This window comes from Lampris incognitus, chromosome 1 (genome assembly GCF_029633865.1).
Source record: "Lampris incognitus isolate fLamInc1 chromosome 1, fLamInc1.hap2, whole genome shotgun sequence".
In the NCBI taxonomy this organism is placed as follows: Eukaryota; Metazoa; Chordata; class Actinopteri; order Lampriformes; family Lampridae; genus Lampris; species Lampris incognitus.
Window position 1 is genome coordinate 16250430 of NC_079211.1, and position 143628 is coordinate 16394057.

Genomic DNA, 143628 nt, shown 5'->3' on the forward strand with positions numbered 1-143628 from the left:
AGCGAAGGTGCTCCGCACTTTCTATTCTGCTGCATAAACACTCAATATATGCTAAGCCTCATTCTCTTGGTGTGCATAATGTTGGCTGGATCTCGCCGAGCTCCCGTGGACCCACACACGAGGCCCCACCCTTCCTACTCCTTCTGCCAATAGCTGCCGAGGAAAATCAATATGTCGATATACATCGCAAATGTTGGGTCTTGACTTTGTAAGGTAATGTCTGCTTGTCTCTGCAACTTTGCTCAGTGCAAAAAAAAAAGAAAGAAAAAAGAGACAAAGCCTTCGTTCTCCCATGGATTGTGTGTGACAGTAAACACAAACATCTCGGATGCTCAGTGTTGTCCTGTGGCCTTGAATAGGACAAAGATCTGCTATATATTTTCTTTCTTCATCCGTCACATACTCAGCATTGCCTCTTGTACAGAAAACTTCTAGACATGTTGTCTTTTTTATTTGTTTGTTTTGTTGCCCAACTCAAGGATGCCACAAGAGGGAAAAAAGCACCAGAATACTTTATAGTTCATGATCTATCTATCTATCTATCTGTCTATCTGTCTGTCTGTCTGTCTGTCTGTCTGTCTGTCTGTCTGTCTGTCTGTCTGTCTGTCTGTCTGTCTGTCTGTCTGTCTGTCTGTCTGTCTGTCTGTCTGTCTGTCTGTCTGTCTGTCTGTCTGCCTGCCTATCTATCTATCTATCTATCTATCTATCTATCTATCTATCTATCTATCTATCTATCTATCTATCTATCTATCTATCTATCTATCTATCTATCTATCTATCTATCTATCTATCTATCTATCTATCTATCTATCTATCTATCTATCTATCTATCTATCTATCTATCTATCTATCTATCTATCTATCTCTCTCTCTCTCTCTCTCTCTCTCTCTCTCTCTCTCTCTGTCTGTCTATCTATGGCTTCGACAGACATCCAAGCGTGAAAACTAAGGACTGTTGTATTTTTGTCTTCACTGCCCCTGTGATGGCCTGGCGGCCTGTCCAGGGTGTCCCCCCGCCTGCCGCCCAGTGACTGCTGAAATAGGCTCCAGCATCCCCGTGACCCTGAGAGCAGGATAAGCGGTTCAGATATTGGATGGATGGATGGATGAAACTTGGCTTCACAGTAACATTCCGGACACGGCCATACAGCTAGACAGGCTAGCATGCTACCGAGCCGACAGAGCATTATCTTTGTCAGGTAAAACCCGTGGTGGTGGCTTATGTGTTTATATTAACAAGGAATGGTATGCAAGTGCTGTGATGGTCTCCAAACACTGCTCTCCACCCATGGAGTTCACAATTGTCACATGCCGGCCATACTATCTGCCCCAGAGAATTCACTGTTGTTGTTATTGTGGTCGTGTACTTGCCCCCGAGCGCTAACGCTTCAGAGGCACTGCACGACCAACACAATGGCATCAGCAAACAACAAATCGCGTACCCCGACAGGTTTTTCATTATTGCTGAGGATTTCAATCTTGCAAACCTAAAGACTGTATTTCCTAAATTTTATCAACATGTAAAATTTGCCACCAGGGAGAACAACAAACTGGACCCCATTTACACTAATGAGCATTCCCCCGCCCCTGCCTTGGAAACTTAGACCATATCTCTGTTATGCTAATTTCAGCATACAGGCCACTTCTGAAACTTGCCAAACTGGTTCAGCGACAGGTCTGGCCAGAGCGGTCTATCTCAGCTCTTCAGGACTGCTTTGAGAGCACCGACTGGGGCATTTTCAAAGCGGCAGCCTCCTCTGGTGAGCACATTGATCTGGAGGAATACACAGTGACTGACGGCCTACATCAATAAATGTATAGACGATGTCACAGTCACCAAAACCATTTCTTTGTGGCCCAACCAGAAGCCCTGGCTGACAGCAGAAGTCCATGCACTGTTGAGGACCTGGAATGCTGTGTTCAGATCCGGTGATAAGGCAGCCCTCAAGACAGCAAGGGCCATCAGGGAGACAAAAAGACAATATGAACAGAGAATCAACAGCCACTTCATTGATAGCAGAGATGCACAGTGCTTGTGAAAGGGCATCCAGGCCCTCACTGGCTACAAGCCTCCTCCTCAGACCTGTGACGGTGCCCCCACCCTCCTAGATGCAATGAATGACTTCTACGCACAATATGAGAGACTGAACAATGTGCCGGTCGTGAAGACTACATCGCTGATGGATGACCGGGTTCTGCAGGTGACCGCAGATGACGTGAGAAAGACCCTCTCCAGAGTCAACCCACACAAAGCTGTGGGTCCAGACAGAATCCCAGGTCGAGCCATCAGGGACCGTGCTGAGCAGCTGGCAGATGTCCTTGCTGACATCTTCAACATCTCGCTGTCTCAGGCAGCCATCCCCATGTGTTTCAAGTCTACCACCATCATACCAGTGCCAAAGAAGTCCCCTGATTCCTGCCACAATGACTACTGCCCCATTGCATTGACTCCCATCATCATGAAGTGCTTTGAGAGGCTGACCATGAAGCATATCAAGTCCAGCCTCCCCTCCACTCTGGACCCTCTCTAGTTTGCATACCGCGCTAACCACTCCACAGGAGATACCATAACCTCTGCTCTTCATCCAAACCTGTCCCACCTGGAGAGAAAGAACAGCTATGTGAGGATGTTGGTCATTGACTTCATCTCAGCCTTTAACACAATCATACCACAACACCTGATCGAAAAGCTGAGCCACCTGGGCCTTAACACCTCCCTCTGCAACTGGGTGCTGGACTTCCTCACGGGGAGACCACAGTTCGTGCAAACTGGCAAGATCACCTCCAGGACCATCACACTGAGCACCGGCGCTCCACAGGGCTGTGTGATCAGTCCGCTCTTGTTCGCCCTACTGACTCACAACTGCACAGCATCATCCACCTCCAACTTCATTATAAAGTTTGCTGATGATACCACAGTGGTAGGTCTCATCAGCAACAATGATGAATCATCATACAGAGCGGAGGTGGATCAACTGGCGGCGAGGTGCAAAAACAACAACCTCCCCCTAAATATAGGAAAAACTAAGGAGGTCATTATTGACTTTAGAAAGACCAGCGCCCACCATACCCCTCTGACCATCAATGGCATGGACGTGGAGAGCGTCAGCAGTGTTAAGTTCCTGGAAGTTCACATCACAGAGGACCTCTTCTGGTCCTAACATGTCACTGCGCTCTCCAAGAAGGCCCGGCAGCATCTTCACTTCCAGCGGCATATGAAGAAGGCGAGTCTCCCCCCCACCCATCCTCATTACATTCTACAGAGGCACCATAGAGAGCATTCTGGCCAGCTGTATCCCTGTCTGGCATGGGAACTGCAAGGCCTCCGACCGCAAATACCTACAGCAGATAGTGAAGACAGCTGGAAAGATCATAGGAACTGCTCTCCCATCCATCCAGGCCATCTTCGACGCACGGTGCACCCGGAAGGCTCTTAGCATCGTGAAGGACCCCACCCACCCTTCCCACATCCGCTTCACCCTCCTACCCTCTGGCAGGAGGTACCGGAGCATCCGTGCTGCCTCCACCAGACTATGCAACATTTTCATTCCTCAGGCTGTGAGGTTCCTCAACAGCCTAAACAGTTAGACCTCCATAAAATGACTTTTTTACCGTGTTACTCGCTGTCCGTGTCAGGTGTGCTTGTGATGTTTAGGTCTGTGAAGTAAGTCTTGTGTTCAATGCTCTTTTTGTTTTAATATTTATTGCATGTTGTTTGTTTTTATGCTGCACTGAGGTCCATGCAAAACGTAATTTTGTTCCCTTGTATGTATGAGACATGCATATAAGGCTATGACAAATCAAAGCAGTATAAGTCTATCTATCTATCTATCTATCTATCTATCTATCTATCTATCTATCTATCTATCTATCTATCTATCTATCTATCTATCTATCTATCTTGTAAGGAATCTCTCATCCTCTCTCTCCTTTCCTTCGGAAGGGGAGCTTTAAATGATTTTAAATGGAGACCACGGCTCGCAGACAGTGTTTGAGGGTTTCTTCCCAAAGCCCCACTGATTTTATGCATGGTGCTGAGAAAAGTGAGCGAGCGAAACCAGGGAGGAGAACGAGGGCTCAGAACTAAGAGCCCAGAGACCCCTGTCTCTCTCTCTCTCTCTCTCTCTCTGTGAGATTGGTTCTGCTTCGAGAATGCTATCTGCTGTTAATCCTCTGTCTCAGGCGGTGTATGTGCACACCCACACGTACCTAGGAACACGAGCGCATGTGCACACGCACGTTCAAAACCCACTGTCACGTGCACGCACTGATATACACATAGGCACACACACACACACACACACACACACACACACACACACACACACACACACACACACTTAGCCATGGAGTACATCCATCACATAATCAAACTAGCTACAGGGACACCCTGTCCTATGTGGATGGCATTGTACTGTTTGTTGTATGGGCCTAGCTAAATCAAGAATAATGGTAGGCATTATCAGAATTGTTTACACATTCATATCTGTTTTCTTTTATTGTGTGCCCTTTTTTTTTCTTCCAATATGCAATTCACGGTAACTCTCGGGCTCTCTCCCTTGCCCAAAGCATGTTTTGAAAGAGGTTTTGAAAGAGGTCTTCTTTTACACCTTATGATGCATGTGAACTCCCCCTCCCGGAAGAGTTCTGGCACAGAACGCAGTGTGTCACAGATCAATAAAGCTGGAACATTTTGAAATAGCTCCAGGAGCGAGCCTGCCCTACATTAATATCTGAATATATATCACTTTTAAATCAACTAAAAGCACATGGCGTCTCAAGTACACACACGCTGTTCTCTCAGTTGTCAAGATAAACAGCTCGCAACTCAAAGTTCGCGTGCATTAAGGTTTTATTTACATAAAACTTTCTGTCAGCGAGTGCTGAGAGCAGCAGGGTTCGTTTGATTTGACAGTACTGAGACTTTGTAGTAGTGTGGTGGTGCTTTTCAAAGCGTGGTCCATGGACCCCCTGGTGTGTGTCCATGAGGTGGTCCCAGAGTATACAGGCGAGAGACTGAGGAGTAGCTTAGTTTTGAACTTTAGCTTAATTTGCTTCAAACGCGCTCACCAGCTTTAGGATGAATGGCAATGACTGTTTATGTCATTCATCACTGTTGTCCTCCGACACAGAGTGTAGACAGATTTACAATTCAAAACAACAAAATGTCCTCCAATATGGGCGTCCTTGGAGCTAAATCTGTGCCGGTGGATCAATTTGTGACAATACGGAGGTTGGAGAGATCATATTTGTTTAAGAACCGCTGTTCCAGCGAGGTAACATGAATACAAGAATAGAGGCCAAACAAGCCCGTCGGACATCAGCAGGGCCCAGATCCCCTTCAGGCTGCCCTCTCTCCAGGGGCTTCGGTTCCCGCTATTCTCCCTCTCTTGTTCTTGTTGTGATCCAGGCTTAGCTCTTGGCTTTTTTGACCAATCATTAATGAGAATTGATGAAAACGGTGACTCATAAACAACACCTCTGAAAACAATACCTTGCCTCAAAAACATGTTAGGATGCATCGGTTGCGGCCACGTTTTATCAAAACCTGTCATCAAAGTGACCATGAAATATCGCTAATTCTGGGCGAAATTATCATTAACAGCATACAAGAGAGCGGTCTTGTTGGTGTGAGCTGGGTTGCAAATGCGCAAATTGCATGACTTCATTTCATTCATGAGCTATGATAAAGAATAAAATGCTCTGATTTCTGAATGCTAATTATCTATGAACTCAGCCTGGTTTATAACTAGATCACTCTCCGAGCCAAAGAGGTGTTTAACTTCCACCTTAAGAAGAGCAGTCTGGGTGTCCGGGTGGTGTGGCGGTCTATTCTGTTGCATACCAACACGGAGCTCGCCGGTTCGAATCCCCATGTTACCTCCGGCTTGTTCAGGCGTCCTGCAGACACAATTGACCGTGTCTGCAGGTGGGAAGCCGGATGTGGGTATGTGTCCTGGTCGCTGCACTAGCGCATCCTCTGGTCGGTTGGGGGCGCCTGTTCAGGGGGGAGGGGGAACTGGGGGGAATAGCATGATCCTCCCACGCACTGTGTCCCCCCTGGCGAAACTCCTCACTGTCAGGTGAAGAGAACCAGTGGTGGTCTGCAGCCCTCCCCGGATCGGCAGAGGGGGTGGAGCAGCGTCCGGGATGGCTCGGAAGAGTGGGGTAATTGGCCGGATACAATTAGGGAGAAAAAGGAGGGGGGGGGTCTAAAAAAACAGTCGTACCGTTATTGCATGAATAAATGTATTTTAGGGGTGCTGGAGCACAGCTTTTGGGGTCTGCTAAAATGTCCCTCACAATAATTTCATGAAATGCAAAAATAAATGCACTCACCGGTGGATAATTCCTGCATCACATTTAAGCCTGCTAATAATGTTTTACGTAGACTATTTAGCCGTTTCTGTGTCAGCTATACGGCAACTCACCCTGCAAATTGTTAGAGAAACGTGCTGAAAATAAAAACAAAAACAAACTTGAACTACGTTTAGAGATTCAAGCAGTTATTTTGCCCTCTCATGTTCATGTGCAAGCATGCTATGTTCATGTTCATATGATTGTGAACTCATGTCCCCCACCAGCTTCTCAGCTAAACCCGGAGAAACAAATAACGTAAGAGGATTTGTCACTGCCACTTTCCTTACTCCGTGCCTGTGTGAGCTGTGTGAGACGTTTGATTGGCGTTGCCATTATGCTACTTCTGCATCCTAGAGCAGAAATCGTGTTTGTAGCCTCAAAAATGTTAAGCGAATGTGAGTCTATTTTGTTAGCCCTGATTGCCCACCACCACCCCCACAATGTACTGTAATTCACTCACGGTTCAGAAATAATTTAACCCCACTCATTTTCTGTGAGAAAAGATTCCTAGAAGACATTGGCCCGATCTTATTTTTTACTCGTGTTTTCATTTTTCACAACCTCTGGAACATGAAACAAGACGCGCTTTAGAGAGGCGCAGTCTGTTCCAACGTGTGCAACCGTCGTCAATGTAAACAAACCTTCCCACCGCCCCCCCCCACCCCCACCCTCAGAGGTGTGTTTGCTTTGCCGCCGGGCGTGTTTCAGAAGCCAGCGAATCAAAGCGTAAACAAGAGTGGGGCTTGCAAAGGGTTAACGGGGTGCACCGTGCTCGCAATTATTAGATCGGGGGTTTTGAGCACCATCCTCCACGAAGAGCACTCTTGGAAACCATGCGCTGTTTCAATTGCAAGAACGGCATGGAATCCCCCTTCCTCCCCGCGCGTGCTCTTAATTTGCTGTCTCAGCTCGCCGACAATTAGCGTTGTTCGCTTGTGACGCGCGGAACCTTCGCCACAACGCGTGGCGTAGCATAACTGCTAATGCTAATTGTTTGGCTCTGTTTTGTTTTTGTTGAAAGTTATCAGCGCAAGAATCAGCAAGAAAACACACAAAAACAAACAACGATGGCGGATGGTTGATATGACTCGCATGCGGTCGCTGGCGGTGACGTTTATACAACCAAGACAGACAGGGGGAGGGGGGGCGCGTGACGCATCCGGCAGCGCTCATCTATATCCGGTGACAACATGAAAGACAACAACTGACTGGCCCTGCCTGGCGCGAGGCATTTCAGAACGGCCCCCGGGGGGAAGACGACGCACCGGGGGGAGAGGCGCCGCAAGTGTTTTGATTAGTAATACTAATTATCCTCAGATTGTTAACAAAGGAGAGGGAGCGTTAAGTTAAATGGCCTGTTTCAAAATTCTCTTTGCTCCGGCAACATAAATAGCCACCCAACCAATCAGATCTTCATCTTTATCTTATTCTCTCTTCATCTCTGCGCTTTCTCTCTCCCCCTCCCCCCCCTCTCTCTGTGAAGAAAGTAAAAATGAGCTGAAAAGTAGTTCATTAGAATTAAATCAGACAACATTAAGCTGTTCCTCGGCCTTTGGCCTGATGAGGCCTCCACAACACACAGCACAAATGGCAACCCATCATATACACACACGTGTATATGAATATGGGCCGTTCTCTGCAGACTAATGAATGATCCCCGGCATCGCTGTCACACACTGACGATAATTACAGTGGATATTGTTACAGTGGACGCAGCCCAATAAAACACAAACACACCATATGCAGACTGGCCAGTTTAACAAGCTGAGGATAAATCAACATTTAGTATGTACCGACGCTGGGGAAATATTTATCCTGGAGGACCGCGCTTTGTCACACACATCGTTTATGTGTGTGACAAAGCGGCCATATTGGGAGGAGTAAATAAGGCAGATTAACAGTTCTGGTTTTCTGGTGCTGTTGTGTTCCGAGAGAAGCTTTATCGGCACAGATGGAGGCAGTGAGACATGCAACCCTCATTGTCATGACCACAGACTGGGCATTACTGCTGCAGGATGGAGAATGAAGAGCAAAATCTGCACAGATGCCTGGTTTAGTTTATCAAATTAGTCTTGTGGCTATTAACTATTTTCATGTAAAAAAAACATATTCTAGATGATTTGTTATCTTCCTTCTTTACCTCGGTCCTTCATCTCCAAATCATCTCTTTCATTTCTATTGCTCATCCCAATTTAGTATTTTTCTTTAATTTCCCCCCCCATTTTCTCCCCAATTGTATCCGGCCCAATTATCCCCCTCTTCCGAGTTGTCCTGGTTACTGTTCCACCCCCTCTGCCGAGCTGGGGAGGGCTATAGACTACCACCACATGCCTCCTCCAATACACATGGAGTCGCCAGCTGCTTCTTTTCACCTGACAGTGAGGAGTTTCACCAGGGGGACGTAGCACGTGGGAGGATCACTACTCTCCCCTGTTCCCCCTCCCCCCTAAACAGTTGCCTCGAGTGACCAGAGGAGGTGCTAGTGCAGCGACCAGGCCACATCCGGTTTCCCACCCACACACCGCCAATTGTGTCTGTAGGGATGCCCAAACAAGCCAGGGGTAACACAGGGATTCGAACCAGCGATCCCCGTGTTGGTAGGCAACGGAATAGACCGCTACACTACCCGGACGCCCTACCAATGCAGTATATTCTAGCTCTTCCACCACCAAAGTTGCATCTTTCCCACTTTACCAGAAGAAGCTGTTAGTGCCTGCTATTGACGCTGATCAGTCGGCAAGTTTCAGTCAGTCAGGCGAAAGGTCAGAAAACAGTCTCAGCAGGCCAGCAGCAATCAAAGCCACCCACATCTGCGCTTTGTGCTCTATTATCAGTCGTAGGTGAAAAGATGTCAGACAATCTTTGATCCCACCCAAGTGAGAGACGCCAGCTCTTTCTTCAGGATTTCAACCTGGGGTTGAAGCCATTTATGTTGGTAATCTCTGGGAAATTATGAGACGGTATCTTCGCACACAAAAAAACAAATGCCCCTCTCGTAGCACCCAGGAGTTCTTGGAGTGAATACTTCAGGCAAACGAGTCCAAAGGGAGGGGGGAAAAAAAGAAAAGAAAAACTACCATTGGAATCAATAATATTTACTATGTGCACATTCATCTTATCTGAAATTGAAACCTTAGCCTCTGCACTGTGAAAGAGCAAAATAAAGAGTAAAAACACAGAGCTGCTGCTGAGCTAACACGGGATCGTATCTTTTCCAGAGAAGAACTAACGTATGTGCCATCTTTCAAACTCTAACAGCATTTACCTTCTGCAGAAGATCAGACAGAGGCGCTGAGCAGCAGATCAGTGGACAACTCCCCGGGGAAGATTCTGCCTCCATCACACTCGCAGCAACACCGTCGCACGCATGCTCACAGACTCGAACATGCAGAAGTGCCACACGATCACAAGCTCGCAGTCTCTACCTCGGTCTCTTCCTCTCTCTCTCGCATGCAAATACACGTAGACGTGCACACACTCTTGTCACTTGCGTAGGTGGGGGTCGGCCCCGTGTTCCCTCAGCCCCGCGGGTTAGCTATCGAATAGGTTAGCTATCGATTAAGGTTAGGTTAAGGTCAGTGCTGGGTTAAGGTTAGGGTCAGGGAGAGGTCGAGGTTAAGTCAGGTTAAGGGAGTTAAATTCAATGGAATAGAGTTGAGGGAACGTAGACGAGCTCCCAGTAGGTGAGCATGAACATGTGCCTACGGAGTCACATGTGCCTACGTACACACACGGTCTCCATGTTGGTCTCTCTGCTTATTTACACTGAATAATCAGTGGGAAAGGACTCGGATTCTTTGCAATTACTATCATTATTACCATAAAAACAATCACTGTGCCTATTCTCACGGCAGAAGGAGCCATCTAATTGAATCCATTTCCTTTGCAGATGATGGATTCACCTTCTGTCATGTCGGATGCTGTCTGATTTCCATACTGGGGGAAATAGGTTTTTATTTCCTGGCTTATCTTTGCTGACTCTGCCTTATTTTGGCGCTCTCTCTCTCTCTCTCTCTCCATCTATCTATCTGTCGCTCTCATTCTCTCTCTCTCTCTCTCTCTCTCTCTCTCTCTCTCTCTCTCTCTCTCTCTCTCTCTCTCTCTCTCTCTCTCTCTCTCTCTCTCTCTCTCTCTCCATCTATCTATCTGTCGCTCTCATTTTCTCTCTCTCTCTCTCTCGCCCTCTCTCCCTTTGTCTATCTATGACTAACGTTCCCTCCACCACCGGCAGATGAAAAATGATAATTGGCGACTTTGTGCTTGGACAGCTGCTAACGTGAAAGTGACAGTTGCCACAACTTGGAAGGCTGGCTGTAACCTTTACAACAGGTTTCTCCTAACAACTGGCCCAGAGGGATTGCTTCTTCTCCTTTTTTTTCTCGAACAGAAACTCCCTATTCAGTACAACACTAATGAGAGAGAGAGAGAGAGAGAGAGAGAGAGAGAGAGAGAGAGAGAGAGAGAGAGAGAGAGAGAGAGAGACTTGCTACACACTAGAACACACACAGGCGTGCAGGGAGTGGTGGCTGAAGAAATGTTCCTCTGCATTTTTCCCATCCTGCTGTTCTTCCTCCAGGGGCAGCCAGGAGCCGTGTGCAGCCCTTTCCTCCAGCGCCCAGGCACCAATTCTTCTTTTACTGGAGTCCTTTTTGATGTTGGAGGAAATCCATGCGAGCACGGGGAGAACATACGAACACCACGCAGAAAGGCCCCTAGTCAACAGACAACCCATCTGAGCAAGCCAATTAAGGCTTTTTGCATGTGCAAATTTGGGCATTGGGCATAAATACACACAAATAAACACAAATGACCAGTGTCTCCAATGACCCGACCCCATCCCGACTGATCAGAATCTGAGAGCTGGAACTGACGGAGGCCATGTCTCCCATGTGCAGATTAAACAGCCTCTTATCTTGCCTCTCAAAGGATTTAAGCAAGGACGCTTTGCTCCACTGAATTATAAATGAGAAAGTTCCACTTGACTTGTAGCCTTTAATTTAAACCACACCATTACCCAACTTGTTTCAATTAGGTATCCTCCGACGGTATAAATGGCCGGCAAAAGTGTGAGAACATGCTTTTTGGCCGAGCTTCTCTGTGGATGTGTAACGTAAATGAACTCATTTCATGGCTTTAAAGAGGAAAATCATGAAATTTAATAGATTGATTCCACCGTTCAGCTGGACAAGCCTCGGTTTGGTAGCTACCTCGCGTTACAGATTCAGTCGAGGCCTCTGAAGCGTTAACCAAATAGCTACATATCACGCTGTAGGTCTCACCAAATTGCTTTTTTGCCCAGGGTGCATTTTTTTATCTGCAGCTTTGTTGGTCTGGACCATGAGCTATTTGACTGACACGCGGACTCAGGGCCGAAATCTCGGTGGAGAGGGTCGTCAGTAGAGAATATGGCTGTATCTAAGGGATTACTACACACATATACCTACACCCACATCTCAGAATCAGGAAGCTGAGTTTTGAAGCCAAAGCCTACTATTGTCATTAATGCGGACCCGTGTGGAGCTCAGAATACCGGCCCTATGATCTGACTGTGAGCAGACCCATTTCCTCTCGAAGAGCCCAATCAAAGAGTGAGCTAAAATCCCAAATCCTGTTAGTTGATAAAAAATGTCTCATGGCAAATCTGGTCAATTTCATTTCATCATCTGAGATCCGTTTCGTCGGTTTCACTCCATCAGAAATGATACCCCTCAAACTGGGATTTGCCTGTGCGTTATTGTGACCACTGAAACGGGGAACTCTTTCTCACATCTTCGCCCTATCTGATCTTATGCGTTTTCTTGCTGCCCCCCACCCACATTGGCCAGCAGCGTCTTTATCCTGCGAAAGAGTCAAAGCGCCATCAAGTGGTGAAACCTCTGAACTGCAGTCTGATGCGTGAGGTACGCCGCATGCAACTCCGCGCTCATGCGCCATGCCGTCTTGCAGCTCGCCACAGCCAGACATATAACCTCATATCAACCATCCTTAAAATGTTCCAAGACATTATTCCTTATGTTATTCCACTGGGCTGGACTACTGGCATACGTCAACATTTAAGTACCTTAACTCTGGTGTTCAAACTATGAGCTGGGACTCACATGTGGGTCATAGAAAGGGGTCGTGAGGTGTCCCCAATAAATACATTTCGTTTGAAGACAGAGTAAGAAAGCACTTTTTATTTATTTATTTATTGGGGGGGGGTCAAATATCTTGGGGTTTTGTAAAAAAAGAAGAAGAAGAAGCCAATGCAAACAGTTACATCATTTATTGCATTGCAAAATATCACTGAAACAATGTTTACCGTTGACCTGCCCAGTCTGTCGTAATATCGTCAGCAGGCCACGCGCCCGGAACTGGGGAGAGGAATGCTGCATGGAGAAACTACACAGAGAGGCTCGTAGTCATCTGGCTTTTTGACAGCTAACGACAATTTCATTACTTATTTTATTGCGTAATGTATGTTTTTTTGGGGGGGGGGTCCCCCCTGGCCAAAAAGCGTTTCCACAGGTGGGTCACGCCATGAAAAGGGTTGGGAACGGGTATTTATATATGCTTCTGAATCTGATTCGCCTGTCCACGGAGCAACTTCTGTTGCGTCCTGCAGATGTCGCTCGTCACCCAAGAGTCTCTGTCCTCGGATTTTGGGCAAATCCGAGAACCTGGAGTAAATGTAGTTACATCACCACTGCAGAGTGGCTACACAAACCAGGCTGTGTGTGTGTGTGTGTGTGTGTGTGCGTGTGCGTGTGCGTGTGTGTGTGTGTACCAGATTTTTCGTCCCCATTAGGATACAAAAACCTGAAACCACCTACCTTGTGGGGATATTTTATGGGTCCCCATAAGGAAAAGGGTGTATTTTAGGGTTAGGACTTGGGTTTAGGCTCAAAAATTAGAATTAGGTTAGGGTTAGGGGTTAGGCGTGTGTGTGTGTGGGGGGGGGGTGTCTATGATTTTACATAGGTTGTATCCCTGTGATGGCCTGGCGGCCTGTCCAGGGTGCCCCCCCCCCCCGCCTGCCGCCCAGTGGCTGCTGGGACAGGCTCCAGCATCCCCGCAACCCTGAGAGCAGGATAAAGCGGGTCGGATAATAAATGAATGAATGCATCGGGACATGTGAGACCCACGTGTGCTTCATTTACACGTGTTAGGCTGCATCATCCATGTCAGCTCTGGAAAAATAAAAAAACATTCCAAGTAAAATGAGTTTCCATGGCGGAAAAACTGCAGCTCTTAGTCTGATGACAAAGCTGCCTGTTAACATTCGAGAAATAAATCTCCATGTAGTGTGCACTGATGTCATCGCAACATCGGTCTGATCTGTGAGCGGCGTTAACGTGCCGGATACTTATTCTGCTGTCTGCTTCTGATCATCACGCCTCCTTCCTCCTAATTGTTCCTGCCCCCACACACCCAAAACGAAACTCCACCATGGCTGGCCCTCACACGGAATGGTAATTTGATTAAATGCTAACTTGTCTAACTCAATGTACCATGAAGGAGGGCACAGAAGTGAAGCAAAGTGGTAAACAGAATCAAAGTCTCCCTCCCTCTCCCTCCCTCTCTCTCCCTCTCTCTCACACACACACACACACTGATAAAACTGGGGTGGGGAAGGGAACGGGAGGGAAGAGCTGTACTCGCCAAGAGAGGCTCTGTTTCTCCCTCTCCATATCCCTGCCTGCTCTATCTGGGGCACGGATAGGGCAAGGGTAGAGAGGACGGAGGGACGGAAGGAGGGAGGGGAAGGCGGCCAGGAGCGTGCCATAACTATGTGTTTAATTGACAGGCCCAATAACTCAGTCATTCCTGGCCCCGCACCAATAAAGAGGGCTTTCTATCTCCCGATTTTTACGGCTGAGCCAGCACAGAGGACACTGACCAGACACAATAATCTGGTCACAGGTCACCATTCATCAGCGAGATAAAGCGGACAGCTCTGAAAGAGGACTCTCAGTGAGGTATCGGTAAGGGGGAGAGCCGTTAAACCGTTGACCACGCCACTAATTGTGCGCTATCTTGGTTGAGGTCCCCCGACCCTTGCAGATTAACTCACTTGAAAAGACTGTTGAACACCGTCGTGGCTGAGAGGACTTTCAAAGAGGATTGATGATTCTACCTCGTTTTGCCCTCCTCAGCTCAATACCCCCCCCCCCCCCCATCTCTTCCTCTATCTCTCTTTTCCCCCGGGTTTTCGCAACCGCAAACGCCGTCCGAGGACACGGGGCCGTGCTGAGGAGAGGAAGCGGCGATTAGGATGTGCCCGGGGTGCCTTTCTCTCGTTGCTGCTGACCCACAAACACAGCCAAGAGCGGCTCAGCCCAGGGCCCGGAGAGCTCAATGCAAACAGATAAACACTCGCTCTGATAACAGCAACACAGTACAGGGATAAACATCGGCCGGCGCCCCCCTAACACACACGCACACACACACACCGAAAGTTATAAAAATACACCGCACTATAACCCCACAGTGGAAACCAAGTCACTCATAAAGCAAACACCGCAATTAATTCGCAAACACGTCAGTAAAAAAGATGGTGTAGCACATGGCCGTGCGAGTCTTCTTACACATCCCACTGAAGATACCCTCCTTCTCAGGGGTTTGCTTCTGATTAGAATTCCTAAAAAATCTGCTGTTTCCTCCTTTGCCCTGCAACAGGAAGTAGAACTCTGGTTGTCTTCCGCTCCCCTTGTTTATTGGAACCGGCCTTCCTGTTTTCAGATACATCCAGATAGTAGTCGCCGAAAGTCCCCTCACAAACACACACACACACTCACATAAACTCTCTCTCTCCCTCTTTCTTTTTTTCTTTCCCTCTCCGTCTCTCCGATGGCTGCGCAGATAAAAAAGCCCGGCGAGTCCAGCCCCGTTCCTCCCATCAGGAGCCGCATTCATAACTTCCCCCTTTCAAACACTCCAGCTATTCTTGGGAGTTAGGTACATTTTGTGTGTGTGTGAGTGCGAGTGTGAGTCGGGGGGGGGGGTCAAACTGTAATTTCTGTTTGAAATATCTCGGCAAACTGACTGAATGTGACTTCTTGTCCGTCCGGGGAACCAGTTGGCGTGTGCGTTCATGTATATGTGTTTCAGTGATGGAGCCGTGAGCAGCCAGGCCGGGGAAAGAATGCAGCTCAGCCAAGGGAATGTGAGGAATGTCAGCGAAGCCTTTTCTGCTTCTGGAGGCAACCGCTACCTGCACCACCTTTTGCATGTCCGGCACGAGCGAGAGCGGGCATGCGCGTCACACTGGCCGCCTTGAGTGTATTTATGCAATGGAATAAGCAGCACAGACTGCCAGCATCCCTGCCCAGCCCCCCCCCCACACACACACACACACACACACATAGTAAACCTACCCTTCTATGGACATGGAGAGGTGTGCGGCGCAAGACAGTATTTCAACCCCAATGTCCGCAAACACCTTATGAAACACTAACCGCCGAGCCCAACTCAACTCCCGCCAGTTCTCACACAAGCTACACGTCCCGAATCCATTTCCCAGGCTTTAGTAAGCCATTCACTTGATATCACAACATAACTGCCCCCCCCCCACCCCCATCCCCACCCTCTCTCCCTGTCTGGCTGGCTCTTTCATGGCAGCCTCTGTTTTCACTCACCAGCTTTGACAAAGACTGGTGAAATAATTACAGCCGGGCCTAAACTCAGCGAGTGTTTGTCTCCAGTAATCTCCACCAAGCCCACCAGTTGGGACCGTGTTTCAGGAAGAGGAGGAAGGAGTCAATTGTTCTGAAAATGAGAGGGCCAATGACATCATTTCAAAGATCACTATTCAGAGGGCTTAACGCTCGGGGTAGATAGGCAGCACAGTAACATGAAGGCATACGGTCTGGCGGATGTAAGAAAGTTATAATTTTCAGCAAAAAGTCTGTTTGGCAGAGAGACGATCATCCCCCCTCCCCTCCCCCCCCCCCAGTGTCGCTCACCCTCCCTCTCCATCTTGCTCTCGAGAGAGCACATCCGCACACGCACACACACGCACCCCTAAAATGTTATTGAATGACTTTAATGTCGCAGGTTTGACTGTTAATAATTCAGAGTTGTGTATTCCCAGGCCAGCTCTGCCTCTAGAAGTTTGGTCTGTCTGAGCGAGGATGTCTTTTGTAACAGGAGGGGACAGCAGGAAGACAGTCTGGGTCCTGAGGAAGCGAGGGAGTTGTGGGGAGGGGTGCGCTGAAGATGTGAGGGAACGGACGAGAAAAAGGGACAATACAGAGCCACAGTTGTAAGAAAACCATGAGGATACATGACAGAACAAAAAAGCTGCCGTGCAGCTATTATAAGAAGCGGCAAAAAGGAGAGAAAAATATCACACACACACACACACACACACACACACACACACACACACACACACACACACACACACACACACACACACACACACACACACACACACACCACAGGCGAGGCATCATTTCTCTGTATTAAAGATGCCCCATTAGAGGGGAGGTCTTGGGAAGAAGATGAGGTTACTGTAATTCAGGGTGACAGTGGTGGATGAGTTATTGGGGAAGTGTAGCATGTAAATCCCTTTGTTACTACCGCTACTACACCCTGAAGTACCTCAGGCTGGCTGCTGCCGCGGGGAGAGAGCAAGGGAGCGGCGAGTGGCCCTGCAGTCAGCAAGGGAAACATGGACACACAGAGATATTTACATACAGTGAGACAGACTTCCTGGCATTGTCAGCCTGAGAGCGTTGATGTCAGATCCACTCCTTCCTGTGTAGAAGGGAGAATGCCATGCGATGACAATGGGCCAAAACAGGACAAAGAGGAAATGTTTAAATTTAGGCCCCCCTCTCCACCATCTCCTCTTTCACAGCTATGGAACTCTGGAGCTGTTTAGTTTTTGTGAATTCCTTCAGTTTCCCCCCCCCCCCTATGCTCCCTCTCCCCATTGTGTCTTTTCAATAGAAGGATTTTCACATTCAACGCAAATCCCCAAAGGAGGTCCAAGCACGTGAGACCAGAGTTCAGTCAATCACTTCATTTTACTGACATGTTCCGATGGAGATAAGGGCCATCTTACATTCAGCGAATGGGGCAGGCAAAATGGACTGTTGAAATAAGCCTCGAGGTAATTTCAAATTTTAAGAGTAATATTTGACAGTTCTGCGCGTGCGTGTGTGCGCGCGCTCTCGCGTCTCTACTGTGTGTGTGTGTGTGTGCGCGCGCGTCTGTGTGTGTGTGTGTGTGTGTGTGTGTGTGTGTACGTACGCGGTTGCTTTTGACTAATGGGAGTCTGCATTCAAACATCCACCACAAATCCCGACTGTCGGCGTCCGCCGCAGCCTGCAGGGGACAAGAGTTCACCCGTCTCTCGCTAAACTTCTGGGAGTTTCTACCCAAGTTGGAGACGAGCTCGGACGAAAGTGAAGGGTCAGACGAGAGCCACATGTGATCCATAAGAGTCGCCGCTCCCCGCAGCATAACTTCAGCCTTACTCACGAGTATAACGTGTTTTGTTCCCCCCCAACGTTTGTAAAAGGCGGCGTTTCACGGCGCTCTTAACGGCGCCGTCCTTGTAAAGGGGACGTTTTTGGAGGTGAGTAAACGGTTCTTTCAACTCGGCTGTTTGTGTAAACTCACTGGAAGAATTACCTGAACTTGCTGGCGACGCTGAAATTAATGGAATATTTACGAGGCGTTTGCGACGGGCAAGTTAGTTTGGGGGGGGGGGGAGTCACGTCGTTATGTGGCTTGGGTGTCTAGTGGGAGCTGTCGCCTTGCCGCTTAATAACGTGGTGGTTGGTGAATTACCCTAATGCCATTGTTTAACAGAGCGCCGAGGAAGAAGAAGCTAACGCCAAACAACAAGACGAACTTGGCCGTCTGTCACCTCAGCTTCGACGGGCAGATTTCTTTTGAAAGCGCAACCGGCGTGAGTGTTTTGACTTGTATATCGCCAATGTGTTGACAAATTGTAATGAGACGGTAAAAAATTGTCCAATAAAAGGGACGCGTATCGATTTTGCGTGTGTTTTCCTGGTTTAGTCATTCTGTACGCGTCCGGTTTCTGGTTCTGCGACACTGACAAGAGGACAAGACAGGAACGTAGACGCTCCGTTCAAACCTTATTACGGTAACGGTGAAAGTCAGACTTCACCCCGAATCGCACCTCCAGCGTCGGCTCTTACTAATCACGGGGGGGGGGGGTGAAACTGTTGGGAGTAGAATGGCCTGGTGTGCTTCCGTGTGTCTGAAGCAGCGATGGGCAATCTTATCCAGAAAGGGCCATCTTATCCAGAAAGGGCCAGTGTTGGGTGAAGGGTTTTTGTTCCAACTAAGCAATTACACACCTGCGTCTCCCCAATCAAGTTCCTCAGCAAAGACTCTACTGGTTGATTCGTGGGATCAGGTGTGTAACTGCTTGATTGGAACAAAAACCTTCACCCACACTGGCCCTTTCTGGATAAGATGGCCCACCCCAGGTCTAAAGGAATGATTATGAAAGCGGGGGGGGGGGGGGGTAGTAATCAACATGCAGCAGTGTCACACTTGTCTAGCATCTTTTTTGCCCTCACAAGCTTATCTGAGCTATGATGAAGTCACAGCCGGAGCAGGCCTGAAATAAGCAGACATCTCTCTGTAGTGTTTCCATGACAACACAGGCTCCTAGTTTAAATGGTGGACAAGGGACGGTGTCTGAATAATTACTTTGGATAAATATGGACCAAACATGGGGGGGAGGGTGGGTGTTTGTGACTGCTGACTCATTGTAAAGAGACCTTCATTGCGGATACATGGTGCGAAATGAGACCTTTAATCCATTTTCTTTTGTGTTTCAGTAGCCCACAATGCTTCCAAAACGAGCTGAACTCAGGGACGATTTATTCCATCCATTATTTGACTGCTTGCATCTATATGCACAGTATCCACAGACTTTCTGCACAAGTTAAGAAGGAATAAGAGAAGGTCAAGTGAGCTTTTATCTGACCCAGTGTTGACCTAATGTAAAACTCACTGAAATAAAAGTGTTAATTCTGTCTCTGCAGGTGCGTGTTTGTGAAAGAAGACATGATGGCCATTGGAGCTGATAGCTGACACTGTAGGATGAGAGAGGATGGAACAGACAGATAACCCCACCCCTGAGAGTAGTGACCCGAATGGGTTTGTCAACCGAGTGTTTAACATTTCTCTGGATGTGGAGAATGAGACCAGCACCATGTATATTCAAGAGACTGGGCCTGGGCCTGCAGAGGGGCTTGGAGAGACGCAGGCAGCCCCTCTTCAGTCTGCTGGCAAGGACAGACCTGAGGTCAACCGGAGGCCCCGCGCCTCAGGGGGCATCTGGAAGATCCTGACCCGAAAAAGAGCAGTCTCAGAGCTGGAGCGGAGACCTCATTCAATGATCCTTCCAGGCGAGGCCTCAACTCCCAAACTGTCATTCGCTGACAAGGTCCGTTCCTTCAAAAAGCTAAAATCCCCCTCAGTGTTTCGAGGGAAGACAGGGAAATTGTCCAGTGCCAAGTTCAGCACCTCTTTGGTGGATGAAGAGTCTTTCTGCCGTGACTTTGGTTCACCTCTGCAGTCTAGCAGGGGTACGCTGAAACACCGTGGAAAGAGGCACTCATATGCTGGCTACACAGCTGAATTTGACTGCTCGTTAGAAGACATTGATCTGTCAGCCCCGTTAGATGGCCAGCAGACTGCCTCACTGGGAGAGGCTGTGGCCCAGAATGGCTGTAAACCATCAGAGAGAGTTTGCTACTCTAAAAGAGGCCACAGCAACTCAACCAACTGTAACAACTCAGCTGCAAGCTGTGAAGAGCCTAGTGTTAGGGGGAGCCCCAGGGCCCACTTGGGGGGAGCAAGGAGATCCAAGGGGCCAGATGTGTGGAGTTACTTGAGGAGGATTTCTCTCTTAGGGAAGGCCAATCCTGTCTACTCAGAGAGGAGCTTTGACTCTGAGCTCCACACTTTGGACAAGACAATGGACTCTGACTATGGCTCTGTAGACTTTGAGTCTGTCCGAGACTTCCAACAAGTGCCACCCAGACATTCAGACACAAAGGGCCATTTCGGTGGTATCTTCAAGTTCTTTAACAGCGTTGCAGAGACAGCCAGAAAATGGAGGACATCATCGCGCTCCTTCTCCCCTCCAGAGGGTGAGAAGACCCCCTTAGGCTCCCCAAAGCCACTACAGCGTGCTGCGGACAACATTCACAGTGTGTCCCTCACTCTCCACAGCGAGAGACACCAAGAACTCCAACCGACCCTTTCGTTGCCCATGACCCCCAAACCGTCAAACTCCAATACCTTGAACAGTGTGACTCAAGTGGCTGTGAGCAATGGAAGTTCTCCTAAGGTAATTCTGAAAGCTTTTAAGACATGCCCAGAGTCACCCACTGTCAATGGCCTTCAGTGTGTTAGTTCGGAGGGTATGGAAAAACGGACTGAAAAGCAGACAAACCACAGGTCCACAGCCGCAGTAGAAAACCACAGAGCCCAACACAGCCTGACAGAGACAAAAAAAGAAGCTGAGTCCGAGACCGAAAGGGATCCATCAGAATGTCTCTGTTCAGAGAAAGAGGGACACTCAGGAAATGAGCAGGATTCCAGGGATGCTGCACCTGACTCACATAAGACACAGGAGGTAAAAATCCAATCATGCACAGGAGACAAGGAGAACATAACCAATAATGTCCCAGCATCAGACTCTACTGAGGAAATATTCAAGGTGAGTATGTGACCTTGTCATTGTAATCAGAGTTTTATTGATTATTATTTTCAGTAATCTATGTTGGAATAACACTTTTGTGCAATTCATAAGATAACTATACCTTTCAGTGGTTTATGCTTTAACCTTAATTCCTTCGCAGTCTGTGTTTACATCACTCACATTACCAACAACCATTATTCATGTAACTACTGCTTATGATAAAAATATCATCATCTCTATAACATCTTTAACCTCAGTCATTCTTTTGCTTCTTTAAACTATTGTCAAAAAGCTAGAACGTTAACAGCACCAGAGCTATGGCACTTCAATATGAGGCCATGCACATTTGTGCTTTTGCCCCATCTGTTGGAGAGGAGATGAAATTATGTCAGCGATCACAATGGTGGACATCACACCACAGGATTTTGTCCTTTCCTGCTCAGCTAGCTCCCCGTAGCACGCCAGGAAACTCTGTTGCCCATAGAACAGGCTTTGTGTGACTGCGGTAGCCCTTGAGCCTCATGACGTCTGCGCTTCATGACGGCACCCCCTCCCTTCTTACTTGAGTGGAGGGATTAGTCATCTCCCCTCTAGTCTCACACCAACGAGTCAGAACAAGTTAGCCCATTCCACCTCCCAATAACAAAATGAGATATGACATCTCAATACTCAGCACACTTTCATTGGGGTTTCTCGTGCGAGGCTACGAGCTGCAGAAAGGAGTATTTGGGAGGGAATGTTAATTTACAGTCATACAATAATTTAGGAGAGAAGACACCGCCATGAAACTCCTCCTCCCTAATTGCTTACTGTTTACAATGTAAATCCACCTGTCTCCTGTGATTTTGGTCTTCTCTGCAAATAGCCGTTAAGGAGCGGTTACAGGGTGTGGCTTATCGCTGATGCTTAGCAGTCAAGGGCACAACAAGTTTATGGTTTCAAAACATTTTTTTTTTAATGTTTGGTGATGTATATGTGGAGAGGACTTTTATTCAGGAAGATTACCTCTATAAGTGCCAGGTGTGTAGTTGTACCCTTCTAAATCTGGGCCGGACTACTGAGAATCTGTGCCCATCACAGCTGTGTGAGCAGATCACTGGTGGTCTGACAGGCTGTGATATAGAACGTTCCAGCCCAGCACTGCCCCGCTGTAGCTCAGGGAAGACCCCTGTACCATCCAAGCCCCCCCGCTCCCGTCCTCGCCCTGTCTCAGCTATACTGGACCTAGGGAGGCCCATCACGGAGAGAGATTTCTATACCCAGTGCACTGAGGGTGGCTCACTATGCCGTCGGAAGCGCAGGCCCACTCCCATCATGCACCTCCCTTCTGGGCAAAGACGGACGGCTGCTCGCTCCAGGCCGTGCTCTGTCATAGAGGCCAGTGTTACTATGGAGACACAGTCCACGGAGCTGCACCACAGAGTAAGATGTCAAAAGCATGCTGACACGGATATGCATGCATGAATACACAAACAAACCAATAAACAGAGTCACACAAACATACTATGCAGACACAAACACACACTGTTATACTGAACAAATAGAGGTACACAAATATCTCTCTCACCCTTCTGTTGAAAGAATGGAAGCAGGAAAGCAGTGTGTCTGACCAATAGACTCCACCAACTCACTGATAAATATAGCCCTGCCAAGCCCATAATGAATCAAACACACACTGCAGACTTGGAAGGCGAGCCCAGTGCTAACCCAGAATTTATACGCTCACTGCTAGCTACAACAATGCATGCATGCATGCTCTGGCCCATTTATAGAGGCCTGTATTTCTGCATGGTGTTTTTGCCTCAGCTCAGCTCAGCTCAGCTCAGCTCAGCTCCGTCCGTGTGTGTGTGTGTGTGTGTGTGTGTGTGTGTGTGTGTGTGTGTGTGTGTGTCTCTCTCTCTCTCTTTCTCCCCTCTCTCTTTATTGCTCCGTCCATCTCTGTCTCTCTCACTCTCTCGTTCTCTCAATCTCTCTCTTTCTGGCCAATTTTCTGCCTCATCGCTCCCATAAGCTCTACCTCTCATTGCCCTAACTCGGAGTCAGTTCATTTTAACCTGAGAGACCGCCTGGTTGGAATGATGTATAGTCTCTTATGGTTTGCTGCAGGCCATGCACACCGACCACTGCACCAGAATAGACTTACAGGATATGAAATGCTTTTTGCAGGGCAATAAGGCAGAAACCGTTTTTCATGAGAAGGGGCAGGGGGATGTGTTACCTCGGCTTCACGCGTATGTGCATGTATGTGTGCATGCATGCCTTTGTGTGCCCGTGCTCTGAAGTAAGCGTATATGGTATTTTAGAAGGTCGTACAGAGTGACACTGTAATAGGGGACATGCCCTAACATTCAGTACCCCCCCAGGCCCTGTCTCGCCCACCTGGGGTCTCACCATTAGAGCCCCCGGTGAGGGCATCTCTCCAGCGGTGCCGTTCCCTTCCACTGGCGCCCAACACACTCACTGCCCTGGCACTGCTCCTACCCCACACAGGTACCCTTATAAATCTTAATTTATCATAATCTTTATTAATATATATTTCATGATATTCACTCGTTACCAGCTACAACAGTGCTTTGTTCACTTAGTCACTGACAAGTAAGCAATGAATTGAGGCAGTCCAAATCTTGGCACGCATTTGTGACAACTCTGCACCTGTCTGTTTATCCCCCTGTCTGTCTGCTCGTCCCCATCTGCCGTCTGTCCTGCTTTTCCGTCCGCACATCTGCCGGTCCTGTAGACATGGGTCAGTTGTCATCATCTGTGCGCCTGCGGCCCGGAGACTCTGGAAGATGCAGGAGGAGGATGTTAAGACCTGGATCGGAACCACTACAGGTTAATGTAGTGAGTCTCGCACGCACGCGCACACACACACACACACACACACACACACACACACACACACACACACAAAACCACAAACCGGTAAACACAGATTGAGCTGGTGTGGTTACAGCTCCTCTTTCCTCTCTGTCAGGCTTTTATTGCTTTTGACCCGATTTATGTGTTTAACTGCCCATACGTTGCGCACGCACACACACACACACACACACACACACACACACACACACACACACACACACACACGCACGCGCCAACACAAGGTTTGTTTGCTCGATGGATAAAGGAGTTGGCTTGAGATAATGGAAATCTTAATTGAAAAGAAGCCGTGAACTTTATGAATAACCCCCTACATGCTCAATGGCTGAACTTATACCGGTGATAAGACGATGTTCAGCTTCTCATTAGGTGAGCGTGGACCCGGTGCGTGGACACAGCAACCAGTGAACTATGTCCTCCAGCTCTTCGAGGCCATTCCTCATCCAAACTCTCGGATTTTCCAAATGTTAAGTGCATGTTTAGACTACTGGGTGGTTTGTGCAATGGGAGAAAGAAATGACGCAAAACCGTTTTATTTATCTGATATTTCACACACACAAAAAAAAAATGAAATGTGTGTTTATTAGCTGTGTAGTATCAACTCTGGAGCACATCGGAATGATTCTGCTTGGGAATAAAAACCAGGCATCTAAGAATAAGTGCTGTGATGTGTTCAGTGTTTTCTCGAACTTCCTGGCAGTAAACGTCTGTAAGGCTGCATCCAAAAATAAAACACATAGAGTTAGCGTGGTCATTATTCCACAGTGTCTACATGATACTTCCCAAATTTTGCAGCGCATCAACTGAATTATTTTCCTGTTTTCACTGATGGGTTAGTTTTATCATCGTAAAACCGTTGCACATCATTGTGGGCAATGACAATTTAGCGTACTCTGATAGAAATGTGGCAGTAACCGTTAATCATTTTAAGGGTTCCCGTATTAAAGAAATACTTTCCTAATACATTTTGTACATTTATTTTATATAAAGAATGAGCAGGCACCTTGCAATCTGTAAGAAGTATGTGGGCACGTAGTGGGCTGCAAGTTTGATTAGCGGCACACAGTTAGTTGGAATGGACTGCGTAACCGCGGTAATTGGAAAATCATGCAAATAGGCCATTGTGTTGACAGCAATGTTGTAAAGTCCAACTTTGATTCATGAGCGCGGGGCTTTCTGCCCTGCCAAATCTCATTATTGTGATAGCAAGCATACGGACAAATTGATTTTCTATATAGCTTTGTTTTGACATTTAGAAAGTGTGGCTTTATAGAGTCCATTTTGGCTGGCTCAGGCGTATAGCTACAACCCTGAAGATTTACATGCAAACAAATGTCCTTTTTGTGAAAATTCTATCAGTGGCGTTTTTTTAAATTTTTTTACCTAATTCCTGAATATCTAAATCATAAACTATTATTATTATTATTCTTAACACTTGTGCTCGCCCTGTTTGAAATGTGCTGTCGGGTAGGCCTGAGTTTGAAGAAGCTGGGGCATCTGGGTAGCGTAGCAGTCTATTACGTTGCCTACCAGCACGGGGATCGCCGGTTCGAATCCCCGTGTTACCTCCGGCTTGGTCGGGTGTGGAAGCCAGATGTGGGTGTGTGCCCTGGTCGCTGCGCTAGCGCCTCCTCTGGTCAGTTGGGGCGCCTGTTCGGGGGGAGAGGGGGAACTAGGGGAAATAGCGTGATCCTCCCATGCGCTACATCCCCCTGGTGAAACTCCTCACTGTCAGGCGAAAAGAAGCGGCTGGCAACTCCACTTGTATCGGAGGAGACGTGGTAGTCTACAGGCCTCCCCGGATTGGCAGAGGGGGTGGAGCAGTGACTGGGACGGCTTGGAAGAGAGGAGCAGTTGGCCAAGTACAATTGGGGAGAAAAAGGGGAACCCCCCCCCCCCCAAAAAAAAGAAGTTGCAGGTAACAAGTAGCTAGGGCAGATCAAGCTCATGGAAGACCTTTACTAACAGATACTACACTATCAATATCTAAAACTTGGGTTTAACCTCATTTTTTGTGTTTCAGCTGTGGGGAAGGGGCTGACATAATGACTCTGTCTCACTTCAGATGGATCTCGGGGATTTTGAGTGAACACGCAAACCAACACATTTACCAGAATTGCCGTAGGTGTCAGTAAATTAAACACAACGATTTGTGGTGGTTGCTTTAATAACGGCGTGCTTGAAAGTCTCGAGTTAGGTTCCTGGTTCCTTCGGGGTTTAATCTCCATCATGGCAGCTAGAGCTTCATTTGGCCGCGGGTTAGAGCTCTGGTCGTCTCTTAACTTTTCCTCCCTGGTCTTGAAAGTGTTTGTGAGCCACCGCACGTTGTTGCCATGACACTCGCTGGCTCCTGTTCATCTTCTTGCTGCTATCTTTAGGCAGCCTTTTTAAGTGTGAGCTAAATAGAGACAATGTGTGGGTGAGCGAGAGAAAAAAGGGTGGGAGAGAAACGGAGAGAAGGGGAAGAGATATGCTCCCATTGTATGTGTGCTTTTGTGTTTTGGCCCCCCCCTCCCCCCTTGGGGGTTCGCCTTTTAATGTGAAACATGGACAGATAACGGGGTGAATGCGTTGCGTATGTTGCAGCGTTAAGGGAAGTTTGTTTGTTGCTGCCTCATCTTCGGGGATTCATAACTTTACACAAAGCACGAAGGCCACATTTATGTGACATGACATTGTAATACAGCTGTTGCCCAGCAGAATGAATGGTCAGTGCGTCAACATGAGGATTTGTGTGTGGCTTTCGTTTTTCTGGTGCGTCATGCATTACTTAACTACATGTGGCTTGGATGTCATGGCATGATTGAATGCTGCTGTTCGTGGCAACGGGGTGTGTGTGTGTGTGTGTGTGTGTGTGTGTTACAGTCCCCTTGTACAAATAGCTACTGTAGCCTCGAGGCCGCAGGCGGAGACAGAGCATTCTCACTGCAGCGGGTTATCCACTAATGCTGATGCCTCTCTTCTCCATTTCATTTCAATGGACTTTTTTCCCCCTAGTCACTATAGTCCCTTTCTCCTTTCCTCTTCTCTTCTCTTCTCTTCTCTCCTCTCCTCTCCTCTCCTCTCCTCTCCTCTCCTCTCCTCTCCTCCACCACTAATGGTAGCAAAAGCAGCCTTTGTGCGTTGCAGCACAGATGAAAGGGCAGCTTCCTGAGTGTTACTGATGCTGTGCCTGAAGCCGTGCTGTCAACTTGTCAGATACAGGGCTGTGTTGCTGTGGGCTGCACACATAATAAAAGACTGTTTCAGGAGCTCTTGCATGATTCAGTTTGGGCCAACCCGAGCCTGTCCGGTCTCACATTGTGTGATGCCATTTATTATGAACAGATGAGTCAGCCGATGGTAGAAAGTGGGGTGGCATTGAGACATAAGTGCGGTGTGGTGCTGAAGGAGTAGGCATATTTGCAAGTACTTCAATTACAGCGTGGCTGCTGCTCAGACATTAATTTAATTGTACTGTGCATTTGTAGTGTGTGAAGTTGCTGACCGCACTTTACACCCCAGACCTTACTGATAAACTCTCCCCACTTGTCTCTCTTCCTCTCTCTGCAAACACACACAGATACGTGCACACTTTATATGCACCTCTGATGTATTCAGGATTCATTTGTCAAGGTGCATGAGTCATTGCATTGACAAGTTCATTATTTGCTGAGGCATGAGAAGTACTGGCTAGTAATATCTCTGTCTAGCAGAGTGTGTGTGTCTTTCTCGGCATCCTCTTTTTCACAACTGTGTCAGAGAAATCGTGGTAAAATTTCTTCCTCTAAACAATCGTATGTGTGCAGAGTCCACATTCTGAGTTACAGACAACCTAGAACCCATTATCGGTATTCATTCAGTTGTGTTCCTCTGCCAAGTCACAAGCGTGAATCTTCGCAGTGTCTTCCTGCAGCCACCAGCTAATACTGTTATGTAGGATGTGGTGGGTTGTGTCACTGACTGTATCTGGGCAGGTGGGTGCGTCACATCTTCTCTAGGCTGTTTCTCCCAAATAATAGGTCTCTCCCTGTCAGGTGTGCATGTTTGCTTGCTAGTGTGTATGTGCGTGTGTGTATGTACCTAGCTGTGTACACATGTATTGGTGTGTTGTGTGTGCAATTTAGTGCATGTATGTGTGTGCATGACTTCATGCTTGTGTGTATGTGCATGCATGTGCATGCATGTGCACATGCTTGTCTGTGATTGTGTCTGTATGTGTACGCCTGCACCTTTTTTACTATGCGTGTGTGTGTGTGTGTGTGTGTGTGTGTGTGTGTGTGTGTGTGTGTTTGCACAGCTAGAGAGACAGAGAGGCTCAGGGCCCTTTCTCTTATATAACTGTTGAGAGGGTTTCCTTTGCTCCCCACAAAAGCAGTTTCCACTTTTTTTCAGCTGGCTGCATTCTGCCTCTGACTGGAGGCACATTGCACTATGCTAATTCTCTGACTCACTGGTATATCCTGTTTTAACCCTGTGCTGAATCCGGTGTTGTGTCTATACATGTATTTGTGTGCGCGCGTGCGCTTTCCCTTTGTTGCTGCACCTACTGTTTAATTTATCATCAGGGCCACAAGTTAGAATTCCATCCTCACTCTTAAGCTGTATCCATTGTGCGTCACTTTCACAATTTGAAAATCGGGGGCAGTAAAATGGGGGGTGGGGTGGAGTGATTTCATCACAACATGCAGTGGTTTTGTTATGAGATTATAGCAAGGCCTAAGGCAACGCAGTGCTTGTTATCCTGCATCAACTGCATCGTTTGTGAATGTTCTTTGGGGCTGCCTAGGTGATTTTACCCTCGGCCATCAAGTTGCCGTGCTAGTGTCATAGACAGTTTATTTTCATGGCCATTATTTGACAGCTATATCTCTTAAGGTTTAAAGGCCCTTTTCAGGGAAATTTGGCCTCAGGTCAAAAGGGGAGGAAGAGCATCATCAAAGTAAAAGCCACTACAGAAAGAACAATTACAGATAACACGTGATAAGAGGATGAAAGTAAGCAGTTACAACACAACCTAAGCTGTATACATGCTTTTCATTCTTCTTGAGGATTTTTTCTTGAGTGGGATTTTCAACTGGAAATAACTACAAAATTAATAAAATATTAGAAATGTCTGATAAAGCAGTGATTCTGGACCTAGCTTTGTTGATACGAGGTCAAAGTAAATCAAAAAATTTTTGCATGTACTGTTGCTAAAAGAATGATGCTAGTATTGTTGCTAATATCTCACCTATAGGAAGGGAGCTTTTATCACCCGGTTTGAATTTTTAACCATATTTCTGTTGACAAAAACAAGCTAGGTGTCTAGTAAGCTATTTCTATACAAGTTCTCCACTTGTACACAGCATTACAGTACTCGCTCTGAAGACAATAAAATATAACTCCAATCCCAGTCCCTTTGTCTGCGCTGTGAAATAATGAGACAGAAGCTAACTGCCTATGCGGCGTCCTGTTAGTTAGGCGGTGTCCTGCAGCCCTCTGTGAAGGATGGGGTGGATTTTTCTGGCAGCTGCCACTTCCGGTAAATATTATTTAGCTTAACCCTCTGCTTCTGACCTCTCCGGGTTCCTGCTACATCAAATGCGGTGTCAGACAAAACCCTCCGTCATGTATTACGCAACCAATTGCTCCCTGTATCCCCCCCCCCCCTCCATTCACCTCGCTCTCTCCTTGACCTCGGTGCTAGTCATCTTTCTCTCTCCATCTTCATCTCCCCAGAATTGTGTGTGTGTGTGTGTGTGTGTGTGTGTGTGTGTGTGTGTGTGTGTGTGTGTGTGTGTGTGTGTGTGTGTGTGTGTGTGTGTGTGTGTGTGTGTTCAGATAAAGCTCTTTTTTCCTAATCCTTCTCATCCTCCCCCCATCTCCCCACTACCAGCTCCATCCTTCCACATACCCCCCCACCCCGACTCACAACCCAAAGGCACGAAAAAAGCAGTCTCCCCAGGGATCATCATGTGTTACTTGGTTAATCATGTGTATGAGTGGGTATTTTTTTTATATTTTATTTTTCTATTCATTCATTTTTTTATGTGCGCATGCGTGCGAGGAGGCCATACGTCTGTCTCTGTGTTGCCAAACTTGACCGCAGGACGCGAATGCCAGATATCAGCAGGTGGAGTCCATCAAGCCCTCCGATAGTTAGGAACTGATGCCGAACATACTGGAATACTGATACGAACAAACCCGAACCCCCCTTCTCTGCAGAGTTTTGCATTTCAAGCCGGTGTGCTCTGCTTTTGAACTCGTGCGTTGTGCGAGCAGCTGGAATGTAAAACCATTTCAGCTGTGAGGGCAGGTGAAGCTGCAGCTTCTTCACGACTCCCCCTCTTTTGTGGCCCGTTACACATCTGCGGTAACTAGCGAGCATGATGGGGGGGGGGGCCCTGTCCTTAGATCACTGTTGACCAGAGATTTTCACTGTATTACAGAGGTTGTCCCTAACTGCAACACAAATTTTTTTAAAAAAAAAAAGGTAGTTTTCTGCTCCAACAGGCAAGTAAATTTAACAAACACTGCAGGTCATCTTACTAGACAAAAGAAGAAGAAGAAAAAAAGACAAACGAGCTCAACTGGATAGATGCCACCGCTCCTGGTGGCATGTGTGTGTGGGGCCGCAGGTGGCCAGTGGTGCTCTGATGAGTTGTGACACCACTGGTGACGCTCGGTAGACTCGCAGCTAGAATAGCAGAAGCAAAGTAAAGCGCCGTTTGCTTAGGTAAACAGGCGTTTGCTTCATATAGATGGCTTGGTTTCATACCCCGCCCGAAACCTGGGTTCCCCGGCACGTGGGCGTTTTTTTTTTATTCAAGCACAGACTTGTGCAGAAACGATCCAGCCACAAACACAACTGTGATGTCAACACCTGATTTCTTTTTCCCCCTGTAATAGCTGAATTACATCGTCTATTTTTCTATTTTCTCAACACCATTTTATGTCAACTGTGGAAAACTAGACAAACTTCTTGCACATTTGGGTGGAAGATAAGAAAACAGACACTTTTGGGGGGGGGGGGCTTTTTTTCCGAGCCATCCCGATCGCTGTTCCACCCCCTCTGCCGACCTGGGGAGGGCTGCAGACTACCACATGCCTCCCCCAATACATGTGGCGTTGCCAGCCTCTTCTTTTCACCTGACAGTGAGGAGTTTCACCAAGGGGGACGTAGCGCATGGGAAGATCGCACTATTCCCCCTCAGTTCCCCCACCCCACCCCACCCCGAACAGGAGCCCCGACTGACCAGAGGATGCACTAGCGCAGCGACCAGAACATCCGGCTTCCCACCCGCAGACATGGCGAATTGTGTCTGTAGGGATGCCCAATCAAGCCGGAGGTAACACGGGGATTCGAACAGGCGATCCCCGTGTTGGTAAGCAACGGGATAGACCACCACGCTACCCGGACGCCCCCGAAAACCAACACTTTAATGCATAAACCCACGTGGAAAACCTGGCACTCCCATAATTTTGGAGAACCCTTTTTCACAGCCTGGTTGGACAGTTTGCTTTTGTGAGAGATTTTGGATGTTGAATGCAAATCGGAATAAATGGAATCAGGATCTCCACGTTGTGTCTTGGTTTACTTGGAAGAGCTGAGAAGACTGTGGACAGCTGGACATGTCAGCGTGACTCATAAGTCGAGAAGCAGACTGGACATTCAAGTAGACTGGAGCAAGCCATAAACAGAATGTGAACTGCAAGCAGGAAGGTGTGGTAATGAGTAAGGAAAACTCCAAGGAAATGAAATGGATTGATGAAAGAGATGGTAATTTCTTAACTTTTTTTTTAACATTTTTATTTATTTGCATGAGCCAGATAGCATCTGCTTATCTAGACTATACTCTCACTTCCATCTCAGTTCCATTAATTCTGGCTATAGCAATACAAAAACATCATGTCTTCGGTTTCTCTTTAGCCGGCCAGAATTACGTGAGGACACCATATAAACTCTGTGAGGGCTGGGATGAGGAGCAGGGTCTCAGAGCACAATCATTTTATACGGCCGTCTCTGGAGCAGCAGAGAACTCGGACAACCGGTTTCTCATAAAGCAGAGTTAATTTGCTCCGGTCCCACAGCTATACATAAGTTCTAGCAGTCTCATCCCTCCAATGTTTTTCCTTTCCAATGTGTTCTTTACCACCCAGCCCCTCATCCTCCACCCAAGTTTGTCTCCTGTATGGAGGATCTGAAACTCAGGAGACAATGAAACAGCGTGATGAAAGAGTCGGAATAGTTCTCCTGAAGTAGTAAAGTCTATCCTCCCTTCCTCCAGAGAATTCAGATTGTTGTGATATCTGTTGTAGTCTTTAACCCTGTGCTCTCCACCCCGCCTGGCGTGATCCGCCGCTGCTAATCTTAGATTTTCTGTCTCCACTTTCTCCAACTTCTGACCTACTGACTGGCGCTCATGCCACTAGCCAAACTCAGATGAACGAATAAACAGCTGATTTCTGAACAATGGTGACAGTGCTGCCTTCAGGAAATGTCCAGCAGTTTATTTTTAGACGTTTTTGTGGCTGAACGTCCCGGGAGGAAGAAGGAGGCCAGCGTGGTTGTCGTGGGGACGGGAGAGGGACAAAAGAATTGAGGCTGGCTGGAGGGGAAATGGGTGTGGTGGGCTCTCCCTCCCATTAGCCAACCGCTGACTACAAATAAACTCTTTAACTAACACTGAAGTATGTAACATCGTCGGCAAGAGACACCCTCCTGATTAGGATGAGTTCAGTCAGAACAAGGTGAGGCCAAGAAGAGTACCCGGTGACCTCAGAGTAGATCCACAGCTGCACCAAAGGTCGTGAACTGAGACTGAAGGGCTGACTTGAGTTTAGGTAATGCAGTAAAGGGGAAGTAAATGGTCTGTGTGCTTTGATACACATTTGCATTGTTGTGAACAGATGGCATGCAACAATTTTAGCTCATTCATTATATTTCTACATTGTTCTATAGTGAATGCATAAATGAATAATCGGTATAATTTATTGTAGATGCAGAACAATGTAAAGAAAGCTATGCAGAAACTGATTCTGTGCTCCCATTTAATTAATTTGAAAGCGTTTGAGGCAGCCTCTTAGTGCTTTTGTTGAATTAAGCTAACTCGTAAAATGAAGGGGGGGGGCTGAAAAATGATTCTCCATTCTCAGATTCCCCGAATCTTCATTAATGAGGTGAGATGGGTAAACGTACGCCTGATTTTATATTTGGTGTGGTAAAGCCTGATGATCTCTCATGTTACCGTTATTGGAGTATATCAGGGCCTCCTACCAAAGCTGCTGCTTACATTTCCCAAGTGTGTCAGTATTGTATCAATAAAATTAGAAGAGATTGACCTAAGGCACAGATCCTGGATTAACGTTTTACTGTTGTAGTGGGTAGCACGGTGTCCCAGTGGTTAGCACTGTTGCCTCACAGCAAGAAGGTCCTGGGTTCAAACTCCAGGCCGTCACAAGTCCTTTCTGTGTGGAGTTTGCATGTTCTCCCCGTGTCTGTGTGGGTTTCATCTGGGTGCTCCAGTTTCCTCCCACCAACAAAAAGACATGCTTGTTAGGGTTAATACTCCTGTCTGTGCCCCTGACCGAGGCAATGGAAAGAAGAACTGGACTTGGTCCCGGGTGCTGCAGCTGCCCACTGCTCCTATACAATAGGATGGGTTAAATACAGAAGGCAAATTTCATTGTAACCTGTACAATGACAAAAGTAAATAAATAAATAAAGTGGCTTTCTAGTGTACCCAACTTAACTGCAAAGGGCAGGCATTTGCAGTTAAGTTTAACCAGTTTAACCACTATAAAGGTAAAGCATCATAAACATAAACACTAGTTACATTAGATATAGCCTTGCACAGGTTTTCTACCACTTGGCATTGAACAAAGCAGGAGGAGCTTTTCCAATATGCTACCAACCTATTTAACCTCACTACTGCAAACATTTAGTTGCAGCTCTCCCAACCCTTCTTCCAATCATCCCAATATCCACCCACAGGGTATATAACCTTTGCACCTCATTTCTCTCACATTTTACCCACCACCTTCCCATTCTTCCTCCAGGACACATCTATATCACACCTTGCTTCTCCCCAAGGATGTAAAAAAACAAAAACGGACCAGTGGGTGTGTTTCTTTACAGCCCTGAGTTGTGATTTTAGGGATGACCTGTAGAAGATGGTGTAACAGTATGTCATTTCGCTCCACCGCATCACCTGTTCCCATCTCTTACGTACATTGCAGGCTTTAATGTCCGGCTCTCACACAGCGCATGAAATGCCTTGATAAATATCAAAGGAGGTTGAGTCAGTTCATCTGGATACATTTATTGACAGAACCGTTTCATCACTCAACTAAGTGACGTCTTCGGTCCGAAGACGTCACTTAGTTGAGTGATGAAACGTATCTTGTCAGTAAACGTTGTATCCAGATGAACTGACTCAACCTTCTTCGATTTCCTTACCTGGATTATTGAGCATGCATCGAGATGCCTTGATAAATACTTAGTGTACGCAAGTCTGCAAGAAATCTAATGAGGCAGGTTGAAGAATCCTGAACCAAATCCCTCACTATGTACACGTGCCGTGCCAGTTTCACAAATACTCCCATCATGATGATGACGACGATGCTCAAATCTGTACTTGTCATATAACCTGCATCTGTGCTGGTTCCACGTGTAGCTTGCATACTTAACATGGCAATTTGAAGTTCACAATTATTAACCATGACACGGGCATGCCTTAGTTGCCAATGTGGGGGGGGGACCAGCAGATATTTTGACAAGCTCTCTCCCTGCTGTATATGTATGAGTGTATTAGCATTGGTGTCTGTGTAAATTTAGACTTTCAGATGTGACCTTTGTTGTCTAAATGTCAGGGAGATCGGAGAGGAAGCCCACAGAGGCTGGGTGGGCTTATGTAATCTGCTCACCCCGCTTCACACACACACACACACACACACACACACACACACACACACACACAGCTACACAGTGGAGAAAAAAGCTTGTTTGAGAAAGGTTGTCATATCTCACCCATGATGGCTCACACAGCCCTCTGAAAGCCCGCCTTTCAAGAGCCTTGGCTTTTATCAGCATCTATGTGCAGAAAGCGTCCTGGAAATTATTTATGGTTTTAAAAATACTTATATAGCGCATGCATTTGGCTTCATTCTTTTAAATTTATTCTGGGATCTTTTGATCCATCCTGAAGCTGTGCTGTATGAAAACTGCCGGTGCTTTTCGGGGGGTGGAGGGGACGGAGATTTTGCTGCATGAATTCATTCATGACCATCTTGTGCTCCCTCATAATCTGCCAACAATGTGAGGCATGGGCACCAGGGCAAACGCTGCAGGCCAGGACTCGTTTGTGTGTAATACAGTATCCGCCTTAACAATCCCAGTAAACGTGCTGGCCAAAATAAGGATGTGCTTGCCAGTGGCTTGCCAACGGCAAGGACATGCACAGATGGGAGCTTGGACCACTTTGCCTTGTCACTCATGATGATAAACCTTGATAACTCTGTTCATTTTTTATTTTGGAAGGACCTGATTACGGCACATAACACAAATAAAGATAAACTATTCGGTGATTTTTATCCTGTAATTGCTTGACTGCATATCTTTGCAAGGTGCCTTTGGTAACTGCTTTATAGCCATATCTATGCTACACACTGCTGACATCCAGTTGACTCCAAAAGGTAATAGACCTGATCAGGCTTTGGGGTGTTGAAGCCCTTGTATTTGCTGTTTTAATAAAGCATTTTTTTAAATGTTTAACTTATTTGCTTTTATTTGATTGTTTCCAAGATCCACTCACAAAATCTGCTTTGGGATAGCTTTTGATTCGGCGAACCTTCCGTGCAACATATTGAAGGTGGCAAGATTTCCACAGAAGGCTACAAGGACGTATACACAAAGTCCTCCGTATCATGCAAAGGATCCAATGACAACCTCTGATGTCGTGTTTTCCTCAAGAGCTATTTTTATGTTGTTACCACAGCAATAGTACCACACTACTTTTTAAATAATAAGAAAAAGGCTGATTTAAAGAAAAACATACAATATATGGTGTTTTTAATTGTCCGGCTGAGGATAATTTGGCTACAATCTTTTAGCTCCCCTGACCACATTATCCAATACCGGAGGCTGCAGAAATCTACCCTACATCATGTAGCAGCCCATAGACTTAGAGGAGTTGAGGATTCGACTGCATTGACAAGTGGAGAGAAGGGTTGGGTACCGTTCACATTTGAACCGTTACCGGTACCAAGAATTCGGTACCGGTACTCGAGGGTAAATTTTCTTCAGTACTTTACTCTCCCTGTAATAGCAAAAATGTAATTTCAGTTGTAGAAAAAAAAACAAGTAAACAAGCACGAAACCTTCCAGATCCACGGCGCACCCGCCAAGTGTGAAGGCGATGGGATGAACGGTTGTCGAGCAAATCGAAGGACAGACAGACAGACAGACTCCTTCCATTTTAGTTAGATTATTGTTACTCCAAGGAATTTTGAGATGTATATAGTTAATATATCAAAGATTTATGAGTGCGCGTTCATGTCCTAAAGCGTCCCTCTCAGGGTGTCCATGAGGGAGTGACCACAATTTGCAACGCAAGGCCCATGGCGGCAGTTGCGCGGCGCTGTGAGCTATGCATTTTTCTTAATCACAAATATTGCAGCAAGCGTTGTCTGCATCGTTTCGAAAAACGAAACCACACTTGCGAGCGTTTTTCAGCTGGTCATTGATCTGTGTTGGACTTGAACAAGGTGTAGGTTTTAGGGGAGGGGGAACTAGTCTCTCTCTCCCTCTGCCTCTCTCTCACCCAGATGTGCACTTGCAGTAAACCAGGAGGGCTTTTTCAAAAGGCTTGTAGTGAATTCAGGGGGCAGCCGGGAATCTGCCGCAGCCAGGATGCGAACCTGGGTCTCCTGCACCACAGGTGACCACGACTGGTTAACGTAGTTGCCCGTGGTGCGAGAGACCTGGGTTCGCGTCCCAGCTGCGGCAGTTCCCAGCTGCCTCCTGAATTCACTACATTGGTGTCGGAAGTGGGATGGTGAGACCGTGAGGCCATCGGAAGCGTGTGCGCCCAGAAGCGTGAGGGAGCTGGTATGCTGAAATGCATCTATTATGACTGGTGTAGTCGACTAACTAAAGGACCCTTTAGTCAACTGGTTAACGTAGTCCCCCGTGGTGCGAGAGACCCGGGTTCGCTTCCCGGCTGTGGCGGTTCCCAACTGCCCCCTGAATTCGCTACAGGCTCATAAGGAATTTTATCAATATTTATTTTAATTCCCAACCTGCTCTCAAGGTACCGGAATTTGGCACTGATTAATTTAACATGACTTGGTACTCGGTAGTACCAACGTAATTTGGTCAGTACCCTAAGAGTACCAAGTTCAGTACCCAACCCTAGTGGAGAGTGAACTTGATTCTCAAGTAGATAAAGTATGGACATGAATTTACTGGCTGGGCTGTATCCTCCACTTGATATGTAATGTGACAGTGGCTTCATCTTTTTTTTCCCCCATTCAGAAAAACAGGCTTGTCATTCACGTGTCAGTTGCTGAGAGTGGCATTACCGCCATTGGAATGAGGATATTCAAAAATGACGTGATTGTGATCGGTAAATTAGGCGCCTCATTGATAATGATAAAGGAGCTTACTGCAAGAGCCTCGTGAGCAACTTCGAAGTAATTAATAGATTTCCACCTGAAAAGTGTTACCTCATTAAAAACAAGTTAAAGTCCTATTATTTTAGTTAGGACACACAATGACAGCATCTCGGACTTTGCTCCCCACCTCTCCTTCATGTCAGAGTTACCATAGTTACATAATATAAGGAGCTTTTAGGTGTTGTTTTTTTTGTCAGTTGAATTCATCAAACTGAATTGAAATAAAAAAAGACTAAGGTGAAATCATAGCGACCTCCTATAGGCCACATGTGTGAGACTAATGGTCCTTACTCAGGATTTGAATCAGTGTGCCATATCTGCGCTGCAGGAATGTTTAGGGTTTTTGCTTTATTCATGACATTCATGCTTGAGACTGTTTAATTATGTGCCCTTTCTGTCAGAACAGGCCTGCAGCACTTGTCTGCAGAAGTGTGCGCGCGTGTGCGCGCGCGCGTGTGTGCTGGGGGTATTTTTAGTTTAAGCCTTTTGCACCTTGCCCCCTAAGATAGCTGTGTGCCTATCTATAGCAGAGACTATAAAGAGTGTGAAATTGGCTCATTATCAGGAGGATCGTATCGGGCATGCCTGATCGATGCATCGCTGCAGAGAATATGGCTGGAAGGGTTTATTTACATGATGCCGGCGGAAATGACAGGAGGGTGATGCCTCCGAGGGAAGCGCGTTTCCGTTATCCTGGCAGTTCTTCTCCCTCGTCACAGGGCCGCTAATAAATCGCCGCGGCGCGGTGATATTTTTAGACGGGGATGAGAGATGAATGAGGTTATGATTCTGGCCTCCGCGGTCGATCCAGTCAGCGAGGGGGGGCAGGCGGGGCCCCTCCCCCCCCCTGACTCGTGGTGATGGCTGTTGCCGGTAGTCTCGCAGGCTGAGCGCTGATCAGTATTCATGCAGGACCGCCTCTCTTCGGTTTTCCAGCCGATCTCTCTGGTCTGCGCTCACCGGAAGGCAGGCTCGGCGGCAGTCAGCAGCCTGCGCACAGCCTTCCGTTGTTTTGCCTCGAGACTCTTATTGGCCTGAGAGTCGCTTTTAGGGGAAGAGGCGAACACCGGCGGGGTGTTGACTAGCGGTGGGGAGAAAAAGCGGTGCGGACTGATGATGATGATGATGGTGAGGATGATACATCTGTTGGCGTGCCTATTTTTTTTGGTGATAGCCCGCGCGCGCGTGGTGTGAAGAAGCGTAGAAGCCGTGCTTCTTTTTCTTTCCTTTTTTTCCCAACCCCCCTCCGTTTTCTGCCTTAACTGTTAAATGGTGGATTTATGATGGTGGGCCGTGGTTAGGCTGAATCCCGCCCGTCTCCGAAAAGACCACATCTCAGCATCCCCGCAGCACTGCACCACCACCATGGCCTTGGACGTCCAGACGTTCGTGGTGTTTATGGTGATCGCGATTTTGGTGCTTGTGAACGTGTTGTTGATGTTCATCCTCGGTACTCGTTAAATGGATCCGCGGTTCGGGCCCGGTTCGCTGCGCACCGCACTTTCACGGAGGAGATCGGGAGGGAAATCGCACGCGCGTTCGTTGAGAGCAGGGACACCCGGCGCTCCATCATGGCTACACGTTGAAATGAATGACGTTGGTACAACCATATGTATTTCTATCCTCCCCCACCCACCCACTCCCCCCACCTCCTCCTCTCTCACCCCGAAACCTCCGTTTTTATGTCTTGTCCTTTAACCGTTTGTGACAGCTGGTGGTGTCTGGTGGTCGTAGTTGTGCGGATACAGATGTGGTGGTCTTACCTTTTGTGCAGAACCGGGAATTCATCTTTCCCTTTTAAACACCCCCCCTCCTCCTCCTCCTCCCCCCCTTTACGTCGATCTCCTTCTCTCCTCCGTATTGTATTATGTCACTTCTGCGTATGGATTAATTTTATTTTGATTTTTTTTTTCTTTTCAATTTTTGACGTTTTTTTTTTTCAACAATCACTGAATCTCATCGCATTTTAATTCCAGCAATCCTGCTGCGTCAGGATTTTTTCTCTCTCCTTTGTCATAAAAAATGTAAATCACAGCATCCACAAACTAGCATCTTAACGCCAGTGCAGCAGCAGCAGCAGCAGAGCGTTACTGTGTGGTGACTGTAGTAGCCTGTTTTGTTATGAATAGTGGTGCAATGGGGGAGGCTGTGTTCACGTTTTGGGATCAGATACATTCTTTGGATGACCATAATCTGTCTCTTGAACAGTAACCAATAGCAGGCCAGGCTAGGCCTAATAGAGGAGGGCCTCCATCACTTCAGGTTTCCCCCATTTTAGATGCCGCGCCACTCAGCTCCCATTTCATAGTCCACAACATTCAAGAATCTCCCCAGTTTTTTTTTTTTACATTTTCAACATGTCAAGTGTTCGCCTCTTTTAAAAGTGCTCTCACATTGTTATTTCACCTTGACGCTAAATAGCGACCGATCTTTTTTTTATGAGCACATTTCAGAAATAGATAAAAGATTCATCTGAGTGAAAAGGCATGTAAAGTGGAAAGAAAGAAAAAAAAACCTTTTCCCTTTTTTTTCACACGTTACCTAATAAAGGATTGGAGCCAGTGTCATGAATGTTGTATGAATGTCAGAAATAGATAAGCTGAAAGCCTGTCCCAGGGTTGTCTGTGTGGTCCTATTAATAGGACTGTTAGCCTGGCTGGGATTTGAAGAAATGTGCTCTCACACTCAAATCTAAGTGCTTTGTGTGTGTGTGTGAGAGTGTGTGTGTCCAGTGCATGATGTGCATTTTATTTGTGTGTTTGTTTACATGCGTGTTTGCAACCAGCTCAGTGGCAGCTGCTGTGTGTCCAATAAAAAGTAGTGTGGCAACAGTGTTTTCTGAACGGAGATACCTTCATCAAATGTGGCGACATGTGGGCTGTGGTGTGCCGCACATAAGCACTCATAAACAGGGACCCCCAGCATGACCACAAACACATCATCATTATGTTATTGTATTGGCTATATGTATAGCGTTCGTCTGGCTATCAGCATTGACAAGACTTGTGTATATATATATATGTGTGTGTGTGTGTGTGTGTGTGTGTGTGTGTGTGTGTGTGTGTGTGTGTGTGTGTGTGTGTGCACAAGTGATGCTGAGTGTTTGTGTGCTGAGTGGTGTGTGTGTGCGTCCGTGTGTGTGCCAGTGTTATCTGTAGAGTTCCCCTTTGAAGCCGAGTCCTGCACGCGTCCCTGGTGTTCACACATTTGGAATAATCCCTCAGGGCAGGTGCCTCCTAATAGAGTTCTGTTAAATGCTGTGCAGTCAGAAGTGTCAATGTGTGGATGATGTGTGGGAGTGGGATGACGTTTTGTGTTTGCTACTGTGTGTGTGTGTCTATGGGATGTGTGTGTGTACTGTCAACGGTTTTAGGCAGAGCATCTTTGATTGGCTCCTAGACTCAGGGCATAAGTGTATTACATAACAACGTTGGCAGACACAGGGAGGACGGACCGCTAGATTGCTCGGTGCGTCGGAAAGAGAAGCCTCTTTCTGGTGTCACAGCGCCTCGTTACTCGACATCTCAGGCTCAGAGCTGGCGGAGGAACCTTGCCTAGACCTCTTCCGAAGGGATTTATCTATCATGATTGTATGAACCGGGCTTCTCCATGCATACGCTCTCTGAACAGTTACATGCCACAAACATGGTAAGGCTGGCTGAATGCGTTTGTGTGTTTGCTCAAGGATGCTGTGTGCCGCTTTGGTGCAGCTGTGCTGTGCTGTGCTGTGCTGTGCTGTGCTGTGCTGTGCTGTGCTGTGCTGTGGATGGATAGAGGAGGATGTTGGAATGCAGCGGAGCTGCCAGTGCAGTGAATGCTGATGTGTCATGGTGCAAGGGTGATATTAGCTAGAGAACTGACTTCAGTTGCCGACCTATTGCCACATTCTCGTCATTCCTTGTGAGTGAACCCAGAAGCAAAAGGACTGCCATTTATGTCGGTACGGAGAGATGCGTTTCTCTGCATTCATTTGCATTGACCCAAATACAGGTTTTGCGGTTTAGAGAGTTCCACCCTCTGATCTTTGATGTTGTAACTGCAGTGTAACCATGACGATGACACAGGTCATTACTGCCGGTAGAAACGCAGGTAATCATGGCACTCTCCTGTTTGTGTGCATGTGTTAGTTTTTGTGTGTGTGTGTTTTTTGCATATATATGTATGTGTGTTTATGTTGACTCTATGTCCTTTAATCAAGCTAGGTATCGGGCTGTGCCAGGACAGGAATGGGAGAGATTGATTATATAATGCTTATAATTTATTCAGAAATGTTGGAAATGTTGAGGAAGAGGGATGCAATATGTTGGAGAGGGCAGTACCGATCTTAGTAGAGAGATGGAGGGAAGAGGAGAGAAATTCACAAGGAGAGATATAGGTGGTGAAAGGATATCTATCTATCTATCTATCTATCTATCTATCTATCTATCTATCTATCTATCTATCTATCTATCTATCTATCTATCTATCTATCTATCTATCTATCTATCTATCTATCTATCTATCCATCCATCCATCCATCCGAGTTTCCTGTATAGCAGCAGATAGAGGGGGGCTGAGAGGATTGAGCATGGCGTGAATGGGGCTGAAAACGGAGAGGTTTCTGGCAGCGGAGAGGGAGTGGGCAGTAGGAAGATTAGGGACAGCAGGCATGAGAGTGGGGGAGAGCGAAGCAAGGCTCACCCATGTGCCAAGACTCCTCTGTGGTATAGATGATGGTGTAGGTGTAGGTTCCAGAGTCAGGTGAGAATGGCCAGTTAAAACTTCCTTGGTTTTTGTGAGTTTCATGGTAGCCTTGTAGTGTTTACCTATGCATAGAGAAAAGAAAAAAAATTGTAACGACAATAACAATTGTAATCAAAATCCTCTTCCTGGATCAACAATGAGCTGACCCCAGTTTCTGAGCACTATTCATCTGTCCTGTTCCCATGGCAGCATGACACATGTTTTAGCAGTAATCCTCCTCTCTCCCAGTAATAGAGAGGGTTGAGATGTAGAGCTGTTGTTATCCCAGCTTCCCAATCCATTGTGATATGGTACCTGATTGAAACAGCCCACTCAATGACATGTTGTAGCACCCCTTTCATCTAAAAGCTGCATACAAAGTCTTACATTGCCTTCCCTTTTTTGTTTTTCAACATAAAACTGCTCATTTTTAAGGTTTGACTAATTCCTGTGGTTTGTCATGTTAACAATTACCTAATTGTAGAAGTCATGCATGTTAACCATCCATGCTCCTTCTGTATGCACGCACAAAGATGCTTGCACATATCCACATGCATTATCTATTACAAAGGCATATGCAGGCATACACATAAATAAACATCCACGTGCAACCCTTTTTTATATTCTGATACAACCTGAAGTATCCTTGCCTTTTCTGTCGTTTTGTCAATATCAGTGGAGCATCTTCATCTGTCACTATGACAACAGCTGTTCTCTCCCCTCCAGGCATGGATGTCTCTCCTCATATTCACCTCCCTCCCCTGATTGACTTATATCCCCCCAAAGCTGTCTCAGCAACTCACTGGGGAGGTGGGTTTGTCCACAGGTTTAAGGGGCAATGTAGCTGCTGAGTTTGGGAGCTTAGATCCTCATGGGGCTAGGATTAACGGTACACACGCATACATACACATATATACACACACACACACACAAAATGCTATCTCTCCAGAGTAAGCTCACAAACAAACCACGTCAGCATGCAGGTACAATAGCGCTTGTCTACAGTAAGCCCTCTAATGATCAGATGCATTTCAAAATGTGCTCACATCTATGGATGTAGTTGTCATGGCGATGAAGCAAATATCACAGCCACTCGATATGACATCAGAAGCAAAGATAGCATCTGTTGTAAATAAAAAAAATTCCAAAACATTTTGGGGGTTTTGCTCTTTTTTTTCTTTTTTTTTTTTTTTAAGACACAAACAGCCGTGGATACGAACTGTAATACAAGCAAACAGCTAATTCTGAGTGCATCCATATGATGCCCCTCTCTCCAGGCTTTTGCTAGCTTTGTACCTAGAGACTAAGCAGCTCCTGTCAGGCTTGGTTAGCGCTGGCTGCTCAGCCCATAGCCCCAGAGACAGGATGCATGGTTAGCGCTGGACCGGGGAGTGCTGATGAGCACCGATTTGGATAGAAGAACTGGAACAAACAGTTGGTGCTCTGCCACAAATTGTACATACGGTTCAAGGGTCAAAAGCATGTGTAAGTGTGTGTTTGTCTGTGGGTGTGTTTGCATAGATCTACGTGTGTGTGGGTGTGTGAGGCAGTGTCAAGGTGACAGAGCTATTCCTCAATGTGATGGATGGCTTTGTCGGGTGGTAGATGGATGGCATGGGGTCTGGCTCCCTCTCAGGAACAGTCTTCACTGTCTCTGGTCCTTTAATGAGAATAACCTTTACCCCCCCCCCCCCAAAGCCCCTCTGAAGCATAATGATCACCTGACTGACGGCATGTTTTCTTGCACACAGATACACATTCATTCTCTCACGTGCCCTGGATGAGACAGCCGCACACGTACATACGGCAATTTCGTTAACATTTTTGTAAACATCCAGTTTCGGTGTTGCATAATGCCCTAATTATTTATTCATGATGGTAAAATCAATTGAAAAGATTTGATGAGTCATGCCCCCATGTTTTGTCAAAGACTATGCTGCAGCTAAAATAACAAGCCATGGTGACAGCATGGGAGAAGGGAGGGCATTATCCCCTCATGTTTGATGGCTCCTCAACATCTATATTGCATTAGCACATATAATTATTCTAATGTCATAATTGGCCAATTACTGTCCCTGCACTCAGACCGCGCTGTGCTTTCAACCAGCTTGTTGAACCAGCTTCTGCTGTTGGATTTGCCTCTTCTGTGCTCCTATGTTGTGTTGTGTTATGTTGTGCTATGTTGTGTTGTGATGTTATGTAGAGTGATATGCTAGCTATTGTGATATGTTGTTCTATTAGCTTCCCTAAGCTGCTAATAGGCCCCTGCTCTGATAGTGTGTATTTTGCATTCATTAATAATCGGAGTGGGTTTTAGAGCAAAGATTTGTGGAAAAATGAGGCGAAGTGGGCGAGGGCCACATAACAATATCCCCAAATGTTCACATGCAGATATGTAGTCACATTACAGCTACGTAGTCATAACTGTGGCAGCAGGGTTAGCATGCGCAATACCTGTGATGCTATTTTGAGTGGCGTTTCAATGACAGTGGTGCGATACAGCATGTGAATGTGATATAAAATACTATCTACATCTCTCTCTCTCTCTTCCTGTCCTTGCACATTCCGTAGTTAATAAGCGGAGGTTCGATTGTCAGCGCTGAGGCGGTATGGGACCATGTAACCATGGCAGACCGGGAGTTGGCGTTTAAGGCCGGTGATGTCATCAAGGTGCTGGACGCCTCCAACAAGGACTGGTGGTGGGGCCAGATTGATGAGGAGGAGGGATGGTTTCCTGCCAGCTTCGTACGGGTGAGTTAGCCACGGCCACGACTAGGCGCCGACAACAGACACAACACACACCCACGTGCACCCACAGCAGTACAGAGACGAATGTGAGCAGACAAGCTGATAAATACATGGACACAAAGGAGCATATGGGCAAGTGTTCTCTCTGTCTCTCGCTTTCACACGCATGCTCAAACACAACACGCATACACACACAAAGTACTCTGTCTCTGCACACGCACGCACACACACATGCTCAGTGAGTTGAAAACCCCTTACTTTAATAATGCATAGCACTAGAGAGATCAGACAACAGCGAGCTAAGTGCTCCTCTATGGTGCCCTAAAAGGACAAAACAAAGATTTTGGTGAGCCCTTTTTTAGTTAGTTTGGCAGTGCATTCAGCTCCTACCCTCCAAAGGCACTCACATACACAGAACAAGCCCTTCTTGTAGGCCATGCTGACGTAATTCTGCTCCTATGTGAGCTCACACGAGATCATCAATGTGTTAAGACAGCGGAGACTTTTTCAGAGGGAAGTAGTTGGCACCTCATTTTAGGTGGAGGCTTCCCCCATTACCCAGACCCCCCCCCCCATGGCCACCCCCACATGTCCACCCCTCTGTGTCCACTCCTGAAGGGGCAGGGCAGACAGGCTGACCGACATGTCAACCAAAAAAGTGTCTTTCTGTTCTGTCGTTCTCTCCCCAAGGTGGAACCCCACCCTCCTCAGCCCCAAACAAAACAGGTTTTCTATATCAACCCCATAGCAACTCCACGGTTCCAAAACACCACGTCAAAGGTGCGTTTCCTAGTGTCATCTACCCATCCACCCGCCCTCCCGCTCCAGTCTGTCCACGCAACGTTCCCCCGGCATTAGCAGACATTAACGTTCCCATCCCCCTCGCACATCATTCTCTATGGGGCTGATAGAGAGGCAGAGCGGATGAGTCAAAAGTAAAGATCATCGGAAAGGTTTATGATCAATTTAAAAATACCAAAAAAATACAGAATTCTTTATTTGGTAAGGAGAATGATTACTGCTATGCACATTTTTTGTTATTTCTATTTCACACTTTTTTTTTGCAAGAATTTCTCTATTGCATTTACTATTGACTCTGACTATATTGTAGTCTTAAAGCTGTGCTACTAGTCTACGTCTGCAGTCAGTGCTCTCCCACCCGTCACTCTGCTTGTCTGTGGGGCTGCATCTCATCTTGTGTTTGGCATTCTACTCGTTGGTTCTTTGATGTTCTCTCGGCAAACTGTGTCATCAGGTGTTGGTTGCTGGGCATCAGAAACCAAGCTCACTTGACTCTTTCTTAGAGAGTTGGAGTAATGTGTTTCTGGGCCTGTCTGTGTGTGCGTGTGTGTTTTTTTATCTGTGTGAGAAAGCATGTGATTGGGTGTAAATACATGCACACATGTAAGCGGGGGAGCTCCCTTGACACAGAAATTGGGCACTGAATGTGCTCTGGGCAGGAGTCCCAGGCAGCGGCTTTTGAATACACCGGGGTGTTTGGCGATATGTCCCTCACCTTTCTCCCATGTTGGATCAACAGTCTTACTGCCCGGGCTACCAGCAACCCTGATCAAACAGGGCTCTGTGTGTGTGTGTGTGTGTGTGTGTGTGTGTGTGTGTGTGTGTGTGTGTGTGTGTGTGTGTGTGTGTGTGTGTACATGTGTGTGTACATGTGTGTGTACATGTGTGCTGTGTGCAATCATCCTACAAGTAACTGTTACTGAACAGAGGAGGAATTTGTAGGTGATGGTTAGCCAAAGATTTTGTGCCAATAGATAGCTGAAAGACTAGATGGTAGATGTTCGGGGTGTATGAAATATTCAGTCATTACAATGAGTTTTTTGATGTGAATACCTATGATAATATTTCTCACTTCTCATGTTTGTGTGTGTGTGTGTGTTTGTGTGTGTGCGCGCGTGCATGTTTGCACTGTATGCGTCCTGCGTACCCTTGATCTCTGTGTGTGTGCACGTTTTACACGTATGGGCGTATATGTGTGTGTGTTTGTGCACACGTGTGTGTATGTATGGATGTTGCTGCCCTCAGCTTTGGGTGAACCAGGAGGATGGAGGGGTGGAGCCAGCTGAGGGGACCAGTGAGGTGCAGAATGGCCACCTGGACCCAACCAATGACTGCCTGTGCCTGGGCTCGCCCCTCCAGAACCGCGACCAGATGAGAGCCAACGTCATTAATGAGATCATGAGCACAGAGAGACACTACATCAAGCACCTCAAGGATATCTGTGAGGTACTAAATGCATACACACACACGCACTGGCACATGTACATAGTCTGCTGGGGTTCTGTGGCATGGTTTAAAGCATACCACACAGACACTGGGAAGGGTAAGTGGCAAGAACGTGAGGCATGCAAGAGAGGGATCTAGAAGAACATGATGCAAGGCTCGGCCCTCCAGAAACACAGAAATAACTGATCACACATTCACTGCAGCAGGATTTCCTCTAGAGCTGGGCAATATAGTATATTGATATCATGATATGAGACTGAACGTAGTTTGATATTTTGGTTATCGTAATATCGTGATATAACTTAAATGTTGTCATTTCCTGGTCTGAGGGGCTGCATTACAGTAAAGTAATACAAAACTTCTGAATTCGTTGAACAGTTTAAGCTGAATGAAATGAAGAATGAATTTCTCCACCTGCTTGGTCATCACATCCACATTACTTCTGATCATTTCTCAAAAATTTTCTTGCATATAGGAAGCACCAATAGTCACTCCCAAAATACCACCACATTATCGATAATAGGGTATTAGGTCATAAGTATCGGGATATCTGGGGTCTATTCTGTTGCCTACCAGCATGGGGATCGCTGGTTTGAATCCCCGTGTTACCTCCGGCTTGGTCAGGCGTCCCTACAGACATAATTCGCCGTGTCTGCGGGTGGGAAGCCCGATGAATCAGAATCAGAATAAAAATACTTTATTTATCCCTGAGGGGAAATTGAGTTCTATTACAGACACTCACGCTCTAATAAGTAAAAGCGAACAAGATACAAGATAAGAAAATAGAAACAGAAACAAACAGAAATAAAAGATAAATATGTGGGTATGTGTCCTGGTCACTGCACTTGTGCCTCCTCTGGTCGGTCGGGGGACCTGTTCGGGTGGAGAGGGGGAACTGGGGGGAATAGCGTGATCCTCTCACGCGCTACGTCCCCCCTGATGAAACTCCTCACTGTCAGGTGAAAAGAAGCAGCTGGGGACTCCACGTGTATCGGAGGAGGCATGTGGTAGTCTGCAGCCCTCCCCGGATCGGCAGAGGGGGTGGAGCAGTGACCGGGACGGCTTGGAAGAGTGAGGCAATTGGCCGGAGAGAAAAGTGGGGGGGGTCCCAAAAATAAATAAATAAATGTCGGGATATCTGATTTTGTCAGTATCACCAAGCCCTGTTTTTGGTAAGATGTGCAGAAACAGTTTTGTGGCTGCTCATAGGAGAGACACCAAGCCATTCTTCATTAACGTTGTCACTGTGTCATTCGTTATACAGAAGTGACAGGCCAGTTGTCTCATTGTGACAAACGTTGCCTATCTGGAATTCAGATTTAAATGACAGTTGAGGAAAAACAACCATTGAGCTTGTAGTTTAACAGAATATATTGCCATATATAAACCTCCGTTTCAGCTCGAAAATATAACTGTTGTGTCACCATGAAGAATACGGAGGGGCGGCAAAAATAAAAGCTGAATATTTGTCAGATTTACGGTGACGAGTGGTAAGAAAAATGTTTCCAGCCAGTGATGCTTTTACGCACTGAAACTGGAGAATCAGGCACAAAGCGAGAGTCGGAGATGGTAGTGCGGTGAAATATGTACTATTTCTGAAATAAAGAGCTATTATAGAAGCAAATAACTGGAAAAAGAAAATGATATTACATATTTATCATAATAATGAATATCATATTACATCATTTTCTTTTATATGTTAAGAGGTCGGTTACAAAAAAATTTCACAATCTCTTTACAAACAAACACTTAACAATATCAGTGCTCTGTAAATTTTCTCATGAAGTTACCCTCTATCATAAAAGTGTATTCAGTAATACACACCTGATGTTAAATTCCTTGTGCTGACAACCGAGGGGCAACGTACAAACAGAAGCCCTGTTTAACCAATCTCACTCACTTGTTCCTAAATTTAAGGAGAGGACATCAGGCAATTCCATCATAAATCTTTATAAACGTGATTCCAGTTAGCTTAGTTGGCTACCAACCTTGACAACTACTACAAATGCAGGCATGAGTATTTCACCGGGGTTGTCAAGAGGGCACCGACCTTTACTGATGTTTCATCGGATAAAGGTCCACGACGCCTCCAGAAGGTTCAACAGTGAGTTCTGGCATCCCAGAACATCCTCCATCTACTGCCATGCAAGTTAATTACAAACCGCCACCAGCCCCGTACAGGCCTGTCCGTTGACTAACACCACTAGCGATGTAAATGCATTGTTCTGCATTATTAATGAATCGGATCCATTTTAAAACCTATATAGTCTATCCGATAATTATTTTGGGATGAACCAGACGTGCAAGAGGCTGAATTAATTACCCGGAAATAAAGCCTGCTTGGTCGAGTCAGTATTTTATTTTTGATTTCATGTATCTAATCAGTGGCACTTAGATTTTGTTTTAAATAAATCATTTATTTGACCATGGCAACGTGATTTGTACCTCCTGCCATTGCATTGTTAGTCTACGGTAGGAGCTCCCTTTCGAAACGGTTTTGGGAATTCAGCCAATCCAAACTTCGGAGAGTTTGTTAGGAAGAATTCACAACACAGACTGCTCCGTCATCAACTAATCACCGTAGGCATAGTAAATGAGCATGTCCATGAAACGCTACATCATCCGTGGCAACAAGGTCAACCCCGCCCTTTCCTCTTACCTTAAGATTTCACTCGGTTCCTTAGTAAAAGTCGGTCTCAGCAGCTGCTAGAATTGGTTTTAAGAAGGAACCTTCAGCTAGGAACCTTTGGTGCCATTTAGGATTACTCTTAGTGCTAAAATGAAATACTTAATGAAAATGGCCCCTGATTTATCCACATCTTCAGCCACTGACTAGCCCTGTCAGTTGTGTCAAACTCTTAAGGTTGATCTCCAACAACAACTTCAAACACCAAAATCTAAAATAAGTGACACAGTTGATTTGGCTACAAAGCCTCTGACTGGCCTAACATCCATCCATTTTCCAAGCCGCTTATCCTGATTAGGGTCGCGGGATGCTGGAGCCTATCCCAGCAGTCGTAGGGCGGAAGGTGGGGAAATACCCTGGGCAGGTTGCCAGTACATCCCTAACATGGTCTAACATGAGCCTGCCAACCACAATCACTTTAAATATACTTTAAACTCTTCCTCTCAAAGTTTTCCTCGATTCCATCCTCAAGCAGAATGGTAATTCGTCAAAAGGCAAGGCAAGTTTATTTGTATAGCACCTTAATCATCGCAGAGGTCATTCAATGTGCTTTACAGGCAAAAGATAAGAAAAACGCATTATAAAAGCATAAAATAAGATAATTTAAAGTACAGATGAATTTTATAAAAGTACAGACAAGTTCAAAAACTGAGTTAGTAAAGTAACAAGTGCCATAAAAACTGAGTAATTAAAAGTAACAAGAATTGGAGCAGAACATGTAAAAATAGCAGAATATACAAAACACATTCACACATTCACTGCTTTTAAATGTGTCCAGTGTGGGGGTCTCTCTCAAATCCTCAGGCAGGGCGTTCCGTCTACTTGGGGTGTAAATACAAAATGCAGCGTCTCCTGCTCTAGACCTAGCATGAGGGATAGTTAAAAGACCACTGCCATCGGACCCATTGGAAATACACTGTTCGCTCCCCCCCCCCCCCCCCCCCGAGTGCAGAATCACATCAGGCCTCAAGGTAGAGGACACAATTATCAGTAGGACCTGTAGCTGCATGCTAACATCAACTAGCGATGTCCAGTTCCTCGCCCTGTACCGTTTACTGAGATTAAGATTATTTGCCTATTCTGTGACATTTACTAATAGCGGCCAAGTTAACTTTAATACACTTGGTTTTCATTACACCTTGCCAGACAATTTGGATCTTTATAATGATGCCAAGTGTAGCAACCCTGTGCTAAACTAAACATACAGCCTGACAATTTTTTTTAATGATCTTTGCACTGATAAGAACTGCACTTTCAAATTTCATTGTACTTGTAACAATGACAAAAAAAGTTCTATTCTATTCTGTTCTACAAAATGTGCCTTAATGTAGCCATACCTGCGTACAAACAACAACTCATATCAGTGAAATTTGTTTTGACTTAAAGCTCCATGTGATTACTTTTTAATGGTAAAATATTAACTTTTAATTGTTATTAATGCAGCCCTGTGATGGCCTGGCGGCCTGTCCAGGGTGTCTCCCCACCTGCCGCCCAATGACTGCTGGGAAAGGCTCCAGCATCCCCGCGACCCTGAGAGTAGGATAAGCGGGTCAGATAATGGATGGATGGACGTTATTAATTCAAAAACACATTTAGCTTAATTGGAGACTCATCGCTGTTGTCTATTCTAATCGCTGGTGTACTGGTGAGTACCCTGGTGGGAAATGTCAGTGTCACATGGGAAGTGATGCGTTTACGTAACATCCTGTTACCCACAATAGACGCCAGAGGCCTGGTGGACGCTTATGCTAATTTGCGGCCATGGATGAGAGGAAGTCGATCCAGTGTTTCAGCGGCAGTAACAATAAAAAGAAAAACAGAACATGTTCCTCTTTTGTTGCAAGCAAGAATGGAATATGATAAGCAGACGTCGAACACATGAGTAGCTCTTGGACACACATTTGTGAGGTGGCACAATTTAAAGAATAAGCTAGCTATACCAACCCTAATCCAGCCACACTAATCATGCATTTATAGTTGTGTTAGCAAGATCTACCAGCTCAACTTCCAATAGATTCAAGATTACTTTCTTTGTCCCGAGGGAAATTTGTCTTGGACATAAAGGCTGCCGCATAAAAATACATACATTATTGTGTATTAACAGACATAAAGTTGCATAGCAAAGACAAGTGCAGACATAAAGTGCATTTGATTGCGTGCAGCAGCGCCCCTCATTTCACACCCTCCTTATGTCCTGAGTTTAGGAGATTCTCCGATAGAGGGATGAAAGTGTTTTTATACTTGTTTAGATATCTTTTCCTGTATTCCTTTAATTGGAACCAGGGAAGGATGCTCCCTCAGCCCCATCACTTTCATTGCTGTGTGGACCAGTCTGTTTATTTGTGATTTTAACTTAACTGATGTGTTACCAAACCAAGCTGAAATTCCATAACGTAATATACTCTCTATCACAGCATGATAAAATAGCATCATTACCCGCTGTCCAACCCCAAACACCCTGTCATTACGCTCTGTCATTTTGATACCAGTCTGGTGTTAATGTTGTTTATAAAGAACGCAAATTATTAAAAAAAAAAATCTCGAAAAAATGTATTACCATTCTGCTCATTTGTGTTGCTCATTTGTCTCAATAATGTGAAAGGATCGCTTGTTCTGCCAATCAGCTGAAGATAAACACCACAGTCTACACTTTTCCTTAACTGGAGACAGGCTTCGCCTGCTTTCAGCTCATTGTTGACAAAATCCGGACCATATGATGGCGTCCCCATCCCCCGCTATAAATCCATGCTTGCAATTCAGAAGTTGGAAATGCATTCCAGGGTGAAGCCCACAGAGAGGCGAGGAAGCAAGCACGATAACATAGAAATATGTAGGACATTAGCAAGTTCTTAAGCTAAGACGTGAGCAAACAACTGTGTACTTACACATCCAGAAGGAACACGGCAACATTGGAGTCATCTTTGAATCCTCTGAAAACATTAATCAGTTGAAAAAATAGATCACAAGTACATTTGTTAAATGTAGACACAGGAAGTGAGGGGTGAAGAGCGGCTCAGTTGTGAGTGTGTGTTTTAGGATCTCTGTTGCACTACCATCTGCCAGCTAGCTGTCAGAAAAATCACTTAATACAGGTTTACCGCTCTCAATTGTGTTATTGATGTGGGTTTCGGGTTTTTTTAAATGTTGGATATTTAGACTTGAGGCAAAAGTCGTAACGTTTCTATTCTGAACTATTGCGCTTGATAATCAGTGTTTGGATTCAGCTGAAGTTGAAAAGAAGAATTTGCTTGAGCATGTGCATTTGCGCTTTACTGATTGACGTCTATAAAAGGATTTCTGGGTATTGCACTGGCATTATCACACACAGCAGGACTTCTCAAAGTCCGGACCTCAGTCCGCATCCAGACCGAACAGCAAGTCATTCCGGACCCAGCCCATACCTCGTGTTATGAATACAATACGTTATGAAATGTTTTGCTGCTGAGTTCACGCATTTACGTTATATGCGAGAATTTGCTTTGAGGATGGTGCGGAGCTTTTATTGGACTTATAATAACGTAACGAGTGTAGTTGTAGTCAACTCGAGTAATGTGTGTGTGTGTGTGCGTGTGTGTGGAGGGGCTGAGCATTCCCCTCGTTGAAACACAGAGCAGAGGAGAGGGGAGAAACCAGCACGACCATAACTGACAGTAAAGAGTAGCCTATTGGTATGTGAGTTTTTGTTAGGGTTAGAGACAATCAGAAGCAGAGTAGAGCAGGTCTTCAAAATGAACATTTGGATCAGTGTAGCGAATTCGGGGGGCAGCCCGGGAACCGCTGCAACGTGAACCCGCAACTCCCACACCACGGGTGACTACGACTAAAGTCAGCGGACTAAAGTGTCAGACCCGTTAGCAAAGGGCTAGCGAGTCTATTCATCCGTGATCGTTACACTACCCCCCTTCTTCGGGAAGCGAGTCCCTATGCTTCAGCATATCAGCTCCTTTCACGCCTCTGGGCGCATGCGCTTCCGATGGCCTCACGGTCTCACCATCCCACTTCTGACACCAATGTAGTGAATTTGGGGGGCAGCCGGGACGTGAACCTGGATCTCCTGCACCACGGGCGACTACATTAACCAGTAGACTAAAGGGTCCGACCCATTAGCCACGGGCTAGCGAGTCTATTCATCCGTGATCGTTACAGTATTTTGACTATCTTGACTGTCTTGAACTTGAATGTATGTTGCTTAAAGGTTGTGTGATTTGCTTAAATGTTATTTTGTTATTACAATAAAAACCAGATAAGGACGTTTGAGTAATAAGTTTGAGAACCCCTGATATACAGGGACGTCAAGAGCATTAGTATGCATTCTGTAATGGACATGTTGGAGACTGAGCTCAATTATGATTACACTAACTCATTAATTGATGATCTGGTCTCTCTGTATAATGTGCTCCTCTCAGATATGTTGAATCATCTTGCCCCACTCAAATCACGCGGCATGTCCTTCTACCATTCTGCTCCATGGTTTACACCAGAGCTGCGCAAAATGAAGGCCACTGGTCAACAATTAGAGCATCTCAGCAGCAAAACTGCCTTAACTGTCCATGCATTAGCCTACAAAGACAGTGTCGGAACCTATAAGGAAGCTCTGAACAAGGCCAAGACAACCTACTACTCTACTATCATTGCAAAAGGACAAGGTAACCCCAGAGCCCTTTTTCTCACATCAATAAGCTACTTCAGCCAGCTAAACAATTATCTCTGATTGCCTCTACTAAACTGTGCTGCGATTTTATGGGATTTTTCCACAGCAAAATTATTTCCATCTACCAGCAGCTACATCATATGTCCACTCAACTTAATGTTATAACCCCCCCCCCCTTCCCTGTTCCCCTGTCGATGAGCAGTTTGTAACTGAACTTGTCCTTCTTGACCCCATGCCCACTCCTCTGATTAAATCATGTCTGCCTGTCCTCTGCCCCCTGCTGATACAAAGCAATAATGCATCTCTTCTGTCTGGCTCTGTTCCCTCCAGTTTAAAAATGGCTGCTATTACTCCAGTTTGGGAAAAAAAACTGGAACTGACCTGGAGGACTATAAGAACTACAGACCGATCTCCAATCTCCCATTTCTCGCCAGACTCCTTGAGTGAACCATAGCCAGTCAGTTCCTGGATCATATGTCGAACAACAACTTATGGGAAGAGTTTCAGTCTTGATTCAGGGCAAAACACAGTACCGTGACTACCTTTACCAAGGTTACCAATGACCTGCTTATAGCTGCTGACTCTGGTTACCTCAACATACTTATCCAGTTAGATCTCACTGCTGCTTTTGATACGGTCTGTCATAATCTTCTCCTGAACCGGTTAGAAACACTACTTGGTGTCACTGGGACTCCATTATCACGGTTCAAGTTCTACCTCACAGCTAGCCAACAGTTTGTTTCAATTAGCAGCTTTAGGTCCTCCACATCCCCCCTTTCCCATGGTGTCCCCCAGGGCTCAGTTCTTGGACCATTACTGTTCATTGTTTACATTCTCCCTCTTAGACAACACGGCCTCAGTTTTTACTGCTATGCTGATGACACACAACTCCACATACACACCAAGCCCTCTGACACTCTACCACCATCCAACCTTACAGACTGCTTAAAAGAAATTAATGCTTGGATGGCCTACTTTAAACTTAATCAGAATAAATCTGAAGCTATCCTCATTGCCTCCTCTGCCACACTTAGCAAAGTCTCCCATTTAATTTGTCCATCCCTGGTTTTATTATATTCTCTATTGCTAAGGTCAAAAATCTTGGTGTAACTTTAGACTCCACCCTTTGTTTTGACACACATAGCAAAAACCTCACCAAAATGGCCTTTTTCCACCTGAAGAACATCTCCAGACTATGCCCCTCTCTTTCCCAATCTGTTTCAGAAACTCTCATTCATGCCTTTTTTACATCCTGACTAGATTACTGCAATGCCCATCTCCTTGGTGTACCCACTTGGGGGTTAAAAAGACTACAGTATGTCCAGAATTTGGCTGCAAGAGTTCTCTGCCACAGGTGGTCCTGGGAGCACATCAACCCTACCATTCAGCAACTGCATTGGCTCCTAGTTAAATATTGCTTTTGTTTTAAAGTACTTCTCCTTTTTTATAAATCTCTACATGACTCTGCGCCTCCCTACCTATCCAATCTTCTCCATCCCTATACACCTATCTCTCACTACATTCCTCTGATGCCCATCTACTCTCCACTCCCCCCTCCAGGCTCTGTTATCTTTTATTATGCACTGACTGTCTTATCTGGATTTGTAGTGTCCTTGGGTGACTTGAAAGGTACTTATAAATAAAATGTATTATTATTATTATTAGTTTATGACTAAATCTGATAAATATGACTCATTCTGCGCTTACTACTTGCCTTGTGAATTTCAACAGCTGTTCTTCACAATAGTGTACATTCATCCATGAGCTAATGCATCCACCGCTGCACAACAGATTGCTGACGTAACACACAGGCTCGATTCAATCTGTCCGGATGCCCCCAAATTTATCCTTGGAGATTTTAATTACAGCCCTGTGATGGCCTGGCGGCCTGTCAAGTCAAGTCAATTTTATTTGTATAGCCCAATATCACAAATTATAAATTTGCCTCAGTAGGCTTAACGGCAACATAACATCCTGTCCTTAGACCCTCTCATCGGATAAGGAACAACTCCCTAAAAAAAAGCCTTTAACAGGGAGAAAAAATAGGAAGAAACCTCAGGGAGAGCAACAGAGGAGGGATCTCTCTCCCAAGACGGACAATGTGCAATGGATGTTGTGTTTACACAATTTACAGAATGCAACATTGAAAGAGGATAAACAGAATTATAACGGACTTATGAAATTTATGAAGAATATGATGCGCAGGATGCCAGGCCTGTCCAGGGTGTCTCCCTGCCTGCCGCCCAGTGACTGCTGGGATAGGCTCCAGCCTCCCCGTGACCCTGAGAGCAGGATAAGTGGTTTGGATAATGGATGGATGGATTATTATTGAGGGTTGAAAAGATTTACCTCTCATGGAACCACTGGCGGCTGATATGCAACACTACAATCAACATTGCCACACTAAGGCCAAATTTGGCAACCCCAAAAATTGTTTTTGAGTCCCTAAAAGTTTCTAAAGAGTGGTTATTTTTTCTCTTTGACTTATTGTTTATTGTTGCAATTTGAGTATTTTGTTTTATAACAAATATTAATTTTGAAATAAATTTGTATTGTCATTGCACATTATCAAAAATAATATCAACAAAATCTTCAAAAGACAGTATTTTCATTTCAGAGGAAATAACTGATGATTTTTTTGGCCAAAGGCCCACCAGCTGTGTAATATTTTAGCCTTTAGATCTCCTTTTGAAAAAAATAGGCCTGCCTGCACAGTATGATCTAAGGGGATCTAACACATAGTTGCAACACTTTTGTTGCAGGGTTACCTGCGCCAGTGCAGGAAGCGTGTGGACATGTTCAACGACGACCAGCTAAAGGTGATCTTTGGGAACATCGAGGACATCTACCGCTTCCAGATGGGCTTTGTTAGAGACTTGGAGAAACAGTACAACACAGAGGACCCTCACCTCTCCGAGATAGGACCCTGCTTCCTGGAACACGTGAGACTAAACTCGGGCACCCACACACATGCCTGCATACACAGTGAACTGTCAACTTGTGTGAAAAGGGATTAAAATAAATCTAATTGTAAAGCACTCTCCAGAGTTCTAATAAATGAGTTACACAACACACAAACAAACATGTACATGCATACATTTGTACATACATACATACATACATACACATGCATGCATACACATATGCATGGATAAAATACTGTAGAATGAAGCTATGCCTACATGATTCAAGTCCTGTAGCATCTTCAAAAGGACTAACATCATACAAAATTGTATGCAGTTAATTTTCAAAGATTTTCCTATATCTAAACCACTTTAAAATATAGAAATGTAAAGAAAAAAATGAATAGACTCATTTATAGCATACATGCTGTCTTTTGGCATGGTTTTCTCCAGCATGTGTTGTTCGGAGGACGCCTTGTGACGCCTCGTTTCTCCCTCTTCCTTCTCTCTGATAACTCATATCTTCACTTTTGTACCCTACAGCAAGATGGTTTCTGGATCTATTCAGAGTACTGTAACAACCACTTGGACGCCTGTATGGAGCTGAGCAAGCTGATGAGAGATGGCAGGTACCAGCACTTCTTTGAGGCTTGTCGCCTCCTCCAGCAAATGATTGATATTGCCATCGATGGTTTCCTGCTCACCCCTGTCCAGAAGATCTGCAAATATCCGCTTCAGCTGGCCGAGCTGCTGAAATACACTGCGCAGGAGCACAGGTATGCTCAAGCTAGAATCTCAGCGTAAGGATGAAATTAATTATTTTCAAATGGGGCAGAACGGAGGTGCAGTGGTTAGCGCAGTTGCCTCATAGCAAGAAGGTCCTGGGTTCGAGCCTCGGGGTAGTCCAGCCTTGGTGGGTCATCCCGGGTCGTCCTCTGTGTGGAGTTTGCATGTTCTCCCCGTGTCTGCGTGGGCTTCCTCCGAGGGCTCTGGTTTCCTCCCACAGTCCAAAGACATGTAGGTCAGGTGAATTGGCCGTACTAAATTGTCCCTAGGTATGAATGGGTGTGTGTGTGTGTGTGTGTGTAGGCCCTGTGATGGCCTGGCAGCCTGTCCAGGGTGTCTCCCTGCCTGCCACCCAATGACTGCTGGAATAGGCTCCAGCATCCCCGCTACCCTGAGAGCAGGATAAGCAGTTCAGATAATGGATGGATGGATTTTCAAATGGAAGTACATTAATTCTGTCCTGCATCGTTTCATTGCCGATATGTTAGATTGGGATGCAGCTGATGCATGCGAGGTTTATTCTGCTTATGCATTTATTATGCCTTGTAAAGTAAAATATATATTTTCTCTAATTTGTTTTATTTACTAGCTTCCAGTTACGTTTTTTTCCTCGGGAAAATATTTCGTCAGCAAATCATAGTTGATAACCAATTAAGTGTGACCTCGTGTGACCTCAGGCCAAAGCCTAATGGTCTCCACATCAGATATACGCCACAGAACCAGAGCGCACAGTTTAAATACACAGCCACAGTCTCAAGCAAATGTGCATCTTGAAATGCACACATGCACGTAAAGTCACTAAAACATTATGCAAGTAATTCAGTGTCCCCGAGCCAGCTCCAGGTCTTTCACAAATCACATAGTCCCAGCCAGAGAGGGACAGGTGCCAGCTCTCCCTACTGGGCCTGCCAGATCACAGTATTTGACTGGAGCAGTGGAGAGTCTGCCAGATATGACTGTTCTCTCTCTCTGTCTCTCTCACACACACACACACACACACACACACACACACACACAGTGTTTGTTAGGGCACAAAGAGATATGTAATTGTTCATATGCACACACACACATATTTTCTAGCCAGGAATGAATCTGTTGCTGGTTTAAGCCTAAAGCATATACTGAGCTTGGTTAGTTTAGAGGTTGACAGAATTAGCTGTGGAAACGAGGGCTGATTAGAATTAAATTGTGGTGGGCGTCCGGGTGATGTGGCGGTCTATTCCGTCGCCTACCAACACCGGGATCGCCAGATCAAATCCCCGTGTTACCGCCGGCTTGGTCGGGCGTCCCTACAGACACGATTGGCCGTGTCTGCGGGTGGGAAATCGGATGTGGGTGTGTGTCCTGGTTGCTGCACTAGCACCTCCTCTGGTGGGTTGGGGCGCCTGTACAGGGGGGAGGAGGAACTGGGGGGAATAGCGTGAGCCTCCCACGCGCTACACCCCCCTGGCAAAACCCCTCACTGTCAGGTGAAAAGAAGCGGCTGGCAACTCCACGTGTATCGGAGGAGACATGTGGTAATCTGCAGCCCTCCCCGGATCAGCAGAAGGGGTGGAGCAGCGACCGGGACGGCTCAGAAGGGTGGGGTAATTGGCCGGCTACAATTGAGGAGAAAAGGGGGGGGGGTTAATTGTGGTATACTATATTGACCATGTTCTAGTTAAGTCACTGCCATTACTTGAGTTTATGACCCGTCTTTGCCCTGACAATGCCCTGTCTCTCACCGCTGCCCTTTATCCTACCTTTTTAATGAGTGGCCTGTCTCTAAAAGCTTAAAGTTGGTCCATTCATACTCCAGCTGTAATAATGTGTGTGTTGCCTCCATAGTGACTATCGCTACGTAGCGGCTGCCCTGGCAGTGATGCGGAACGTCACCCAGCAGATCAATGAGAGAAAGAGGAGGCTTGAAAACATCGACAAGATTGCCCAGTGGCAAGCCTCTGTATTGGACTGGGAGGTACGGCTGTATGGGATTTTTTTTTGACGTTACATATTTCAGTTTCATAATTTAGTTAGAGTTGAAGATGCTAAGCTTTTCATTGGGAGTGATGAAGAAGGACAGGATTAAGATCGAGTATATTCGAGGGACTGCTCAGGTTGGACAGCTTGGAGACAAAGCAAGAGAGGCAAGATTGAGATGGTTTGGACATGTGTGGAGGAGAGATGCTGGGTATATTAGGAGAAGGATGATGAAGATGGAGCTGCCAGGGAAGAAGAGAAGAGGAAAACCAAAGAGGAGGTTTATGGATCTGGTGAGGGAGGACATGCAGGTGGCTGGCGTGACAGAGGAAGATGCAAAGGACAGGAAGAGATGGAAACGGATGATCCGCTGTGGTGACCCCTAATGGGAGCAGCCGATAGTAGTAGTAGTAGTAGTTACATATTTCTGCTCCTTAACTTTGTTTGGGGGATGCTTAAATTCATTTTTGTGTGTTTATGTCTTGTCTGTCTTTCTGCCTGTCCAGGGTGATGATATCTTGGACAGGAGCTCTGAACTGATCTACACAGGGGAACTGTCATGGATTTACCAGCCGTATGGCCGCAGCCAGCAACGAGTCTTCTTCCTCTTTGATCACCAGCTTGTTCTCTGTAAGAAGGTAGGTCTCTCTTTCTGTCTCTCTGTTTGTCTCCAACTCTTTTTCTCTCTCTCCCCCGTGTCTCTGACGTGCACCCCTCCCGAGTCCACTCCTTTATTTTCTCTCCTTCTGTGCTTATTTTCTTTTTATCTTTGGACTTTGATAGGTGTAAACAACAAGCCAACAAGCTGCCAAAAAATCTTCCAGCTCGTTTCTGTGAAATGTGCATCCTCGTATTTGATGACAGTATTTTCAGAGGTGGGGATATTTTCAGGACTTGCAAAAACACAATTTGACTTGTCTCAGCCTCACTGGAAAGCTGGAAATATGTTGCCTATTTTGAGTAGTGGAGCTTTCTGTGGAAACCTGTGCGAACATACAGTGCCCGTCACAAAATGGAGCTGCAGTGGTTTGACTCGTGATGCACCAGGGCTGTGGTCTCCTGTCAGGGGGATGTTAACGCTTGGCTAGATTTAATAATTCATGTTCAAATACATACTCCCACAAGCACAGACACACACGCACACACACCCAAAGGCGCACGCATACATGCGCTCACTCACATGAACCCACAAACTGGCTAACGCGTGATTAATTGGAAAATCACAATGACGAACCTGTTAGTACCTTTGCCATGCAACACACACACATGCTCACACAATTATACACAAACATTTTGAGAAATTATGCTGTCACACCCACAAACGCACTGACGCGCAAGCCCACACATGCAGGAAACATAAACGAATGCACGTGCAGACGCTGCTTTCCTTTCCTCTTTGTCCTTCTCTCCCCACTTCTGTCCTCATCTTCCACCCTGCTATCAGCGTTGAACATCTCCAGTACCAAGAATGCGTGCCAGTGTGTGTCTGTCGACTACAACATGTGTAAGCGTGCCGTGAACACAAGCCCGTCTGTGTTCTGCTCTGGTCCACTCAGAGAAGATGGCTGCAAGACAAGCTTATTTATAAATCCCATGTCTTTGTTCTGTATTTCGTCCTCCAAGTTTCGTGGCACAACGTTTGTAGTGGCAGCCCTTGGGGTGTGTTAGCTGCATGTTGCACGTTTTTTCTCCTTCTTTTCCCCCCAATCACCAGATATGCAGGTTCTTATCTGCATGCCCATCAGGAGCTGGGTTTTCATGTTTCATTCTCGCTTTGATTTTTGATTTTTCTGTTTTGTTGCACTCCTGATGTCTGGTTTATTCTGTAAACGTTGATGCTGCTGAAAATCCTCAGATTTTTTTTATTTGCTGTAACTGCCCCTACGTGCGGCCTTTCTGTCACTGCCAGTTTGTGTTCTCTTTTAGCAAGTATTTTGTTTTTAATAGCTTTTGAGATCAGGACATGTGAAAGCATGTTGCATTTCCACCATCAGAGAGAGGTACCATTTTTTGGGATGCAATTCTGAAGTCACGCGCTGTAGTTCAGCTGAACTGACCCAATATAATGCTCAGTCTCTGTTCAGAGCCTGCTTTGTACTACAAACGTTTGTTGGCACATGAATCCTTTGTCACAGTCAAAATGGTAAACCTTACCAGTAATTTATTTTGGCATAGCAGTGGTAAGCATATGCACTAAGGAGTTGGTTTTTTTTTTTTGCTTGAGAGTGTGAGGGAGGCTTGTTTTTATTGTGCAGCAGATGGAGGTTGCATAAGACAGATTCTCAGGATACCAGGGGAAGGATGCCTGCATGCTGACATCTCTCAGAGGCCCCAGCACGCAGCAACAAAGACTCACACACTCTAATATATATCTCTCACCCCTTTCCTGTTTTCCACAGGATCTGATCCGCCGAGACATCCTGTACTATAAGGGGCGTATCGACATGGATCGCTACGAGGTGCGGGACGCCATAGATGGGCGCGACGATGACTTCAACGTGAGTGTGAAGAATGCCTTCAAACTGTGCAACAAAGACAGTGAGGAGATCCACATCTTCCTAGCCAAGAAGCTGGAGGAGAAGATCCGCTGGCTCAGGGCCTTCCATGAGGAGAGGAAGATGGTGCAGGAGGATGAGAAAATCGGTTAGTCACACTCCCATCTGCGCTTTATTTGGAGACCTTCCTCTCCCTCACAATGGGAGATGGAGCTCAAGTTGTGTTCAAGTAAACAGTATTTGTCCCTAAACAGTGGGATTTTTCTATTATATACATTTGCCAAAAATAATACACTTAATTAGGGCTGTGCGATATGACTAAAATTTCATATCATGATGTATGTAAGTCAGTCATATCATGATAACGATACATATCACGATATAGCACATTTTCTGTAAATTCGGTGATTAAATAGTTTATGTAAAATGGCCACATGGAAATCCTATTGTTACATTTTGAATTATATACTCGACAAATAAAAGGTATTTACTCATATTTGATTGTTTTTCTCCTTTTATTTAGAACCTTTGCACAAATTTTCAACCGAGCATGTAACAAAATATAAAATATTAATGTCTGGGGTTTGTTTTGAGCACTCGACTGTGCTTTTGCGGCTCTCATCTGTAGACTCTCTCCGTACTGTTTGACATGATTCGTGCGTGGGTGGTAAAAGAGGCTAGTGGCGTTCGAGTCTGTTGTGGGAGACCGGCGTATGGCATATTTTGCAAAGTACGGTTTTCTGGTCCGTGTCAGACTTTTCATACCCAAACCACGTCCATATGATAGAAGTTGCCCCTCCTTTAGGTACAACAGGGGTTCCCAAACTTTTCCATGCCAAGGCCTCCCAAATAGCATTAGCTTCTGGCCGGGGCCCCCCTTTTTGCAAGATGTCTTTAAAAACCCATTGACAATACTACAGCAAATGTTAAAAAGAAGAAAAAAACTCCTGAATATATTTCCTTACTTTTGTTAATGCAATAATAATGACATTTATACTTCAAATTTTAATCCTTCCATTATATTGAATATTTCTGTTTTCCATTATAAGCATTTTTTTTGTTATAAAATATATTTGATCATAATATACATAATAATTAAAATTATTTTTCAAAAAACTTTTTTTTTTTAGCATTTTCCCTCATCTTCCCTCCAACTTGCTGAGGTCTCCTTGGTGTCCCCTGGCGGCCCCCTATGGGGCCGCGGCCCCCACTTTGAAAACCACTGAGGTACAATCTCCTCGTTTTGTCCTGGCTGGTCGGGGTCCTTCTGTTCAGAATTACCCCGTCCTGCGTTACCTTCACTGTCCTCCATGTTTGTTTGTATTGCCTTCATGCAGATTTCCTGCCTTCATCCGTGCTGTGCGAAGAACGGAAAGGGTCATCCAAATGACGAAAAATATTGCCGTAAAGAGTGTGATTTGCGACACAGTGAAATAAACGATAGAAAACGTCTATAATTTCATATTAAGCTCTATCGTCACTCGATATATATATCTACATATTGCACAGCCCTAACTTTAACATACAGTAATTTTATGTAGCGAACTCGTGAGTTAGATCCAGTGAGTGGCTGATTTGGGTTGTTTTGACCACTGGACATGCAGAGCGAATCATTTATCTGACGTGGTCTCTAATCTGTGACGTTTAGGTTTCGAGATCTCCGAGTACCAGAAGCGGCAGGCGGCCATGACGGTGAGAAAGGTGACCAAACAGAAAGGTGAGGCAACAAGAAGATATCAGGTGATTTCCCTTTTCTTTTCTTTGCTGGTCTGCTCTGTCTTCTCATCGCTGTTTACTCTTCCCTTACCCCCCTCTTCTTACTCTCTACACCTTTTGAACACACATACTCCACTTATGAATGAAATTGTTGAAAGCAGATTCATTCCTTCCTAGTGTAACACTGTATGTATTTTGTTTCCTTCAAGTTAAAGGTCTCTCAGCCCATTTATAAAGGATGACTTTTTGGGGTCTGTAAGACAGCTGTTAAGCATCAATGAAAAGACAGAGGGCTGTTTGCATGATGATATATCTGAGTTTAAAGGACAATAGCAGGGTTTATGACATGTGGGTCTTACATCGTTCTTCTTTTGATACAGTTTTGCACCTCAAACCGTGGTTTGGAATTGTTTTCTGTTATCGAGCGTCCCTCAAAAAAAACAAAATGTTGAATTCACGTAAAAATTCTGCGTCACATGGTTCCACTCAACTGCACTGCATGAAGTAATTTCTAAGCAACTTGAGTTATTAATATGCGCTGGAATTATTTTTTATTATTCGGAAATTATTATTATTATTATTAATTATTATTGTTATTGTTGTTGAATTTAAATTATTCTGAAATTATTTTTGATTTTTGCCTTTTTTCTTTTTAAATTAAAAATAATATACGCTCTGAAATTGGAAGTTACTTAACCCAGTTGTGTGGAACCACCTGACATAACATTTTTCAGTAAATCCAACATTTCTTTTTTTGTGTGTGTGTGTGTGTGTGTGTGTATTTGGGTGGCCATCTTGTGCTTATTACAGTCATAAATGTAGAATCTATAAGATAAAATAATATTCTGGAAAAATAAAATCGAAGAGATTGTCAACATTTGGTGACAAAACATTTGGTGGCGCTTACCTTGAAGACGCCATGTCTTACTTTGAAAAGCCACTTCCTGGATTTCTTCTTGCACAGTGGAACAGCAGTGCTGCATATGTCCCACTTAGCTGCCAGATATCCCCATGAACAAGATACCAAACCTGTTTACAGAGCTATCAAACTCTATCAAGGCAAGAAAGATAAACCACCCACATTTCAAAACAGCTGCTGTCATCCTTTAAGAAATAGCCATTTTAGCGCCAGGCTAGATGTATGTACATTTGCCATTACTGATGTTGTTGCTATTGTCAGTTTCACAATAAGCATGACCATCCATTAATTAAGGTATGAGTTATTCAGTGACCACTGTTGGAATGTTCTCTCTAATGCTAGGATGCCTTTAGATGTCAGAAGTGTGTGTTGTGTGTTTCTAAGTGCTGTATGTGTACATGGCTGGCACAAGGTGAAGTACTCTCTTGAATTTCAGATTCATTTATAGATTTCATCTTGAGAAAGAGGGCCATGTTGTATGGACATGGTTTGAAAATGATAAAGGTATATGCATTAGAGTTTTACCTAGAGCTAGTGCAACAAGATGCCATGGCAACTGCATCGCAGCATTTGGCGCTATAGTGATAAGAGCACGCTGTCACCATCCAATCCGCTAACCTTATCTTGTCTATCCAAGATATCAATAGTTTCCCCCCATCACAAATATCTGAAGGCCCCCTGATAAACAGTGTTTTAACACAAATGCCCTAACAAAAGACACTGTTTTCCTCCTCTCTCTTTTTTCAAGATGCCATGGCAACTTTTGAATATTTCATCTCAAAATATTGTACTTAGTTTTTCAATTACACAAGCGTAGTTGTGATGCTTGTAGATTGTAGATAAACTACATGTAGACTGTAGTTAAATGCATATTAACAGCTTTCTGTTGGATCTATTTTTGCCACCCTTGTGTTCTCAAGTCTTGAGGGTGTTATTCAAACAAACGTGCTGTCGGCAAACACGAAGGAACAGTGTCCCTCGTCCAAATGCCTGGCTCCATCATGGCATCAGATGTAATTCGTGGGTTCTCTTGTTTGCCTGTTACGGGGTTTGTTTGAATAGCGCTTTTAGTCTCCCTCGTGTCATTACTAGACCTAAATTCCACTGTTTTACCATTTCAGCTATCCTCATATGATCATACAGTATCATATATAACAGGTTTAATATGCAGGAATGTTTATACTGTGAAGACTCATTATCAGCGTCTGTGTGCTTGTACTTTTTTTTGGTCGTTGTTGTTGTTGCTGTTGCTGTTTTTTGTTGTTGTTTGGTTTTGGTTTTATTTTGGTTTTTGGTGGAAGCATGAATCTACATTGGTTTGTCACGTCTGTTTTAATGCAATTCTGACGTTGTCTCCTCTTTGCTATCCACTTTCCCCCTTTCTTCTTTTTGCTCTGTGCCCAACACTGCCCCTCCCTCCTCCTCCTCCTCCCCTTCCCCCCCGTGGTCCCTCTTGCTCTTTGGCACCTGCACTCCCAGGTGTAAACAGGTGCACGCCCCCCTCATACCCGCCCCCCCAGGACCCCCTCTCTGCAGGGCAGTATGAGGTAACGGAGGACATGGCACAAGGAGAGGTTTTTGAATTCAGTCAATCCAAAAGAGGCCAGGCTCCTTTCTGGCAAAATTTTAGTAGATTAGCCCCATTTAAGAAATAGAGATACACAGACTCTTCTGAAGGACCAGCTATTTTTCTTAGAAGCACTAAACGTTGGATGATCGTGTCCCATGATGAAGAAAATACAACTACACACATACACAAGAGACTTAGAAGTGATGGACCAAAATTGCTATAGAGTGTGATTGGAAGCACCAAGAGGACTGAAGACTTGGAAGGAAAAAAAAACAAAACTTTACACTTCTTGTATGTTAGTAACGTTCTTAGTTATCATGCTTCTCCGGCTGAGACAACCATCATGAACTCTTATCCCTCGGATTCTGCAACACTCATCATAACCACACCATCTGAATGTCCAGGAGTTAATGAGATTTTGTTATGTTTTTTTATTATTATTATTATTATTATTATTATTTCATTCAAATTCATTGTTTGGAAATGAATGCCAAGTCCCGCTTTCCCTCACGAGGCTGAGTTGATTTGATTACGGTAGTGTGACTGTGTCCAGGAGCTGAGGTCTCGCTGTGCTGCTATGTGAGTTTGCCTGGTGTATACCTCTGAATGTGGCCTATTTTGGAGCTTGAGTAACAACAGGCCTCGTCTGCAGGCTGTGGCATCTGAAGGAACTTTGAAGGTCTGTTGTCAGCATTCCCTTTGAGTTAGATCCAGCCTAGCACTGATCACAGGCTGGTCAGACCATCTTGGCTCTACTGATGTCTGTCTGTGTCTGGATCTCCTCCTCCCTCTTCCGCGCTTCATATTTCTCTTTTTGTAACCCTCGAGCTCTGTTCTCCCATGCTATCTCCCTCTTCCTCACCCGCTCTCACATTCACAGGGTAAATCCTCTCCCCGTCTCTCTCTGCATCACTCTTGCCTCTTGTCTGGTCTATCTCTCTATACACCTGCTTTTCCTGTGTGACTCAATGGTTCTCGCAAGAAGAGGTTCGTCCTCTTGGAAGCCTGCCATTGGCCATGATATGATGGGTCAGGGCACAAATCAATAGCCATAACATCAATAGGCCTTTTACGTCCTTTTACCAACCACTTTTGACAGGGTAGTCGTATCCGATCTAGCCAAGGGGCTGTGGGCTGTATCTCGGAGGGCTTGCTGTTCAGACCAAACAGCTGTGGGCTGAAGATAGACAGGCTATGGTCTACCTGCTGTGCATTAGAGCCCCTGCCCTTCTTCTCCTTGTGAGACCACCCCTTTAGCTGTGTGCTGTCTCTTTATTGAGTATTCAGAAAGAGCACAGTCTACCTCTGGTTAGCCACTGACAATGAAAGGGAGCTTGATGCATTAACCAAGGCCTAAAAAAAAATCCAACCCCTCTGAGTCAGCTGTGAAAGGACTTCTTCAGTCGAGTTAATCGTTTTGTGTATGGCTCACACAATAAGCACATCCCATATCCAGTCAGCGGAGTACCTCGTCTGAGTGGAAGCGCCGCACACACCTGGTCCTCGGGACGAGATTATGATCCCAGCTGTGAAATTGATCCGCTTGCACGCAATGTTGGAAATGAGAACAATCACTGTCCAGAAGAAGGTGAGAAGGTGAAACGATAACAAAACACGAAAAACACAGGCTGGGGGAAAAAAAAAAAAACATGTCAGAATTTCAGTCGAGCTAGTCAGTGAGTCAGTTCTGCGGTGAGCATGTGTCGTTTGCGAGAGTGTGATGCAATGCCGCAACGAGCCGGAATCTTGAACCCGCTCCATATAGCGTGCAGGTTTTCTTTTGACAGATTCATACCCCCCTAAATCCTCCAGCTTCAGCCTTGACACCGGTGCGTCTCGTCCCTGTCACATCGTTGTCTGGATTTGAGCCATATTCTGGCAGTCGGCATGATGTTGTGTTAGTGATATACTGCGGCGTGACACCTGACCTGTTCAGATAGCACGTTTTAAGAAGAGCGGCTCATTCATCCCCTCAGATGAGTGAGGACAAGCTGTAAAATCCGATTCTGAAACAGGAGTGGCTCTACCAAGACGTTGCCGGTTTGCATACTTCATGAAGGTTTATTCTTTTCTGCAGTTGGAATGTAAGTAAAACATCTGTCCATGGTCTGGAGTCATGTTTTGATAGCAGGCCTACCTTTTTGTGTTGGATTATATCATCTGATGAACAGTACATATTCAGTATGACAACTTGTGCAATGTAGTATATCATTATATACTTTCACAGTTCACTACCTTGATATGAAAGAGAGTTATATATATACTATATATATCTTTCTATGTCCTTTGTTTGCCTTCTAATTTGGCATATAACCTTTTAAGGAAGAAAAAAAAGACCTTAGAATTGCTTTGTATGTTGTGTAATTTATGTTTTGTTTAAGTAAAGAAAGTTGAGAAATGGGTGAGTTGGTTGGTGGTGTCTGTAGAGACGGCTCCCAGTGAGATTGTTGTGGAAGATAATGCCCTTGTCTGGCACGGCAAACGGATATGGTTCCCAGGCCATGATAACCTCAGGTCCAGTGCACAGCCCCCTCCCCCATATCACCACTGCTACCAACACACACACACACACACACACACACGTAGCTGGCACGCAAACACGTCCAAAAACACAACAGGCATGAAGGCATACACAAACACACGTGCACGCGCACACACAGAGAATTATTCCTGACACGCGCTTGCTGGCCCATTCTGCTGCGGAGAGGAGAGATGCTATCTAACAGTGCCTTCCAGCATTCCACTAGTGATAATCTATTCAGTTTCACAGGCAGATTTGAATTAGTCATGTATTCTCCCCTTCAGTGTGGGACTTGCATCTCTCTCTCTCTCTCTCTCTCTCTCTCTCTCTCTCTCTCTCTCTCTCTCTCTCTCTCTCTCTCTCTCTCTCTCTCTCTCTCTCTCTCTCTCTCTCTCTCTCTCTCTCTCTCTCTCTCTCTCTCTCTCTCTCTCTCTCTCTCTCTCTCTCTCTCTCTCTCTCGCTGGGACTCCCATTCCCAAGCACATGAGATTTGCTCGGACAGAAACACAGACGTCAGGCCTTTTCCATGTGAGTAAATACTGTGCTGTATGACTTCAACACTTAAGAAAGTGACGAAAAACATTGTTATATCACACAAAAGCAGACGTATGGTTTCGTTGCATAAAGATGTACAACACAAGCTAATTTCAGACATTTTAAAAACTACTTAGAATTCCTTGAATATCTATTTAACCATTATCTAAGACATGACGCTGAGAGAACACTAAGTTGTAATTCAATTATATAGTAGAATACAATTTTTTTTTCCGTTGTCATTGCTAAAATAGCTTTCACATTTCAGAGCTAAGTACACGATTACTGGTGACTCACAAACTGAAGGAACAATCATCTGTTTTACACTTAGCAGCTACACACTGTATATAATGTAAAAAGGAACAGATCATATATTTGGATATTGATATTTTGCGTCGGAGACGAATGTTGTACCAGTTCTAGCGTGCGGTAGACCTCAGTACCAGGTAGATGCATGCTTGTGGCATCCAATATTTTGCATGAGACTTAAGGCAACTCTTAACAGATTGTTTTGCTCCATTTACTGGCGATTAGCAACATGCTATCACAATCTGGGACCATCCACGAGTGAACCTATACCATCTCACTTAAGGGAGTTCTTTTCTCTGTCCATCCTGCTCACTATACAGTAGGGGTTGTAACTTGCAGACTTCTGTCTTTATTTATCGTCAAGTGCAGTGGAACATTATTACAGACCACGCCGAATGAACGAGTGGACTTTTGATAAGTGAATGCAAAGCACTGACGCTCTCTCTCTCTCTCTGTCCATATGAAATGGGCATTATGAAATATTGTGTTGAACTTCCACACTGCACTGTCATGTTCCACCTGCTGACTATATATATATATATATATATATATATATATATATATATATATATATATATATATATATATATATATGGAAGGCCATTAGCTGCTGAGGCTAAACGGGTATACCTTTTTTCTATGACACCAATGAACCAAATAGAAGTTAACACCAATTGTGGGTGTTTGGAAACGGATTTGTAGTCAAAGCAGAGGAAGTGGACAAATGGAAAGCGTTTTTGCAAAAATCTGAAAAATAAACGTACCCCTGAAGACATTTGTACACAGTACTTTGTTGCAATTCATATTGGATTGTTCTGTATCCAGCCACATGAATTCTGCTTTGAGATGAAACGAGACGACACTACGGATAGCTGTCTCGCTCACATTTACTGAAGCGCCATGGTCTTTACAGCCGTTTTGGTAATATTAAAGATAACCATGTATTGCTTTCTTTATCGGTAAACGATAAATAAATCTTTCTGACCTTTTTTTTCTGGGACCAGTGTGGACATCCCATTAGTAGGGGTCATGGTGTTTGTTATTTGCAAAGAGACAGCTCTGTGTCTCGCTTCAAATGTTCGACGACTATCAGTTGAATGCATCAAATGTTGTTCAGATTTACTCACTGTTTTTCCTTGGATCCAGGGGGCACGAGCCAGTAATCACATTCTCACACCCATTAGCATTGCAACATCTTTGTTGGTCATTTTTCTTGCAGTTTGTAACACAGTTCATCCCTGCTTGGGAAACAGTCCTGTGCAATGGAGTTGTACCCTCAAGAGAGCCATATCTGATCTGATGTGGTTTTCAATGACAAGGTAATAAGAGCCCACATTTGGAGTTAAGCTCTATCCATTGTATATTACCATCTAGTTTGAGCTCTAGATTTTGACTTACCCAGAACATTTACTCACGTGTTCATCCTATGGAAAATGTCACCATACGCTTCCATATGTAATTTTCTTTCTCGCTGGCCTTTTTAGTTTATTATTTGTTGTTCAGATCCCAAAAAAACCCTGAAAAATAATGCCTATTCAATCCAGAAACTGTGAATGGGAGAGTGGAGATGTCTACTGTATGTACATTTCATGTTTTGATGTAATCAGAAGCACTGGGAATATGTTGTATTTCGCTGTAAAAATGAAACCATATCTGATACAGCTGTACTTTTGTTGAAAATAAAAACCTCTATATACAGAACTGCGTCTAAAGATGCCCGTGGCGTGGGCGAGGACATTGTGCTGCACTTCCTGTTGTGTGACGTCATATCCTACACGTAAGCGTTACTCCCCGCAGCTGCAGCCAAGCTAACCGATGCCCCGCTATGAAGGTTGGGGGGGGGGTTGAGAGAGCCCCCCCGGGTGGTGTTCGGAGCTCTCGGACAGGCCAAAACGCGTTCGTGAGATGGTTTTATTTGTCTTAAAGGAGACATTTTAGCGCATTGCAACAACAAACGGCTGCCTGCGAAGGGCTGCGCTGTATTAAATAAGTAATGAGGTTTATGCAAATATGTCCTCCCAGTTGGCAACGCTGGAGTGTGGGCTGATGGCTGCGCTGCCTCGTCTTTTGATATCCACAGATGCAAGAAAGTCCCCCCCCCCCCCAATAAGATCCACGACATCCTGCAAGGACATCCTTATGCATTAAGAAAGTGTGTATAGATCGGGAAGGTATCAAGTGACTGCCTTTCTTAGGCTGCGCCTGGATAGAAGCTCTCGCTGATGTGCGATTGTGTCTTTTCTTTTGCTGTTTTTTTTAAAGGAGTATTAAATTAATGTTAAAATGAAAGGGCAGTACCGAAGGTGATGCGGCGACTTGAGCGCAATTTCAGATCAGTGACGTCATGGTGCAGCCGGCGTTGCCTTGGGAGTGCTGTGCTGACCTCCAGTGGCCGCTCCTGATATCGCATGTCACTAGAGCCCACGTGTTCAAAAGCAGCGTTTAACAACGCTCGTCTTTATTTTTAAAAATCAGATTACGTTTTGCGGTGTTACAAACGGGTCAGATTTACAGCTCAAAAAGGTAAATTCAAACTCAGTTGATTTGTTCAGATGTATTCACGGACTTCAGTCATCACATAGAAAATTTCCATTATTTACTATTTCCATTAGAAATAGTCAAAACAAGAATTTACAGAATTGGTAAGTTCAGTGGCTTTCAAAGGCACCGCCGACAACATTTTACATTAGAAAAATGCCACAGTGTTGCACCTCATCTATAATTACAAGCTACATGTTGTGATGTTTTATTTATTTCACTATTTGTTTCTTGTCATGTGTTTAGGATCAGGGCTGCAAACTTACTTCACTCAAGGAGGAAACTTTCCTTTTCCGGGCCTACCTTATTCCATAGATGGCCCTAAATATGACTGCGATGCTGCTTTGTGGCATTGCTCAGCTAATTTGCATTGCTATTGGTGATATCACATGCTAAAAAATCAAATAAAAAATAAAAACTTTGACTGATTGTAGTTGTCAAGACCTGGGATCTTGGCTGATACAATTACTATTCAGTGCTCTAAGATGCTGTAGCTTGGCATGCACTTGTATCCGCTAATTGATTACTGTCCTGTCAGTTGCTTTGGTTAAAAGTGTATGCTAAATTACAAAATGCTAATGTAGTGATAATAGGGGCACAAGAAGACACAAGGAAAATCAGCCCCGTGATGCCCTGACCATGAGCTGACAATCAAAAAGGAAATCAGAGTTCAGAGTTTACATGCTTCAGGTAGTTGCGCAGGATCTGAGGAATGTCCAAACGTTCGATGGCAGGCTCTTTATTAGTGAGCAGGAGGTACCTTCGAATTGCTAGCCGTGTCTGTGACATCAGTGTTTTGGGGCAAACTAATAAAAAAAAGAAAAATGATACAAGTCACAAATGAGACATGTGCATGCACATCTATGATTAATGTATTGCTATACTTAACATCCAATAAACTGTAGAAAATGGGATGGTTACACATAGAAGACTCACCTCTCTCCTTGAGCAGTAGAACCACTGCTTCGTTCTGCTTTGTGGTCTTGTCAATGATAAGTGTAGGTAGATACACGTCCGCCCCAAAGTCTATGAGAAGTTGGGTGTACTCGATCCCACAGCCGTAGCGGAGACACATCTCCAGCACTGTCTTGGGCTGCTTTATCCTGGCCAGCATCTTCTCCTCTGTGCAGTTGAAGTTGGGGTTGGCCCCGTGAAGAAGCAGGAGCTTAAAGCAATCCAGGTGTCCGTACACGGCCGAGATATAGAGCGGCCCTCTGCAGGCTGTAGCGTTGGAGGCCCAATCGGGTACTTTTGGCCTGACGTCCACCTCGGCTCCGAACCGTAGCAGCTCCCGAAGCACGTCCACGTCGCCCTCCCGGGCCGCAGTCAGCACCGGGGAGCAGTTGTTGTACTGGCTGCCGTTGGGATCAGCTCCAGCCTTCAGCAGAGCCACCACACAGTCCAGATGCTTCCCGCTGACGGCTGTAAACAGAGGGGTCTGGGCCTTCACATCCAGGCTGTCGATCTGCACGCAAACACAGCAACATCATAATGTACTGTAACATTAGTTACTGTCATTTCTCGGTTCTTATTCATAAGCAACGCTGAAAGTTTGTGACATCATATAGTATCTTTGGGTACACATGATTTGATAAATGGCCCCCTCTGCTCTGTTTTGATGGGCACCTATGTTTAAACCTAGCTTTAATCTAAGAAGAGGGGAGGGTGGGTGGATTCCTCTGTCCACCACCACCCCCCATCCCCCGCAAGTTTCAGGTTGTATTATGTCTATGAAATGAGTATATTAGAGGGGCAGCTCAGGATGGACGCTTTGGAGACAAAGCAAGAGAGGCAAGATTAGATTAGATTAGATAATAGTGTTTTATTAGCCACATGACCAAGGCTGCTGGAATTTGTTTTCAGTACACTTTAGACTCTGCAGCGCAATACATGCATGGACAACAGCAGACCCCCCACGTATTATCTCAAACAACACAGTTACACAATAGCAGAAACAAACATATCATGCACAACAATTAGGTGAACAATAGTATGCATGCCAATGGTGTGTGAGGAGGGGGCTACAGGGAGGAATTCAGAGTCCTGATAGCTGGGGGGGGGGGGACTGCTTGTGAGGCATTTAGTCTTAGTGGACCGTGACCTGTAGCGCCTTCCTGAGGGAAGGAGCTGGAAGTGGTGATGAGCAGAAAGTGAGGGGTCGGAGGTGATCTTCTTTGCTCGCTTTATAGTCCGGTGAGTATACAGAGATTCAACTGAGGGGAGTGGGTTGCCTATGATTTTGGATGCCTTGTTGACAATCCGCTGCAGTTTTTATTTATGTGTTTGACTGTCGGTGCCGCCGTACCCTACTGTAATAGAAGACGCTACGATGGACTCGATAATGGCTGAGTAAAACAGAACGAGAAGCTGATGTTTTATCCTGTATTTTTTAAGCTGCCTAAGCAAGTGGAGTCATCGTTGAGCTTTTGCAATGGTGTGTTCAGTGTTAATTTTCCACTTCAGGTTATTGCTGATGTTCGTTCCAAGGAATTTAAGAGTTGGTGGTGGTGATGGGGTCTCCTTTCATTTGTATAGGTGTTTTGGGATTTGGCATACATCAGAAGTTAATAATGAGTTCTTGGATTTTGGCTGTATTAAGCAGAAGGTTGTTGTCTGTGCACCAAGTGACAGCTTGGGCTACTGCAGTGCGGTACTGGGTTTCATCATTGTTGGAGATGAGCCCTCCAATGGTTGTATCGTCTAAGTATTTTACTATTTTCACAGAGCTATCCGTGGATTAAAGTGGGTGGTGTAAAGTGAGAAGAGCCAGGGGGGAGAGAACACAGCCCTGAGGAGCACCTGCACTGAGGGTAAGAGGGTGTGAGGTTAGGTTATTAACCTTCACCCTCTGTTGCCTGTGGCATATGGATTCAGCGCTTCCTGTGGAACAGGCCACAGAGGGTGAAGATTGAGATGGTTTGGACATGTGCGGAGGAGAGATGCTGGGTGTATTGGGACAAGGACGCTGAAGATGAAGCTGTCAGGCAAGAAGAAAAAAAGGAAGGCCAAGAGGAGGTTTATGGATGTGGTGAGGGAGGACATGCAGGTTGATGTGACTGACAAAGATGCAGAGGACAGGAAGAGATGGAAAAGGCGACCCCTAACAGAAACAGCCGGAAGTAGTAGTGGTAGTAGTAGCATGTCTGTGGCATCGCAAGAAGACTTAGCAGAAAGTTCTTACGGCCCTCTCTTTTTTGATAAATTTATTTCTGATTTTCCCTTTTTTTCTCCCAATTTAGTGGCCAATCGATCCCTATTTTAATTCAAACACCCACCCTCGTACTGCATGCGTTCGCCAACTGCATCTCTCCGGCCGGCAGTCTCGAAGGAGACGCCTCCCCACTTCCGTGACAAGCCGACTCCAGGCCCCCTCCCGAAGACAGTGTTGCCAGTGATTGCTGCTTCATCGAGTCCGGCCATAGTCGGATCCGACGAGACCGGGGCGCGAACCCCAGTCCCCAGTGGGCAACTGCATCGACACAAAGCCGATGCTTAGACCGCTACACCACCGCGGACCTACGGCCCTCTCTTATAACACCCTGATTTGGAAAGAAGTCAAGCAAACACTAGCTTTGCCTCTTACCTCTGCACCATGTTCCAGCAACACCTCCAGGCACCTCAGGTGTCCCAGTGCGGCGGCAGTCCGCAGCGGTGTTACTGGGATCCCCCATCCACTCCGGGCATTTATACACTTCCTGTAACTCTCCTGAGACAGCAGCTCAGACAGCAGGGCCACGTCATCGCTGCTTACCACCCGGTTTAAAACCTGACACTGCTCATTGTCCTCATCCTCCTCCCTGGGCTGCAGCAGGGAGAAGATCTTAGAAATGTCCATCAAACTCATGGTGACATGTTGGCCCAGAACCATAATGTTCCTGCAGGGCACGGCTCATCACAACAGCTCCATCTAGAGTGACGGGCAGAGTAGATAGTGAAGGAATGCAAGTAGGCACACACACACACACACACACACACACACACACACACACACACACACACACACACACACACACACACACACACACACACAAATAGCCTTACCATTCAAGCGTATTTACGATTGTGTGCCATCAAAAAGCAAGTACTGTACACAGCAGTAACGACTAGAAAAGTGAATAAGGGTAAATAACTATGGTTACAGACATTATAAAACTATCAGAATCACCATAAAATACACAGCGTGTGATGTACATGCTTTGACGACGAAACTCTAATTCCACTTTAGCTGTTCCCAGAAAACAGACGCACAACAACATCACTGCCACAAAGGTTCATGATATCTGCTTTGTACATACAAGGATCACCTGACCTCTGAACACCGAAATGAGTCATATGTTTTTCATCATGCCCCGCTGAGATGAAAGTTTAAAATGACACCAACTTACCTCATATAGGTCAACAACCAGCCATGTCATTGCCGGTGATGTTCATCGTGAGACAATTGACACTTTTGTAATTCCATGATCGGTCACGTGGAGGGAAGAAAGGCTGTCTTGAAAAGTGTGCTGGATACTGGGGCTGAGAGCTCTGAGAGCTTAGCTTCAGCATTGTGTGTGTGTGTGTGTGTGTGTGTGTGTGTGTGTGTGTGTGTGTGTGTGTGTGTGTGTGTGTGTGTGTGTGTGTGTGTGCGTGCGTGTGTGTGCGTGCGTGTGTGTGCGTGTGTGTGTGTGTGACAGCAGAGTAGCAAGGGGCCATGGTTTCAGTGAGGGGGTCTAATTTTAGGCAACAGATGGGTCTGGCTAAACTTCCATTCTTGGAGAGTTCAGGCTGTGCGTTATAATTAGAAGGTGACAGACTTCTGACACGCTCCGTCTCGGTGGTCTCGACTGGCGAGCACGGCTGACTTTTTCTTCTTGTTTGTTTGTCCAGAGCGGACACGGAAACGACAAACGAGGATGAGGCAGAGCAGGACGTCGTTACCGCTGGCCACAGTGCTAAGATGTCTCGCAGAACGTGGGATCTTCTGTAGTTTAGGCCCCAGTTGACAGTAGCGCTCATCGCTGCATTTTGCCCCTAATCAGGAATCAGGACCACTGTATTTGCCATTTCACTTCACGTACTTGCGTACATGAAATTAAACGAAATGCCGTTTCCCCAGCCCGCAGCAGTACAACACAAGATAGACAGATAGAAGAAAAGAGGCCTTTATTTGCCATTGTACAAGTACAACGAAATTTGCAAGTGCAGTTCTTATCAGTGCAAAGATCAGTATACAAAGAATTAAAAACATAAAACACACACACACATTCATTTCTACATTCTACTGCACACCAACATATTGCACAAAAATCAACATATTGCACAAAGATAGATAGATAGATAGATAGATAGATAGATAGATAGATAGATAGATAGATCGATCGATCGATCGATAGATAGATAGATAGATAGGTAGATAGATAGATAGATAGATAGATAGATAGATCGTTTTATTAGCCACACGACCAAGGCCAGTGGAATTTGTTTTTGGTACACTCCAAACTCTGCAGCACAATACATACATGGACAACAACAGACACATATTATCACAAACAATACAGTTACACAATAACAGAAATAAACATATCACGCATAACAATTAGTTGAATGGTAGTGTTTATGCCAACGGCGTGTGAGGAGGGGACTATAGGGAGAAATTCAGAGTCCTTATGACTGGGGGAGAAAAAACTGTTTGCGACGCGTTTAGTCTTAGTGGACAGTGACCTGTAGCGCCTTCCTGAGGGAAGGAGCCGGAAGAGGTGATGAGCAGGATGTGAGGGGTCGGAGGTGATCTTCTTTGCTCGCTTTACAGTCCGGTTAGTATGTAGAGATTCAGCTGAGGGGAGTGGGTTGCCTATGATTTTGGATGCCTTGTTGACAATCCGCTGCAGTTTTCCTGTGTTTGACGGTCCGTGCCGCCGTACCATACTATAATACTGTAATACTGTAATACTATAATGCTATAATACTGTAACAGAAGATGTTATGATGGACTCGATAATGGCTGAGTGAAACAGAACGAGCGGTTGATGTTTGATCCTGTATTTTTTTAAGCTGCCTAAGAAAGTGAAGTCGTTGTTGAGCTTTTGCAATGGTGTGTTCAGTGTTAATTTTTCCACTTCAGGTTATTGCTGATGTATGTTCCAAGGAATTTAAAAGAGTCGGTGGTGGGGTCTCCGTTCATTTGTATGGGTGTTTTAGGATCCGGCATGCATCGGAAGTCAATAATGAGTTCTTGAGTTTTGGCTGTATTAAGCAGAAGGTTGTTGTTTGCACCATGTGACAGCTTGGTCTGCTTCAGTGCGGTACTGGGTTTCATCATTGTTGGAGATGAGCCCTCCAATGGCTGTGTCGTCTAGGTATTTTATAATTTTCACAGAGCTGTCCGTGGATGTAAAGTGGGTGGTGTAAAGTGAGAAGAGCCGGGGGGGGGGGAGAACATAGCCCTGAGGAGCGCCTGTACTGAGGGTAAAAGGGTGTGAGGTTAGGTTATTAACCTTCACCCTCTGTTGCCTGTTCCACAGGAAGCTCCGAATCCAGTGGCATATGGCTGGGTCAATGCTCATATCCAAGAGTATGGTAACGAGTTTGAGTGGGCTGATGGAGTTGAAGGCAGAACTAAAGTCTATGAACAGGATGCGTGCGTAGGTGTTTGGTGATGCCAGGTGTTGCAGGGCATGGTGCAGGGCTATGCTAACTGCATAGACACAAAGACAAAAACATATCCAAAATCGAAAACAACACACATACCCAAACTAACACATATATCCAAACTAAACTTTTAAAAAATCACTGTCCAAGGGAACGAATGCCAGCCAGGATGACTGTCGGAACCGCCGGTCTGCATGGGCTAGCGGTTAGCTTAGCTCGCCCCGCTTTCACGTACTGTCAGACCGCCCTCGGCGTTGCCTCCTCGGGCGCAGCTCCAAGCAGGGGCCGTGGTCCCCGGGCCCACCAGACCAAGCAGACCAAGCTCTCCCAGCCGATCCAGCGCCAGCTCTCCCAGCCAGATACCCTCGACACACCTCCCCGCACTCCTCACGACGACATCAAAATGTCGTCATAATGGATTCATGAATGGTATCAGCAAGCTGAAGTAGCAATTATAATGATCAAAATACTAATGATAATCATATATTTACGCAGTTCCTAATACTTTACAGAATTAAATAAAAGCAGTATTGTGAAGCATATGCAACGAATAAAGACACAAAAGGGCTCAAATACAAAAGGGAACATGCACAAAACAGTTTATTGGTACACAAATCAGAATACCTACCAAAGTTAAAGTAAAAGCAACCCTAAGACGCACCTTAACGGTGGACAGAATCTTAAAACCAGTTCACTTGCATTGGTGGCAAACACAGTGACTCCAAAACAGCTAGATGAGGATGCTTTTGCAGCTTCGTTCCTTTCAGAGCCCGTCTGCAGGATTGTGGACAAATTGTAACGTGGATTATAGGCTGCTGCTCAGACAAGCATACCGAGAGTTATAAAAGCCAAGCCAGGACATATTAAAGCGAGGTGATTGAATGGAGAGAAAAAAATGAAAAGATATTTTCGAAAAGTCTTTTGGACTTTAGAAAATGAATTTACATCTATGTCTGAGCTTAGAGTAAATATTACGGCTAAAGTAATGGGGGGGGGATTACTCCCTGCAATTTGGAGCTATATAATTGGACAGGGGAGGATTTCCGCATTAAAAAAGAAAAAAGTGGGCCTTGTGATATTCACTTCAAACTTCAGATTTTCTCACAGGCGTGTCATCACCCTATTTCCCAAATTCACACCGAGGATGCAATTTTAGACGGTGGCAGCTGCGTGGGTGTCAGAGGCTGTTTCTCGGAGGAGCAAGTCAATCAGCTGTTCCCACTGCCACACCCTGCCATGCCCTTCCTGCACCACACGCAGGGCTCAGGCTGTGCTGCACCCACACTCACCAGTTGGCAGAAGGCCACGCTCTTGGCATTTTACGAATGCACGATCAAGAAGGTCTTTTAAATTCAGCACACAGACACAGAGGAAATTAATATGATGGGATAACTGGCTCGCTTTTTATGCAAATTTCCTGGCTCGAGAACAAAGAAAACAACATATAATAAAATAGACCTTTTGATTAATGCTAATGGCAAATAATAAACCACGTTAATAATACAGTGATACAGTGCCATCCATCTGTCCCTCTATCTACCCATCCATTATCTATACTCACTTGATCCAAATCTGGGTGGCTGTGGGCTAGAGCCTGTCCCAACAGGTTTTAGACAGAAGGCAGGGAGACATCCTGGACAGGTCACAAGTTCATCACAGGGCTCAAATATGCAGTGGCTCACACACCATTTACACCTACGGGCAATTAAGACTCCAATTCACCCTAACATGCATGTCTTTGGACTGAGGGAAGATACAGGAGAACCAAAGAGGAAACCCACACAAACACACAACGTGCAAACGCCTCACAGATGGGCTGGAATCAAACCTTTGTGTGTTGTGCGCGTGTGTGTGTGTGTGTGTGTGTGTGTGTGTGTGTGTGTGTGTGTGCGCAGTGTTTCCTGTGGAACAAGCGGTTTGTCGTGGGGCAATGTGAACTGGGGAGGGGTGGCAGTGTTTCCTGAGGAACGAGAGATCCCCCCACCACCACCACCACCCCCACAGCAAACGTCTTGGCAACATGCTGTCTACTACTAGCAGTACTATTACTACAACTTCCAGCTGCTCCCGTTAGGGGGCGCCACAGCGGATCATCCAATTCCATCTCTTCTCTGCATCTTCCTCTGTCATACCAGCCACCTGCATGTCCTCTCTCGCCACATCCATAAACCTCCTTTTTGGCCTTCCTCTTTTCCTCTTCCCTGGCAGCTCCATATTCAGCATCCTCCTCCCAATATACCCAGCATCTTTCCTCCACACATGTCCAAACCATCTCAATCTCGCCTCTCTTGATTTGTCTCCAAACCTGCACAACCTGAGCTGTCCCTCTAATATACTCGTTCCTAATCCTGTCCTTCTTCGTCACTCCCAATGAAAATCTTAGCGTCTTCGACTCTGCCACCTCCAGCTCCGCCTACTTATCTAAAGTGTAATTGTCCTATTCAGTCACTACAGGTGTTCGTGTGTTGATTTTCCCAAACTGCATTTTGCAGTGACGTACAAGTGCCACAAGATGGCATTCATATATTATATATCTATATAGATTTCTAGATATATATCTATATTTATCTATCTATCTACTCATATATTTTCGGAATGTGTGTGTGTGTGTGTGTGTGTGTGTGTGTGTGTGTGTGTGTGTGTGTGTGTGTGTGGTGTTAGTGTGTGTTAGTGTAGATAGCGGGACCGAAAACTAAAGCATTTATGATCCTAAATTTTTTTGGCGGTGGTAGGTATTGTTCCAGAGAGGACCAGAAAATAGCAGAAAATTAAAATATAATTATAATAATTATGCATAATTATGCAAAATATGCATTTTCTAAAAATGGCTAAAAACCACTTTTCTCGGCATTTCAGATGATTCCGAGCATTTGGGGGGAGGGAGCTGGAGTGGGGGGAGGGGGGGTTTAGGGGCAGGGGGAAGGCGGTTAGCTGGCAGGATGAAGAGGAGGGAGATTTAGACGGGTGGATAACCAAACCGCTACATTGTAGCGGGGTTCTTCTAGTGTATGTATATATATATATATATATATATATATATAGCTACATCTGAAGTATTTATATAGCTACTTCTGAAGTACCGTATTGGAACCATGCAACTCACAGAATTTCCCACGTTTTCCTGCAAATATTTCACTGTAAAAGCCTCGTCAGAAAATCAAGCGATTCTGTCCAGCGAAACGTTAAAGGTCTGTTAATTTGAAAGAAATACAGAAAGTATCGAGTTTGTATTGACAGCACATTGCCGCGAGGTAATGTAATATTACCGTAAATTCTCTAATTTTTCTAGTTATTTTTCAGTGACAGAAACAACTACTGCGTTTCTTTTAACTGGATTAGCAGACCCACATAACTGCAATCACGTTAATTTAGACCACATAATGGTATCAGTCTGGAAGTTATGCACGTAAGCAAATGCTCTAGCTAATTTAATTAGTTTACATGCCCGCCCTATTCACCTCGTCTGTTTTTCCTTTGGAAAATATCGCAGTAAACACATTTTCTTGATAATGATCACGTTAACTTATAAAATGAATTGACGGGATTTTGCAATACATGCGTGGAAGAGGAGGGCTGTCGGGTTTGGCGGTTAGAGTAACAAACGCGTTGCGCAGGGGGGGAGTGGCTCAACTGATTGACAGCGGAATGTGTGTGTGTGTGTGTGTGTGTGTGTGTGTGTGTGTGTGTGTGTGTGTGTGGAAACCACACCAGTCTTCTGAGTTCAGGGTAGCTGCTGCAGGCCTATTTATTTTTGGCACAACTCAATTCTGGCAAAATCAAAATGAACATATACGTAGATGTTGTGGTCATGTGTTGTCAGCTCAACTCCAGCCCTATTCATAAAGAAATGTAACCAAATGTTTGCTAGCAAATGTTAATGTTAAACGTTGGCTAGCAGAGAACAATGGCGGCCATTACACGCTCCATTAGCTTGAGTGAATGTTTCGTGACGTTTAACAAAAGAAACAAAAAAAATATATAGCATGGAAAAATATTGTGCACACATTTGTACAAAATATTGTGCATACATTGAGGGCAGTGGTTAGCACGACCGCCTCACAGCAAGAAGGTCCTGGGATCGAGCCCCGGGGTAGTCCAACCTTAGTGGGTCATCCCGGGTCGTCCTCTGTGTGGAGTGTGCATGTTGTCCCCATGTCTGTGTGGGTTTCCTCCCACAGTCCAAAGACATGTAGGTCAGGTGAATAGGCCGTACTAAATTGTCCCTAGGTATGAATGGGTGTGTGTGTGTGTGTCGGCCCTGTGATGGCCTGGCGGCCTGTCCAGGGTGTCTCCCCACCTGCCACCCAATGACTGCTGGAATAGGCTCCAGCATCCCCGCGACCCTGATAGCAGGATAAGCGGTTAAGACAATGGATGGATGGATGGATGGATGGATGGATGGATGGATGGACATTTATACAACAATTGCCGTAACTAGACTGTACTTTCATCAATTTTATAACACTTTTTTTAGCCATATTTGGAGTGAGCTCTTTAGGACAACATACCAACTCTGGATGTCATTACGTAATGCACTTGACTACAACCGTCACCACTAGGAGGTGCTAAGTGAAAGATGCCAGGTTTGAATCTGGGGAGTACAAGAGAAACTCAATATATAAAGAACAATAATTTAATATATTTTGCCAAACTTCAACAAGTTTACAACATGTAATTCCAAACTCAAAAGGAAACACCATATCACCATGTCCCTTTAAAACGCATCAAAGTGCCAGAATTGTTACCCTAATGCAGATCTTTCTGCCGACGTTAGTAGTTAGCTTATACGATGTTCCCATAGAGAACTGGTGAAGGAAAAGTTCAGCTTGTATCATTCGTCCTTCCACCAACTAAATAAAGTGCCTTTTACACTTTAACACTACAATTCCTCTTATCTGGTCAAACTGTGCTAATAGTTGTCAAAGCATTGTCTGTTTGAAAGTGTGGTCATGTGTACGAGACCGGAATGTGATAAGTCAAGCAACAGACTTTAGGAATAAGACCTTAAACACAAGACTAAAAGTATCCACTCCTGAAATGTATCTATCTATGCCTCAAAAATCAAAAAAGTTTTTGACAACCCATTGTTTGTATTAAGACAATTAACTGGCTTAACAATCCTGCCCCTTCTGGTCCTGAGTGCAACCTAAGGGCGACCAGAGCAATTAGACTGTTGTCCATCCTGGGCCGTTAGGCAGCCACCACCACCACCATCATCATCATCATCGTAATCTGTACATTCATCAGCGAGCACATCACCTGACAACGCCTGAGGAATGAGAGAGGTCCTGTCCACATCGTCCAACACTTCCTGAGATCCAGCTTCATCCTGACCACTACCGGTCATTGAGGCATCTGGCTCCGAAGAAGCATTCGGCGAATCTGTTTTGGCACCATCTAACTGCTCCATCGAGTCTGAATCCATGTCAGACAACTCACTCAATACGTCACTCTCTTCATGTACATCACATTCCAGAGGTAGGACGTTGACACACAGCAAGAGGTTGCGATGGACAACTTTTTCCCCACCTGTCTCTGGGTGTTTAACCCTGTAGATGTGGGTCTGTGGGTCGGAATCTGTCAGAGTGTACACTACACTCTCCCACTTGCCTGCAAGCTTACAACATCCACGTTCGCCCTTGTTGGCTATGAGCACCCTGTCTCCAACTCTGATGGCAGCTCCTTTTGCTCTTTTGTTGTAGCTCTCTGCCTGATGATTCTGCTTCCTTCGCAATGTGAGATTTGGCCAAGGCCATGGCCTCCTTCAAATCTTCCTGAAGAGATTCAATGTAATTAGGATAAGACTTATCTCCTCTGTCTCTCAGAACACTCCCAAAAACAACATCAACAGGGATGCAGGGAACCCTGCCAAACATGAGATAGAACGGTGGAAAGCCAGTAGCCTCGTGAGTAGTGCAGTTGTATATGAACGTGAGAGTGTGAAGCCTCTGTGGCCAGCTCTGTTTTGAACGTGGTGGGAGGGCTCTTATCATATTGCCCATTGTCCTATTGAAGCGTTCAGTGACACTATTACCCATAGGGTGGTAGGCTGTGATGTGAGATTTCTGGACACCGGAGATCTGCATAAGATGACTAATGAGTTTACAAAAACTGCACCTGTTCAGAATGAATATGTTGCGGGAAACCATAAATACAGAAGTACTGGTCCCACAACTTTCGAGCAACCGACCGAGCAGTCTGGTCAGGGCACTGAAATGCATGAGCAAGCTTTGTGAAGTAATCTGTTATCACTAACACACTCACAGCCTTATTGTTGGAGTCTTCGGCAGACCAAAAGTCTATGCACATGAGTTCTAACGGAGCAGAGGTCTTGATGCTCTCTGACAGCGCATGCCCTTCTGGCTCAGGAGTCTTCCCAATGACACAACAGGCACAGGACTTCACGTAGTCTCTCACGTTTCTCTCCATGTCCACCCAGTAGAACCTCTGGTGGACAAGACGCAGGCTTCTGAACTGGCCCTGGTGGCCTGCATCATCATGGCAGCCTCTCAGGACTTCCTGTCTTAAGGATGGAGGAACTACAAACTGGTAACACTTACGTTTTGGTGAGAGGATCTTTAGAAACATGGTACAAGACACCATCTTCCACAGACAACTTATCCTACTACCTGAGAAGTTTGACGACAGCCCTTGATTCCTTTTCCTTCTCGCACCTAGAAGGACGCCTGTGATGATCATCATATCTTGAATGTTCTGGCCAGGTCAGGATCATTACATTCAATTCAATATCTGACAGCCGCTGAACATGCAGTTCAGTGCATGATGTTTCTTGGGGCAGAGCATGCAATTGGTAGGCTCCACAATCACAGTGCTGCCTAGTGGGCCCCTGGACTTGACTGGTAACTTCCCCCAGACCAGGTGTTCCTGGCTGGGAGAGAGTGTGGCAGCTTGATTAAGCTTGACTGTGCCGACTAAGTCAGGGACTGTGTCTTTACACCAATGATGTGTGCCTGCCAGCATCAATTGGAAATCTTCAATCTCAGTCTGAGTGCCTGGTGGTTTTGAGATTAGCTCCCAATACTCGTCAGATTCTTTCAGCTTGTGTGTCATATAATCACATTAGTCCCAAGAATTAAATCATCAAGTTGGCCAGGCACGATCATAGTGGGCACCACAAATTCACAGCCATAGACCTCCAATGTCAAATCACGAACACCCTTAGGGACCACATGACTGCCGCCACAGCCAACCAATACTATGTTTGGGTTCTCCACTACTTTCCCAGTCAGGGCACCAGCCGCAATGAGGTTGCTTACTACTGTTTCATTCATCGTGTAGGCCATAGAACCAGTGTCTAACATTCCTCTGATGGTAAGCTGATATTCACAGTGACATGTATATAGAAGAGACTGTCTGTGTCATTAACATGCTGGGTATTCTGACATATGACCCTCAGAGGGCCAGAAGGAAGCTCATTGAGGGTAACCCCATCTACACCTGCACATTCCCTCTCTGAATGCAGGTGCTTGCGTTTCCCTGTCTGGAAGTTGTCTGCGCGGGAAAGGAATGGACATTCATTGACTGAACTGACTGCTGAATCGCGGTACGTGGCTGAGCATTGTGTTGGATCATTGAGAGAGCTGGACAGTTCACTTTGACATGACCCGGGATGTGGCACTTAAAGCACAGCTTGTGAGATTGACAATGTAACATTGTACTGTGAGATGAGTCACCACACACACGACAGGCTCTAGGAACATTGAAGTTACTTTTACTGTTCATACTATGACTTGGTTTGGACTGACATTTGGGCTTTACCCGTTTGGACAGAATCTCAAGTACTGAACACAGCATGCCCGCCATACGGTCAAGACAAGACTGACTTGAAAGACCTGCTGGCTGAGGAGACTCCATTGTAGATTGATTACACACATTTAGAATCATTGGGTGGTTAGGATCATGATGCTGCCTGTTGTCAAGAGAAGTCTGGGCACAGGTAGTAGCTATTGGAGGGCTAACAATATGCTGACTGTAAAAAAGGCTCTGGGCCACAGGTGAAGGGGCACCAACTCTCGAGGGACCCACAGACTGCATGCTGCAGTTGAGTGAAAGAGTGTTGTGGGCTGCTTGAGGGGGGGGGCACCAGCTCTTGATTTCAGCTCACGTTGACCAAGTGCACCTGGATGTCGCTCACGGACCACTGATCAGCGGTCTTGCTCTTGAAAATGAGTGCTAAACAGGGGTCTGGACGATGCCTCTTAAATATCAATGCAATATAGCTGCTGAGACTTCTGCCCTGTCTCTTAAGACATTCCTCTGCAACATCAGTGGCCCGGTTCAGGCGTAGCCAGTAATCATATGGGCCCTCATCATGTCTGGGTAGTGTATTATAGAAGTCAGCAAGAAGCAAGTTGGAATAAGAGACCTTGCTAAAATGTTGTTTTAGAATACCAAAAATCAGTGCTGGGTGGTTGACATGGTCAAGTGATGTGTCACTACATAGACTGACCCTCAGCACCTCCTTAGCCTTGCCCATGAGTCTACACATAATCTCATCTGATTGTCCTGTGTGGGTGAGATTTCTCCTTTTAAGGTACACTTCCGTAAGATCTATCCACCCCTGAATGTCACACTCATCTGACTCATCCTCCCTAAACACTGGTGGTTCCTTGGCATCAGATCTAAAAAAATTACAATCATCTTGGAGAGGTCTAGGGTCATGCCCTGAATGTTAGAGTAATTCGCACCCTGGCTCCTATAAGGCACTGTGTTCTCACTAAAATTACCAGTAGACAGTAGTCTGGCTGTAACTGTATCATGTATGTGCCTGCCCACCTCCTCCACCAACTCACTCAAGCGCTGAGCTGTACTGACTGCAGTACCTGGTGTTCCAGGTGTAGAGGTGCATGTTTGCACATTTGCATAAAAATCAGCACCCAGCAAACTGTAAACACCATAGATATCGACAGTGATATGGTTATGACTGGGCAGTGTAAACTGTACGGAGCCCTTGGATCTGGCTCCCTGGTAGCCAAAACCAGCATTAAATGCTTCACTCATTTTTAAAATGAATACACTCAAAGGAAAAAAACTACACTAGTACTATGAAATCACAAAATTACTCTTCATATGTTCAAACAAAGCAAAATTTGGAGCACTAATTGACATGCAGGTACCACACTGTGCACTTTCGTTTTTCAATGGCGATGTCGCGTCGCGTCCCCGGGGACCGGCTGAACGCTGATCCTGACGAGTCACGGCACCAAACGTAACCCCCTTTTCTTGGCTTTACCGTGTAGAAACCACACCAGTCCTCTGAATTCAGGGTAGCTGCTGCAGGCCCATTTATTTTTGGCACAACTCAATTCTGGCAAAATCAAAATGAACATATACGTAGATGTTGTGGTCATGTGTTGTCAGCTCAACTCCAGCCCTATTCATAAAGAAATGTAACCAAATGTTTGCTAGCGAATGTTAATATTAAATGTTAGCTAGCGGAGAACAATGGCAGCCATTACACGCTCCATTAAGCTTGAGTGAATGTTTCGTGAAGTTTAACAATAAAGAAACACAAACAAACAAACAAAAAAATATATAGCATGGAAAATATTGTGCATACATTTATACAACGATTGCCGTAACTGGTGTGCACTTTTATCAATTTTATAATACTTTTTTTAGCCATATTTGGAGTGAGCTCTTTAGGACAGCATACCAACTCTGTCGCCGTCGTGTGACGAAGGGACAGAGACGTTATTACGTAATGCACTTGACCACAACCTTGATTATGGGGCGTACAAGAGAAACTCCATATATAAAGAAAAATAACTTAATATATTTTGCCGAACTTCAGCAAGTTTACAACATGTAATTCCCATCTCTGTTACACGCACGTGTGCCACAGAACAGCACTTTGGAGACCGGATGGCGTCAAAATGAGTTTTAACCTTTTAGATGGTACACTGTTCAACCACTGGGGGGCGGTAATGTCTTATGGTTTGAAATGAGTGCAACCGTAGAAAACGCTAAAAGAAGAGACGGTGTAAACAAGTTGTGGTCGGTAAATTCGAGCTGCCCATTTTTACGTGCTGTTTCTATATGTAACGCAAGTCACGTACATTTTTTCCCTGATATGTACAGCTTGAATACACCACCGCAAGGTTAATTCTTTTCCCGTACTGATTTTATTTATCCAGGAAAATTTAGCTGTTTGACCGGCTGCCTTTAACGTTAGGTCTCGTTAGCTTAGTTAACTTGCTAACTATACTCGTTAACATCTTGATACAGTATGCTCCATGTTACCTAGCTAACGTTATTGGAGTGGACGCCGTTATTCTGATAATGCCAGTTTCACATGTAAATGCGTCGTCTAATCTGTGGTCCCTCTTGTCCAGTGTTTGGACAAAATGGAGGAGCGAGAGGCTCTGACAACCTATTGCACGAGAATGATTTCTCTTGTTCTCGAAAATCAACTCCATGACATCGCTAAGTCGAGGAGATATGGGGGAAACGAGGGACACCAAGAGCTGAGGGGGCAGACGGGCAAAGGACCTCAGCTCAGATCCAAGGAGCCGAAGGAAAGACAGGGGAGAGAGCCTGGCAGACAAGTCGGAGTGTGGGATGAGCCCGGTGACCGCAGAAAGCACAGCCTCGCTCTTTCAAAACCTCCAAAAAGAGAGAGATATGAAAGAAAGCGAGATCTGACCTCCCCCAACCTCACGTCCCAAGGTCCTACGGCCCAGCTGGTGCCCCGTCAGCTCATATCATTGCTGAAGCAAAAAACTTTCAAGGAGGAGATGAAGCGGGTAAGGGGGCGCCAATGTGGCTCACTTAATCATGTAACTGTCGTTTTGGCTAGTAAATTAAACTCATCCCCCTTATGTGTTTATCTTTTTTTATGCAACAGGCTGTAGAAGTGGAGCTCCATGGTCCTTCAGTCTGTTGTGTGTGTGAGCAGAGGCAGGCTTCTTTGGCCTTGAACACTTTTATCAGGAGGAAGAAGACACAACTGGATGTCCAAACAGTGGAGAACAGACTAAATATAAATTTGTGCAACACAATAACTATGTTTGTGCCTTAAATAAACTCTGTGTCACCTCTTCCCCATTTATGTCCCTTAGAAAGTGATATTAATGTCGATGTGATTGATCAGATCTCACCATATTTTCAGGATGTGCTTACTGGGGGAGTTGGTCCCAAACTCTCCAAAGCCCTCTGATGCCCCTCACTGGATTTGGGAGGAACTGCTAGAGGTATGCAGGTCACAGCAACCTGGGGTTGTCTAGGCAACACATTGGGAACAAGGAGTTGCCCTGACAACAGATGCAATGAGGGTTACCCTGACAAAAACACAACTGGAACTCATTTAACAAGCTCTCACTGTCCTTTTTTCAGACAGATAGCTTCAGACATGATGGGCACAGTATTAACACAAGGAGAAGCACTATGCAATGGTGGGGCTGAGTATGTCCTTATTTTTATATTATATATTTAGGCTATACTAACTCATGGGCCAAATAACCACTGATCAATATGTTCATGATGGGGCGCCAGGCTAAGATAAAACGTCTTCATTATCGCAGCCATTATGTAAATACCACTGAGTATGAGGAATGTGTCTGAATGTGTAACTGTTCATAGTCGCCCCCCCCCATTAAAACACATACACATTGCTACAAAAACAGCCATTTATTTGTGTGTGACTGTATTAAAGTGAAATACATCACTAATCAAAGCAAATCTTTCTGTTTTTTTTAGTTCGTGGCCACTTGTACGCTGTAAACATTAAATCATGTTGGCTCATTCAACTATGATTATCCCATTAAATCTTTATACTGTCACAAAAAATTACAAGACGGTCGTGAGAAAAGCATGCAAACAAAAAAGTTAAATTAAGGTACAGTACAATATCTGAGGCAATAAACAATAGCATCATGGACACAATTACTGAACGTAAGTATTTTTTAAAGGTTCCTTTTCTCATTATTGCAGTTACGTGGTAAGGGCTAGTAAACCTAACACAGAGATTCTACAACTACAAATGGTTACACTCAGCACTGATTTTTTAAAAAAAAGGACGACAATAACATCAAACCCTAGAAGGGCTGCAGATGAGTTATGATTGATGTTTTAATACACCCAGTTAATGTTGTGACTCTATGCAAAGTGTCCGAAAGCACAGAGCTAAGACTGGCATAAGACTGTCAGATTCTTATATCGGCCACAGCTGAAAATATACATGGCTGACCTTAGATCTGCGTATTGTAGCAGGTCCTTTTAAGACTAACAGAGATTTGAATGCAGAGGACAGCCTACTCATCAGGCTTCCTCTTGGGCTTCTTTGGGTTGCGGGAGCGGCTCTTGGCCTTACAAAGGGGACAGATAGGAGCGTTACGGTGGATCTGCTGGTGGCATGATAGGCAGGCCTAGAGAAATGGGCAGAAATGACAACAGTGAGCACCAGATCTTTGCAAGTTCTTCACACTGTCTTGTAGCGATAATTGCAGCAGACAGGTATGTGCAGTGAGTGTTCGTACCTTCATAGGCGGTGGCTGCTGTCTAAAGGTGGCTGTCTGACGGGCGTCTTGCTTCCTGGAGACCTGAAGCTGCTGGGCTGCAGCTGCGGCCGCTGCAAGGGATTCTGGGATAGCTGGTTCATGCGGCTCCTTCTGCCACTCCGCCTTTTGCTTCTCAAAGTAACTGTTGAAACCAGAGGAGGAGAGAAACCAGGCTGGCTGTGATTCGTATTTATATATAAGAATCTTATTGCAGATAAAATTATGACAGCTGGGTTGCATGAAAAAGTGGTAAGAACTACAAAAGAGACAAATTAGATGACGCCATGGTAAAGCTAACAATATCCACTTTTTTTTTTACATACAATTCTGAACAAAAGTATATTTGTTGGTGTGTTTGCCTTGATATGCATACGTATGTGTGTGCGGGGGGGGGGGGGTAGGGACAGAATGAGAAAGAAATTTGGCCTTGTATTTGCCTGGCTGGCTCACTTTCAAAAAAAGTGTGATATCCAATTTCATTACACTCTCAGCCTCCTCTCAGAACAGGCTTGCAAAAGAACTTTGATGTCTTAAAAGAGATTCAAGAGCATTCGAAGAACAGATTAAATGGGTCCTGTTACCTGTGATCCATCATGCACGTTCATAACCCACAAAAGCGCCATACAATTAACCCTACAAAACAAACACATCAATGTGCATTACAACACTTCAAGGACAACGCCTGTGTTTTGACGTGTGTTCCGTGCGATTCTTGCCATGATAAAAGTGAATAAATGAGACAGTTGGGAATTTTTCTCCCTTCTGGTTTAGATACAGCTTATTCATTTTATGTTGATTTCTCACTGTCATAGTGTATCTTATTATGAGCTTTAGCACCTCAACAACCAAGGAGGTGTCATTTCTTTTTCTGAAGTTTTCCATCATGCCTTTGGGTATAATTATGGTGAGCTTCTATCAAAAAGTCAGATCAGAGGGAAGAGACAGGCTGTAACCACCAAGATAAGGCCGTCAGATGCAATACACTACGTAATCAACCCAGAGAGCCAGTTTGCAAGCAATCCTTGTCCAGTGTGGCAGTCCCTTATTCACTATTAAGTAGGGTTGTGAAAGGTTGTGATATTAATATAATGGGGGGGAGGGGGAATCCACACTAAAATTCAATTTAAATAATTAATTTTGTTGTTAAATGTACAAAACATTATCAGTAGGGAAATAATTCTTTCAGATGATATTTGTTTCTCGACAATTGTTCATATTCAATTGAAGACAGGGTGGGAGACCCCTCACCCCTTTAGTCCCGGTGCGCTAAAAATCACCCACCCTCATCCCCGAACCAAAGAGGGATGAGTGTTGCCTTTCTCGTTGTCCTCAGACAACAAACACTCATCCCAGTCATGATAACACCCTTTGAGCGCTTGGCACCGATCAATCTCAAATGTCACGCATAACATGCTCCTCCACCCCCTGCGGTTTATCTATAGGCTAAACCCATCAGGAGGATAAACTCAGCATGGGCTTCCACTTAACCCTAACCTGTAAACCCCTGGCTCCACTGCCAAGATCCTTTGTATTGATGTTAAAACTATCTTAATCTGTTTGTGGACTCTGCTGAAGGATATCCCAACAGAACAATGTTTGTTTAGTTGCTACCCTTCCTGCCACACCCCCTTAATGTGAGCACAAGTGTCGGTGTCTCCTCTCTCACTGCATCACTCCAATAGCTACACTTACAGCCAGCCACCCATCCATCAAACTGCTTTGCACACCACACCACCAGCAATGAGTCCATGCACAGGAAAAAGGTGGACCAATATATAGCCTTTCCTGCCTCGCACATTGCCCACCTAAATACACACAAAACTGTGGAAACAGTAAAAAGACTTCAATTAATATCTTTGTTTCATAAACCGACCTCACCCAAGTCATTCTGGGTTCCTCAGATCTATGATCGTCAACATCCTCAAATACAATGAAAATATATCCCACTAAATGATTAGACAGCCTGCTAGGTTTAAATCTAATGTGGATGTGGAGTCAAGTAGTTTAATTAATATGATTAGTCTGGGAATTTCTCATAGTGTAGATTAGCAGACTGACAGCTTGGTCTATAACACTGAGACCATCTCCTTACCCTGCTGTATAGCCCCCAAGCTCTCCTCTCCTAAATGTGTCAGTCACAATAATCAAATAATTATTCCTACCACTGGTGGTGGTGAAATTTGCAACAAAGTACCTAATAATCTACAGAACCAAACATCTAATGTTATCAAAAATGTGTGACCACATATCATCCAAAGCACTGGTCGTCAAAATTGTAAACAAAGTGTCTAATTCTGATTAATATTCCATCTATTTGTCGCTCTAAAGTTCTGCCTACTACTGATCACTTCCACAAGATGCTTAAATTTGGTTTCATAAATATCAGATCACCGTCTACCAAAGCCTTACTAATAAATGACCTGATTCTTGAACATAGCCTTGATATGACTGGGTTACATGAAACATGGCTGAAACCAAATGTTTTCCTTCCCTTACATGAAGCTTCCCCACCTGACTATACTTATGCCCATGTAGCTCGGGCAAATAAACAAGGTGGGGTGTTGCCTTAACATATAAATCTATTTTCAATCTGACTAGTAGACTTGAATCTAAATTCCAGTCTTTTGAGGCTCTTGTTCTTGGTCCATCTCCCTCAGCCATGAATAGACTCGACTCAGTCCAAATTGTGATACTCTATTGGCTGCCTGGCTGTTACTCGTTATTTCTTGAAGAATTTGGAGAATTTGTCTCAGGCCTTGTTACTTATTCTGATGAGATTCTAATTCTTGGTGATTTCAATATTCATCTGAATAAGGCTGCTGGTCCTCTAAGTAAAGCCTTTCTGGCACTAGCTGATACTTTTGGGTTCGCTCAGTTTGTTCAAGAGTTGATTCATTGCAGTGGTAACACCCTTGATTTAGTTTTATCTAAAGGGATAGCTGTTTCTGATCTGAATGTCTTGCCAACCACATCTGCTGTGTCAGATCATTTTCTCATCATATTTTGAAGCATTATTGGCCTGTCCAGTTAATGTCGGCACAGATGTAATTGCCACTTGCCACATTGGTCCTTCCACTGTAGCTGCATTTTGCCAGCAGCTGCCTGATTTCTTGGCTCCTTTCACTGTGGTAACTGACTCTGTTGAAAATTTCACTAGTGACTTAAATGTGGCCCTCTCTAGTCTCCTCAATTCAGTTACACCTCTCACTACCAGAGCTAGCCGACTAAAGAGGCCTACACCCTGGTTTAGTGATGAGACACGTGCTCTTAAGCGGGCCTGCAGGAGACTGGAACGTAAATGGCGCAAATCAAAATTGGAAGTTTTTTACTTATCGTGGCACAAGTGTTTATTGAAATACAAACGTGCTTTATCTGCTGCAAAAGCAGTGTATCTCTCTCACTTAATCAATATTAATAAACATAACCACAGATTTCTCTTTGACACTGTATCTAAACTTACTAAAAAGGAGCCGTCTATTAGCTGCTCACCATTCACGGCCCATGAGTTTCTAGACTTTTTCTGCAATAAGGTTGATGTGATCATAAACAAATTTAGTTCTTCAACTCCAGCTACTCCTGCAGATCCTGTCTTACCAAATTTATATCTATACAATGAGTCACTGATAGTCCCTGTTATTACAGCTTTTGAGACAATCTCTCTTGATTCTTTGACTAAGCTCGTGTCAGCTTCTAAACCAACTACTTACCTATTTGACCCTTTACCAGAATTATTTTTTTTAAAGACCTCTGGCCTTTTCTGGCACCTACAATGCTAGACATCCTTAATTTATCACTTACTACTGGCATTGTTCCCAGCAGTTTTAAGACAGCTGTGGTTAAACTTCTACTTTACAAAAACGCACCTCGATCCAGGGTCTCTTAATAACTATCGACCAGTCTCTAATCTTCCATTCTTTTCTAAAGCACTAGAGAGAGCTGTGTAGCAACAACTTTCGACCCATATAGAATAAAACCATCTAAATGAACCTTTTCAATCTGCTTTCAGGGCCTGTCACTCCACTGAAACTGCTCTGACCAGAGTGGTGGATGATCTTTTACTAGCTATGGACTCTGATTCCACTTCTGTGCTTCCACTACTGGACCTCAGTGTAGCCTTTGACACCACTGACCACTGTATACTATTAGAAAGAATAAATTGTAATTTTAGTGTCTCTGGCTTAGCGCTCTCTTGACTTAAGTCCTATTTATCTGGAAGAACACATTGTGTCTGCTATAGTAATATTGCATCAAAATTCTCTTGACGTTAAATATGGTGTACCCTCTACTTTTCTCTCTTTATATTTCACCTCTTGGTCAAATTATATGCAGTTATGGAATAAATTTCCATTGCTATGCTGATGATACTCAGCTGTATGTGCCTATAAGGGCTGATAATCCTACTCAAATGACTAATTTAGAGGCCTGCTTGGCTACTGTGAAAAACTGGATGTCACTTAACGTTCTGCTTTTAAATTTGGATAAAACCAAGATGCTGGTCATTGGCCCTGCTAGACACAGACACCAATTTGATCAAGTAACGATAACAATCGACAACTCTGTGATTTCACAAAGTGTGGCAGCCAAAAATCTTGGTGTTACGTTTGATCCCGGCCTTTCCTTTGATAAGCACCAAGACTGCCTTTTTTCCACTTATGTCCATCCATTAGCCGAACCGCTAATCCTGCTGTCAGGGTCGCGGGGATACTGGAGCCCATCCCAGCAGTCACTGGGCAGCAGGCGGGGAGACACCCCGGACAGGCCGCCAGGCCATCACACACACACACACACACACACACACACACACACACACACCACCACCACCCCCCAGGGACAATTTAGTACGGCCAATTCACCTGACTGCCTTTTTTCACTTATGTAACATCGCTAAAATTCAGTCTTTTCTGTCCATGGCTGACGCAGAGACTCTAATACATGCATTTGTTTCACCCAGACTTGATTACTGTAATGTTCTGTTCTCAGGTCTGCCATATTCTAGTACTGAAAGTCTTTAGATGGTTCACAATGCTGCAGCTAGAATTCTAACTAAATCTAGGAAATTTTACCATATTACATCAATTCTTGCCTCCCTTCATTGGCTTCCGATCCATGTTAGATCAGAATTCAAGGTGCTTCTGCTGACTAAAAAAATCCTAAATGGGCTTGCCCATCTTATCTGTCTGATCTCCTAAAACCGTACATTCCATCTCGAGCTCTTCACTCTCAAAATACAGGGCTCCTCTATGTACCCAAATTTAAAAAGAAGTCTTTTCCTATCAGGCCCCGTTCTTGTAGAATAACCTGCCTGCTGCCATCAGACAATCAGAGTCTGTTGAGTCCTTTAAATCCAAACTTAAAACTCATCTTTTTGTCTTAGCCTACAATTAATTGCCTTTAAGTTGAGTGCTTCACAACCTGTACAGCATGGTGGGTCGGTGTCTGTTTCAATGAATTTACCAAGCACTGTTCTGTTGACGAGATTGTAGCGTATAAATTATTGACTATTGCAAGCTGTTCTCTTCTCTCACACGTCTTTTCTCTCTCTCTCTGAATGATGTCTTTTCCTTTCCCTTTTTCTGTGTGTGAATGGTGTAATGTGAGTCTCCCTTGTTTACACATGCAGTCTGTCCTCCTAGGTCTCTGTGGTTACGGTGGTCGCCACCTGGACGCTGCTTGGCATGCGCCTCCTCACATTTTCTTTTTAAGTATCTTATAAATCCATATTATTTTGTTATCCTGTTTCAATTTTATATCATTTTCTCAATAAGATGTGTGACTAATTTAAAAAAAAAATTTTTTTACATGGTGATGATGGTCACGTGGCTCGGGTCCTGGGGTTGTTCCAGTGGTGTCTGGACACTGCTTGGCATCCTGCTCACCATATTCTCCATATATTTTATAATTCCATTATAATTCCGTTATCCTCTTTCAATGTTGTATTCTGTAAATTGTGTAAACACAACATCCATTGCACATTGTCCATCTTGGGAGAGAGATCCCTCCTTTGTTGCTCTCCCTGAGGTTGCTTCCTATTTTCTCTCCCTGTTAAAGGGTTTTTTTTTTTAGGGAGTCGTTCCTTATCAGACGCGAGGGTCTAAGGACAGGATGTTGTGTTACTGTAAAGCCCCTTGAGGAAATTTTTTAATTTGTGATATTGGGCTATACAAATACAATTGACTTGACTTGACTTAAATCAAAAGGGCTTTTATCTGTGGTAGCTAAGAAGCTCAATACTTCAGCCAGTCATGGTACAACTCTAGACGTCGAGACCCAAAGAGAATCCTCACATCCTTATATCGTCACAGTCTGTTTTCAGCAGATGCTCCAGCATGTTGCAAACAACGTGTGATCAATCCCTTCAAACACTCAGCAATTACATTTCTTAGTTTGGATGGACTCAAGTTTAACAAGTTGCCAAGGCATGTGTTCCTACATGGGATGCACTGTTGTGTTTGAACTCAGCTCAGATCACAACATAACTGATTTTGCAGGGCTGTCAATTTTTTTAAAACATAAAAATTAACGGGTAATTTTTTTTGGGGGGGGGCAATAATTTTAATAGCATATTTATACAATTCCCTTGAATTTCATTTTCATTTAATTGTTTAAGTAGATAAACTTACATATTGTACCTCTAAATTATAGAGCCTAAATCATTTTAAGCTATATCACATATTGAATGTTTAAAAAGCCAACTGCCCTGCATGCTCCATGAATTTGAGGTGCCTACTGCCTACATTGTTAGGGCAAATTGTGAGGTTGTCAAATTTTTATGAAGTCCATCATTCTTGATGTGGAATAACTTCCAATAACAGACTGTCATCACACTTAATAATTTATTGCACACTTACTCAAGTGAGAGCTTCTCCTCCTCTTCATTGAGATTGGGGAGTCTATGAAGACCCAGGGTCATCCTTAAGGCATCAACATGCTCCTTCAGAGGTTTGTATTCATCATGCAGACGCCGAGTCGTCTCTAGCAGCTTGTTCAGGTCATTCTCTGACTGCTTGATAGTGCTCTCCATCTGAGGGGGCAGGAAAAGTGCTCAAGGACCAGAAAAGACTAGCATGTACAAGAGACATACGTACATACTACACTTTATTTGTGCCCTTCAACTACACAAATCAATATCCATTGGATGATGCACATGTCCATCATATCATTCTATTGTATACCATGTAGACACTGAAAAAATTAATTCACGTTGATATTTTTTTTACATAAAGCAAATAGTCTTCTATCACTATGCTTGCTGCCGATACTGATTATGGCAGAAAACTAATCCATATCGTTGTTTTGCAAAACACCTGAGATCTAAACATGTCTTCTCGTATTTAAAGAGGAGCATATAAAACTCTGAATGTGGTACCCACCACATTGATATCTGCGTGGATAAGCCGCAACTCTTCTACATGTGCCATCTTCTCCTGGAGCAGGAGGTCCATCTCCTGCTTGTACTCCTTCAGATGTTTCTCCTCAGATTCAAGGGCCTCAAATTCAGTCTTCAGCCGAGACTTGATTTTCTGCATCTGCATGGTCTTGTTTCTGAAGACAAAGGGCACAAGCTGTCAGGTCAAGATGTCTATAAAACGTGCACAACAGATTTCACCGGTAAAATAAGAGCATTTCTTTTACAAGCTCTCACTTTTCAGCCGACAAGTGGAGTAAATCATCATGATCAGAGCCGTTGCTGGTCATTAGTAAACCGTATTAAAATGCATCACACGAATTTTGTTTGCCTAAAGTAACAGCGTATTTGTAGTCGCTCTAAAAATAAGGTGTGAGGCCGCGGGGCTTTTAATCTTAAAAGCTTAACTAACGGGACCGATTCGTTGTTATTCTGCACAAAGCAGCTTTTAGGCACGGTTGCGCTACAAAGGACCGAAGAAAACAACATTTCGCTTTCGGCGATGAGCCAGCTAATGGCAAAGAGCTAGCTTGAAGGCTAAGTGGCTAGCTAATCCGTGGCTGAACAGCCCACATCTGGGATTTGTTGATACACATCTGGATCGTTGACGCACGCATGACCGGGAAACGTAGAAACAGTTTCGGGGTTTTTGTTTTGCGCTCCCTTGGTCAAACTAAACGTCCGCAGCGACTGCCTGTCAGTCCCGTCTGATTCCACCCGAGCCAGAATAGCAGAGACTTTTATTTAACACGGTCGTGGGCAGGCTGCAGACCGGCTAACGTTAGCTAGCTCGGTCAACAAAAGCCAAGCCGAGCCCTGCTCCGTGCCTGCTTACATAGTTCATTCTTACATTCACGCTGTTGCTGTTTCTATAAAACATCTAGCCACATTATTCCTCACACAGACGCGACCCCCCCCCCAATTCAATAAACGTGCCCTACCGTATTTCCAGAATATTTTCTAATTTGCACATTATCTCCTGTTCGTCCGCCATGGTTTTTGTGACCTTATCTCGGTAAATAGGCTAGGCCGGTCTCTTGTTACAGGAAACACAAAGGCTGGCGTGCGCACGCACGCACGCAAGCTGAGACAAACGTGTGGAGCGCTCCAATCTATAGATACATATCCGCTCCAGACGTCCGGCAGGCGTTGGGAGCTGTGGACTTGTCACGTCTGAGGGCAGTAAATGTGGTTCAGTTTATAAAAAAAATTAACACTGCTCTGTTGATCTTTACTGGCTGATGGTTAACCGCCACACCGTTTGCACCGGAAACTCCTCTAGAACACCAAAACAATGTCCATTCTCCCTCAGCACGGATAGATAGATAGACAGATAGATAGATAGATAGATAGATAGATAGATATAATATGATGGATATTATTATAATAGCATTATAATATCAGCTCAGGTATTGAGTAATATATATATATATATATATATATATATATATATATATATATATATATATATATAATAAAATGTGCTTGATGTACTTCATATAGTAATTTATCAACTATATTTTCTTAGTTTGAGGCAGGACCAGGGTCTACAATCTGTCATTTATCTGTTATTTTTGACTGTTACTAGAACGGGGAGGGTCAAGTGCCACCAACAGGGGCCTGTCATGAGATTCCTGTGCCTCTATGTAAAAGCCTCTCATAATAAGATAACAGATCTAGGATCTCTTAACAGACTATATAACATAATACACTTGAGGTACAAAACAGATCTGAGATCAGGATTTTCTCTGTAAAGCACAGTTATGGGTGCTGGGCTGTAGTTGGATTAACTAAGAGAAAGCCTTGAGAACAATACAATGGACCATTTTAATTCAGTCTAATCCTAGTAGGTATTGCAAGCACTTTCATATGACTCTGTAGAGAAAGACTACGGTGAAGACCTCTGAGGAAGTATTGACAGATAATATATATACATATATATATATATATATATATATACAAATGTCCACTGTGAGTACATTCTTAAGTATTTCAATGTCTTAATTTTGATTTTTTTTTTTGTCATTTAGTAGAAACATATGATTCATTTTCTGTGTATAACTTGTGAACTGAGACTGAGGCTTGGCTTATGTATGCTCAATACTCAGCTGTTTCTTATTTGTTGTACTAGTGTCTTAGATTTTCCTAGAGCTATTTACGTTGTTGTGTAACTGGCATCTTGTTACCTCATTCATGACCAAAACTGTTAGAAAAGTTGGTGTTTCTCTTCTTGCTGTGTCATATATATTTATGGGCTAACAATCAGTTGAGTAAATCCTGCACATGTACTTTATTCAGGGGTTAAGCAAGTGTTGATGGTGAACGATTACTGTTAATATCGATAATTAACCCTTATGTTGTATTCAAAACACAATTTATGTCAACAACCGTAAGAACAATGTTTTTAAGAAATAACTGCCAACAAGAATAGAGCAGAAAAAATGTTTTTTTTGTTTTTATTTTCATTTCATTTTCGTTGGCAAGTATGACATCAAGTCGGTCTCATCGTTTCACTCGGTCATTAATTCCTCTGCATCATGGAATATAAACCCCATGTTCTCAGTTTTTCAAGCTCTAAAGTACATTGTGGGCTTCATGTTTTGATTGTAGTCCCCACCAACCTCTTGTGATTGGATGCTCCTGGTTGAACAGAAGAATGTAAGAAACGCCTTGTATTTTATTTTATTTTATTTTTTTATTTTTGGTCTTTTACCTCTGAAAGAGCCAAACAATTTGCTACTGTCTCAAAGAACCAGCCAAATTATTGCAACGAAGTTGTTAGCACTCTGCTTTAGCCCAACTCTTGATGCATGCCGTCTTGTTGTCATCTTCAGTGACAGATCAATGAGCTTTGGGAAGTGTCTCACCATGTGTCTCAGTGATAACCTTCTGTCCGGCAGATCAATGTTCGGGTCACAACCATGGATGCAGAGCTGGAGTTTGCCATCCTGCCCAGCACTACCGGCAAACAGCTCTTTGACCAGGTATGCAATGCAGCACAAACAAAAAAGCAATGACAGAGGCTGGCAAACCCATGCTTATGTACTTATTGATGTGTCTAGATAGTGAAAACAATTGGGCTGAGGGAGACCTGGTTCTTCGGACTTCAGTATCAGGACAGTAAACGCTTTTCCACATGGCTCAAGCTAAACAAGAGGGTGAGTAGAACCTTTTTCTTTTCTTTTTTTTAGTAAACTTACATTAGCTGTTGTCATGTGTTCCCTCTCCAAGGGCTGAATTTGGTTGCGGGTGCGATTTATGCTGTTATTATTTTGGCTACTTCTGCATCGACCTGCCGAGGTTAATTAGCCTCCTTCGCTCATTCTCTTTCATCCTGCTGCTTCGGGCTGAGATCCCAGGTGATGGCGCAGGATATTAAGAGGGAGAATCCTCTGCTGATTAAGTTCAGGGCCAAGTTTTATCCTGAGGACATTGCCGACGAGCTGATCCAGGAGGCAACTCAGCGTCTCTTCTTCCTGCAGGTCAGAGATGCGTTCATACACCTGAGCACTGAAGAGTTTAGCAGGGACTGGGTCCTGGTACATTATACATGAGCACTGGGACATGTGTGTCTTCTTTGCCTGAGCGATGTTAGCGCACACACACATGCACGCATGCACACACATATAATTATATCCTTTAAGATCACATCAGGGCCTTTCCCATGTGCAAACTTCCGGGTCATGTACCTTTTTTGTTTGTTGGTTTTTATTTGTTTGTTTTAGGTGAAAGAGAGCATCTTAAATGATGACATCTACTGCCCACCTGAGACGGCAGTACTGCTGGCCTCTTATGCGGTTCAAACCAAACATGGGGACTACAGGAAAGACTATCATACACCAGGATACCTTTCAAGGGAGAAGCTATTGCCACAAAGGTTCATAACGATCCCTTGGAATGAATGTCTTAATTGATGGTAGCAAAAGTTCAACTTAACTGTGTCCACTGTTGTGCTGTGTTTTGTTTCTTTAATAAAATCAGAGTTTTGGAGCAGCACAAGCTGAACAAGGATCAGTGGGAGCAGAGAATCCAGGTGTGGCATCAAGAGCACAAGGGGGTGCTTAGGTACTGCAGTGAAACCACACTCACAATCTCAGATATACGTGGCTACACAGTGACTGTTTGTCATTTTATTTTGTTTTGTTTTGTTTTAAATTACTCCAACATAGAGAAGATGCCATGGTGGAGTATTTGAAGATAGCCCAAGATCTGGAGATGTACGGGGTCAACTACTTCAGCATCAAAAACAAGAAAGGATCTGAGCTGTGGCTGGGGGTGGACGCACTGGGTCTCAACATCTATGATAAGGCAGACAAGTAGGACCCCCATCCAACGTAGAAACCAGGTGTCTCTGACCAACTCCTCCTGGATCTGCATAACGCTAACACCTCCCTCCTCCTCCTCCTTCTACAGGATGACCCCAAAGATCGGCTTCCCGTGGAGTGAGATCAGAAATATCTCTTTCAATGACAAGAAGTTTGTCATCAAGCCAATTGACAAGAAGGCTCCGGTATTTTAAACCTTTTTCTATCATTGACTGAGTCTGGCCGTCACCAGATGCCACAAATTCTATTGGGCAAAACAGTCATTGCGAAGAACCTCTTTTCTACCACCGTTTGTGGTTAGGTTAGGTTAGTTTTAGTTAGGTTAGCTTAAGTTAAGTTAGGTTAGTTTTAGTTAGGTTAGGTAGTGTTAGGTTTGGCTAGGTTAGGTTAGTTTTAGTTAGGTTAGTTTAAGTTAAATTAGATTAGGTTAGTTTTAGTTAGGCTAGGTTAGGTAGTGTTAGGTTAGGATAGGTTAGGCTATGTTAGGTAGTGTTAGGTTAGGCTAGGTTAGGTTAGTTTTAGTTAGGTTAGGTTAGGTTAGTTTTAGTTAAATTAGATTAGATTAGGTTAGGTTAGGTTAGGTTAGGTTAGGTTAGTTTTAGTTAGGCTATGTTAGGTAGTGTTAGGTTAGGCTAGGTTAGGTTAGTTTTAGTTAGGTTAGGTTAGGTTAGGGTAGTTTTAGTTAGATTAGGTTAGGTTAGGTTAGTTTTGGTTAGGTTAGGTTAAGTTAGGTTAGTTTTGGTTAGGTTAGGTTAGGTTTGGTTAGGTTAGGTTAGGTTAGGTTAGGTTAGTTAAGACAACACTTGGTGTAAGATAAGACAGTGATGCATTATGGTGGTTTTCACAATCCTTGTCCACTGACCTGTGTTTCCATTCTAGGATTTTGTTTTCTACGCCCCACGGCTCCGCATCAACAAGCGCATCCTGGCACTCTGCATGGGGAATCATGACCTGTACATGCGCAGACGTAAGCCCGACACCATCGAGGTGCAGCAGATGAAGGCCCAGGCCAGGGAGGAGAAGAGCAAAAGGCAGATGGAGAGGTGAGGAGGGAAGAGAAGACGGTGTTTTGTCTGTTACAGATTACAGTTTTATGCTTTCCGCTTTAAAAAAAAAAGCCACACAAGAATTGTCAGGGGACAGAGTTTACAATTATGTATTTATGTACAATCCTTTGAGCAGGGCTCTGCTCGAGAGTGAGAAGAAGAAGCGAGAAAATGCCGAGAAGGAGACAGAGAAAATTGCCCGTGAGACCATGGAGCTGATGGAGAGACTGAGACAAATTGAGGAGCAGACAAAAAGAGCTCAAGATGGTCTGATGGCAGTCTGCATGCCAATGTCTCTCATCTTGGTTTTAGAGAATAGAAAGTGGTGGCACCATATACTGCAGTATTTCTGAGTTTGGGAATGGTAAAAGAATTAAAATGTGTGTGTGTGTGTGTGTGTGTGTGTCTACGCACTGCCGTTTCTTTGTGCATGCATGCGTATTTCAGAGCTGGAGGAGCAGACCCACAGGGCTCTGGAGTTGGAAAAGGAGAGGACAATTGCCCAGGAGGAGGCTGAACGATTGGAGAAAGACCGCAAAGCCGCAGTGGAGGCAAAGGCAGCCCTGCTACAGCAATCTGAGAACCAGCTGAAGAACCAGGAGAGCCTGGTGCACATCCACACCCATCTGCCTGCATGCACAGTAACCTTCCAAAGCTGGGCTCAATTCACATTCCGTTCAATCAGCTAAACATGATTAATTGTTTTTTCTTGTAAAGTCCCTGCCAAAGTTTGCGCTCAAAATAGTTGTTTTATCCCTTCTATTAAAGCCACATGGTGGATAATACCACTTAACTTTTGTCATTCCTGTGACAATAAGACCAGTCGGCCCATAGTTGTCGCCAACAGGCAAGTTTCTTACAAAGCTAGAAACAATGGAGGCAAGACTGCACTCTGCAATGGAGGCAAGAGTGCACTCTGTAATGGAGGCAAGACTGCACTCTGTAATGGAGGCAAGACTGCACTCTGTAATGGAGGCAGGACTGCACTCTGCAATAGAGGCAAGACTGCACTCTGCAATGGAGGCAAGAGTGCACTCTGCAATAGAGGCAAGACTGCACTCTGTAATGGAGGCAAGACTGCACTCTGTAATGGAGGCAAGAGTGCACTCTGCAATGGAGGCAAGATTGCACTCTGCAATAGAGGCAAGACTGCACTCTGTAATGGAGGCAAGAGTGCACTCTGCAATGGAGGCAAGACTGCACTCTGCAATAGGGGTAAGACTGTACTCTGCAATAGGGGTAAGACTGCACTCTGTAATGCTGTTATCTTTCTTTGGCAGTGAAGAGGGAAGGGACTTTGGAAACACTGAAAAACATCAAGAATGAAAGAGCATATGTGCACACTTCCTGATTCTGAAGAGTTTGCACTATAAATGAAATAAATCAGCCGAAACAAACCCCTCTTTGTGCACATATTTAGCCTCCTGTTCACTTGGAGTGTTGCAGCTCTATGGAGTTTCCCTGTATAACAGCTTGGATTACCGTTTTGGTTCTCACTATTCTAATATTGTGCGAGAGATTTCTGGCCAGCGGGGTGGCACAGTGGGTAGGGAGCCTGTCCTTCAACTGGAGCAGCCACAATCAAACCCTGCTGTCAACAAATACCCACTCTGCTGAGGTGTCCTTGAACGAGACACTGGATCCCTACCAGCACCAGCTGTTTTGTAGGTGTGCTTGACCTCCCTGTGAAGGGTGGATGGGGGGGAGGGGTAGAGAATTCCCCTACAAGAAAAAAAATCAAGTATTACATAATAATTAGGGTTTTTTTTCCAAATGTCAACTTATCCAAGATGTCATAAGTAATATAAAATCTGATATAGGCTGCACCCCCCCCCCTGTTGGACAAAAAGAGAGTGTTCTAGATTTTGAAATGATTGAATTGGAAGTAAATTGAAACCCAGCCAAAACAAACACACACATATGCACAGACACATGCACGCATGCACGCATGCACGCACGCACGCACGCACGCACGCACACACACACACACACACACACACACACACACACACACACACACATATGGATATATATACACAAACAGGGCATACTGACCTTAGGTCAGGAACACTCTTAAAATTCTTCCTATTTGTGTGTATTTGTGTAGGCCACTGAATTGGCTGAGCTTACCTCTACAATTTCCCAGCTGGAAGATGCCAAGAGGAAAAAGGATGAGGAGGCAAAGAGATGGCAGAAAAGGGTAAGGATCCGCGACAGAACTTGGAGGGGAATGAATAAATTGGTGATGAGCATAAGGCTATGAGTTGTCAGTCAAAGCGAGCCAGATTGTTTGGTTAAATACTGTTCTGTAATAATGTTATCTTTCTGACAACCTTTGCATTGTCCTGTATAGTACACAACAGCCATTTGACAGGATAATTTAAGCCATATACAATGTAAAAACTATTCAAATATAGTGTCCAACTCAGGTCTGGAGATGTATGTTTTTTTTTGTGTGTGTTCTTGTTCAGCTATATTTGTGAGGACCACTTTGTGGTTTTAAACATAGGAATAAGGACATTTTTGAAAAGTGAAGACATTGGTGAGTGCTCACTTCTTCAAGGGGCTATTTTAGGGTCAGGACTTGGATTTAGGATTAAGGATACAAACAGGATTATAGGTGAAGGTTCAAAAAGAGTTAAAGCTAGGCATCTAGTTCTGATTGCTAAAGGTTAGGCTTAGGTGCTAAGGGAATGAATGGAGAGGTGTCCTCACAATTATAGAAGAACCAACACCTGCAGGTGTGTGTGTGTGTGTGTGTGTAAAGAGCGTATTCCTAAAAGAAGAAAAATCAATATAGCTCCAAGCGACAATTAGCACCTTAAAAGCTCTGATGCTCTTAAGCTCACTGGAGGTCTTGAGACCTCCAGCGCGCACTGGGGCAGTTTGCATCTGAGTGTGAAATGGCCGGGATGAGAGTCAGCACCTCCAAGTCTGAGGCCATGGTTCGCTACCAGAATATGGTGGATTGTTCCCTCTGGGTTGGGGATGAGTTGTTGCCTCAAGTGAAGGAGTTCAAGTATCTCGGGGTTTTGTTCACGAGTGAGGGTAGGATGGAGCGGGAGATTGACAGGCGGATTGGTGCATCATCAGCACTAATGCGGATGTTGTACCGGACCATTGTGGTGAAGAGGGAGCTGAGCCGGAAGGCAAAGCTCTCAATTTACCAGTCAGTCTTCGTTCCAACCCTCACCTATGGTAATGAGCTTTGAGTAGTGACCGAAAGGGTCAGATCGTGGATACAAGCGGCTGAAATTAGTTTCCTCCGTAGGATGTCTGGGCTCAGCCTTAAAGATAGGGTGAGGAGCTCGGACATCCGGAGGGAGCTCGGAGTAGAGCCGCTGCTCCTTTGTGTTGAAAGGAGCCAATTGAGGTGGTTTGGGCATCTGATTAGGATGCCTCCTGGGAGCCTTCCTTTGGAGGTTTTCCGGGCACGTCCAACTGGGAGGAGACCCCTGTGCAGACCCAGAACCTTCTGGGGGGACTACATGTCCAATCCCGCCTGGGAACACCTTGGGATTCCCCAGGACCAGCTGGAGGGCGGTGCTGGGGAGAGGGATGTCTGGAGTCCCTTACTTAGCTTGCTGCCACTGCGACCCAACCCCGGAGAAATGGCTGATGATGAGATGAGATGAGATGAGCGCTCTGATGCATAAGGGTATCGGGAACTAATGCGCAAGTGGGATCCATTTGGCATGTTTCATAGATCCTGATACTTTTAGGAGAGAGAACAATGATATAGTTGTAATTGCAATGGAAGTTAATGGGGTTCGAAGACTTAGCTGTATTCAATGATTCAACCTGCAAATGTTATCAGCCTAAGAAGGTTGATCAGTATGGAATGGTTTGTGTAAATGACTGAGATGTGAATAAAATGGATGACTACAGGAAAACCTAGTTCTTCATGTTTAGCAATGGAGGACAATGGAGTATCAAAGAACTGTTAGATAACTTTTGTTCAACGCAGTCCAGATATGCTTGGACAAAATTTTTACGAGTTATAATGAAAAAAAGCTCTTGAAATTGTCAAATTGGCGGAAAATCTAGTCAGACAGAAATGGGCGTGGTCTATATGACCAGATGCTCATTGAGCCAAGGAATCAGAGAAAACAGAATTTGGTTCAACGACTTACGGTTTAGAAGTTATAAGCCAAAACACCACCTATGAGGCGCTGTAATATGTAATTGCTGACTTGCAGATACTTTCAGGGCAGAATAAAAAGAATCATAATAATAATAATATGAAGAAAAAAAAACAACAACAGGGTTGCAGCACTACATGCTTGGATTGCTAATATATAGCAGCAAGCGAGAATTGGTGGGGTCCAAGCACCTTAAACACTCTGACACATAAACTTGTTGTGGACCATTGTGCTAATCTGTATTATGTGGAGTTAGAAAACAACGAGACAGGAGACGTGAGAGTAGACGTAGTCGAGGTAGTTTACTAGCTCCAACTTAGCATGTCATACATTCGACAACGACACTGAACTCAACTCTCAACCGGAAGCGGAAGTGCATTATCTGACCCCTTGCCTCTTCCCTTAAAGGTACACCGTCCTCTTAGGTGATGTCTCTAGTTAAATAGATGTGGGTCACCACACAGGCCCCCCCAGAATTCACCTACACAAAACAATGCAAAACAGCAAAAGTGCAAGTCATGAACATAAAAATAGACTCTACAACAGAACAGTCAATGACATAGTGCAAAGTCACGGGGAAAACAGGTGACAAGTCGGGGGGCGGACCCTGCGGCCATAACGGCCGCGCTTCACAGGAGGGGAAACAGATGGGGCCGAAACCCGGGCCACAGGCGGGGCCGAAGCAGGAACAGAGGCAGGTGCCGGGGCCGACCTAGGAGGGCGCCCCCGCCGCGGGGGTAGGGCCAATTGCACTGGCTCCCCAATGTCCAAGTGAGCGGGCTTGAGACGGTCTATAGCGACCCGCTCCGGCCTGCCCCCCATGTCCACCACAAAGTTCTTAACTCCCTCCTCCAGGACACGGAAGGGCCCGTCGTATGGGGGCTGCAGCGGGGACCGATGGCTGTTGTGCCTAATGAAGACGTACCTCGCCGATGGCAGATCCTTGGGGACGTAGGACCGGGGGAGGCAGTGTTGAGACATCGGAACGGGAACGAAGGCACCGGCAGCGCTCCGGGACGCACTGAGGTGAGAGGCGGCTGACCAGGGAGCCGTAGCATCCGGAAGAAACTCCCCCGGAACCCGCAGGGGCTGGCCATACACCAGCTCAGCGGAGGAGGTCTGGAGGTCTTCCTTCGGGGCCGAACGCAGGCCGAGCATGACCCACGGGAGCCGGTCCATCCAGCCGCAGCCAGTGAGGCTTGCCCGCAGAGCGGCTTTCATGTCCCGATGGAACCGCTCACAAAGTCCGTTGCCCTGCGGGTTGTACGCCGTAGTGCGGTGGATCTTCACCCCCAGGTGCTCAGCGACCGCCGTCCAGAGCTCCGAGGTAAACTGGGAGCCCCGGTCGCTCGTGATGTCACCAGGCGTGCCGAAACGGGCAACCCAGCAGCTGATGAACGCCCGTGCTACCTCTGCTGCCGTCGTGGAGGACAAGGGAATAGCCTCTGGCCACCTGGTGGCCCTGTCCACAATAGTGAGGAGGAACGTATAACCACGGGAGGGGGGCAGGGGACCCACCAGGTCAACATTGACGTGGTCAAACTGCCTCTCTGGAACCACAAACGGCGCCAAAGGGGCCTTGGTATGGCGGTGCACCTTGGTGCGTTGGCACGCCACACACGAGCCAGCCCAGGCTCTAACATCCTTACGGAGCCCAGGCCAAACGAACTTGACGCTCACCAGCTTGGTCGAGGCCTTCACTCCTGGGTGGGAAAGGCCGTGGACGGTGTCGAAAACTCGGCGCCGCCAGGAAGTAGGCACCAGGGGGCGCGGTTGACCGGTGGAGATGTCACAGAGGAGGGTGGTGTTGGCCGCGTCGAACGTCACGTCCTCCAGCCGTAGCGCCGTAGGGGTCGACCGGTAGTCTTGAACGGTCGCGTCCTTGGCTTGGTCCGCTGCCATAGCGGCGTAGTCGAGTCCCAAGTGAACGGCGTTAACAACCGCCCGTGAAAGGCAGTCGGCGACGAAGTTATCCTTGCCCGACACGTGTTGTATGTCTGTGGTAAACTCGGAAACCGCCGCGAGATGGCGCTGCTGACGCCCAGACCACGGTTCTGAGGTTTTGGCCATACAGAACGTCAGCGGTTTGTGGTCCACGAAAGCGGTGAACTGTCGGCCCTCCAATAGGAACCTAAAGTGTCTGGTTGCGAGGAAGAGACCCAGTAGTTCCCTATCAAAGGTGCTGTATTTGCGCTCGCTCTCACGGAGTTGTTTACTGAAGAATGCCAACGGCTGCCAGCCCCCCCCCCACCCACTGCTCACACACGGCCCCCACGGCGTAGTTGGAGGCATCCGTTGTAAGGGCTATGGGGGCGGCAGGCGACGGGTGAGCTAGCAGCGCAGCGTTGGCCAGCGCGGTCTTGGTGGCCACAAAAGCCTCGTCCATCCCCGAAGACCAGTCCAGCTCGTCCTTAGACTTCTTACCCCGCAGGGCCTCATACAGGGGACGCATGATGTGGGCGGCACGGGGCAGGAAACGGTTATAAAAGTTCACCATGCCCAGGAATTCCTGCAGCGACGGTACGGTGCGGGGGCGGGGGAACATGGCGACAGCCTCAACCCTGGCAGGGAGGGGAACAGCCCCCTGTGGAGTGATGTGGTGCCCGAGGAAGGTGATGGACGACTCCCCGAACTGACGCTTAGCTGGGTTGATGATGAGGCCGTGTTCGCTGAGCCTGTCGAACAGCTGTCTGAGGTGCGTCATGTGTTCCTCCGCCGACGCGCTGGCCACGAGGATGTCGTCTAAGTACACAAACAAAAATGGCATGTCGCGGAGCACAGAATCCATAAGGCGCTGAAACGTCTGCGCCGCCCCTTTAAGGCCGAAAGGCATACGTAAGAACTCAAAGAGCCCAAAGGGTGTGATGACAGCCGTTTTTGGGACATCCAGTGGGTGGACCGGCACTTGGTGATACCCCCGCACTAAGTCGATTTTGGAATAGATGGCAGCGCCCGCCAGGTGGGTAGAGAAATCTTGTATGTGCGGTATGGGGTACCAGTCGGGGGTCGTAGCATTGTTTAGGCGACGGTCGTCCCCGCACGGGCGCCAACCCCCGTCGGCCTTAGTAACCATGTGAAGAGGGGAAGCCCACGGGCTGTCAGAACGGCGGACAATGCCGAGGCGCTCCATAGTCGAAAACTCCTCCCTGGCTATTGCGAGCTTGGCCGAGTCGAGGCGTCGGGCCCGGGCGTAAACTGGGGGGCCCACTGTGGTGATATGATGTTCCACGCCGTGCTTGGCCACCGCCAAGGAGAAGGTGGGTGTGGTGAGCTCGGGGAAATTGGCGAGCAGGCGTTGGTATGGATCCCCGGTGGAGAGTGTGTTAGCGAGGCACAGCGCTCCAGCCCCCCCCCCCAAGCGTGCAGGGGTATGACGCAAAAGAGACGGCATCAATCACGCGACAGTTTTTAACATCCACCAGCAGGTTGAAAGCACAGAGGAAATCCGCACCTAGGAGCGGGGTGGATACAGCAGCCATCACAAAGTCCCAGCCGAAACGTCGGCCGCCAAAACACACGTCCACATGTCTGATACCGTACGTCCGAATGGACGTGCCGTTGGCGGCGTCCATCTGGGGGCCGTGACTGTCGGTCATCGTGTCCACAGCTTGTGCTGGTAGTATGCTGCGTTGAGCGCCAGAGTCAACCAGCAGCCGCCGGCCCGACAAGGAGTCTCTGATGAACAACCGCTTGCAGTCACGGCCGGCGCCCATAGCCGTTAACGAGCGCCGGCCTTGGCGTTCCCTGAACCCTGTAACTGCAGGGTTTGCGACACTGTTTTGCTTTTGCCCCAAACCTGGCATGGTAATAACAGAGCCCGTCGTCAGGTTGGCGGCGGGCTGTCACCGCAGCCGCGGTGTCCATATAGTCGTACACAGGTGGTGGTGGGGCGGTCTGGGGGGGAGCAGGGCATGCACAAACTGTTGCCGGTTGGCCAGGAAAACCCTGTCTGCTTCAGCAGCCAGAGAACGGTAGTCCTTGGAGGCGGCGAGAGGAGAACTGGCCAGTGCTGTGCGTACAGGTGCGGGGAGCTGCCTCAGAAAAATGTGTGTGAAAAGAAAGGCCGGATCAGCCGATCCCAGCACAGACAGCATTTTTTCCATTAACTCAGACGGTTTGCCGTCGCCGAGGCCATTCGGGGACAGTAAACGGTCTGCCTTCTCCAGCTCCGACAGTTCAAATAGTTTCAGGAGGAATGTCTTTATAGCATCGTACTTGCCAGCAGCTGGCGGAGCTTCCAACAGTGTCGTTGCTCGCGCCGTTGTCAATGCGTCTAACGCCGCCACTACGTGGAAGTACTGCGTTGCATCCTGCGTTATCCCTCTCAGCTGGAACTGGGCTTCCACATGTTGAAACCACGGCCGTGGATTATGCTGCCAAAAGTCGGGTAGCTTCACAGTAGCGGCGTAAATGCTAGCGTTAGCAATAGCCATGTTGTTAGCACCGGCGTCGGGAGCGGGTACCGCAGCAGCATTATTCCCGGCGTCTTCGTTGTCAGACATACTCGTATTAGTAGTTCGATCACGTCGGGGTCACCAATGTGGAGTTAGAAAACAACGAGACAGGAGACGTGAGAGTAGACGTAGTCGAGGTAGTTTACTAGCTCCAACTTAGCATGTCATACATTCGACAACGACACTGAACTCAACTCTCAACCGGAAGCTGAAGAGCATTATCTGACCCCTCGCCTCTTCCCTTAAAGGTACACCGTCCTCTTAGGTGGATGTCTCTAGTTAAATAGATGTGGGTCACCACAATTAACAGATTATGTACACTACCGTTCAAAAGTTTGGGATCACCCAAACAATTTTGTGTTTTCCATGAAAAGTCACACTTATTCACCACCATATGTTGTGAAATGAATAGAAAATAGAGTCAAGACATTGACAAGGTTAGAAATAATGATTTGTATTTGAAATAAGATTTTTTTTACATCAAACTTTGCTTTCGTCAAAGAATCCTCCATTTGCAGCAATTACAGCATTGCAGACCTTTGGCATTCTAGCTGTTAATTTGTTGAGGTAATCTGGAGAAATTGCACCCCACGCTTCCAGAAGCAGCTCCCACAAGTTGGATTGGTTGGATGGGCACTTCTTTGAGCAGATTGAGTTTCTGGAGCATCACATTTGTGGGGTCAATTAAACGCTCAAAATGGCCAGAAAAAGAGAACTTTCATCTGAAACTCGACAGTCTATTCTTGTTCTTAGAAATGAAGGCTATTCCATGCGAGAAATTGCTAAGAAATTGAAGATTTCCTACACCGGTGTGTACTACTCCCTTCAGAGGACAGCACAAACAGGCTCTAACAGGTACTATTTAATGAAGATGCCAGTTGGGGACCTGTGAGGCGTCTGTTTCTCAAACTAGAGACTCTAATGTACTTATCTTCTTGCTCAGTTGTGCAACGCGGCCTCCCACTTCTTTTTCTACTCTGGTTAGAGCCTGTTTGTGCTGTCCTCTGAAGGGAGTAGTACACACCGGTGTAGGAAATCTTCAATTTCTTAGCAATTTCTCGCATGGAATAGCCTTCATTTCTAAGAACAAGAATAGACTGTCGAGTTTCAGATGAAAGTTCTCTTTTTCTGGCCATTTTGAGCGTTTAATTGACCCCACAAATGTGATGCTCCAGAAACTCATTCTGCTCAAAGAAGTGCCCATCCAACCAATCCAACTTGTGGGAGCTGCTTCTGGAAGCGTGGGGTGCAATTTCTCCAGATTACCTCAACAAATTAACAGCTAGAATGCCAAAGGTCTGCAATGCTGTAATTGCTGCAAATGGAGGATTCTTTGACGAAAGCAAAGTTTGATGTAAAAAAAATCTTATTTCAAATACAAATCATTATTTCTAACCTTGTCAATGTCTTGACTCTATTTTCTATTCATTTCACAACATATGGTGGTGAATAAGTGTGACTTTTCTTGGAAAACACAAAATTGTTTGGGTGATCCCAAACTTTTGAACGGTAGTGTATATATAATCTGTAGGCAAGGGACAAGATTTTGGTATCGAAAGCGGTGGAGTGCAATGACTGAAATGTCGACTGGATCTTAAACACTCACATAAAGTATCGATGTTTGTGTATTTTGTGGAGAAACGTTCGACTCGTGTCGACTACTTGTGAAACAATCCGGTCGTAGACGTCGTCTCTCAACTCCAACTCCATTTTCGTGCCCCAAATTGCTAGTGTAAACAATGACGGGTGCACGGAAGAATATGTCTTCATAGGAAACGGAAGCCAGCAGCCAGCAGCTACACCGGAGGCCCCAAACTATTGGCCGTTGTCCCCAGATGCTAAATCGCCATCAAACGATTTAGGATCTGGATTCCGAGATGGTCATTCTGCAAATGTGATCCATCTGTCGTGTTTCACGGGTCCTGGTACTTTTAGGAGCGAGAACAATAATATGACTGCAATTACAATGGAAGTGAATGGGATTCTAAAGACTTCATTGCATTCAATAACTCAAACTATACGCCATCAGCATATAGGTGATTGATCAGTATGCAATGCTGAGCGTTTCGAAATTGGAATGGGTTTTATACTCTATAAAATGACTGAGATGTAAATGCAATGAACGTCTGTGACCAATTAAAGTTATGATGTTGCTTTAGCAGCACCTATTAACAAAACGGCATCAATTTTTTTCTCATGGCACCAATTTTTTTACACCTGAGGTACCTCAAGACCCTGACATGGGCATGTGTACTACATTTGGCAGAGCTAGCAGAATGCATTCATGAGTTGTGGAAATGTTGGTGTAACAGGCCTCGCCTACAAAGTCTGAAAGCTAATTATAGAAAAATGGCACGAAATATGAAAAAAAACTGATCTTTAATTTCAGGGAGAGAGATCCCTCCTTTGTTGCTCTTCCTGAGGTTTCTTCCTATTTTTTCTCCCTGTTAAAGGTTTTTTTGGGGGGGGGGGAGTTGCGAGAGTCTAAGGACAGGATGTTGTGTTGCTGTAAAGCCCACTGAGGCAAATTTGTAATTTGTGATCATGGGCTATACAAATAAAATTGGTTTTACTTGACTTGACTTGACCGTCCAGATTTCTTGTGTGCTACATTTGGTGACGATTAGAGTACCTTTGTAGAAGGTGAAATGATAAAATAGCTTTTCTAAAGATGTTTTAAAAAAATCAGAATGGCAGACAGCCAAAGAAATAGAAATGGGCGCGGCCTATATGGATAGCTACAGGATCAACCAAGGACTACTGCAGAAAAAATAATTTTGTTTCTACATTTTCTCCAAGTCATGACAATTTAAACTTTATAGGGTTGCCATAACGCCAAATTTTGTATTCCCCCCTCAGCGTCAACGTTTGCATATGTGCACCAAATTTGATGTAGATAGCACGACAAATTCATGAGTTAAGCCAGATTTTGCTAGATAAACCCCTCCCACAACCTTTTAGAAGCGTAGGAGCCAATTATAACAAAAACGGTATGATATATATAAAAACGGTTGGACAACTTTTGTGCAGGACCATTTAGATATGATGTGTGTCAAATTTGGTGAGGATTAGCTAAATTTGTTGAGGACATTTTTCAAAATTTCGGAAAATCTAGTCAGACGCATTGAGCCAAGGAATCCAGGGGACAAAGAATTTTGGGTCAAACCGTGAAAGACGTTATTATAGCGATACATATTGGTCGAATGATGTGTATTTTTTGTGCCTGAGTAGTGGTGATTGGTGACTATTTACTACAGTTACTGACCAACAGATACTTTTGGGGCAGAAGAAAGATACGAAGAAAAAGAATCGGAGCAAAAACAACAGGGTTCCGACACTACGTCCTTGTTGGACCCCTAATTAACCTGCAGTTCATAGTTCAAGATATCTACATACAACCTGGCCTAAAACGAAAACCATTGTGTCGAAGAAAGACTCTCCCCTCCCCCCATCATTTGAAACAGACCCTCAAATGGACCCTCAAACTCGACGTAGCATGATTTCACATTGATTCGCTTCATTACTGCTAGTGATCTCGGTAAAGATGAAGGCAGTCCTGTATATATGTCTTTGAAAGGCGGACGCCTCATGACGGAGCACAACACTCGCAATTAAGGAGATTTCCCTCCACGATGGGTGCCTCACTGCAGTGATGTGTGTGTGTGTGTGTGTGTGTGTGTGTGTGTGTGTGTGTGTGTGTGTGTGTGTGTGTGTGTGTGTTTGTGTGTGTTTGTGTGTGTGTGTGCGCGCGCGCGTGTTTGATTGACAGGCAATGGTAGTGGAGGTCGATTTGGAGAGAACCAAAGAGGAGCTGAGGACTAAACTCGTCGGTGTCCACATCCAGGACCCGGTTCACACGCACATACACGAGCACGACGAGACGGACGAGAGCAGCGCGGAGGCGAGTGCGGAGCTGACATCACCGGGCATGGTGAGAGACCGCAGCGAGGAGGAGCGAGTCACGGAGGCCCAGAAGAACCAAAGGCTGCAGAAAAACCTCAAGGTCGGTTTTTATCAAGAATATGTGCAACTCGTTTTTTTAATGCAAAAAAAAAACTCAGCTAAAATGTTGTTACTCTGTACAGCTTGATCAATACTCAACAAGAAGTATGATTCATTGATACCATAATCCACGTTTTCCTTCTGTGAGAAATAGCATTGTGTGACGTATCTATAGACGTAAAATGAAACTGTGGTTTTCAGACAGGAAAATGTCTTTTCATTTGAATATTTAACCTTTATTTGTGCTTATACTGACAGGTATTGTGTTTAACAATAGTCTATAGTTGTTTTAATTTTTTATAGCTTAAAACACCAATTGTATTGACTCTAAACAACCACAACGTATACAGGTCTCGATTCTGTTCGGGTGAACACACTAAAAACCCAGTTTCAGGACACTTGGCTCTCATATTGCAACATCGGCGCAGAAAGCTTTCCATGACTCCGTTTCATTTCAAGTATGAAGGGGCTGGGGGTGGGGGTTGCCGATTTAAACCTATTGAGATTGAAAATAAATCTCGTCTCTGTCTCACAATAAAAAAAGAAAAAGAAAAGATGCGATTTCGTGGAGCAGACTGAACGCAAAATGAGATGGACACCTCTTGAACAATGGAGTTCTTCTAAGAGAGAACTCCCGGGGGAGGCTGTTCAAAAGGCTTCTCGGCGGTGTTGTCGAGCGTCTCGCGTCGCTATTTCCTGGTCTCACCGTGTGCTTTGTGCTCTTCCACAGTTCCTCAGTACGGAGCTGGCCGGTGCTGTAGACGACAGCAAGAAGACCCCGAACGACCTGATCCACGCTGAGAACGTGAAGGCTGGCCGCGACAAATACAAGACTCTCCGTCAGATCCGCCAGGGCAACACCAAACAACGCATTGATGAATTTGAGTCCATGTGAGAGTCCTCCTGTCATCTCCAGCACAATGCAAAAAAAATGTTAAAAAAAAAATTTAAACAAAGAGAGAACATAGCTGTAGAAAACGAGAGCGGATTATTACATATAGAATATATATCTCGTCTTAAAATGTCCAATAATGGACTGTATATATGCGGACATGATTTTAGAGCCATAGCTGATCGGGGTTGGGATCTATAAAAAGAGTTTCTGGAATTGTTGGAAACAATTTTAACACAAAAAGTTCACTATATGATTTCACTGTATGAAACACGCCTTCATGAGAAGTATATCAGGGACCTTCTGTTAAGGATGGATGGATGGATGGATGGATGGATTGCAAGGAATTCCTTAAAAACATGATTCTGGCACTGAAACATGAAAATTAAATAGAACAGATCGAGATTAACATACCAAATAATGATTGATTTGACAAATGAAATCTTACTGAATCCGGTTAAATGAGAAGGGTGATGTTCAAAGCATGTGTTCTGTCCGGTTAAATGCTAATTCTGGTTGTCTTCTTTCAGAAATAAAGTGTTGAGTTGTAACGCCAGTGTTTAATTGTATAGTCTTCAGTCTGCCTATTGTCTACGGCGGAGGGTCTCACAACGAGGAGCCTTCACACACAACGCGACACCGGCAGCGCATGCGCTCTGAACCCCACTATTTCCAACGGCTTGCGCCGCGCAACGGCGGCCCTTCGCTGCGTCGAGCAAAGCGCGGGCTTCGCAAGCGGTGACGAATACCCGGGCGGCCAATAGGAACGAGGCAGCCAGACAGGCGCGGAAGGCAAGATGGCGGTAAAGTTAATATTGTGTGTGTGTGTGAGAAGTCCTCGAATTGTAAAACACAAGTTTACTATTATACAGAGACTTCGTGAAGAAATCCCTCGCTTGAAAACACATTTCCAGCCAAGTAGGCATATCAGGTGTGTTTTAACCGACTGATAGCTTGTAGGTAGCCAACATGTGTAGCCTGTATAGCAAACATAGCTTAGCAGTTTGTTATGTGTAGCGAATTCAGGGGGCAGCCGGGGCCCGAACCCGGATAGCCCACACCACGGACGACTGCGCAAACGAGTCAACTAGAGGGTCCGACCCGTTAGCCAAGGGCTAGCGAGTCTAGTCATCCATGGTCGTTACATTACCCCCCCCCCTCCTTCGGGAAGCGCGTCCCCGTGCTCCAGTATATTGTAACGTGCATGGATAAGTAGACACGTTGGTCATTGACTAACGGGTCGGACCCTTTAGTCGACTGGTTAACGTTGTCGCTTGCGGAGTGGGAGACACGGGTTCGCCTCCCGGCTGTGGCGACGGTCTCCCAGAGTGCCCCCCTAATTCGCTACAATATCATCTCTCTCGCGCCTCTGGGCGCACGCACTTCCGATGGCATCACGGTCTCAAAATCCCACTTCTGACACCAAATGCAGCAAATTCAGGGGAGCAGCCGGGAATCCGTCGCAGCCGGGAATCGAACCCGGACAGCCCACACCACGGACGACTGCGCTAACGAGTCAACTAAAGGGTCCGACCCGTTAGCCAAGGGCTAGCGAGTGTCGTCATCCGTGGTGGTTACATATGGTTTACAAAGTGTTCCCCCTCGATAGATCTACAGACCTATTAAAGTGTTTCAGTTGAGAATTGGTTTAGCTTTATTGGCAAAAACAAAATGACCAACTTGTCCTGCTAGAAGTTTCGAAAACTCCGCCTATTTTCCTCCGTCCTCCGCGCTGAACCCAGCGGCGAGCGCAGCGCAAATTGCGTTTATGTCCGAAAGCGGCTTTATGTTTGGTGCCGTTCCTCTTCCCGTCTAAAACATTAATTTCCCTTTCTAAAGGCGACGCACGTAACTTGCATCCGAGCTACATTTGCCTCGATCTCCGTTTCCCCCAAACTTCACACCTTACACGTGCGACACGCTTAAAGCAACGCAAGATTTCCTCAGTCCCATCTACGTCTGCGGGGTGCAAGCCACCTCAACCCGCGCACGCGCTGAGGCCAAGGTTGGGAGGTTAAGGTTAGGGTAAGTGATGCTAGCAAACCACTGACCTAAAAAAAAAGACTGGATCGCGCAACCCATAACTCCGTGCCACCAATTTATGAAGGCCAATTGAACTTGATCGGCGCCATCTTAGGTAGAGCAAAAAACGATCAAATTGCATCGCAATTGCCAGCTAAAATGCCGAGTTGCGGCGCATACAAGTGCTCTAACCGCACAGGGTCGAAAAAAGTGTCAATTCAGATAATATAACATTTCACAAGTAAGTACCCTTTTTATTTGACTCTTGCATTCAAGATGCCATAGCAACTGCTGATTTAAGATGCCTTGATTTGTCAAAAAAATTCCCGAGCTGGCTCCTCACATGTTCGACACTGCTGTCACGGATAATCATGTTTTTAATCTTATAAAAGTAATCTTGTAATTATTGCAAGATACGACTGCATCATCTTGGCAAAGAATGCACTGCAAAGCTGGCAAGAAGCTGCGAAAACAGCTGACAAAACTTCTAAATGTAAATGTAAGATCATGATTGCAGAACATGAGACTATGAGACTCTTGTTGTTTACAAACAACAGACTCATTGGAAAGTTTAATAGTCTTGCTTGCACATATAGGTGATCGTAAAGTAGCCTAGTATACTGTCATTTTCTTAGGTCGCGAGCTAGCGTGTTGCAGCGATGGCGAGCAACGGCCTGGTGAAGCCAGGACGCACCGCTCCCTCCCTCGCGAGCGGCACGCTCTGTGTCATTCTTTCACGCACTCGTCTGAGGAGCCAGCTCGGGAAAACATTCTGACAAATCAAGGCATCTTAAAACAGCAGTTGCTATGGCATCTTAAATGCAAGAGTCAAATAAAAAAAGGTTACTTACTTGTGAAATGTTATCTCATCTGAATTGCCACTTTTCTTCGACCCTGTGCGGTTAGAGCACTGGTCTGCGCCGCAACTCAACATTTTAGCTGGAAATTCTAATGCAATTTGATCTCTTCTTGGTCTACTTAAGATGGCCGCCAAGTAGCCCATGCCGGCTTCACTTCATATCGCGAGTTGCTCGATCCAGTCTTTTTTCTTTTTTTTTAGATCAGTGTAGCAAACTCTCCTGTTTGCTGTTCTGTGTTGTTAGGGCAGCAGGTTGAGGGTAGCGGATGCAAACAGGCTCAATAAACTGATCCGCAAGGCCGGTGACGTTGTGAGGGGTGGAGCTGGACTCTGTCGGCGGCTTCTGAGAGGAGGATGCTTTTGAAGTTTACGTGGCACCATGGACAACGTCTCCCACCCACTCCGTGACGTGCTGGTCGGGCACAGGAGTACTTTTGGTGATTAGACTCATTCTGCCGAAATGCACCGCAGAGCGCCACAGGAGGCCATTCCTGCCTGTGGCCATCAAATTTTACAACTCCTCCCGCAGTGTCAGACGCTCTGAGTCAATAGTCATCAGATTCGGTTTTCGAATTATTTGACCTTGTCTGTGTTTGTATGTGATTTGTGTTCCACGCTGCAGTTATATAGCATAGATAGGGTGTTATACGCTGGAGCATGGTGCACGTATGTTTACATTTTTTATTATTTCTATTTCTTATTTTATCTTCTATTTCTATTTATTTCTATTTTCTTTTTATCTTGTTATCCCCCCCCCCCGTCTTTGCTAGAGCGTGAGTGTCTGCAAAAGGACCCAATTTCCTGCTCGGGAATTAATAACATTTCTGATTCTGATGGTCCTGCTACAAGTTACGCCCCTACACGTTCCGCCCTTTCCTTGCAGTCCATAGACATCCTTTTCACTCTCCGAGCCAGCCGCTGGGAGGGGGCGCGGCAGTTTTTTTTCTAAATGGAATAATGGTTTACGCTTCGGGGGTCTTGGCATTGTAGTGCATGATCCGGTGTACACGCCGCAGCTGCGCTCCGGAAGCTGTCCGCGCGTTAACAAGTGGTTATTAACAATTGAGGACACGTTAGAAAGTTGGTTTAGCGGTCAGGATAAGTTACACGAAAACATTGAGACATCAGCGAAAGGGTAAACGATCAGTCACCTTGTTTGTGTACAGACTCACGACTTGAAAGCGCGCCAGCCCTACATTCACGGGGCAGAACTTGTGATTTCGTCAGCGGCGGATATGCCTCTGGTTTTATTTACCCCAGTGTGCAACGACACAAACGCATGACCGGATCGCCTCTGGGCAGGCGTTTTCTACCTGCGTAAATATTTGGCTCCTCGTCCATGCGACCTAAGACATTGAAATTTTGACTCGGAGCCAATATGTCTTTTCATCCAAGAGCGTCCGAGTTGGAGGAAACTCCCACCGCCGTAGCAGTGAGTCAACGCGATCGAGAACCCCGCGCGTGTCCGGCCGTCATAGAGCTCAGCGACGCGGTGTCCGTGTCACTGGGTTTGGACTCGGGTTCCCAGCAAAGCGACATAAATCATCGCCCTTACGGCGCCTTTGCGGAGAGCGTCCAGACTCTCTGTGACACTTCCCCCAGTGGAGCCGCGGAGTTGGGCTCGGCGGGCGCGACTCTGACTGCGGGGTCAACCAGGCAGCCGGCGAATGAAGCAAAGTCAAGTCGAGAGGATTGCGAAGAAGTGTGCCGCGACGTATATCGGGTCAGCTGCATGGATTTGCTCAGGTCGGGCGAATGTGGCGGCGCGCAAACCGCGGCGCACGGCCCGGTGGTTGCGCGTTATGCCTGCAGGGACGCCGAAGAGCTCACGAGCCCGGCGGACCAAGTGTCCGTCCCCCCTCGGCCAGACGAGCGGCCGCCGTTGAAACCGCACTCCTCGTACTCGGCGAGCGCGGCGGCGATGTTCGGGGGCGCGGCAGGAGTGTGGTGCGTCGCTGAACACATTCGCAGCGGCCGAACCGAACCGCTGCGAGGCGGATTAGGGGGCCACAATTTCTACTGTAAATACCGCAACTACGGACAGGCCGGGGGCAGGCAGCAGTGCTACTGCGTCCCCTCCGCTGACTGCCCGGGGGGCGGCGGAGTTCAAGCGGAGATGGCGCACGGGTATGGCCAAGTGGAAAGTTACCAAAGTACAACTTCTCAGGGGCAAGCCGGTTGCTCCGCTGTCAAGACTGAAGATACTACCGGTTGGGTGAACTACAGCGGTTCAAACTTCAGGTAAAATGTCTTAATTACTGCGAAACGTAGGCCTTCTCTATTTGTTATTGTCCCTCCCCCGCCCCACACCTTCCCTCCCCTCCCCCCGACCCCGATTAGCACCGGAATCCTGGGCATCGTAACGGCAGGAGTTGTGGGCTTCCCAGCCATGTGGGTGGATGGGGTTTGATCATTATACGCGCAATAGGTGCCAAGAGCTGAGATAATACATTAGATGTTGTGTCACACACACACACACACACACACACACACACACACACACACACACACACACACACACACACACACACACACACACACACACACACACACATCACTGCAGTGAGGCACCCATCGTGGAGGGAAATCTCCTTAATTGCGAGTGTTGTGCTCCGTCATGAGGCGTCCGCCTTTCAAAGACATATATACAGTGTCAAGTGCCCACTTTAATTGATTGCCTCGCTGATAATTATAACAATCTCTCTATACCTTTCATACGTGAGATGCAACTCACAAAGGCGCTGCGTTAGAAAGGGACGCGTTAAAACGGCCCCATTTGGAGCGTTTGCTCGGTGGATATTGCGCATAACAGTGTCGAGATAACGACAACGGTGACGCATTTTAAATAATGTATTGGTCTATCTAAAGAGGTAGAATTCATTCCACCAATCCACCAATCTGTGGTGGCAGCACAAGTCCACACCGTGCTTGGCTAACTAAATCTCTTGACCTTTTTTTTCGCCAAGGACTGTGGGAGACAGGGCATCCAACGCTGGGTCTTCCTTCAATGGAGTACATATAACTGGAATTCGCTTGAGTACTTAATGCACTGGTTTTTTTGTTTTTTGTTTTGCTATGACTACTGCATCCCTGTAATTCAGACAGCTGTATGGAGGAAACATGCTCTGTCTGCATGTGTGGCACAGCATGCACCCTCTATCAGTATTAAATCATTTGCACTCTCACAACTGCAAGTGGTTTTGGCCTTGGTCAAGCCCGGTTTCACACACAGCTAGGCTAAATCAAAGTGTGCCTCCCTCACCCCTCCCCACGTTTCCAGACTGCATACCTGGTTTTGCTTTGTCTAACCTTGCACACGTTACCAGTTAAACTGTCAGTGTCACCGTAAATAAGAGATGCACCACCTGTGCCTAAAATGGGAGGGGATGCGGTTAGATCTCTTTTTTTATCGAGTCCTATTAAAAAGTCATCCGGGCTGTCTTTAAAATGGCCTAAACAGTTTTAATGTCCAACATCAGCAAATGCAAAACGACTCATCCACAAATGATAGAATATCCTCGCCAAACATGAGCGATTAGAATGGCGATGAGTAAAGCTTATATTACGATAGAATTTAAGGATCAAGTGCCCCCAAGTTTCCGAACCAAGTCACCCAACACGTTCAGGTCATGGAAAAACCATAGAACACAAATCTGATCGCAGTGTTAATCCTTATACTGTAATAAATCCACAGATCTGTGTGTGGGTGGGGTGGGTGTGTCACCACACAAGTGTTAAACTGCGACTTGATTTGAGGGTCACATCTTAACACCACATTTTGCTGTTAATAGAGCAACACTGTAGAGAAAGGAGTAACACCTTAAATACAACTTTATAATAATGCATTACTGTGTCTTTGTGTGTGTGCATGCATGTGGGTATCCAGGTATGAGGGTTTGTTCCCAGGTATGAGTGTGTATCTGTCTGATCGGAGGGTGTGCCAGGTGTGTGGGGACGATGCCTCGGGCTGTCACTATGGAGCTGTGACCTGCGGTAGCTGCAAGGTATTCTTCAAGAGAGCTGCTGCAGGTGGGTCTGTCACTCACTCTCTCTCTCTCTCTCACACACACACACACACACACAGTCTTGTACTTCCATCTTTATGAGGACCTCTCATTAATTTCCTTACTCTAACCTTGACCTTAACCTAATCGTAATTCTAACCATAGCCCTGAACACAAATCCTAACCCTAAAATAGACTGAAAGCAGTGAGGACCAGCAAAAATGTCCTCACTTTGCAAACATGTCCTCACACTGATGATTAAGTACTCAAATTGGTCCTCACAAAAATGAAACACGTGCACACAAACACACACCCACTCCCTTGCTGCTTATTCAGTCCCTTGTGCCCACTCACTTGCTTACTTACACATGCAGGCCAGGCAGGACACAGTGACCTCTGGTTATGAGGGTGAAGCATTATCAGTCCACACCCACACAGTGTTGCTCTGAGTGATAGCTGGGGTATTACCAAAGGGCCTCCCTCACGCCCAGGACGTGTGTGTGCATCCCCAGGTAAGCAGAACCACCTGTGTGCCAGCCGCAATGACTGCACCATCGACAAACTGAGGAGAAAGAACTGTGCCTCGTGCCGCTTGAAGAGGTGCTTCCTGTCGGGAATGAGCCTCAAAGGTCAGTGCCTTTTTAAAATATGAAATAAAATAAGAGAAAGGAAATGGTTGGTTTGCATTTGAAAAGTAAAAAAGAGCTCGTTTCAGCGAGATACCTCAAACACACTGGATCCGAACTAACTAATGAGATGTTCCAGCCTGGATACACTGTTACAGATATATTTCAGCAAAGGCCAAGAGAGCATTCTTAAACACAGTGGTGAAAATGGAGAAGCCACTGACTGGGCGTTGGCAATGAATAACTCCCCAGACTGTTCTTACGCTGGCTTCATGAAGGGCTTGTTCTTTTTTGCATTAAGCTGGTTTTCCTTAACTGTCTTCGCCATTCATTGTGTAATAGACCAAGTTGGGTGAAACATTGGCTTATTGCTTTTCATAAAATTTCCCATTTTTTTCCCATGTGCCTTTTGATGGATTGCAGGCCGAAGGCTGAAAGGGGCAGGGCAGATGAGTCACGGAGAAGAGGAGCAGCCTCGGGGCACATGGGGTTATGAAGAAAGACAAGAGAGGGTAGAGAAGCAGGTTGGGGCCTTGGGGTCAAGCTGTTCGGCTGTCCAGTCTTGCAGTGGTGAGGATGGCTGCCACCCCATGGCCACCTTTCATGATTCATCAAGATATTAATTTGATATTCAGCACATTTCCCTTGGAAGCGATACATCACTTACAAGTGCACGCTGTTAAATGTATAACACTATTTTGTACTTTTCTCAGTTGATGATTGAAATACCCTGTATGGTTTGTTGGTTTAGATTTCTGATTTTTTTTGCCCAGTTGCAGAATCGTCCCAGCTGCTGGATCTACATCCTGCCCCCACCTTGCAATCATGTCTATCTCTGCTGAGCTTGCTTCAGGCTATTGAGCCGACTGTTGTGAACGCGGGTCATGACCCTGGCCAGCCTGACTGCCCTGCATCCTTGCTAACCAGCCTCAACGAGCTGGGAGAGAGACAACTTGTTAGTGTGGTGCGCTGGGCCAAGGCAATGCCAGGTAAACCTATCTTTCTTTAAAAAATTTTTAATCAATTTCCGTATCGAGACAGTCGGACAGCTAAGAGGAAGATGGCATAGTGGAGGCACGGGGAGTAGAATCTAAGAACAGAAGGCATGGGGAATACAATATTATATAGTGTAACATGTAACTAACTGCTAGGTGTGTGTGTATATATATATAGTCGCCTCACAGCAAGAAGGTCTTGGGTTCAAGCCCCGGGGTAGTTCAACCTTGGGGGTCGTCCCGGGTCGTCCTCTATGTGGAGTTTGCATGTTCTCCCCGTGTCTGCGTGGGTTTCCTCTGGGTGCTCCGGTTTCCTCCCACAGTCCAAATACATGTACAGTTAAGGTCAAAATTATTAGCCCCCAAGGAACTATGGAACATTTCCCTAAAATTCTGCCCAATGTTTGCATCATTCATAAAATGTTACATAGTAAAACATTCATAAGTGTTAAGGCCCCTATTTAGTACATTTTGAAATGTAAGATAAATCTTCAGGTTTGCTTTATACCGAATGTAGTGAAAATTGAGGCGGTCAAAATTATTAGCCCCCATGTGATTTTTTGCTTTCAAAACACACCTGAGCCATCAATCAGCTCTCAAACCCCACCTGAGCAATCAATCAGCATTGAACTTTACTTAAGGGACTCCAATGAACAGGGCTAGTGGCACTTGAACACTTGATTGAGAGGGACTACTCTTAAATTCTTGGTAAGAAGTAATTTCATCATGCCAAAAAGTAAAGAAATGAGTCTGGAACTCAGAAAGAAGATAGTGGATGCTCATTTTAAGGGGGGGAGGCTATACTGCCATTTCCAAGCATTTCCCAGTGTCTAGAACAGCTGTATGTTGCATCACTGCAAAACATAAGGAGACAAATTCTGTTAGAAACAAACCTGGGCGAGGTCGAAGGTGCGAGATTTCAAAAACTTTGGAGAGGAAAATAATCAGAGATGTCAACAACAATCCCCGAATCTCTGCCAAGATGATTGTTGCTGAACTGGCCTCTTCTGGACTTGATGTTTCAAGGAAGACTGTTGTGAGGGCTCCTCATCATGGTAGGCTTCAAGGTCATCGTCCAAGAAAAACTCCATTGCTCACACAGTGGCACATCACAGCCAGACTGAAGTTTGCCCATGAACATTTGAAACATGGGCATGAGTTTTGGAAGTCTGTCCTTTGGTCTGAGACTAAACTTGAGCTGTTTGGGCACATGGATGTTGCTTTTGTTTGGCGAAGGAAGGGAGAGGCCTTCAACCCTAAAAACACAGTTGCCACAGTTAAACATGGTGGTGGGAGCATAATGCTGTGGGGCTGTTTTGCTGCTTCAGGCAAAGGGAACCTTGTTCGGGTGCATGGGATCATGGAGAAAGAAGATTATGTTGACATTTTGAAGGATAATGTAAAGAAATCTGCTGCCAGTCTAGCTTTAGGTCGCTGCTGGCTCTTCCAGCAAGACAATGACCCGAAGCATACATCCAAGTTGGTCCAAAACTTTTTGAAGGACACCAAAATCAACGTCCTGGAGTGGCCCCCTCAGAGCCCAGATCTCAATCCTATTGAGAATCTGTGGCAGGAGCTCAAGGTTAATGTCCATGCTCGAAAACCATGCAGTTTGGATGAGCTGGAACAATTTTCCATGGAAGAGTGAGCTAAGATCCCTCAAGAGACATGTGCCAACCTACCATAAGAGGTTGTTGTCAGTTGTGAGTCAGAAAGGTTACACTATTGACTATTAGTTGTCGGAAGGCTAATCATTTTGGCCTTGTCATTTTTGTTTTTTCTTGTTTCAATTCAGCGCATCAGTAAAATATCTTAATCACGCTTAGTGGAGATTTTGTCTGTGTTCTTTTGGAAGCAATTAAACTATAAACACTTTTGGTTATGGTCATTTCCATGGAAAAGTTAAGGGTTTTGTTTGATTTCATAAAGGGGGCTAATAATGTTGACCTTAACTGTAGGTCAGGTGAATCAGCCGTATTAAATTGTTCCTAGGTGTGTGTGTGTGTGTGTGTGTGTGTGTGTGTGTGTGTTAGCCCTGTGATGGTCTGGCGGCCTGTCCAGTGTGTCTCTCCGCCTGCCCCCTAATGACTGCTGGGGCTCCAGCATATATCCCTGAGAGCAGGATAAGCGGTTTGTATAATGGATGGATGGATGGATGGATGGATGGATATATATATATATATATATATATATATATATATATATATATATATATACACTACCGTTCAAAAGTTTGGGATCACCCAAACAATTTTGTGTTTTCCATGAAAAGTCACACTTATTCACCACCATATGTTGTGAAATGAATAGAAAATAGAGTCAAGACATTGACAAGGTTAGAAATAATGATTTGTATTTGAAATAAGATTTTTTTTACATCAAACTTTGCTTTCGTCAAAGAATCCTCCATTTGCAGCAATTACAGCATTGCAGACCTTTGGCATTCTAGCTGTTAATTTGTTGAGGTAATCTGGAGAAATTGCACCCCACGCTTCCAGAAGCAGCTCCCACAAGTTGGATTGGTTGGATGGGCACTTCTTTGAGCAGATTGAGTTTCTGGAGCATCACATTTGTGGGGTCAATTAAACGCTCAAAATGGCCAGAAAAACAGAACTTTCATCTGAAACTCGACAGTCTATTCTTGTTCTTAGAAATGAAGGCTATTCCATGCGAGAAATTGCTAAGAAATTGAAGATTTCCTACACCGGTGTGTACTACTCCCTTCAGAGGACAGCACAAACAGGCTCTAACAGGTACTATTTAATGAAGATGCCAGTTGGGGACCTGTGAGGCGTCTGTTTCTCAAACTAGAGACTCTAATGTACTTATCTTCTTGCTCAGTTGTGCAACGCGGCCTCCCACTTCTTTTTCTACTCTGGTTAGAGCCTGTTTGCGCTGTCCTCTGAAGGGAGTAGTACACACCGGTGTAGGAAATCTTCAATTTCTTAGCAATTTCTCGCATGGAATAGCCTTCATTTCTAAGAACAAGAATAGACTGTCGAGTTTCAGATGAAAGTTCTCTTTTTCTGGCCATTTTGAGCGTTTAATTGACCCCACAAATGTGATGCTCCAGAAACTCAATCTGCTCAAAGAAGTGCCCATCCAACCAATCCAACTTGTGGGAGCTGCTTCTGGAAGCGTGGGGTGCAATTTCTCCAGATTACCTCAACAAATTAACAGCTAGAATGCCAAAGGTCTGCAATGCTGTAATTGCTGCAAATGGAGGATTCTTTGACGAAAGCAAAGTTTGATGTAAAAAAAATCTTATTTCAAATACAAATCATTATTTCTAACCTTGTCAATGTCTTGACTCTATTTTCTATTCATTTCACAACATATGGTGGTGAATAAGTGTGACTTTTCATGGAAAACACAAAATTGTTTGGGTGATCCCAAACTTTTGAACGGTAGTGTATATATCAACACGGATACAGGAAAAAAGATTTTAATACATTGCAATGTATTAAAATCTTTTTTTCCTGTATCCGTGTTGATATTCTGCTCCACTCCTCATTAGTTGAGCACTCACAACATACGTATATATATATGTAGAGAGAGAGAGAGAGAGAGAGAGAGAGAGCGAGAGAGAGCGAGCGAGCTTTTTTTCTGAAACCGTCAATGGTCTTGTTGTAAGTGCTCAACTAATGAGGAGTGGAATATCAATACAGATGCAGGAAAAAAGTTTTAATACATAGCAGTATATATATATATATAATATAAAAAATTGTTAAAAGAACCAATCAACGATAGGGAAAGTGTTCAACAAATAAGGAGCAAAATAATCCAGTTAGTCAAGCAAATTCTTTATGAGACAATACAAGCCTGTTTCATGCCATAAGCAATCATCAGCTGTCAGTTGACAGCTGATGATGATTGCTGTGTTTGTGTGTGTATATATATGTATGTATGTATGTGTGTGTGTATGTATGTATGTATGTATGTATGTATATGTATATGCGCACACACACACACACACACACACACACACACACACACACACACACACTATGGGCGGCACGATGGCCCAGTGGTTAGCGCTGTTACCTCACAGCAAGAAGGTCCTGGGTTCGAACCCCAGACCATCCCAGATCCTTTTTGTGTGGTGTTTGCATGTTCTCCCCGTGTCTGCGTTGGTTTCCTCCAGGTGCTCCGGTTTCCTCCCACCGTCAAAAAGACGTACATGTTAGGGTTAATACTCCTGTCTGTGCCCCTGAGCAAGGCAATGGAAAGAAGAACTGGAGTTGGTCCCCGGGTGTTGCATCGGCCCACTGCTCCTACACAATAGGATGGGTTAAATGCAGAGAACAAAATCGTTGTAAGAATACAATGTCAAATAAAGTGGCTTTCTTTCTGCAACCCTTAATATATCGAAAGATGTTACTTGATATAAAAGCCATGAGGAAGACCCTCAACCATCTTAACCAGGCCTTAGTACCAGACATAAAGCCTTGTACGAAATCATGCCAAGTAGACTAGGAAATTAGAGCAATATGAATTAAAGTCATTTGCGTCATCACCAACACTTACAAAAAGAAAACATGCCACATAAACCGGGCATCCGGGTAACGTAGCGGTCTATTCCATTGCCTACCAATACGGGGTCGGCGGTTCGAGTCCCTGTGTTACCTCTGGCTTGGTCGGGCATCTCTACAGACACAATTGGCCGTGTCTGCGGGCGGGAAGCCAGATGTGAAGAGTAGGGTAATTGGCCAAGTATAATTGGGGAGAAAAAGGAGAAAGGAGGGGGAAAAACAACACAAAAAAACATGCCACGTAAACCAGTTCATTTCAGATATGAACCACTAGAGGGGGGCATATTCAAGTATAACCTAAGTGTGACACAGGCCTTCCAGCAGAGCCCCGATTCAACCCCGTTGTTCACAATAAGCAGCATACTACTTCTGTGTGCAGGGCACCACTCGTCCTTGTGGGGCATCAGTTAGCTTCCCAGAAAAAAAGTATCACCTGCTGTTTTTTAATTAACTTTTCCATGAAATGAACTAGCAAAGAGGCATCTAAAACTTTTTCTTCCCGGAAAATAATGAAACTTAAAGTAAGGCGCCTCCCACATACATTCCCCTTTGGTATATTTTCATATGCTGTAACAAAATATGCCAGTAGACCAGCTGTCAGTTATGTGATGCACCACTTTTCATTGAGACCAGCTGTCAATAAAGTGACTCAGTTCAACCTCAGGCTCTGAAGTGTAATTTAATTGTGTTTTGCAATGGTTTTCTTGCAATGCTAGAAATGCAAAGTTCAATTCAGGGCACGCATTTGGTCAAGCGCTGCACTGCTGACTACCCATACTATACTTTCTCTTTTGTTTAAAGTATAAAGTCCTCACTGTCTTTATTGATGCATTAAATGGTTATATTATGCTTCATCATGTTTTTTAAATTTCAATGGGACCTTAAATTTGATAAAATAAGATTTTGTTGAGCAGGTTTCCGTAACCTTCACGTGGATGATCAGATGTCAGTGATTCAGTCTTCATGGATGGGGGTGATGGTGTTTGCTCTGGGTTGGCGGTCATACACACTCACCAACGGCGCCATGCTGTACTTTGCCCCTGACCTGGTCTTCAATGAGTAAGTCAACTAAAGCCATGAATTTACTCAGTGTGCATCTCTAGAAACATTACTCTGGCATTGAGTTTATCTCAAATAAAAGTTGATAAAGTTTGTTCACTTTATTCACCCGCATCATGTTTTCAAAATCAATTATTTTTTTAATTTCCCCCAAAACTCTTGTTGATAATTGTTGCGACAACTTAGTTTGTTGGGCTATCATGAGATTTCACCGGTGGCATGTAAACTTCAGAGGAACGCTCGAAACTCAGACAAAAGAACAGTGTCTCTTCAACCTAGACGGTAAACAAGTCTATGATGTTCTTACCGTTTCCTTTGCATCCACTGCATACGGCCGCAGAGGGATCACCCCGGTTGATGATTTATTCCATTTCATCAAAGCCAAATCATCGTCAGTCACTAGGATCAGAGCTGCCGCTGCACCGAATTGTCTTCTTTCATCTCCGAGCTTGTGATTCGTAACACAACTTCTTCCAGCCTGTCTCAAACTGTTTGTGATAGTTCAAACTATTGACTTTATCTCGTCACTGTGCGGCTAAAAGCAGAACGCTACAATTTCTCTGCGCCCAACTCCATCACGAGATACATGAGGCGCATGGTTCTGCTGCCTCTTATCAGCAAGTTATGTTCAGAGAAGAGCAGGTTAGAGGCAGGATGGTGTTTCGAATGCCAATGCAAGCCAAGGGCCCTTGGAGCAGCCCGAACTGAGCTGATGTTTCATGCAGCATAGAAGAAATGCTCATTCCATCTGTATTAGACCTCTGTCACTCTGGCTGGCTGCTACTGACCTGCATGTTAATGGATATGCCTGCTCCTGTTTCTGACCCTCGTTTTTCTTTGTGTCTGTATCTCGTTCTCGTTTTCCATTATCCACATCACTCATTTTACTTCCTTTAATATTTTCCTCTCTCCTCTTCTGCTATCCTACCTTCCTACCCCCATGTCTTGAATCCTATGTTTCATCCCCTTCCCCTCTCTCTGTTCATTCATCCCTTCCTCACAGCGAACGAATGCAAGTGTCTAGTATGTATGACCATTGTGTGAGGATGAAGCTGCTCTCCCAGAGGTTCTACATACTGAGGGTCACCCAGGAGGAGTTTCTCTGCATGAAGGCCCTGCTCCTCTTTAGCATCAGTGAGTCCATCAGGACCATATCTCAAATAACGAGTTCACTGACAGTCGGGCGAGTGAAATACGACTATAAAATAGTATAACCTTAGTTTGGAGAATTGAGGAATGGAAAAAGTCCATGGGGATGAATGTTGTGTTGTGGCTTTGTGACACAGTACCAGTGGAGGGTTTGAAGAACCAGCATTGTTTTGATGAGCTGCGGACCTCCTACATAAATGAGCTGGACCGCCTGGCCAGCCACCACAGAGAGACCACCCATACTCGGAGACTGTTTCAGCTCACACAACTGCTGGACCATCTCCAGCCGGTAATGGACCCAACCCCACTTCTCATGCAAAAACCCCTGCATGCCGTGACTCTAAACAGGCGTAGAAATGTGATTTCTAACCACTAACGACATGACTACCTCCAACTTTAAATAGATTGGAGTGTACCTTAAAAATAAAAACGCACCATACTGAGCCATAGCCAGATAGAGTTGGATGCTCTTTCTACTTATGCGTTATTGTTTAACTGCTCTCTAACTGAGCGGGATTAATCATTTCAGAGCCAGCGAAATGATAACACTTTTATGTCTTTTTGTTTAGTGGTTTGATGGGACTTATCCTCCCATCTTTACTTCATGCTCAAGCCTTGAGCAATACACCAAAAAGCAGGCTCAGTCCTGTTTTCACCAGTTTAGGATTTTATCTTCCACTCGGATGGAGAGATTTAAACTCAGTTTAATATCACTGCACCTTGTGTACTTTATTGCCTTGTCCTCTTGGAGTCGTGCCAGTTTATGAGGGGTTCTGCTGCCCTTGAGTAAAGGCTAAAAAACACATCGCCAAGATCACATGACTCCTAGTTTATCTTCTCTACCCGGGTTTCTTGTTGTGTTGTGTTATGCATTGCTTTCTAGATTTTACGGATCACTTTAAAACCTTGCTTACGTATGGTTTTAGGCTACATCTCAAATCTCTTAATCCCATATGAGTTGGAGCACAGCCTGATGGCCTCTGACAGGGGCCTCCCCGTCTAGGCTAAAGACCAACACCATGCCTGCAAAGCACAGACTGGAAAGACCCAATTTGTCTTTGTAACCACTTATTGAAGCACATTTGTTAAGAGAAATTATTATTATTATCGTTGTTGTAACGACGACTCTTTCATTCTCTCTCTCTCCCCCCCCCCCCCCCGCTCTCATTCTCAGATTGTGAGAAAGCTGCACCAGTTCGCTTATGATCTGTTCATCGGCGCTCAGGCCTTGCCGACACGCATCAGCTTCCCGGAGATGATTGCGGAGATAGTGAGCGTTCATGTGCCCAAGATCCTCACAGGCTTGGTCAGGCCAATCCCTTTCCACAAAATGGTCTAAAGTGCGTTTCAGCCAAGCGCTCATCCCATATTACGCCTGAACTCCCTACACCTAATCCTTCGGCCATTTCTGGTACACCCAGAAGAGTTAAACAGGACTAAATTGTGAGTCATAATCCCCACATTTTCTTACAGCGGTGTTGGTGTGTCAGGTGGGAGTACGGCTATGTTTGCGATGTCTCCAAATGTTTTGGATGATAGAATTTATGGCTGCAGTCTGATACTGGGTACATTATTGAACTCTTTTGTATTGTAATAAAATCTACTCGTTTCTTTTCACGACTTGGTCATATCACAAACGTCAAAAATGTCTTAATCTGAACACGAGATTTAACGCTACAGTTCACTTTCCTACAGTTCACTACTTCCTAGTGTGGTGGCACGGTGTCCCAGTGGTTAGCACTGTTGCCTCACAGCCAGAAGGTCCTGGGTTCGAACCCCAGGCTGTCCCAGGTCCTTTCTGTGTGGAGTTGGCGTGTTCGCCGCGTGTCTGCGTGGGTTTCCTCCGGGTGCTCCGGTTTCCTCCCACCATCAAAAAGACATGCATGTTAGGGTTAATACTCCTGTCTGTGCCCCTGAGCAAGGCAATGGAAAGAAGAACTGGAGTTGGTCCCCGGGCGCTGCATCTACCCACCGCTCCTATACAATAGGATGGGTTCAATGCAGAAAACAAATTTCGCTGTAACCATACAATGACAAAATAAAGTGGCCTTCTTCTTCTTTCCTTCTATTTAGCACGGTGAAACTCTTGACCCATAGAAAATAAATACATCTTTAGCATCTAGCATCGACAGGATTTGAGCATGCACAAATGATAGGGGCCATTTCAAAAATGTATGTCGGTAAGCATGCTAAGTGAAATATTTCTCTGTTCATTCTTACAGCGCCTACTTTTATAGATGCATGAAGGGATTTTGCAGGGCTATCGCCAATGAAACGCATTTTTTTAGTCTATCAATAGACACTGGGGCAACAACATTGCCCCAAGAGTATTGTTGCTTTAGTCAACAGATCTGTAAAATTGATTTTTTTTCCATTTCATCTTACTGCAAACGAATGCAGTCATGCGAGGTGATCACAAAGCCACTAGTGTGTCTCAAAGACCAGTGCATGTTCATGAATATTTTTACAATGCCAAAGATGGTTTTGCAATTTTGAAAGAAATATTCTGCAGTGCCATGCAAAATGAAAGTTAATTCAACCACAGAAATAACCAACAGACAACACACAAATTCACTAAGGCTTTACTAGCCTCCTACTATCCAATTATTCGACTAAACGAAGGCTCTTTCTTTCCCTCCTCCTGTCTCTTTCCATTTGCTGTTTGCTTGTTTTTGTGTAAGACTTCGATCTGAGGCATGTTTTACCCTGAACGGGGATTTTAAACTGTTGTATTTTTTTTTATTTTAAGTTCGCACTTGTGAGGTTTTGCTGACCGTTGCTATATTGTGTGCATCATCATGCATCTAATGCATGATGATTTCATGGGTAATGTATTCCAGTGGCCTTTAATAAAAATGACTACATAAAATGACCAAGAAAAAAAGCACATTACACGGATATGAACAGAATACATGCATTGTGTTTGCCTCCTCGCTAACAATACAAGTCTAGCTAAAAGATTGTCCGTTCTCTAACTCTATAAAACAAGTTGTAAAAAAAAAAAAGTGAAGCATGATTTTCAACTCATTTGTGAATGACAAAGACAGAACGGGACATGTTGCACAGCACATATTGTGTTACTTCCCAAACGCCTTCAAAGATGTGATGTCCTCTGAATGTTTGACGACGATAATATATTCATACGTCCCTGGGCTTCTCTGTCTCTCTTATTTATTTCAGAAGCAGCTGGATGATTTCTGTCATGTGAGGCCCCCCCCCCCCTTTCTTTCCACATTGTTCAATTCAGGGGCAGGCGTGAAGGCTACATGAGCCATCAGGCAGGGCAGGACACGTCTTCAGAGCACTGCGGTAGCTGGCTTCGCCTCGTCTCTGTCGCCAGCCGGCGAGGTACCTCTCAGAAGGGTCCAAGGACACTGGGGAGAGCGGCTCGTGTGTCGCCCAACGTTTCACCACCATCTAGTGTCGGATGTGATAGAGCACCCATCAGTGAAACGAGCACAGCAAAGGAACAGCATCCCAAAGGCAGAATGAGGTTTGCCCAGGAATGTAATCGCAACCGGACACCCATTCATTCCATGCTTTCGCATTCCGAAATCCCCAAAAAAACAAAAAACCATCCCAAATTTCTAAACTTCCAACAGATAATGGTGTCTAAGTTTCAGATTCCCCCCACTCTTATAGACGTCAGTGAAAGAAGAACTGCAAAAAGAAATGCACTTTTAGGTAAAACAATAGGTGCCTGTCTTCTAGGAATAAAATAAAAGTTGGGTTTTATTTACTCTGTGGCGCTAAGGAGGGCCAAAACTTGTTCAAAGAAAACATTCCTTTTTTTATTATTATTATTCCCACACTATTTTATGGCTTTTACGCTGGCTACCTACATCTTGTGTTGGATTTTGGAAATCTTTTTGCTTATTTAGCACAAGAGACATTTTTAGAGTGAATTTTTGATCAGAAATGAGCGGATGAGTGCTCATTCTGATGTGTACAAACCCCACTTTTTGACATTTTTAAGTATATTCGTTTCATATTTTCAGTGCCGTTTGCCTGGAATGACAGAAGCGATGCTGCAGCATTTCTGGTTTGTGGCTGACAATGGGTTTCTTTTTGTCAAAACCACATTTTTAATCAGTTGCCAATCCGTTATGACGGAAATTTATCTAAAAAAAAACCCAGAAATGGCTGCAAAAAATGAGGGGGAAAAGAAAAGTACTGTTTCCACACAGAACAGATTTAACCCAGGGTTAAAGTGTTCGCCCGACTGAAACAAAATAACTTGACCTGATATCTTCGATAGCTTCGGTTGCGTTTGATTCCATCTGAAAAATTTAAATGTGCAAGAAAATGCGTGTTTTATTTATTTCTTTTTTTCGGTGTATATCCATAGACCTACCACACGCACAGTACGTGACATTACTTTAAAAGCCTGTCTATTTCAGTGCCTTGGAACATTTAAAAGCTCAAACTGTAAAAAAAGAAGAAGAAAGAAACAGTCCGTCTGAGAAATTTCCACTGCCATTTTCAGTACCATTTCCAGCACAAATTGTTTCTACAAGTATCGGTCCGTCTCATAAAGGAACTGAAGCTGAACAGAGTCGGCAGGGAAAGAAATGCTGAAATATCACTTATTTCCAAAAATACAACGCATAACACACACTCCCCCCGCCCCCCCACTCACTCACTCACACACACACACACACACACACACACACACACACACACACACACACACACACACACACACACACACACATGATCTCCTCTAAAAAGCAGCGGCATCTTGTAGGTTTTGCAATGATCAAAAATGCATGCGTTGATGTCAACATTTGAACTTTTAGGCTAGACTCCATTTGATTTCTGTGTTTCTCCGAGTCTCGTCCTGCATCAATATTACATGCCTGCTACCAAGAAGTAGGATTTCTTTTGCTGTTGGGTGGTGAAAAGCACAGCAAGCACAAACACAGTGGCCCCATAAAAAAAAAAAAAAAACTAAATTAAAACTATTTTCTCCGTTCATCGGCAAAGTAGGTCTTTTGATTAAAGACTCGTGACGCAGACGAGAACGGTGCACGGCCGTACTATAAGAAGGAGCTCGATAAGCCGCCGCGGTCAAGTAACTCAACACCCACGATGCCAACCTCACAAGTCAATGTGGTTGGCACGTATAGGCACGGGGGGGGGGGGACAATGAGGCCGTGCAGGACCTTACATAAAACTCAGCCAACAATAATGACTTTAACACCTGATTACCACGACTCACAGTTAGAGTGACCGGAAAACAATTAGCTCTGGTAGGTGGTAAGTCGACACCCCTGAATGGGTTGTTTCTGTGGCCTATCTAATGGACGGCGATTCCTACCCAAGCACCAGTCCATTAACAACCAATTAACTTCCTATTAATATTTTACCGGACGGGGCCTCTCATCCTGACATGTTTTAAGGAGCTTTTCCCAGGAGTGTTTGAACATGAGCAGCTTTTAGCGCAGCATAAAGAGGCCTGTGTAATGGGCTGCAGGAGGAGGAGTGGCAACCTGATAGCACTGAGAGCAGAGAAGAGAGAGAGAGAGAGAGGGAGCGAAGGAAGGGGAGACAGACTTCTGCAGCTGGCCCGCCCTGAGCCCGAGCCGGTCTTGCCAAGCAGACCGGGTGAAAGTGGTATGCAGCGTTTATGTTTTTATGGCTCAGTCACAAGATTAGGCTTCAGTAATGAGCTCACACTACGTGTCGAACATAATTCTCTTGTTTTGATACGCTGAGAACCGAAAGTCTGGACGGTCAGGCATTTTCTCCCGCGCCCTCAAAATGGAGGCCGCACAGCAACTTTGTGCCTCCCGGCGCCAGCAGTTTAGCACACGGGGCCGAGGATGTTGGAATAATGCTGTGGAGGAGGAATGCCTGGTCCGCTGGTGTTCTGCATCGGACTGGGCGAGTGCTGAGTTAGGCTGAGCTGGGTGGACCTCGATGCTAGTCCAGGGAAACTCCCTGCCCTGAGAGAGAACACGAAAGAAAGAGAGAGACGGAGAGCAAGAGCGAGAGAGAGAGAGAGAGAGAGAGAGAGAGAGAGAGAGAGAGAGAGGGGCCATTATGACTATAGCCTCAAGCCAGTCCCAGTGGATAAGGCATTTGTCTTCACTTGAAAGTATGATTTATTTTTCCACCACTCAAGTCGGGTTACGTTTGTCACCGCACTCTGAAAGGACTTTTGGAAATAGCAGCAGCAGCAGCAGCAGCAGCAGCAGCAGCAGCAGCAGCAGCAGCAGCAGCAGCAGCAGAAATGGGGAAAAAAACAACGTGCGCCCAAGGTTTTCTAATACACCCTTCCATGTTTAAAGAAAACGCAAAGAAAACAACCCTTCCACTGCTTCCTTGTTTGAGATAAATTTCAGTCTTCATTAACTCCTGTATAATATCGCAGCCATTCCCTCTAATTTATCAGTGAGAGCTTGTGGGCTGATGATTAAGAGAAAGGGGGAATGTGGGACCGGGGGGAAAAAAAAGAAAAGAGGTAGTTGTATCAGGTTCCCTCCACTGGGTGTAGATGTGGTCTTAGATTTCTCCCAAGGCTGCTGATTAACTGTGGGTGCATGCATATGTGTGTAGGTGTGTGTGTGTTTGTAGGTGTGTGTATGGTTGTGTGTGTGTGTGTGTGTGGTTGTGTGAGTGTGTGAGTGCGTGCATGTGCTCTGAGCGCACTGAGGAGGAGAGGAACTTCAGATTTAATTTCCCCCAGCTCCAGATATTACACCCCCGCTCCCTCTGTTTTTATTGGAACAGAGACCAAAAAACACCAAGTGTTTATGATGCATTAAAACATAGGGGGGGAGACTCAAGTGTGGAATTGTAAATCTTTACATTTGGCCCAGTTCCCCCCCCCCCACCCTCCCTCCCTCCCCCAAACAGAGAGAATTAATTCTTTTGCAGAGGTTTTGGTATGTTCGACGAGGACCGGTGACTGTGACGCACCGTGAAATCATGTTTATCATCAGGGTACGGGGGGGGGGGGGGGGGGGACAGAGAGTGGACAGAGGCGTCTCTGTCTGCGGGGCAGCATAATGGAGAGGGACCCGAGGGCAGAGAAGTGTGGTGGGGTGTGAGGGAATTGGGAGGAGTCACCGAGTTTTCTGGACTCCGCCGCAGAAGGAATGAGTTAGTCCGCATTACCCTAATGACCGTTTGAATACACGGGTGGGCGAGGAGGCCGCATTACATTCTATTATCTGTGCTTTTGTTGTCAGTGAACTGTTAATGGTGTACAAAGGGACCTCTCCGGCGCTGTCCCGGACAATGCATGCTCTGTGCTCCCAATTACTCTGAGAGAAATGCTTGAAGCTTTTATATACCTGGAGACACATTAGCCGGCTCTAATTAGAGTAAATATTCCTCGGGTTAAACACAACCAACGCCTCGACGATCCCAACAGCAATCATCCCTCTCTTTCTCTGCGGGTGGATTGGCACACCACCTCCATCGCTATACCTTTTCATTATCTCTGGGGGTTTTTCCTCCGTCTAGGTTTATTACCTTCACCTCTTTCTCACACATTCTTCTCTCCCATCTTTTTACAGCTCTCTATTCACCACCCCCCTCTCTCTCTCTCTCTCTCTCTCTCTCTCTCTCTCTCTCTCTCTCTCTATGTTCCTTCATCGTCCCCTTATAGCAGGGGTTAGCCCTGCTAGCTGTGACTGTACCACCGCTTTTGGCCTCCGTCCCCCCCCAGCCCCCAGCTATCGCCGACTGCAAGTTCATTATATCCGCACGCAGTGTCTCCCCTCCGCCTCCTCGCAGCTCCTATATGTCCCTGCCAAAACTCAATGTGACAACCCAGCCACAGCTCTCATTTACAGCCATCACAGGACAGATTTCCCCTGCGCAGGGTTGCTGTCTGCAGCCTGATAGATGGCGCCCCTGCTTTTGTGCGTGCGTCCTCGGGCGTGAGCGTGTACAGACGTTTTCGTGTCCCACATTTGTGTGTATGTGTGTGTGTGCATTTGCGTGTGTTTAACTGTGTACACGTGTCTCTCTCTCTCTCTCTCTCTCTCTCTCTCTCTCTCTCTCTCTCTCTCTCTCTCTCTCTCTCTCTCTCTCTCTCTCTCTCTCTCTCTCTCTCTCTGTGTTGAATAAGGCCTGAGCCGGAGCCACAAAGGTTTTATTCTGTCAGTAGTGATCCCTAAAACAATGTATTATGTGATTACCAGTCCATCTACTCACTCACCCTGTGTCATTATTTAATGCGCTCTGCATACATTGAGCTGGTTTTCTGCTTGTACCTTCAGACTGCTGCTTAGATTTAAGTGCAAAGTTGGTGTAAGGCCTTCCATTGTGTGTGTGTGTGTGTGTGTGTGTGTGTGTGTGTGTGTGTGTGTGTGTGTGTGTGTGTGTGTGTGTGTGTGTGTGTGTGTGTGTGTGTGTGTGTGTTGTGCTTGTCGGAGCACCCCTGGGGCAGTCACATCTCAGCTCAGGAAACACCGCAGCAACACTTCAACCGCAGTACCCAGAGTCTGATTTCTTCTCCACTCATTTCCCTCGTTTCCTCTCGCCTCTCTTCTCCTCTCATTCCTACTTCCACGCATACTCCTCACCTACTCTCTCCTCCGCTCCTTTCCTTTCCCCCCCTTTTCCTCTATTATCTCTCCTCATCCGCCCGCCTTCCTGTCCTCCAAATATTGCCGTTGTAGCTGTAGCCGTAGCCCCAGCCTTTGGCTTTGTCATACAGCGAAGGTCAAAGCAACCCACCCACTCACACACACACTCACACACACACATGCACACGCACAAATGAACACACACTCACATGAAAGCGCTTGCACAAACACAGGGACGCACACACTTTCAAATATCTCTATCGGGCCCCTCAGCGGATCAGATTGTTTTACGGGAAATCATGTCACGGGTCAAATGATTGAATTATTAATGGAGGTGCGGTGCAATAACAATCGGCCCTTGTCTATTGTGATTCCAGCGTGATACTCACAGACCGCTCTCAGCCCTAACTTGATACTACCATGTTACAATCCAAATCCAATAATGCCGACTCGGCGAAAGAATGTTCCCCCTCTATTGTTTCATCAGGCGAAGAGCATCTTTGGTCAATTGTCTTCACAATGGAGGTTATTACTGAGTCTATAAAACCATATCGACTGCCGTGCCACATTCCCAAGGACAAAGCCATACATTTTCATCAAAATGTCAAGAAAAAGTAAATCGCAAGCATCAGACATTTTCATAATACCATGGCGGTGTGTGTGTGTGTGTGTGTGTGTGTGTGTGTGTGTGTGTGCACACGTGTCTGTGTGTGTTCTGAGTGTCACACTCCCAACAAAGCTAAAATCACTGTCCTTATTTACAGTGCCAGATATGGATTTTATTGTTGAGCGTAGCTGGAAATCAACCAGGCAAATCTAAAATGCTTTCATGGCTCACATTATGGAAATTAAAACTGACAATTCAGCGTTTTCGTGTGAGGAAGTGTACGCAGCGATGTGTGTGTGTGTGTGTGTGTGTGTGTGTGTGTGTATAGATTTTAACCTTATCAAGCTGAAAGTACTATGCACAGATTGTTAGTGTGCAAACATTTGGAGGGAAATTTACTTTGGATTAGCGGCGGTTCTCCTCTCCTCCTTCAGGCCTCTTTCTCACAGAACTGCCGCGTAGAGGCGCATAACATTGCGAAACGCCGCTGATAGATTCGTGACCCCGGTTGAGGATGAATTCAGGGTCCTGTTTTGAGAATGACCGTGGAACAACACGGGGAGGGGGACGTAAGGTCACCCCGTTAGCATTCATTATCGGGCCAGTGCCAGAAAACACAAAAAAAAAAAAATTTTTTACATTTTTTTTTTTTTAGACATCCCAAACACAGCACACCGGACACATGTGGGCCCACCACTCAGCTTGGGAGAGGGCACTCCAAACGGGCTTGTTAAGGCAGCTGCTGAAAAGTCGTCCGTGAGGAACATTCGCTCCTATTCTTTGTTGTTTTATCATTTGTACTTGCCTTTTCATCGTCTCTCCCTGTTGGGGAAACCACAGGATGTCAGGAGGGGGGATGGAAAAGAAAAAAGAAAACGTATGTTGAGACATTTAATGAAGACATTTCTCCACCATATTTAGCCCGGAATGGATATCATATTGAATTAAACGAGAAAAGA

At 45.4% G+C, this 143628-nt stretch overlaps 5 protein-coding genes across 9 annotated transcripts; 3 read left to right on the forward strand and 2 right to left on the reverse strand.

Moving 5' to 3' along the window:
* The first annotated feature begins 17389 nt into the window (after positions 1 to 17389).
* On the forward strand, positions 17390 to 70797 carry arhgef9a (Cdc42 guanine nucleotide exchange factor (GEF) 9a). 2 transcript variants are annotated; one of them, XM_056277173.1, is made up of 14 exons: positions 18172 to 18262; positions 19377 to 21061; positions 23407 to 23533; positions 23781 to 23884; positions 44849 to 45028; positions 45716 to 45805; positions 47072 to 47272; positions 57372 to 57551; positions 58056 to 58288; positions 60126 to 60255; positions 60764 to 60895; positions 62657 to 62900; positions 64401 to 64469; positions 66867 to 70797. In XM_056277173.1, the coding sequence occupies exons 2-14, from the start codon at positions 19445 to 19447 to the stop codon at positions 67040 to 67042; spliced, it is 3483 nt and encodes a 1160-aa protein (XP_056133148.1). In that variant the 5' UTR covers positions 18172 to 18262; positions 19377 to 19444; the 3' UTR covers positions 67043 to 70797. The 2 variants fall into 2 exon arrangements, with proteins under 2 accessions (XP_056133156.1, XP_056133148.1); XM_056277181.1 differs by lacking the exons at positions 18172 to 18262; positions 45716 to 45805 and adding an exon at positions 17390 to 17458.
* A 1983-nt stretch (positions 70798 to 72780) lies between these two features.
* On the reverse strand, positions 72781 to 77382 carry asb12a (ankyrin repeat and SOCS box-containing 12a). Of its 2 annotated transcripts, none has more exons than XM_056277201.1 (4): positions 77245 to 77382; positions 76443 to 76766; positions 73796 to 74324; positions 72781 to 73665 (listed from the first exon to the last, which is right to left on the reverse strand). In XM_056277201.1, exons 2-4 carry the CDS (start codon positions 76725 to 76727, stop codon positions 73523 to 73525), a joined length of 957 nt encoding a protein of 318 aa, XP_056133176.1. In that variant the 5' UTR covers positions 76728 to 76766; positions 77245 to 77382; the 3' UTR covers positions 72781 to 73522. The 2 variants fall into 2 exon arrangements, with proteins under 2 accessions (XP_056133176.1, XP_056133168.1); XM_056277193.1 differs by lacking the exon at positions 77245 to 77382 and adding an exon at positions 76901 to 76994.
* Positions 77383 to 90368: 12986 nt separating this feature from the next.
* On the reverse strand, positions 90369 to 100450 carry zc4h2 (zinc finger, C4H2 domain containing). The gene is made up of 5 exons (XM_056285356.1): positions 100354 to 100450; positions 99378 to 99549; positions 98856 to 99028; positions 91987 to 92149; positions 90369 to 91875 (listed from the first exon to the last, which is right to left on the reverse strand). Exons 1-5 carry the CDS (start codon positions 100404 to 100406, stop codon positions 91762 to 91764), a joined length of 675 nt encoding a protein of 224 aa, XP_056141331.1. The 5' UTR covers positions 100407 to 100450; the 3' UTR covers positions 90369 to 91761.
* A 1868-nt stretch (positions 100451 to 102318) lies between these two features.
* On the forward strand, positions 102319 to 118815 carry LOC130115211 (moesin-like). Of its 2 annotated transcripts, XM_056282838.1 has the most exons (13): positions 102319 to 102396; positions 102475 to 102570; positions 102772 to 102894; positions 103138 to 103289; positions 103394 to 103477; positions 103582 to 103728; positions 103826 to 103922; positions 104617 to 104780; positions 104920 to 105050; positions 105231 to 105391; positions 106891 to 106983; positions 117149 to 117382; positions 118112 to 118815. In XM_056282838.1, exons 1-13 carry the CDS (start codon positions 102334 to 102336, stop codon positions 118274 to 118276), a joined length of 1710 nt encoding a protein of 569 aa, XP_056138813.1. In that variant the 5' UTR covers positions 102319 to 102333; the 3' UTR covers positions 118277 to 118815. The 2 variants fall into 2 exon arrangements, with proteins under 2 accessions (XP_056138813.1, XP_056138807.1); XM_056282832.1 differs by lacking the exons at positions 102475 to 102570; positions 102772 to 102894; positions 103138 to 103289 and having other exon boundaries at positions 102338 to 102396.
* A 3632-nt stretch (positions 118816 to 122447) lies between these two features.
* Positions 122448 to 136667, forward strand: LOC130115129 (androgen receptor-like). Of its 2 annotated transcripts, none has more exons than XM_056282787.1 (9): positions 122448 to 123395; positions 125041 to 125183; positions 125671 to 125787; positions 126208 to 126354; positions 126558 to 126773; positions 132226 to 132370; positions 133374 to 133504; positions 133657 to 133808; positions 134694 to 136667. In XM_056282787.1, the coding sequence occupies exons 1-9, from the start codon at positions 122533 to 122535 to the stop codon at positions 134856 to 134858; spliced, it is 2079 nt and encodes a 692-aa protein (XP_056138762.1). In that variant the 5' UTR covers positions 122448 to 122532; the 3' UTR covers positions 134859 to 136667. The 2 variants fall into 2 exon arrangements, with proteins under 2 accessions (XP_056138762.1, XP_056138825.1); XM_056282850.1 differs by having other exon boundaries at positions 126564 to 126773.
* The last annotated feature ends 6961 nt before the right edge of the window (positions 136668 to 143628 follow it).

Excerpts from the sequence above, each read along its gene's own strand:
- arhgef9a (XM_056277173.1), top strand. The coding sequence starts at position 19,445 with ATGGAACAGACAGATAACCCCACCCCTGAGAGTAGTGACCCGAATGGG. Across the intron at positions 45,029-45,715 it reads TTCCTGCCAGCTTCGTACGG|GTGGAACCCCACCCTCCTCA; the intron begins GTGAGTTAGCCA and ends TCTCTCCCCAAG. Across the intron at positions 45,806-47,071 it reads TCCAAAACACCACGTCAAAG|CTTTGGGTGAACCAGGAGGA; the intron begins GTGCGTTTCCTA and ends TGCTGCCCTCAG.
- asb12a (XM_056277201.1), bottom strand. The coding sequence starts at position 76,727 with ATGGTTCTGGGCCAACATGTCACCATGAGTTTGATGGACATTTCTAAG. Across the intron at positions 74,325-76,442 it reads TGCTGGAACATGGTGCAGAG|ATCGACAGCCTGGATGTGAA; the intron begins GTAAGAGGCAAA and ends GTTTGCGTGCAG. Across the intron at positions 73,666-73,795 it reads TCTACTGCTCAAGGAGAGAG|TTTGCCCCAAAACACTGATG; the intron begins GTGAGTCTTCTA and ends TTTTTTTATTAG.
- zc4h2 (XM_056285356.1), bottom strand. The coding sequence starts at position 100,406 with ATGGCGGACGAACAGGAGATAATGTGCAAATTAGAAAATATTCTGGAA. Across the intron at positions 99,029-99,377 it reads TCCACGCAGATATCAATGTG|ATGGAGAGCACTATCAAGCA; the intron begins GTGGGTACCACA and ends CTGCCCCCTCAG. Across the intron at positions 91,876-91,986 it reads AGCAGCCACCGCCTATGAAG|GCCTGCCTATCATGCCACCA; the intron begins GTACGAACACTC and ends CCATTTCTCTAG.
- LOC130115211 (XM_056282838.1), top strand. The coding sequence starts at position 102,334 with ATGGATGCAGAGCTGGAGTTTGCCATCCTGCCCAGCACTACCGGCAAA. Across the intron at positions 102,397-102,474 it reads GCAAACAGCTCTTTGACCAG|ATAGTGAAAACAATTGGGCT; the intron begins GTATGCAATGCA and ends TGATGTGTCTAG. Across the intron at positions 106,984-117,148 it reads CAAAGAGATGGCAGAAAAGG|GCAATGGTAGTGGAGGTCGA; the intron begins GTAAGGATCCGC and ends TTTGATTGACAG.
- LOC130115129 (XM_056282787.1), top strand. The coding sequence starts at position 122,533 with ATGTCTTTTCATCCAAGAGCGTCCGAGTTGGAGGAAACTCCCACCGCC. Across the intron at positions 132,371-133,373 it reads CCTGACCTGGTCTTCAATGA|CGAACGAATGCAAGTGTCTA; the intron begins GTAAGTCAACTA and ends CCTTCCTCACAG. Across the intron at positions 133,505-133,656 it reads CCTGCTCCTCTTTAGCATCA|TACCAGTGGAGGGTTTGAAG; the intron begins GTGAGTCCATCA and ends TTTGTGACACAG.